Below are 144,179 nucleotides of genomic sequence, written 5' to 3'. Positions count from 1 at the left end.
CAAGGGGATGTTACAGCTGGAGTGGAGGATGGAAGGCTACTAAAGCTAAAAATGACATTTTGCATGCACATAAATCTGCATAAGTTTGTCATCACGATGAAGGTTAATTGCCATCTAGTCTTCAATGGCATGCTAGATTTGGACATAACCTTTGTTTACTAAAAAACAATGTTGTTCCTAGTTTTCATATTATTCCTAGGAAACTGAAGCAATGTGATGCTTGTATCATTAAAAAGCATATCAAATAACCTTTACATGACTCCACATCCAAAGAATGTAGAAAACTTGGATTGATACATTCTAATTTGAGTGACCTTACACGTGTTTTTAAACAACTTTCTTCAGATGTCTCACCTTATGTGTTTTCCATGGGCTATAACGAATAATTTTACCATGCTTTCTTGTTTTTGTTGCTATAAGTCATATTACTATATGTTGTCATAAACATGCAATTAGGTATATGTTTTAAACTACTTTTATTAGATCATACTTTGATGTAATCAATTTCCATATTTTGGAAATCTTTCTATGAATATTAACAATGCAAAACATTTTATCAATATAAACATATTTTTTTTAAACCAGAATGACTAATATATTTATATATCAATCGTGCTCGTTCACATTCAAAATTGGGATTTTACATCAAAATTTCGAGCCTACTAAGGGCTTCTGAAACTTCATTTTTTCCCCATCCCTTCCCTGGGAATTTTCCCCATACTTCTTACAAAAATATCCCATTACTGGTAGCCTGTGGCTATACATCCTACAATACTAATATAGTAAATTTTTACATGTATAGTTTGTCATAATAAAAACATTTTTAAACTGAGAGAGAAAATAGATTACTCCTCCATCGACGCTGGACTGTTAAGATCAAGTCCAATGAATTATTCTTTAGTACTTATGTTGTTCTCTTCCATTTTTAGCTTTAGATGCTCAATTTGTTGTCTCAACGCGTCCACCTCGTCCTCCAGTTGTCAAATGCGCTCCTCCTTTTTGAGTTGTTGCTCCTGCATAGCCAGTGCCTCCTTTTGTTGTTGGTGGATACACCTCTGCAGAATAGCAAGACCTTCCCTGAATTCCAAATACTCTTGCGCGCAGTCCTTATAGGTGTGCATGTTGCTACCATCTTCCCAAGCTCTGCCCTCCCTTGACCCCCTCGTCCTAGGCCGACAACGGCCCCAGGAACCAGACATAGAACTATCCTCCACTGAGTTACTTTGCACGCTCATTTTCTCCACTGAGGAATAACCAAAATACCTAATCTCCAAGATATCGCAGACCCCCAACTTAGGAATGTTCCAGACAATCAACCCAGAGCCTGTGTTTTGCTTCTCAAACCCCCCCTGCCTAACTCATCTTACCAGCACAAATCTTTACAAAACTCAGCGTACCAACACTCAACATATCAGCGCCCAACTTCCCCTCCTAACTGCATACACCATCAGAGACCACCCTAATGGCCAACACTTTGACCCGAAACTCGCAACAGTTACTCTGTGACCCCAGCGTCAGCCGTTGGGCCTTCACAGAGACCACCTTCACAAAAATTAACCAGAAACCATGACAACAAATCAAATTGTTACCCCATTTATAGAAGGCGCAAGTCTGGATTTTAATGTGAAACTGGAGATTAATACTCATGAAGCTGAGATCCTAATGCTCCACCACAATTTCCCATCTATTCTCATCACCCTTCATCCTAACCCACGCCTTCCTCCCACGCACAGTCTGAGCAATTCAGAGCAAAGGGATTAAATGTTTCTCACAGTCTCCCATTATCTTACCTTCTCCTAGGTTGGATCACCGACCATTGCGACAATTTCTATGCAGTGGGAGCTGGGTTCTCACATTGTGAGATCTCCTAGAACCAAGTGTAGTACCTTCGTGGTGGGAGCAACCACATTGATGCAACGAGGTGAGCCTTTCAATACCACGAGGCGCGAGGATGGACCAGGCCGAGTAAAGGCTAGTGAGACAGGGACCGGGGAGCAGGAGATGGAATGGAGTGGAGAAGGGGGCCATAACTGAATGGAGTGGAGGAGGAACATAATGGAATGTAGGCTTTTGAGAATGGGAAGGGGAAGGGTGACGAGGGCTAGGGAGGAGAAGTGAAATGGGAGATGAGGGGAGGGGGAGGAAGGGTTGGGGGGGGATTATAAAGAGAATGAATGGAGAGAGGGGGAGGGTTATAAAGAGAATGAATGGAGAGGGGGGGGGTCAATGAAAATGATTAACATACCCTAAGATTTCGATATTGCTTTGAATTCCTAAACTCTTGGCCGAGCCAATAATGCCAATCTCAATCCAATGTTTGGAACCCATGACTATGATTAGGGAATGCATAATGTTTCCTCTATCTCATTCATTGTACTTCTTTTTGCATTGAACTGACAAGCCAAGTTTGCTTGCTTATCTTCTTCCTGGTTATTCCTTCTTAGGATGTGAAAGAACGACACCAAATCAAAGAGGGGAACCATACATTGGGATCTCCAAATGATTTGATTTAGATTCAGGTTTTTTGCTAATGAATTTTATTTCATATGTTTTATAATCAACATTGAGTCTCTTAAGACTTGGATTTTCTGATGCTTTTTTTTTAGCCAAGGAAAGTCCTAGAAACATGCCATAAACCTCAACTTGATTGTTTGTCTTCTTACTCAGGCCCCAAACATTTTTGTCTTCGATGCTTCCTTCGGAATTAATGAGAATCCCTCCCATCACGCCACCCCACCATATAAACATATTTTATCAATATAAAATCCATTATTTTTCTTTCTCTAGAAAAATAAATTATATAATTTTTTAAAATAAAATTTAAAAATAATAAAAAAAATATAATAATGTACATCCTCTTTAAAATTAGTGAATAACACTATTTAACAATTATAATTCAAAGTAATGCCAACGAAGCATGTCGATGAGGTAATGACTTTGTCAACATTATTCCAGGAGTATCGCCCTTTCGCATTTTCAACTTTTAATTAATGATATTTATCTTTTATAATAGAATTTATAAAATATATGACTAAGCATTTTGCTTTTAATTAATGATATTTATATTACGTAATATAATTTTATAAAACATATAATTAATTGTCAGCAATATTCCGTTAGTATCGTTCTTTTGAATTTGCAACTTTTAATTAATTTAAATATACAAGCTCAACAATATTATTTCCCAACCTTTAAAATTGAAATTGAATTCTATATTTAATTTATAGAATTCAAAAAAATAAGAGTAATTCGCCAATATGCGAACTTTCAGCGGAAGAGGGTAGGTTGACTTTTGTTCTGTATTGATAATCGACAATCGGATTTGATAAAGAGCAAATATTCCCAACATATTCTTTGTCTGAGTGTTTAATCCACGATTGCGAAAATGGAAAAGCAAACGTCCAAGCGCGTGGCAAAACGTCCAAATGCGTGGCAAGATTTAGTGTGGAAGTGTTGGCGAAACGTCCAAATGCGTGGCAAGATTTAGTGTGGAAGTGTTGACGGTTGCATTAACATGTTCTGAAAGTTAGTTCATTAATATAGGAAAACAATAATATTAATATAATTGTTGTTAAAAGAACACGAACACGTTAAAGTTAAAGTTATAACTATTGTTAAAAGAACACGTTAAAGTTAAAAATCAAATCTTAGCGTGTTACTATATTGGCCTTCCATGAAGTGGATGATGAAGGTCGAATAAACAAACTTAGTTCATGAATACACGAAAACTGCCATGTATGTTGTTATGTTGTTAATGTATGTTTTTTTTTTTTTTTATAACAAGGTCGGATGCTATGTATTGATTGAAAAAAGAGATAAGGCATAAAGCCGTACATAGGATGCTTCAAGAGCGTTACAATTCCAAAGACACTGCTTGGGTTCCCTATCCTGAAATTGATTTCTGAAAATTCTGACTACTAAAGAACTAATACTACTATAAATCCGGACAAATTGGTGACACAAAAATTTGCATTTGTAATACATAATCAGTCAATGGAGATATGGCTGATATTTCTCGCTGTGGAGTCCTCGGGGTGCTGATCTGCTTCCATCGGCTTTGCACTTGAAGATGTTGATTTTTCTTTCTGTTTTGCTTCCAAAATTTCCCTTAGGATTGCCAGCGATTCCTCAGCATGGATACATCTGTTGCTGAGCCCATTAAACTGTTCCTGAAGAGAGTAAACCTTGTGGAGAAACAAATTCATTTCTGTACGGTATTTGGTATGGAGATTTCTGAACTGCTCCTCGAATTTTGCTTCCAGACTTCGAATCTGCTCAACATGCCTACCTTCCATATTGCGCACTTGATCTTCTAGAATTCGTTGCTGGGCTCTGACCTCATCAAATTCCGCCTGAAGGTCGCGGCAATGAAAGCATTGCTCAGATCGAGCCATATTAAAAATGGGGTGGTTTCTTAGAAGGACGGGTTCACAGAGATGTTCAATAGACTCCTTTTGTCTGCAGGATAAGAAGGGGAGGGGCCGTAAAGGGAGGCGCGGGAGGATGACAGAATTGAAAGGGGCAGGTTTAAAGCAGGTCAAACCCACCGAACGCTCTTGCAAGAGGGAGGAACGATAAGAGGGAAGGGTCTGAAAATGATCGATCCGAAGAAGAAGATAAGGAAGAAGGGGGGGTGAGCCAGATAGATGCAAACTGGAAGGGCAAGATGGGAGGCAGGGTAACAGCCAGCAAGGGCACTTAGCGAGAAGCAGAAGTTGGAGAAGGAGGGGCTCCAAGGCTCTTGGCTTCCCTGCGTATCTGATCCTGAAAAAAACCGCAAGCTTGGTTAAAGTAAGAGTATACAGAGAGAAAAGAACCGATACCAGAGCAAGGAATCTCCTTGTTGACTGATCCAAAGCGCCTTCTTCGCTTCCACGGGGCTGTTCTTGATCGAAGCACTGAATGTCATTAGGATGCCTTCCTGGATTCAAATTTATAGATCGTAGCCATCTACAGCGCCCTGGTTTCTTATCATAGATCGGATTCTCTGTGATTATTAGATTTTTTTTTATTTCTCCAGAACGATTCACTGTGACAGCAGGATCCGTCCTCCATCTCTCGCTGTGGTTAAGATTTTTGCTTAGGATATCTACTGTCTTGAAGATCGCATCCTGAGCGTGACGGCTTGAGCACTTCATGTGGCTGTGATTATGAGTTTTACTTGGGATTTCAGCTGATCTGAAAGGCGGATCCTGGGTGTGACTGTATACGCATTTCAAGCTGTACCCTGGAGCAGAATTTACCATACCCCTCACGCGCTTACTGTATTTGCGCGCTTGAGGATTGTCAGTATTGACTTGATTCATGGCAGAGGTTGGAAGAAGGCTCGTTGACTGTGCCTCAATGCCCCTTCCTGGCGCCCGACTGCATTATTAGCATGATTATCCGCTTCCCCATTGTGAGTGCGGAGGATATGGCAGAATCGAATTTTTTCAAAGTTTTCAATGAGAAGTTTGATGCGTTGTAGGTGCTGCTGAAGACTACTGTTTGCAGAGGTCCTGTAATGATTCATATGGCCAATGATGACTGAGGAATCTCCTAGGATAAGAGCGTTTTTAATTCCCTTATTTTTTAATTGCAGTAATCCTTGATACAGAGCAAGGGCCTCAGCATTATTATTTGTGTTTTCCCCTAAACTCCATTCATAGCTGCATATTTCCTCTCCTGATTCATCTAGAATGATACCTCCTGCGCCTGTTGGTCCTGGATTGGACTTGGAGGCTCCGTCAAAAAATAGGATTGGACAATTATTGCTCCTTAGCCATCTTTTGAGTTCCTGAGAAGTAAGCCTTATTTCCCAATCTTTGATCTTATGCTGAGGTTTAATGGCTTTCCTATGAATGCCATTGTGTTGACCTGGACTGCCTAGAATATACCTGATCATGAGCCTCTCTTCAATTGTGTAATCTGTTGCTTTAATTGTCCCCAAAATTTTGACAGCCATCGTCTCCTGAGCCAGTAGATGGGCACTGCTACTTGTTTTCCAGACATTGCCTTCTTTATTTTGGAATATTTTCTTGTTTCTAGTTAGCCAGATTTTCCAAAGGAGGTTGTGGGGGATGATGTCCCAGGTTCTTTTAACAATCTTGCTCCGCTTGTCTTTCCAGGGGCAGTTCCTCCTCCAATCCTGGATTGTCTCAGCAATGTTTTGTTGGGGCTGCCAAGTTATGTTGCCCAGGTTGGCCATGATAGTCCAGCATTTCTTCGCAAAGGCGCAATCAAGGAATAGATGGTGGATGGTTTCCTCCTCAGAGCAGCAGTTAGGGCAAATTGAAGGACCATGTATCCCTCTCTTTCTCAGATTTTCCAAAGTGAGAATTCTGCCCTTAAGCAGCAGCCAGATGAAGAATTTGACCTTTGGGATGGCCTCAGACTTCCAAATTATTCTCCATTGATTCCAGACCGGGGCCTGATATGTATTGTTGCAGATGAATTGGTAGCCCGATTTAATGGTGTAACCTGAGCCCGTGGGATCCCATCTAAGCCCATCTAAAGCTCCTTTTTTGATAGGGGCTCTGTTTTGAAGATTTTTGAGAAGGGCTTGATAACTAGATTCCAGATTTGGGGGAATAGCTGGGAATTCCCATCTAAGCCAAGCACCGCATTCATCGTCCCATTTTGAGAGTTGATCCAGCCTTTTGATGCCTTTGCTGTGAAGGTAATGTATGATGGGAATGGCTTCATCGACAGTGTTTAAGGGTTGGAGGCCCATGATTTTGTCAGTGGCATAATTGATACTGCTTCCATCTCCCGGAATCTTTGAGGTGTTTTGAATAAGATTGGGAATTGCTTTCTTGCATAGTTGCCAGATTTTGGTGGAGTTTCTTAAAGGGATATCAGATTCAAGGAGTCTTTGTCTATGATCCGAGAGATATTTGCATTCCATGACCTGTTTCCACCAGGCTTTTGGTTCACTAATGAGTCTCCAAGCCATTTTGATCCCAAAGGCTAGGTTTAGAATTTTGGGCATTCTGATTCCTAATCCACCTCTGTCTGGAGATTGAATTACACTTTTCCAGTTGACCAAATTATATCTATTTTTTTCTTTTTTTCCTCCTTGCCATAAAAAATTCCGGAGGATAATTTCTAGCTTGTTGTGGAACGAAGCAGGAGCTTGGTAAAGAGTGAAGCGATATAAAGGTAAGGAGGAAATACCTGATTTAAGAAGGATTAGTCTGCCCGCTGGGTTAAGCCATTGAGTCCCCCATTGCTGAACCTTTCTTTTGACTTTGTCGATTATTTCATTCCAGGTAGCCGCTTTTAGAGCACCCAAGGTGACCGGCATCCCAAGATAGGAGAAGTGATCCCAAGTTTCTTTGTATGCTACTCCAAAGATATTAGCAATATTATGAGCTGTTTGTTTGGAGATATTCCAGCCATATATGCAGCTTTTCTGAATGTTAACTTCTCCTCCAGAACACTCCATAAATTGATCAAGAAGAGTTTTGAAACGCTTTGCAATTGTGGTGGAAGCCCCACCAATAAGCAGGGTATCATCAGCAAATTGCGAATGATTAATGTTTTTAACTCCATTCCCGAACTTGATACCAGAGATGAGGCCGACTCTTCGACAGTGGTCGAGGTTGCTGCTGAAGGATTCTGCCATCAATATGAAAAGATAGGGAGAGAGAGGACATCCTTGCCTTAGTCCTCTTGAAGATTGAAAAGCTTCACAGGGGCGGCCATTAATGAGAGGCGAGATCCAGGGCCCAGAGATGCATGCAGCAATGGTGCTTATGAATTCAGGGTTAAAGCCCATTTTTCCCATAACAGCATACAAGAAAGAGTGTCTTACTCGATCGAAAGCGTTGGCTAAGTCAAGCTTGAGGACGAAACCTTTCTCTTGTCTAGAGGTGCTAGAGTGGATAGCTTCTTGGACCAAGGAGATGGAATCATGTATTTGCCTGTTAGCCATGAAGCCCCCCTGATTTTCAGATATGATGGAAGGGAGCAAGGGCTGAAGTCTAGCTGCTATGATTTTTGCAAAAATCTTATAAGAAGTGTTGCACAGAGAGATAGGCCTGAATCTGGAAAAGGAAGTGGGCCTGGTTTCCTTAGGAATGAGAGCAAGAAAGGTTGAATTTGTGAAACCTCCCATTTTCTTTTTTCTTTGGATTCCTTTCATCATTTTTACGAAATCTTTTTTTATCAAGTGCCAATGGTCCCTGTAAAAATTAATAGAGAAACCGTCTGGGCCTGGAGATTTATCTGGTTGAAGAGTCCAGATAGCTTTTCTTATCTCTTCCTCTGTTATTTCACTATTCAGCTTCTCATTCTCCTCAGCTGAGATTTTTCCTGGAAGGTGTCGAAGAAAAGCCGTATAGTCCATGGCGCCTTGAGTTTCAGTGAGAAGGCACTTGTAATGGTGGAAGGCTGCTCTTTTAATAGAATCCTGGTCATCATGCTGGCTACCTTGACTGTCTGTGATAGTAGTAACAATGTTCCTTGATTTTTTTACTGTGGCCTGCTTATGGAAATATGCCGTATTTTTATCACCTTCCTTTAGCCATATCTCTCGTGATTTGAGCCTCCATTTGATTTCTTCCGCCCTCTTAATTTGTGTTAGCTGTCCCTGCACTTCCCACTCCTTACTTTTTAGCTGATTAGTGAATCCATGTTCTTCTATTTGTTTATGTATCTCTTCCAGTTTCTGCTGCACTTTTCCTTTTATTTTTTCTGGTTCTTGGTAGCTGAGTTTTGCCCAATCCTTGAGTGCTTTCCTTGTGTTTCGTAGTTTGGTTTCCCAAATGTGGTTTGGGGAGCCTTCCACGTGATTCTTCCATGTATTTTCTATAATTGATTCGGCCTCAAGGCTGTCTCTCCACAATGGATTGTATCTGAATGGAATGGGTCCCAAATTAGCGTGGGTGTCCAGCTCTAATAAGATGGGGAAATGATCTGAGGCTGTGGCACTAAGGATTTTGGTGTGGCCTGCTGCAAAGGAGGAAAGCAGGGAAACATTAACCATAATTCTGTCCAACCTTTCCATAATGTTACCTGGACCCAGGCGTCTATTGTTCCAAGTGTATTTTCTATTTTTTGGAATGATGTCCATCAATTCGTGTTCAGCCATGATAATTTCCAGCTGCCTTCTAAAGGGGTCAGGTGTGAAGGTACCCCCCCTTTTCTCATTTGCGTGGAGAATTAGATTGAGATCTCCAGCAAGAATAATATTTGAATTCTGCTCCTTATCAATTTCTTCCTTTAATTCTTTCCAACATTGTTCCTTTTCCCGGAAATGGTTGGGGATATAAACATTGTAAATAATTAAGTCACAGCTTTCTTCCTTGTTGACGAGATTGGTCCTGATCCAGTTTGGATTGAGGACAGAGAATTTGGAGTTCCACTTCTGCTTATTCCACATAGTTGTGATTCCTCCAGAGGCTCCTCTGGAATTGCTACTGGTCCCTGTGAAGGATTTTTGCGCTTCTATAATTAACTGCATATCATTCTGATTTTGCTTGGTCTCCTGAATAAGAACAATTTCAGGCCTTTCTGAAAGGAGGAGGTCTTTTAGGGCAGCTGATTTAGAGGGGTGCCCCATACCCCTGCTGTTCCAAGATAAAAGCTTCATCATAAGACTTTCGAACGGAGAGGTGCTCGCCTCTCAAGTTCCTTAGCTACTGTGTCATTCTCTTGAGAACCTGTGATGAAGGAGTCCATAGGAGTTTGTATCCCTAGTGCTATGTCCTTTTGCGAACTTTCTTCCCGATGCTGCTTGGCTGATTTTCTACCTGGTCCAGGTTTCTTGTGGATTTCGCCAGATGCACCAAGGTCCTTGGAGGAACTTCTGGTAGCCCTGATGGGCTGTGATCCGAGGACTGGCTGAGATGGAGTCGAAGAGATCAAAGGAGGATCAGTGCGGATTAGAACTGGTTGATCAGGATGTGGGCCATCATCAGACACTTTCGATTTGTCTTTGGATAAGTTCCTTTCCACTGAGTGAGGAGGGGATGCTTGGAGGGGGGAAGAGGAGGGGATTCTGGGGCCTTTGGGGGAGGGAGGGGGAGATGGGAGGTCCTCTGAAGCAAGGGATCCAAAGGGGTTGGAGGACGAGGGAATGACAGGGGGTGAGGGAGGAGTTCCGGAGTGAGGTACCTCAGGCTCAGGAGGAGGGTTTGATTTCTTCTTTTTCCTTACTATTTCCCATGCTTCCTCATGAGATTCAGAATTATTATTGGCGACTTCTGAATTAGATTTAGGACACCTATTGGCAAAATGACCGTACTCATGACATACCTTACACTTGAAGGGAAGTTGTTCATAGTCCACCTGTTGAATATGCGTCCACTGGTCCACTCTGAGTTTGACTGCCTCTGGAAGGCCTTTGCCCAAGTCTACCTCCACACAGATCCTCGCGCATGCATACATATTTTCCTTTGGTTCAGATCTGTCCACGTATTTGCCTATCGCATTCCCAATCGCTCGAACAGTTTCATCAGCCCAGCAATGGAGCGGCAGATGCGGAAGACGAACCCAGACAGGGACTGCATTGGGTACATCCATTTCTGGATCGAAATCCGGAGTCCAGCGGTTGAGGTAAAGGCCTCTTGTGTCCATGAAGTATGGGCCATTCCTAAAAATTAGATTGCGATCCTCCACTGACTCGAAAAGGAAGGTGAAGAAGCCTCTTCCACAGAACCTTATGGCAATTTTTCCTTGGACCATGGCGTTCCAATTTCGTTCTACCCAACGTTGAACAGTTCGAGGGGAGGGCCATAGCCCCGTGAACTGGCCAACCAATCCACGTTCAGCTAAGGCTACAGCCGATCTCCTTGGAAGAGATAGAGGAAGAGGGATTTCCGGGATTTCATCAAGTTTTTTAATAAATTTGGAGGCAGCAGGACGGATCTTTTCAGAGTTATTCTCAGGAACGAGAGATGCAAAGGCTTTCTCAAAATCGGTCTGTTGAGAAGAATGAGAATCCATCGGGCTGGGACGAACCGCGAAGGGCAAGGGGGAGGGTGGGGTGTGCTTCCTAACCTTGGAATTAGAGACGAATACTGCATTTGCAAAGGAATAGTACAGTGGTTGTCTGTCCTCTACCTTCAAACGATTAAGAAGACTGAACGACATTTTCTATTCAAAGTATGAATTGACATGTTAATATAGTTGTTTAGCGCAGGAGTTGTTAATCCGAAAACAACTAGTGTGCCTATTTAGTGTGCCTATTGTGCATGTTAATAGGAAAAGATGATAGGTTTGTACCTTAGAAAACATGTTATCAAGGAAGCTACCTGAGTTGGATAACTCTTAAACTAGTTGGAGCCAGTGGAGTTACTCCATTGACAAACAAGGTCTAGGTATTTAGATTGGACCTGGGTGGTTTTAATATCTGAATACTTGACTCAGAAAGACTAGAAATAATTGTGGAAGTCTGAGGGCTTAGGGGAGAGTTAGACATTAATTGTGGAAGTCTGAGGGCTTAGGGGAGAGTTAGATGTAATTGTCGGTCTTGTAGGTTGGGAGGAGAGCATGCCCAGATAGAGCAGTCCTAACTATTAAAATATTAGAAACATATACGTAACTAATAATGCCATTGTCTTTCTTAAAATAATTGTGATTTATACAAATTTTGTTTAATATACTCTTGCATAAAAAGTTATGGTTCTCTGTATAACTTCTTTCACTGTTAGTTAAGATAAAGTAGGATTACTGCTGGAAAATTAAGTTTTTGATTGGAAGACATTAATTAGTTAACAGGGGTCAAGGTTAGTCCTTTCCAGGTAAGAACCCAAAATTGGACAGTCTAGTACCCACTATGTGGATATTCCTCGTGGGTTAAGAAGAAGTTCCTGAGGGGAACCCGACCTTCAACTTGAGGAGAAAATGTTTAAACTAAATTGGTAGAGGAAGGGAGAAGTAAAACTAAGAAAGTTCAAGGTTTTATTGCTCAGAATTAAATTAATTGTAAAAATTGTAAACTTGAAGGATTCATTATACATCGTTAATTAAGGTATAGTCCTTCCATTGATATTAACGTAAAACAAAGACAGAAATCCATTAAATTATAAATAAATTTGTAATATTTCAGAGAATAAACAAATTGTGTAGAGCAGGCAATAAATTGAAAAAATGTCATGACTATCATATCTCGCATTACCGAAAGAGTAAAGCTCATGTTTCAAATTCATTAAATCCCATTAAAAACATAAATAAATTGAAAACAGAAATAAATTTATAGACTATCTGGTAATCAACTTGAGAAGTAATATCTTCTCTAATTGAACAGTGAACGAAAAAATTGAATGCAAATATAAATTAGAACTGCAGAGTTATTAAACCAAGTATGTAAAATTGTCCAGAGGCCTTCTCAGTATGCAAGGATCCTTAAAACAATGGAGGATATGCAAAATACATCGGGAAATCCCCTCAATCGACGATTCCGAATTAGGATTAAAATATAGGTCATGGTTTAAATTATCTACTTCCTATAGATATGCTTTGTAGGTGTAAATCTTTATATGTCCAGACAAATCGATAGCTCTCAGCTGTTCCTTAACTATCTACAAAAACTCTGAGGGCAAATAAGTAGAACCCAAAAACACAGCTAATAGGAGAAACCTGGAAGCAAAGAGGAGCTTGGGGTCAATCATTTAGCTTTATTAACCCTTAACATTAGCCACCACTGCAACCAAAATAGAATGACGAGGAAGCTGGGTAACTTAACCTGCACCAGAAACTAAGCAGGATTAGACTGAGGACAATTAGTTTCAAATAAGTATCGAAATTAGAGAAATATAGAGACTCGAGGTTACCTATTCATGTTGAAGGTTTCAATTAGAGATATTCCAACAAAACCGAGAAAGGCTCAGAACAATTGACCCAGAACCCATGAAATCGACAGTAGCAAAGCAACCTGGAAATGGGTTAACCTGTTCTAGGCGTTGTGTTGGTGCAGAACTGAATTCTAGAATGGGATTCTCCATGAACGCTTCCAGATTTAAATTACTTGCGAAGAAGCCGAGAGGTTAGCCTCAACCATCTTCGAAAAATGCCTTAAGCACTTTTAACCCTCTTATAGTAGAGAGCAGTAATAGGATTAAAATACAGGTCATGGTTCAGATTGTCTAATTCCTACTGACAGGCCTTGTATGCGTAAATCTATATATGACTAGATAAATCTACAACTCTCAATTGTTCCTTGACTATCTACAAAAACTTTGAGGACGAATAAGTAAAACCCAGAAACGCAACGAATAGGAGAAATTTGGAAGCAAAGAGGAGCTTGGGGTCATCCATTTAGTTCTGTTAACCCTCCATATTAGCCACGAATGCAACCAAAATAGAATGATGAGGTCGTTAGGTAACTTAACCTACACTAGAAGCCAAGCAGGATTAGATCGAGGAAAATCAGTTTCCAATAAGTATCGAAATTAGAGAAATATAAAGACCGGGGGTTACCTGTTCATGCTGAAGGTTGAAATTGGAGACCTGCCAATAAAACCGAGAAAGGCTTAGAACAGTTGACCCGAAACCCATGAAATCGACGACAACAAAGCAACCTGGAAGTGGGTTAACCTGTTCCAAGCGTTGTGTCGGTGTAGAATTGAATTCTAGAACGAGGTTCTCCATGAAAGCTTCCAGATTTAGATTACTTGCGAAGAAGCTGGGTTAACCTGTTCCAGGCATTGTGTCAGTGCATAACTGAATTCTAGAACTAGATTCTCCAAGAACGCTTCCAGATTTAGATTACCTGCGAAGCCGAGAGGTTAGCCTCAACCATCTTCGAAAAATACTTTAAGCACTTCGAACCCTTTTACAACAGAGAGCAGTAACACTACCAGTGAAAAATCAAGAGTTACTTGGTATGCCTGGTCGAAAGACGTCGTGGGTTGCAGAGTCATCTCACCGGCGGGGAGGAGCGCAAATGACGGATTTTCCGGGCAAACTGGTGGGTGGTTACCTAAATCGTTTGAGACGAGCAAAGACCGTCGAATCCAACCCTAAATTAAATCAACAATGGAGATGTTTACAAGTGTCCTGGCTTGGGATCTGAGACAAATCCGCTTGGGCTAGCTAGCTTGGGACCCACTCCAACCCTGCCTCGAAATGCGATAACAATTAATTAACATTTAAAATAGTACTTGTATATGTGTTGGCAATGTCCTTGGGACACATCCAATGTTATACAAAATTATTATAATATAAAGTTATAGTATATGTTAAAAATATGTATGGATAAATATACCTGACAATGAATAAAAATTTCTCGAATAATATGTGACATAGTTAATGTGTCCCACTGGTGATAAAAAAAAAGTAAGAAAAAAAGCACAAACCATATTTCATGAATGTTTAAATCCTCTAATTCTTTTTATAACGTAAATATATTTAGGTCGATAGGCCTTTCCTATGCATCAACTTTTCGTCAACACTTTTACTTTGATCCGTTAGATCAGATGAAACACTTTCAACCGTTGATCTGAACCAGAAAACAAAACAATGGAAAATCAAGAAAGCACGGAAAGTCAAGAAAGCACAAAAGCTCAAAAAAGATTCTATGCAAAAAAAATCAAGAAAGCACGAAAAAGATCATAAAAATCAAAGATCGAAAGAAAAAAGCTCAGAAAAGCAAAGATTTTTGAGGATTTTTAATTTTTAAATGCAATGTATTATTAATTTATTTTTATAATTTAATTGAAATATAAATTTTAAATTTTAAATTTAAAAATTAGTTTAGATTTATTTTTAGTTGTAAGTTTATTATGTGTTAAGAGGGATTTTTTTTAACACTTTGATTTTTTAAGAGTGAAAAGAGATTTGATTTTTTGGGCATTTGGTAGATGTAGAGTTAAAATGAATTTAGATTAGTTTAAATATTAACCTTTAAATAACTCACATTAGAGAAAAATACCATGGGAAAAAACCATAGATTAAAAATATGATAAGGAAAAACCATGGGTTGGAAAATTTTATATTTTATATTTTAATTTTAATTTGACTAAGTCAAAATGTTAAACATTGTAACATCTCTCTAAAATAATTAAATTCAATTTAATTCCATGCTAGCTCCCATCATTTTCCTGCTCAAAAGATAGGCGTTCTCAACACCTTAGCTACTTCGGCGGGCGTTGCAAGTTTATGACGAAAATCACCTTGAAGATGAGAAAACTTACCTCCTGGAAGTTTTTAATAAGAATGGTTATAGTAGGTCTCAAGGTCTTAAGGCTTTTCAAAATGCTGAAAAGGGTCCTAAGAGTAAGATTGACCCCAAGGATTGGTCTTCCGGTGTTCATCTTCCCTTTATTCAAGGGACCACGGATACAATTGCTAGGATCTTGAGGAAGCATGAGATTCATTCTTCTTTTAGACCTCTTAACACTATATGAAGTTCTCTTCATTTTGTTAAGGACCCAATTAACCCCAAGGATTAGAAGGGTGTTTATATCATTCCCTGTTCTTGTCGAGCTCCTTATATTGGTGAGACCGGTCAATCCATTAACTAAAGGATTTGTGAACATGCTGCCGACATCAGGCATGGAAGGTCTCGCTCCTCCGCTTTGGTAGAGCATGCAGAAAAAACCAATCATCACATCTCCATTGAAGAGGCTAAAGTCATTGCGAGGATTGACCATTTTCATTATCGTAAATTTAGAGAGGCCTTAGAAATTGAAAAAAAAAGACTTGTTAATTTAAATAGAGATGATGGCTGGAGTATCAACAGATGCTAGATTCCTGCGCTTTCTTCCTAAAAAATTATTTTTATTTATTTATAGATTAATAAATTAATTTTTTTTGTTAATCCCCATATTGCTTAGTTTATGACTCTCTTAAATTATTTTTGGTAATATGAATAGGATTAAACCTTAATATTAATATAATATTATATATAATAATATTCATCAATAAGATTATATAGGGTTATGAATCCTTTCTCACTTGAGGGGGGATGTGAAAAAGAGAGCGATGAGGGCTCTGTCGGCAGGAGGACTCGAACCAGGGCAGCCTAGGCCATCGGCCTAGGGTGCTGCAGACTAGACCTCATTTTGGATGACGAAGACTAGGAGGTACGGGGTGGGTCAACAGGTTTTCTGTGGAGATGGTCCATACAATGGCCATGTAGGCTGTGGGTTGGATCCAGGGTGCTCAATCTGCAAGGATCCCAAGGAATATGTTTACTGGGACAAATTTCATCCAACTGAGAGGGTACAGTGGATGATTGCAGAGGAGGTTTTGGGCGGGGATTCTTCCTTCGTTTCTCCCATGAATCTCAAAGGCTTGATCCAGTACACAAACCCCACCCCTTCCCCCTTTGATCCTTTGTTTACGTAATAGATTATACCCTAAATTATTCATTAATCGAGCATGTCCAAAGGTATGAATAAACAATCCAACTGTATATATTTGTGATGCTCACTCGTGCAAATTTTAATTTTTTCACAAATGCGTAATAGCGAATAGATTTACCTTAAATTATTCAACGTCCAAAGATATCAATCAACAATCTAGCTGTATAGGTATATGTGTGACGTTTACTGGTGCAAATTTTAATTTTTCACAAAAGCAGAATCGTTGTCAGGGTTTACCGGGAAGAGTTGTGGCAGTGTAGGAAACCAGGCTGATTGAACCAATATCTCTTCTAAAAAATTTCAACAATTCCGATTTAATAATCCTATCGGCCTCTATTTGTACCTTTTGGGACAATTGCTAGTTATAATCTTTATTTATTTACATTTCACAACTAATTTTTTTAAATGAAGATTTAAAAATATATGATTTGATGAAGATAATACCACATATGATTTGATGAAGATAATATGTTGAATTTAATAATTTTTTTTATTTTTTATTTAAATAAAAGTAAAATAAAATAGTGTACAATTGAAAATAAAATAGTAAAATATATATTTTTTTAGTTGAAGATGAATATATTATTATTATTATTATCTATTTTTAAGGTCACGGCCAAGCCACGCATCAAATTGGTGTATGGGATCCCTTTGTTTATAAGACAAGGGACCCACCTCCACGTAGCGATTTCACTGCTAAGTGTATGAAGGCATACATACTCTACCCTCTTCTAGTTTTGAACCTATGACCTTTTAGGAGGAAACACATGCTCTTAACTATTGGACAATTTCAAATATACTTAATATTGTTGGTGAACACTTCAAACATCTTAGAGATAAAAAGCTCAAATTATGATATGAAGAGTGTCAAATAATATTTATCAATAATTAAAAGAATTAGAAGAATTACAAAATAATTGGAAGAAGCTTCGACATGATGTCAAATTATTGTGTGAAGTGAATTGGAAAGATGAAAGTTGATGTTGCAAGGTGACAAGGACACTAACTTGTCATATGATAAGTTTAAAATAGGTCAAGTTATTAGTTCATTTTTTCAAAAGAAATTTGAATAATTTTATTATTGATCTTTTAAATTATACTTTTAGATCACAATTAGCCCTTAAAAATAAAATTTAAAATATTATAAACAATGATTAATCCATGATTAAAATAATAGTAGTAATAAAAATAGTAGTAGGTAAATCAATTTTATGTAATAATTTAAGAAAAAACTAGATGCAAATGCAATGTCAAGTGTTTTTACTTTTAATTTATAGTTATTTTTAGAAATAAATTAATTTAGTTGTATATTTAATTTAGACATTTTGTTTTGTTTTGTTTTATTTTATTTTATGTTCAATTTGTTTAAAATATATATATATATATATAATTTATTATTTATATCTTTTTAATATAATAATATAAATAAATATGCAATAAAATTATTTCTCTTATAAATGTTCTACTTGGAAGCATAGAGAAATGTGTAGGGGTGTACTAAATCTGAGACATTTTGAAATGTGTACTCAATATGTTGAATTCTTTTAATTTTTTCAAACATTTTAAACCAAAATAATCATTGACCATACTTTTTGTATTATTAGATTATTAATAAGTACTTATCATTTAAAAAATAGGCCAGCTTAAAAGGTATAGTGTGGAGCTTATTATAACTTCAATATAGTTACAAAGTTTTTATGTTTGTGTGAAACTTATGATAAGTTGATAAATTGCAAACTTAGGCTTTCTCAAATATGAATTTATCGTTAATGTCTGTTTTAATATTCTATTGAAAAGGTTTTGCATTATGTGCTCATCTAAATCATTTTTTGACTATGGAGGATTTGTCCTTTTTAATATTGAAATATTGAACTTTTGTATATTTTTATTTTTAATTTTAATTGAATTAACAATGAGGATAATTATCATATATTTAACTTGCCCATTTTTAAGAAAAATGTTTCAAAAAAACGTTCTTGCGTAGTGGTTATAAAGTTCAATAAATTTGGATTTTTAAGTTGCATTATTTTATATAGTCTAATATTCAAGTATATAGAAAGCAAGTAAAGATGAAAATGGATTGTTTTCCTAATCCATTTTCAGATTAAAATAATCAATGAATGTTGTTCCTATTGTCATTTAATGTTTTTCTTCTTTTCTTTGCAGTACAAAAGACAACTTTCCTTTGTTGCCAGCAAAGGTTGTTGCTTTTGGTATGGATACTGCTATTTGGAAATTTCTCCCCTTTGACATTATTGATCTTCTCTTTCATTGGCTTCCTTTGTTGGTATTGATGAAATTTAAGTTGGTTTGTAGACAACGGTGTCTTGTTTTGGAAAACTCGTTTTTTCTTGCAGCTTGTGATCAATGTCACGAGAAAGAGTTAGGATTTATTTCTTTATCCATTCGTTTTTGTAATGATTGCTTCCTAGCATCATATCTTAACAACAATGGTCGGTTGTCGACTATGGCATTTCTTTTTCTTCATTTTGCATACAGAATTGAATGTGCAGTGGGATCAATGATTCTCTTTAGTATGCATGCATGTTATTTGCGTACAAAAAACTATTTCATTGTCAACCCTTTTATGAAGATGTTTAGAAATGTTGGAGTTCTTAGTTTTGGGGAGCGAGGATTCTTCTCTTTATTTCAAAAATGCAATCCAGGAAATTATGAATGGGTGTTTTTGAAACATGTTTTTGAATACATGGACTCACATTTTCTCATTTGCAGTAGTGTTGACAATGTTTGGAAGAGGAGGAAGCTTTCATATGGTGGTGTAACTCCACCAAAGGAGGCTATCTTCTTTAAAGAAAAGTTTTAGTGGGTATATCTAGACAAAGATTATGAAGATTACCTTACTTATGGTTACACTATCTACGGGTTGGAATTGAACATAAGTAAGTAGGGTTATTCTTTTGTTCATATTGTTGACATACAATGTTTGTCATTAGGATTATATAAGAATCAACTTGTTTGTGTTGTTAATAATGGTGGCACATCTGTTTGGTCACTTGAAAAGGTAGAGAATTTTGAATTTGGTCGACTATCGAAAGAGCAAAGTTTGGAATATTTTGAAGATGATTGGGGACACAGATGGTCGTTGCTTCAATCTGTCTCTTTAGATATAAATACTAAATGTGCAGGTTATGTACCTTTGCGCATAGTTGGAGAAAAAGTCCTTATGCTTGGTTGGTTTGGAGTGCAGTTAAAGTTGTATGATTTACTGAGTGGAATATGCAAGACAACAATTCTTGATGGATTGTCCATGCTGGAAGCATCATGCTTCTATCTAGAAATAGTTGAATAATTTGATGATGTCATTGAAAATGGAAATAATTTTTCATTGATTCCTAATGCAGATTCTATTGTTGACATACCTCCACTACTTGTGGATGTATTCAATTAGCGTTTGAGGTATGAATATGTTCTTTTTTTGTGTATTACTGAACACCATATCTATGTTTAATGTTTTTAAATATCTTTTTGAACATCATTGTAATTCACATTTTGAAGTTATATTAAGGAGATAGCATCATGGTTTCATCTACAAATGGTAGATGGTTTTGATGATGTCATTGAAAATGGAAATGTATTTTCGGTTATTCATAATGGAGATTGTATTCTTGACATATGTGCAGTATGTGTGGATGTATTGATTTAGTGTTTAAGGCTTCAACATGTTTGTTTTTTAATAATGCAGGAGACCTTTTGCATGTTTTGATTTTTTTTTAAGTCATTGTATTTCAGATTTTAAAGTTATATTGACAACATATGTATGGAAAATTTTGAATGCGGTTCGTATTTTTGTTTTTTATTTCTTCAACTTGTCGTTCTATTGATTATGTGTAAGGGGAACATTTTTGTATGTGTTCCAAGTTTGTCGTGGGAAACATTATTTCTCAAATATTTATTCTCTGCACTTTTCTTAGTGTTTAGTTATTTCAAGATTGCAGAGTACATATTAGTGTGAAACGGAAATGTGAAACGACTTATCAACTGACTTTAACTTTATCATATATATGTTGAGTGAAATAAGAAGCAAGAGTGGTGCGAAAAAGCCTCCCTATGCTGCTACACGACAACGATTAAGTGAATACCAACGACAGTGGTATTAATAGAATAAGAAAGTCATTAAAGTATGGAGAAGAGTTGCGTATGAACGAAAGAAAAGAGCTTTAGTGAACGATGAAGAAGGAGGACCTGTAAATCATAAGTATGAAAAGAGATATGAAAATTTTGTTTTGATTGTCTTTCCATTGCATGTTTATCGTCTGAAAGAACTTATATTTTTTGAAGGTTTACTAACTTTTCTCTCTTTTTTTTGGAATATTGTGTTTCAAAAGAGAGTCTTCATATGAACAACAATAGTATTTCCTATGACAACAGTGAAAGAAATGCAGTTTTTGGAGTTGATGACAACTGTAGGAATCAGGAATTTCCTGAAATGGTTGAAAATTTGGGAGATTGTGTTGGTGAAGAGGGTAAGGCATTTCTTGGTAGCGACTATATTTTTAATATAGCCACCCCTCCTAAATCTATATGTAATGTGTTTGTTGGAACAATGTAGGGAGTTCAATTTTTTTTTTTCTTTTGCATTTTCTTTTCTTTTGGATCTAAACTTTTCACTGTTCTTTTTTGCTCATATTTTTTTCAAAACAATGTCAAAATCATTAGTACCGACAAATAGATTCGAAAGCAATGAAACCTTTATTTCTTCCTGAATGCGAGGGTCGATGACCAACTTGTCAAACTTCAAGAAATGATGAAATGTACAATAATAATAATTGTAAGTTAAGAAACTTTCATCTGTACATAGCAAAACATTTTGTTTGCGTTTTTGTTTGCTATGTTGTTGATTCTCTCGAAATTTTGGTCTTCTTCCATATATCTTCTCAGATGTTCTATGTTTTTGAATATTATGTTTACATAGGAACCCTTCATAGAGATGAGAACCTTGGGGGCTGTGGAAATGGTGCAACATATGTTATAATGGAAGATAAGTAATCTAATTCCAGAGAAGAAGTTGTTGTGTATGATGTTTTTGGTGTTGTCGATGTAGCTCTACAGAGAATATTGTTGAAGCTCAAGAATGTGAGAATAAGTTTCCTCTTCACGGAGCACAGGTGCTTAATGCATATTTATTTTCAAAGGTTTAGTGGTTGTCAATGTTAAATTTATATTTTTTTACGAATGTCTTTGTTCATGTTTTTTCACAGAATTCAGTTCAGTTGAATAGTGGATGACAAAGAAATTTGCAAGCAACACAAGCAATATCAGTTGGACCACTTACACATGGACAATGCAACAATGAAGAAAATGTAATTTTTTGGTTTTTTATATTATTATAAATTTGATTTGTTTTGTAGATATTTCGTTCTTACAAACATTATATTCTTTGTTCGAACTAGAATTTGGTCAGTTGCAATGAATATAGAAGAATGATTTCCCATTCTGTTTTAAAAAGAAATGATATAACTTATACTCCAATTCCACGAGTTGTTTCGCATGATCGCCGAAGAATGATTTCTCATTTTGTTATAGAAAGAAATGATATAACCAATAACCAATGCTCCAGTTCCACGAGTTGTTTCACATGATCGCCAAGCTAGGATGGTGTTTTGTAGAGAAAATGAAAGTGTTTGGTATCATTTTAGTGAACAAATGGTTGATGTGCATAAAAAAATTCGATCAAGGATTGATAGTTTGGCTTTTGTGCATATGTGCCATGTATGGAATGAATGTTATCATGGTACATAAGTTGTTAGATTGGATGAGGGGCCGATTTGTAAAAGATGTAAGTTTTAGAAAGGTGCTCGTCACTTTTCTCACTTTAACAACATGGATCCACGTGAGAAGCCTAAGGTTCTAACAATTTTGACACAAGTTGAAGAGATGCTAATAGCACGGGTAAATCCAATATTGCAAGTAACGCATGCTCATGGTGGTCAATATAAATATAGCGGCCACACGATATGTTTTCCACAAGATATTTCTTCGATTGCAAAGAAGCTTCCACGACGTGTTGAAGAACTAGATTTTTTTATTGTAAGAAGGTGAGGTGTACAATCTGAATACTATGAATGCTATGTGAAGAGACAATGTGTGATGGATGCATTGCATTATAAAATTGAAATGGACAAGTACTACAGGGATGTCGAAATTGACATGGATTTAGTTGCTTCTCTCCCGGAAAGACCTACTGATGTTTCTAGCAGGTTACAATATGTTGATAGTCATGTTGATGATATACCTAGGATGGATGCAGAGATTGAAACAAATGGGGCTAATTGTTTGTAGTGTCATCTGTCATCCTTTATTTCTTGCTTGCCTAATGAATCTCGAGAAGTTGATCGAATCAATAAATTTATTGAAAATGGGAATAACACATCCGTTGAACCAATAGATTGACCAAATATTGGTACATCTCCCATTAATGAATATAATACTAAAGGACTACTAGATATGGCATTCCCACTTTATTCCCTAAAGGTGATGTTGATTGGTTGCATCCTCAAATTTGCAATGTTGAAATGCATGAATATGGTTTGCATCTATTGAGATTTTATGATCGCAGATTTGGAATCCATCCTCACTTTCAATATTTCTTGTTGAATATGATTATGCAACATCGTAGTTAGGGAACAAATTTTTTTTTTTAAATAAAAATATTCATGAAAATGTCCCTGCAACTGTTCAGGAGTTGCATCAACAACTTTATGATTTGCCAAATAATAAGTTGGCTGAGAAATTATTGCATTTTGGATCTTGTATTATGGGTACAAGAGCTTATTGGACAGAGTGTCATTCTAAATTAACTGATATGATCAACCAGTTAGGTTTCCCTACTTTGTTTTTTACATTGAGTGTCGCTGACACAAAGTGGCTTGATTTGCATAGTGTTATGCTTTCAAGCAAAGATTCTAATCGAAAAAGTGAGCTTGCCATAAAGATTCAAAATGTTATTTGGTACCCAAATATAGTTGCTATGTACATGCACCAAAGGTTCAATATCTTCTGTGACATAGTCTTGCAGAGATATCTTGGTGCTAGAGACTTCTGGTATAGGTTTGTTGTTCTTCATTTCCGAAAATTTTATAATGATTTGAAGGAAAATGTATGTTGCTGCATTTGCTTATTATATTTTAACTGCATGTTTTCAATCCTTTCAGGTACGAGTGGCACCAAAGAGGTTCCGCCCATATCCACGGTTTTTTTGTGGTTGCCTGAAGCATCGGATATGGAAACATTGGATTGGCCCAATGTGACTGTTGTTGGTGTAGCAAAACGATATTTTGACAAATATGTTACAACATGGAACCTGCATGACATACATCATCGAAATGTCATGATCCCTTGAACTTTAAATGATGATCCATGTGTTTTGAACACTAAACACAATTTTTCTTGTAATGCCGAAGAAGATTATGAGCATTTAGTTAATCATTTGCAAAGGCATACAAAATGCAATTGTGATTCTTATTTACGTAAAAAAGGGTTTGTTCTTTCATGTCGCTATCATGCTCCATGGGAGGTTCGTCTGGAGTCAACATTGTCAATAGATGAAAAAGGGAGAAAGAAGTATGAACCAATAGAAAACGATGACCATTTAAATGTTCACAATGTTGATGTTTTAACAATGTGGCAAGCAAATGTTGATTGTTAGCCAGTTCTTTCTCGACATTAGATTTTAAAGGATATTGTAAAAAATGCTTCAAAGGTAGAGAGAAGATATGACAGTCATCACGAAATGTTGACCAGATTTTCTAGTGGGAGTGCGTCTGAGGCTCCTGTATTATCTGCGTATAGAAGGTTCCTTGCTGAGACATTTGTTGAGCATGACGTTGGAGCTCAAGAGACATGCCATTTGTTGCTAAAGCTGCCTCTTGTTGTTTGTAGTCGAAAATTCTTCTCCTTGAATGTTGGGAAGAAAGTGTACCAAAGGGTTTCGTTGCATTCTGATGAAGTTTTGTGCGAGAACAATTTCATTCAAATTTATCAAAGTCGACCTGTTTTTTGGGAATATTTATGCTTGATAGAAACAACAAGATCATGGAGTTTTGAGGAGAAGCGTATGCAGGACAAATGGAGGCCACGTGATAAGAAGGCTATCATTCGTGTTTGGCCACAGTTTTATGTTGTTCCTGATGAGGGGTCAGAAGAGTTTGAAACGTTTTGCTGGAGTGAGTTGCTTTTATACAAGCCATTTCGTGACGTTGGTTCAGATATTGGGTTGTCTACTGAAAGTATTGTTGAGAGTTGGAGAAATTGGAGATATCATGCGTGGCATGTTGATTGAGGCCCTTTGCCAAATGAAGGTGATGAAGAGGATGTGGAGCCACTTATACATGAAGAAAATGTTGATCAAGATTTTGAAGAGTGGCAGGTTTTTTCGCGGTTAGTTCCTCCAAGTTGTGTAAACATTTCAGACCTTGATAATCTTGGTAGAAGGGACTTTGATGTTGATTATAATTGGCAGGAAATGATGGTGTCAAATGATTTCTTAGAAGAAGGGGTCAATTTTTTAAAACATGCGCAGTCTGTAGGTGTTTTGAATTATGGGTTTGTTATAGACACATATTTGTCACCTTTGTCTCTATCAGAAAAATAACTAGCTGCTTTTGAAATTATTTTTCGACACTTTACTAATGGTGAAAATGATGGTGCTTTGAAAATGATTATTCCAGGTACTGCTGGAACAAGGAAGTCTTCTCTCATTGGGTGTATTTCTCATGCTCTTTCTAGTGCAACAACGAATGGAAAAAGTCCATTATTATTGCTTGCTCCAACTGGTATTGCTGCTTTTAACATACGTGGGAAAACAATACATTATGCTTTAAAAAATCCTATAAAAGATATGAAGCCACTGTGTGGGCAGGGTTTGGTAGTTTTCCAAGAGGAAATGAGATGTGTTCGATATATATTGATTGATGAGATGAGAATTATAGGTCCAAGGCTATCTATACAAATAGATTCTCGTTTGTGAGAAGCCTTTATTGAAAATAAGGATTGTCCTTTTGGTGGTAGGTCCATCATTCTTGTGGGTGACCTTCCTCAACTTCCTCCTATTAAGGATAAACCATTGTATGTAGGTAGAACAATTGGAAAGTTTTGTGGGAAATTTTCAACATTGTAGTCACTCTTGACAAAATTTATAGGCAGTAAGGAGATGATCCCAGACAAGCATCTTTTCACAATCTTTTAACCAATATTAGAAATGCAGAGTCTTCTCCTCAATGAATAGAAGAAAGGATTTTGTCTGCATATCTGCATAACTTTCCCTATTGTCTTTCCTAGCTAGAAAGGATTTTGTTTGATTCTTCTATTCACTTATTTGTGGCGAATAATCTTGTCAATTTGCACAATCGAAAAATGCTTAAAGGTTTAAATTATCCTATTGCGAGATGTGTTGCAGAAAGTAGTAGAAGAACATAAATAAGTGATAATGATGATGATATATTGGAGCATGAAGCACTGTTATGTCATGGACAACGCGTGATGTTAACGTGTAATTTGTGGGTTGAAGCTGGTCTCGTTAATGGTGCACTTGGATATATTGAAAATATTTTCTTTGCGCATGGTTCAAAGCCGCCGCAACTTCCACAATTTGTTACAGTTATGTTTGAAAAGTATTGTGGTGTTCCATTTGATAAGGATTTTCCAATTCTTGTACCTATTTCGCCTGTTCTTAGGGGGAATATGAGGTAAATTCCTTTGAAAATGGCATGGGCATTGAAAATACACAAATTGCAAGGGATGAATTTGTAACGAGCCACTGTAGATATTAGAGACAGAGAAAGGCAAGGTATTTTACAGCTATATCGAGAGTGAAATCAATAGATGGTTTGCGGATTTCACCACCTTTTTCTTTTCAACGTTATGCAAAAATGAAATATAGTGCATATGTTACACTTAGAAAGAAAGAGGAGGAGCAATTAAAGTCAATATCATTTTTGGGGTATTTATCTTCAATACAATTTAGAGATTATGAATTATTTTTTAAGTAAATAGACTATTTTAGAGAAATTGTTGTTTGATTTCTTGAATTCTAGTTGTTTGCGTTTTTTCTGTCCTTCTTTTGAATCCTTTTATATTTACGTTTCAATATGAAACAAGCAAAATCCTAAATGTATAGTTTTGTTTCTGTTAATTTGTTTTCTTCGAATGTACTTATTTTAATTGTATGTTTTTGTCAATGATTCATAGATATGGAGAACATTGATGGTAATTATTACATCAAAGCGATTAATTCAATTACAAAAACGATTAGTTTTGTTACTTTTATTCGTGCAAGGTTTGATAGAAGACATGACTTCCATCTTAATTTTGTCAATGAGCATATCCGTGTTTTGAGTGGAATGAAATCAGAGGTTCAAACTTTATATCATTTGCACCAAAGAGAATCAGGGAAGAAGACGAGAAGAGACTGGCTTGAAAGCGTGAAGTATCGTGATCATTATCATGTTCATTTGAATTGGTGTTGTTTTTGCCACCGCACTGGGTTTGTTTTGGAAGAGGTTGCTAGGAAATAATTGTGTTGTGGTCGAGTGTTGAGAGTTCAATTTTGTTGTCGAATGTGGAGTTATTGATATTATTATTTCTTTCAATATTACTAAACTTTGGATTGTTGTCATTAGTCCTATAATGTTTAAAATCTCTTCTAATTTCTTTGTTGCATTGTGAGCAACATTGTCATAATCGTCCTTTCTTAACTATCGTGAATGCTTGTTAGGGATTGACAACAATTGTTGTTGATGTTGAAATTTATGTTCTCTTCAATGTATTTAGTTTTTCCTATGCTTATACTTAATTAGTAACATTATTTTATATTTTTAATTACCAAAATTGTTTTATTATTTTTTATTAATATGTTTTATTTCTTTTTTTCACATGGAAAAAAGTCGTAATTTATATTCATATTGAAATAAATTACATTTTGTAGATGCTTAGAGCATATGTAGATGGCCGTCCATGAATAGGACAAGTATATTCGAAAAAAGAATAATAAAAAATTTACAATTACATCAAAGCCTATACTTTTCTGCCCTTCTTCTTCTCCACCCTACGCCAACCCTGTGAGTCAGAAGGGGGAACAATGATGGCCTGTGAGTATTCCTGCGTGTTCGCTGGTGGTTCTTTGTCGGATTCTGATCCTTCTGATCCATGGGTTCTTTTGTTGCCACTAGCTTCCGGCCGTGGCGTTTCCTGCTGCCGAACATGGTCCTCCATTTGCGGGTCTGGTGCTTTTTCTTCATGTGTACCATTCTGTTCCATATTTATATCCGGTTCCTCTTGATTTACTTTCTGCTCTGGCTGATTGTCCTCTTCTTCCAGCGGTTCTGTATTCTGCCACCCATTTGGCTTTCTTGGCTGTTTTTTGTTTCCTTTTGTATTCTTTCTGGCCAGTGGGCAGGAATTTTGAAGGTGTCCTGTTTGCCGGCAGCTGCGGCATCTGAATGCTGTGTTTTCATAGTCAAGGGGCTGTATCCTCTCGGTGTTATTATAGATTAATGATATTTTATCAGGCAGCCCCTAACTCAAGTCCACTTCGACGCAAATTCTGGCAAATGTGTATATCCCTCTGCTATTCCTGTCTTCATCAACTTTTAGGAGTTTCCCCAAGGAATTCCCAATGGCATATAATACTATGGGGTGCCAGAGATGTAATGGGAGGTTGTGAAGCCTCACCCAAACAGGTGTTGTTGTGATTTTCATAGTATTTGGATCGAAATCAGCAAACCATGGGGTAACAAAGAGACTTGCACTACCCCAAAACCAAGGCCCCTCATTGATGATGCTGTCCCTTTCATCCTCTGTGTGGAATTGAACAATGAAAAAACCTTTTGAACATAGGTATATATTACATTCAGTTGTCCAGCGGGAATGTATCCATTGATGTAAAGCATCTGATTTTGGCCAGAAACCATTGAATCTACATATTACAGCATGTTTTGAGAAGTCAGAGTGAATTTCAGTTACCTCTGGTATAGAAACTTGGAGCATTGCATGTTCCAGTTTTTGTTCTACTATATGTGGTCCAGGTTGTTCTGGTGGTAACATTGGTTTGTCCTGCATCTTTCCCTTCCCCTTTACTGCATCTCGAAAGGATCCTGAGGTCTTTGAGCCAGATCCATTGCAGCCTCCACGCAGTCTTAGATTAAGGTATATGGTTGTATCCTGACAGATCCCATATTCCTGTAGAGTAAGCTGGTCCTGTAAGCTACGCCCTGCACATATCAGGTTCTGGTGTCTTATGGGGATTCCAAGTTGGATTTGTATTTTGTTTTTTAGCTCTTGTATGTTTGAATTCTTACTGAGTTGCATGCAGCAGTGGCTGCCCCCTGTTTGTTTGATGAAGATCTGGATCCAATCTTTGCCCTGGTAATCCCCTGTTTTTTTAATTTTTTCCATCCCATGGGGTTTCCAGATCTGCCTGTCCCTTGGTAATGGCTCCCAGGCAGAGCCCCATGATATGTAGGTGCCCTGATCTACATCATATCTTAATAGAACAACATTCTGATATTCTATAAAATGGGTTTTTCCTTCATACCTGAGATATAAGCTGCGTTTTTCCATCCTGAGAGCTCCATTTTTACTGAAGAACGCTCCCTCGCTCAAGAAGCTTGTGCCGTTCCTAGGGTAATTGTGTTCCTTCTTTTCCTTCGCAGCCGCGTAACACAAGAAACTCGAAGCACTGCCCATGCCCCAACCTTGTATACCGGTCTTTCCTTTGAAAAATAGCCGGGGAGAAACAGATCGATTTCCCCTTCCCAATACAAATCTTGAAACAGCTTCTAGATAAGCAAAAATCCCACGAATATGCTGCAGAAGGAGAAAAAATTCGTATTTTCCAACAGCGCCTTCATCGTTCGTCGCCCCCAGTAGCGGATGAAAAACGCCTTTCTCAACTGTGGGCTCGTATCTTTGTGCAACAGCAAGAAAGCCCTTCACGGTTTTTTGACTGGCCACGATGCTGTGTTCGTCCATACACTCCCCTCCTTCATGAGGAAAACTCGAAGCCGTATGCCATATATCAATAAATCGCACCGTCAGGAAGCTCGTTCTGAGGCCTCTTCCGCAGATGATCTTATTTGAGATTTCGAAGCACAGGAAACCCCAGCCGCCATAGGCCGCAACGGAGGATGGATCCCAGGCGGAGGGGCCGATCAGCCGGGAGAAGGTGCACGGAACCCTAGCTGGTGCGAGCGCCATTTCGATCCTCCTCAAAAATTCCCAAAAAAATCCTTTCCAAACTCATATATCATCAACTCACTACTCAGTTGAGGAAACAATCATTTTTTCAATATGTTTTATTTCATTTCATCCTTTGTTTTATTAAATTGTGTTCAATTATTTTTTATAATATTTGCTTATATGTGCTATTATTAATTTCTAAAGTTATTTGAACTTTTTTATTATTATTAATATAATATTAATATTATTAATAATGTTAATATTAATAGTAATATAAATTATTATATTACATGTCTATAGGTGTTTATCAACCCCATTTATATTAATATAAATGTGGTTGTGCTATATTATTTTTAAAGTGAATAAATTTATTTTTATAGGTTTTTGTTTATTCTATTTTTATTAAATTAATGAATATATGTTATTATGGTTAAATTAGTTTTTATATTTTCAAATTTTAACATATTTCAAGAAGAATGAACTATTTAAATATTAATAAAAAATTATCTAATATTGATGATGATGATGGTGGTTAATGTTCGCTGAGACCAAACTTTGGTCTATCGGACCTAAAGAAACGAATTATTTAGTTTGATTTAAGATTTTATTCCTATGCTCAAAAAGCTTGGAGAGAAGCCTCCCGAGCTCACTGTATTGTTGACAACGTAAAAGGCTAAGAAGGTTAGTATTGCAACAAAGATTTTGAAACTGAGATCTAATATGGTTGTACGCGGGGCACTCTAAGAGGAAGTGATTTTCATCCTCGATGTTCGTATTCTCACAGAGATGGCGAAACCTTTCCATCCATGGTGTTTTAGGAATTGCCCAATGACCCATTTCACTATGGAACTCATGAGAGTTCATTCAATATTGGCTATATTAATTTTCTTCTTTGAGCTAGTTAAAACAGAGAGATACTTTTGATCTTCTAGGGTGGGGTTGATGACCTCCTTATAATATCTTAATTTTCTTTTAGCTGCTAAATCTTTCTCACACCACATTTTTCTTTGAACTTAGAAGTAACAATATTTTTAATGTTATTAATGTTTTGCAATGCAACATTCTCGTCGATCTCCCAATGGTTTAACCAGGCCCTGGTGTCTTTATACCAACCTCGTTTGAGCCTTAGGTGGTTTTGGTTGGAATTTAAAGCTAGCTTAGGAAGTCTATGGTCTCCTACGTTATTGAGTTTGTGCTTGTACAACAGAAGCCTAGTCATAGCTAGGCTCTCGATAGGGGAAAGACCCACTTCTATAAGGAGAATAGGATAGGGTGTGTTGCTTTTAATTTTGAGGTTATACGTTATAAAATGCTTTTGGATTTGCTCAATCTTTCTCCAGGATTCTCTGGAGATGCTACAACCCCAAACCTCACATCCATATAAGATAACCGGAGTGACTAAAGTTTCAAAGAGGAACTTCTTTCTATCCCACATTACGAGGTTTGCATTTTACAATTATTTTCAAGACCAAAATAAGCTTTCCATCTCCCATTAATCCTTTTCTCAATGCTATAGTTCTAGTTGAGCTTGTGATGAATATCAATTCCTAGGTACTTGTAAGCAGACATTTCCTCCAAGTTATTATTGTCATATATAAAATTCGTGTAAGTGTCCTTCTTGGATTTGATAATCATAACTTTTGTCTTGTCAGTGTTAACAATCATACCCATGGTAGAGCAGAAATCCTTAAGAAGTATAAGCTGCTTATCAAGACCAGATGGGCACCTTGCGAGAAGAACAATATCGTCAGCGTAGAGAAGAAGGATGATGACTATCCCAGCTAAGATCGTGCCAACACATCCTGCTTCCTCTAAACAACCTTCTAGCTTATCGATGTAAATGCCAAATGGGATAGGGGAGAGGGGGCAACTTTGTTTAACTTCGATATTACACTTAATATCTTTCGACCACCTCATTGCTCTTTAACTTGGCAATTACATTCTCGTATAACCTTATAGCGGCAGCTCTCAACTCAAAAGGAACTTTTAGCTCTTCTAATCTGTTCCAAAGGTTGTTTCTAGGAACTGTATCGAAAGCTTTTCTAAAGTCCACAAAGCAACAAAAGAGATTGGATTTATAAATAAGAGAATAAATGCAATTATTATTATTTTAAAATTATAATAAAATATTTTATTTTTTTGTTATATATTTTGATAGTAATGTTTAATATATATATATATATTTTGTATTTTTGATTAAATTTGCTTAAAATTTAATAAAAATCCGTTGAATTGTATGTTTGAGTTGAATGAAATGTTTAAATATTAATAAAAAACAAGAGAATAAATGTAAAATAATAATAATTATCATTATTATTATTTTAAAATTATAATAAAATATTTTATTTTTTTGTTATATACAGATATATTTTTTGTTAAGTTTGGTCGATCCTTCTTTTTCATTAATATAAAGTAAATTAACACCACATAGAGTTGGCTATGTGGCCTCAACTTGCCCAGTGGGAAACTAAGTCTGTTGGCCACCTATCTGCATTATATGCCATCAAGTAGCAAAAAATATTAAGTCTCTCTATCCAAGCAATATAAGTATCAGTTTTGTGTTCACTTCCATACTTTGGAGTTCTACATACATATGTAAATGCATAAACAAATTTAAAAGCTAGCCACATATATAAACAAAATTATCAGTAAGTAGGCATGCTAATCATGCTGTTCAACTGACGCTGATTCAACCGGTGTTGGATCTTTGGCATTCGATCCGGGCAGCTCTGTCTGAACCAGAATGCATGGCAGGTGCTGCTCAATTCGACCAAGGCATATGTCCTGTTTGTGTAGTTGGAATTGCACCTTCTAAAATTCCTGCTTGTAGTTTGGCATTTCGTGGACCGTGACTGCCATGCCTATCGAGATCTGCTCCATCGCCTTTCCCAACAGACTTTTCATTAACCAGTATAAGTAGAGGGTCTGTTTGAACTGGGTGATTCTCCCTCTTGTGTTCCCAGGATCCGAGACGAGGACTCTCCAGTCCTCCAGCTCCGTATCCATCTCATTCTCTTGCTTCACTTCCGCCTCCCATTCTTCTAACAATTTTCTAATTTCCTCATTGGTTCCCTCTCGGTAGGCGGTTGTCTCCTCATTGATTAAACGCTCAACAGACTTTCGACTGTGTCTGCCACCCTAGGAGCTAGGTTCTGTGTTGTGCTTGGCCTCCCGCGGCCTCTTACGTCGGCCTCAGGTCTTTGTTGGTCAAGCCATGATCTCATGGACCCAACCCTTTGTAATGCGAGGTGAATAATCCGGTTTACAAACTGTAACTTGGTCAGTCGTGGAATTTCCTTGTGCCAGGGTGGGTTTGCCACGCGGCGAACCTAGTTTCCTTCGCTTGCAGACGGTGGGTTCTTTGCTGTTCATGGAGCCACTACACCAGCCCACCGCTCCAGTCTCCTTGCACTTAGTAGTTCTGGTGCTCACTACACTTTTCGCTAGGGTAATTACAGACTAAACTCTTCCCCTCCTCTCGTTGCCACATTTCCTTAATACTATGTCCATCATCATGCGAAGGGCCACCGCACCCATCGCCTCGAGCGTGTGGGGGGGCAGTGGTTCTGTACCTCACAGTACCTTCCATTAATATTGCCTTAATGAGGTGATCCGCCGAATCGCACCCCAATCAAGGGTTTATTTTTTTGTTATATATTTTGATAGTAATGTTTAATTATTTTAATTTTTAATTTTTGTTTTTTTTGTATTTTTGATTAAATTTGCTTAAAATTTAGTAAAAATTTGTTGAATTGTATGTTTGAGTTGTGTAGTTTATACAATTTTAATGTTTTATAGTTTTTTTAGGTTGCTAGACTTATTTATAAATTTAAATAACCAGAAATTATAATTTTATGAAAATAAATTTTAGTGAAAAACCATAAAATAAAACAATTAAACTAAATATATATATATAATTATTTTTCTTAAAATTTAATTCAAAAATTAAAATAATTATTAAGAATTATAAATATTAATTAAAATTATAAATATCAATTATTGAAATTGTTTTTGGGATAATAGATGGAGTAACTATTAGAAACATTGGATAGATTAAATCATTACATAATTGTCTTCCGAAAACCTCCAACGATACTAAATCATTACATAATTGTCTTCCAAAAACTTCCAACAATATAAATAACTATAAAAACCTAAGTGATTGAAATTGTTTTAAGTCATTGATAAAATTTCATATAGAAAAAAGAAAGAAAGAAATAAATTATTTTAACGTCCACGAGGCTAGATATAGCTTATGGGACAGATTGCTTTTTCATCTACTTGATGTATTCGACCCTTTTTCTGTGAAGCTTTACAATAAATGCTCCCAACTTCTCAACAAACCCCTTGCTAAATAGATTATCTTAAGAGCTAGCCGCCAACATATCTGCATAACTTTCCCTATTGTCTTTGAAGGCCTCACATTCTAAAATGAAATGCTTTTCTGTTTCCACTTTTCCGGAAGAACAAAAAATGCATACTTTTTCCTCCCACACTTCTTTTGGCCTTTTCCAGCGCCCTTTTTCACAACAGAGTTGATGAGAATTAATTTTTAATTGAGCAATAAGAATTTTGGCTCTCCAAGAGATATTGGCCTCTATGTATGCTTTTGGTTGATAACTATAAGTGGGATTAAACACTTCAATATAGTATGTTTTCTTTCTTCCTAGCTCCTTATCCCAAGTACGCTTGTGGAACTTATCCATAACAAAAACTTTTATCACTTTGTTGTTTATGGGACACATGTTCAAACAAATACCCCATTTATTAAACCATTTGTTATTTTGGTGCATCCAAGTTTTTATTTATTTGTTTGTTTTTTGTTTGCACAATTTGTCATTAAAGACAACCTTAGGCGATCTACCCTCTTCCATTTGTTCAATTTTTTTTTAAATACCTTATGACTCACACCATAGCAATTGCTTCAATAGGAGCAACCCCTATTTCACTTAACAAGATAGCATAACGAACTGCACTTTTAATCTTGAATTTGTTTATAATCAAACGCTTCTGAATTTTCTTAATTTGTCTACACTGCATGTCGGTTGTACTGCTGGCCCATAGTTCACAACCATAGAGAATCACTGGAATCACTAGAGGCCCAAAAAGAGTTTGAGTGGTTTTCCAGTCCCATAACTTTGCCTCTCTACACCTATTTTGAAAAGCATAAAATGCTTTCCAACCCCTCAAATTTCTTTTCTTTCTACAACCATCCCAACTTAGATTTTTGTTGAAGTCAATTCCGAGGTATTTGTAATCTGCAACTTCTTCCAGAATGTTTCCTTCAAAGAAGAACTTATGCTAGTTATGTTTTCATTTTTTAGAGAAAACCACTACTTTCATTTTGCTAATATTGACATGTATCCCCACACTTCTAAAAAAATGCTCAAGGGATAGTAAGTACTCTTGCAAACCAAGAGTCAATTTAGCAATCCGAATAAGGTCATCCGCATACAAAATAAGCCTTATAACAAATTTGCCCAAATAGATATCATCACCCCCTTCTGAATTTAACCACTCTTCAAACTTGTTGATATATAAACCAAAAAGGGTAGGAGACGGTGGACAACCTTGCTTGACCCCAATATCGCTTCTAAAACTTTTAGAAATGCTCGCTGAAGTTCTAATTTTGACTTTCACTTTTTCATATAGTCTATGCACAACTGCTCTCAAATGTTTAGGAACCACAAGTTCCTTCGTTATGTGCCAAAGCTTATCCCTAAGAACCATGTCAAACGCTTTTATGAAATCAACAAAGCAACAAAATACTTTTTCCTTTTTATGCCAAACTTTTTCAATGATGTGCCTTAAAGTTATACTATGATCCACTGTGGAATGTTTAGGTCTAAAATCTGCTTGCTCTTTAACACGCTTATCCTTTTCTTCTGCCCACTTGCTAATTTTATTTTCTAGCATGCTTCCAAATAACTTTGCAATCAAAGGGTTTATCATGATGGTTCTATAATTAGAGGGATTATTGACGTCACCGCTTTTGAAAAAAGGTATTACCAAACTAATTGTCCAATCTGTGGGTAATGTTGTTGATTTTTTTGTAATGTGAGATGCAAAAATCTTTGAGCCCCACTTTAAACATTCTGCTTAGAGTTCAGCCAAAACTTTTACATGCATAACTAAACATTACAATTTTATTAACCATTACATAACCAAATAAAACATACCAGATTTAAACTTAGCTATATTTCTTCTGCAAAAAAACTAATCTAATTTTTGTTTTCAACATTTTTGCCTAACATTCACTGATTTTTTGTGTTTCTGTCATTTTTGCGAAATATTGACTGTAGCACCCGACGAAAGTGACAACCCGTGACAGGGATACATAACGAGCCGTGGTAAACCGATGGCACCTTCGCCCTTGCGAAGTTGCGATCAGTAATCTCTAACTCGGAGGGAAGGAACTAAGTGCATCCATATCCATTAGAATTTAATAACACCACCAGGTACTAAAGGTTCGCAAAACCAACCATGAATGCTATTATCGGGGTTTAAAAGGCTTATTCTGGACAGTAAACGAGGCCAATCATGAATCATGGAATCTGCTACAAAGGAATCTAAGCTACAAAGGAATCTGCTGCTTTGGACCATCTAAACAGACTGAACTGTGGATTGAAAAATCAATTGGGTTTATCGCCAATCGGGTTATGGATTCAGATAAGTTCAGCTCTCTGGACGAAACAACCCTTGTGGACTATATTAAGAGCGTTCCAGCTCTGGCAGAGAAGGTGGGAAATTATACAGCAGAAGATATCACTGTGAGGGAAGTTGGAGATGGCAACCTCAACTTCGTTTACATTGTAACTTGGCCTCAAGGATCCTTCGTTATCAAGCGGGTATGCATAGTCTCCATCTTTTTCTGCCGTGAGTGATTTTAATTTAGGATTAATCACAAAGAAAGTATTTATGTTCTGCTTTGTCTGAATCCATTTCAAATACGTTTTCAGTAAATTAGTCAGACTAAAGTAGTTTAGTTTTTATGATATCTACACGTGTATGTGTATAGTTCTTATGATATATATGTATAGTTGGATAATGATTATGATTTCAATGAAGGAGGAGCGGGAGCGGAGCCATCGCCTGCGACGTGTCGAACCAACTGAACATACAGCTTCCAGGCGCCCCACAGCCACCCAATACCGGTCTACGAAGTGATATCTTGACTATGCGCCAACTTCCGGCTGTCTATGCGAGGGCCAGACACGTCTTTCGGACATGCAGTAAGTGGGAGGTGGGCATCATCTACAGGGTCTAGTTAAAACTTCCGCTCTTCGTCATATGCTCTTTTACTGCGTTGGATTTGCTTTTCTGTTGTTTTTCCTGCTTCATGCCAGCTCCGCCACCTTATCTTGGCTTTGAGCTCTGTCAGCTCGAGCTCTTTTCTCTAATTTGAACCCAGTTTCCGCCACCTTCTTCGTCCCAGATGCTATTTAATCTTCTGTAATCTCCCTAATGGAGCTCTGCCCCAGCTCTGTTTCTCTATCCTGTTCAGAAAGCTTTTCTTTTACCTCTTTTGTGCTGGATAAATGGCGGTTGTATGGTTCATGTGGTGCGTACGCTTCGGGTGTTTTGGCTCTGGCTCCAGGTAAGTGAAAGCTTTTTCCTTGGCATAGCTGTGTGTTTTTATAATCTTATTCTTATACATTTCTGCTTGCCATGGTTTTAGAATTCAAGGATGCATGCCTCTCTAATCTAGCTTTAAGTAGTTCTTCTGTTGTTAAAGCTTTGGATTTTGGCTTGAATGTCAATGGCACAGTTTTAGTGGTTTCAGCTCATATGTCCAAAACGTAGTAAGTTCAGGATGATTAAATCATTTTTTCACAGACTCAGGAATATAATTGTCATATACAAACCTTGCAATGATGTAAGGTTTAAGATTGGCTATTGGTGGTGTATTGTTAAAGTCTATTGTTGCTGTCTGCTCTGTGATGAGCCTTCTGCATAGCTCCTAGGGTCTTCCTCAGAGGTCCTGGTATCGATTTCTGGCATCTCTGGGTTTTCCTTGTCCAATAGCTGGTCAGAGTTACGTCATTTCCCGATTGTTCAAATTGGTCCAGGCATTATGGTGAAAGTAAAGTCAGCTTAAATTCCCGGTACGTATCCTTACACCTAAATCCGGGAATATATCCGTTTCGGGATTTCGGGTGGTATGGACGTTGCCTTCTGAGCTCAGAAGCAGAAGTTTCTGTCACGAATTGTACTTGTTCTCTCTCTTCCTGTGTCCTTTATCCTCTCCCTATCTGCTTTGGTCATTTATTTCCCATTGGGTGAGTCAGAAAGGGTGGTAGGTTCCAACTGATATTCGGTCCTCTTCTGAAAATTGGATCTTTCTGGATCGTCCTCATTTTTCGAGGACTCCTTTTTTGGCGGTGAATGGAGGGGGTCTATGACTCCATCGCATCGGAAGACCTTGTCAATGCTGCCGTGGACGCTGAACATGCCTGGTCTGCTGCCACTCTGGCAACTTTGGATGATTTGGTGATCAAACCATCCACGTCAAGGGACGGCACCAGCAAAAAGGGTATGGACCGCAATTATAACAAGCAGCACAAACCTGCCAAAACCTCCCCTCCACCTCAGTCGATAAGAATCGAGATTGCTCAGCTTGATGAAAGAATAGACAGCCTTCAGCACAAGGCACTTATTGGGAAATGGCATTTCCCAGAAATGTCTGACATCGACATGAGGAAATGGTTGGCTAACTTTTGGAAACCAATTATTGGCTATATTCCGATAATCTCAAGCCTTATGAGAGAGTGGTATTGTTTCCATTTCTTAAATGCTGCAGACGTTGAAGCCATCCAGAGCCGGCCATGGGTATTCAAGAGGAGTTTTCTTGCTCTGTATAGATGGTACATTGGCTTTAATCCTTTGAAAAACACTCTAGTCAATAATCTGATTTGGGTAAAATGCCCGAATCTTCCCCTGGAACTCTGGTCTAATGAAACTCTGGAGATGATTGGTAATGCTATTGGTCGTTTTGTCTACGTCGATCACTGGTGCTTGGGTGAAAGGGACAAACGAATAGCATGGATTCTTATTCAAAGGCCGTTTAGGGGCGGCTATCCTGACCATATTCAGGTTAGCTGGAAGAATCAGATCATTAATCAAAGGCTGGATTTTTGGGGTATACCTTTTAGGTGTGCTGCCTGCAGGAGAACGGGTCATTTAGTTAAAAACTGTCCCAGTGCTAAATTATATGCATATAGACGGTTCAGCAAAAAGTCATTTCTCAATGGTAGTCAATCCTCTCCCAACTCTCCGTCTTTTCCGCGCCACAGTCCAAGAAGTCCAGTGCGTCATCGTGATCATCGTGATCTTTCGGCTGACCCTTCTGTGCGCCCGCAATACGTCCCTGGTCGTCCGTCATCCGCTAATAGCCCTATCACCTGTATCAAAACAGGGCTCCATAGTTCCCCTTTTGCAGAGCCTAGTGAGGATTGCCCTGTTCCATCTCCGTCTCCCATGCATCAGAAGGATTTCATCTCTGACTCTCATCCTGGGCCTTCGAAAGGGGTAGACTTCTCTGTGGGTTCTATTCCCATCTCCATTTCATCCTCGTCTCCGCATCCGGAACGTGCTGATCCGCACGTCAACAAAGGGAAAAATCTATGTGTTGGACCGACTCCTTTAAACTCCCCGACATCATCTCCGGTTAATCTTTTTGATAGTGATTTGGATCATATGCTTAATAGGGAATCTCTTGAACTGGAGCCGCTCACGATTCATAAGCCTGGTCCAAGTGTCATGCCTGTTATAAGCCCGGATTCGGCTAGAAACATCACGGTCCGGAAGAAATGTAGAGGTGGGAGCAGACATTTTAGAGGGAGAACTATAGTAACAAATGAAGGTATTAGAAATTTGTCTCTGATTGAGGTGCCTATCCTTGATGTCTCTGAATCACAGCCCCTTAGAGCGAGTATGGCTGCTGAATCACCTAAATGATCCCCATTATATCCTTCAATATTCGGGGTCTTGGCGTTGATCCTAAATACATAACGCTAAAAAATTTCTTTTTCCATTCCAGGGCTGCAATTATCCTTATTCAGGAAACAATGCACAAGAAGGAGGATACTTTTACTTATTTCAGGAAAATGCTTCCCACTTGGTTCATGGTTGCTACAGAGGCAAACGACTTATCTGGCGGTATGGCTACTCTATGGGATCCTACTCGGGTTAAAGCAAAGGCGTATAAATGCTGTGCTGGGATTATAATCACGGCTTCAATCAGAGGATGTGCCTTTCCCATTAATATTCTCAATCTTTATGCGCCATATAAATCCCGCATTTCTTTTTGGAATAGGTTCTTTGCTTCAGATCTGCTTAATATTAACAATCTCCTTATAGCTGGCGATATGAATGCGGTTTTGAAATCGAATGAGGTATGGGGACAGGGGAAGATAAATAACGCCCTGGCGGATCTTATTAATTCTGAGATGCTCAATAGGAATATGGTTGATATTAATCCCGCTGTGATGAAACCGACCTGGTCAAATGGCAGAGTGGGTAGGGCTTATATAGCAAAAAGACTTGATCGGGTTCTTGTTCATTTTAGCCTCATTGATAAAATGGGGATGCCAAGGCTATCTGTGGAAAATGTTATGATTTCGGATCACAGTCCTATCCTTCTAACCTGGCCTGCAAATCTTTTCAAAAGAGGATACTCTTTTAAGTTTGACAGAGGTCTCCTTCAAGATTCTGCGTTCAATGAATACATTCAAAATGCATGGAAATTGATAAAGGACAGGGATAAACAATTTATCTTCTCTACCTTCAGGGAAAAATTGGCTGAGTTAAGGGGTTTGGTGAAAAAATGGCAATTTCAAAAACATCAGAAGGATAAAAAGGACCTTCAGAGGATTCAACAAGAATTGGATTCGGTGTTGGCCTCAACAGACTACTCCACATGCTCTTTTGAGATGAAGTGTCGTATTAGGAATCTGGAGAAGGAGAAACACAGTTTGCTGAAACAGGAGGAAGCTAAATGGAGGCTCAAAAGCAGAGCTTTATGGATGCAGGAAGGAGATAAAAACACGAAGTTTTTCCATAAATATGCTAATGCAAGGAGAGCAAGGAATTTCATATGGAAAATAAAGGACGATAAGGGTGGTTATGCTGTCTCCCAGGAGGATATTACAAAGCAGGCCATTGGTTTCTTCTCGAAACAATATTGCAGGAGTAATGATATTGCTTTCAACGACATCAGATGGAGCATTGACTTGGTGCCAGAAATGTTTGATCAAGAAAAGAATGAAGCTCTGTTTAGTCCAGTTTCTGAAAATGAACTTCTTGATGTTATGAAATCATTTAAGAAGGATAAATCCCCTGGTCCTGACGGATGGACAATAGATTTCCTGATCCATTTCTTCGACCTCTTCAAAATGGATCTGCTCAGCATGGTGGAAGCATCCAGACTATCGGGCAACATTCACAACCATACCACGTCCACTCTCATTGCTCTTATTCCTAAGAAGGGAGAGCCTGAATCTTTTTTGGACTTCAGGCCCATCTCCCTATGCAACATAACTTTCAAGATTATTACAAAGATTATAGCAGAAAGAATTAAAGGGACTCTGGCATCCTGTCTCTCTCCTAATCAACATGCTTTTTTAAAGGGCCGTAATATTCTTGATGCCGTCGCCAGTACACAAGAATGCTTACATTCTATGTCTGTGCATAAAACTAATGCAGCTATTATGAAAATTGACCTTCAGAAAGCATATGATGTTTTGGACTGGGGATATATGCAATGTCTTCTCGCAAAAATCGGTCTGAATCGGGCCCTATACGATGGATTATGGCTTGTATCGAAAATGTTAACTATGCTGTTCTGGTTAATGGCCTTCCTTCTCCTTTCTTTCGGGCGGAAAGGGGCCTTCGACAGGGCTGTCCACTGTCGCCTCTCCTATTCATATTGGCCATAAATGCTTTGAGTTTGCACATCAACCGCGCAGTGGAGGAAAAAGCTTATGTTCCGGTCAAGATCTGTAAGCAAATACATATCTCTCATAATCTGTTTGTAGACGACGTATTGTTATTTGCTATGCTATCTAAAGCATCCTGGATGTGCATTAAGTCTATTCTTGACCGCTTTCAAAGGGCCTCTGGGCTTGCCATCAATAAGGCCAAATCGGTCCTGTATCATAATGAAACAGATGAGATCACGACATCTTGGATCTCCCAGCTCTTTGGAATCGACTCTAGACCATTGTCTGAAGGTATCAAGTACCTGGGGTTTCGCCTTAAAGCTAAGGCTTATTTAAAGGATGACTGGAGATGGCTTGTTGAAAGATTTTATAGTAAGATCGCGCTATGGGAATACAGATCATTATCCTTGGGTGGCAGAGTCGTCCTCGCCCAATCAGTCTTGATGCAGATGTCGGTCTACTGGGCTCACCTTTATTTGCTCCCGGCTAGTATTATCCAGGCCATGAACAGGATCTCTGCCAATTTTATTTGGGGGGCGAAAGCTGAAAGAGGTAAAATCCATCTTTCAAAATTGAATCACTTAACTTTGCCAAAAAAATTTGGTGGATGGGGTCTGATGGATTTAAGGATATTTGGAAAAGCTCTTGTTTGCAAATCTTTATGGAGAGGCATCTTTGACTCAAATCCCTGGAGTGCAATTATCCACCAAAAGTATCAAAAAGGAAGAAGCTTGGAGTTCTGGTTCAGGTTTGGCTCCATTGGAATAAAACAGGGGTCTGCTATTTGGCTTAGCTTCAGGAGAATTGAGAAATACTTTCTTAACAATCTAAAATGGAGGATATTCTCTGGAAGGAAAATCTTCATCGGCTTCGACTCTTTTGCTGGTTTCAGGGGTAATCTACAGGTTCCAGATCCTCTTCTTTTTTACCTTCACAGATCTGGTATTTTTACTTGGAACAGGGTTATCAAGGAGTGGAGGGGGCTCTCTCCTTCGCTCAAGAATGCAGCTGAGCTTGGTATCCCACAGGCCTTGTCTCTTCTTTGGGATAACATCAAGAACACACTTGATCAAGGTGGCTTGAATCGGGCTGGGACTGATGACCATGTGGTGTGGTCTTTATCTCTCTCTCATTCTCGAGCTACTGTAAAGGACATATACTCTGATCTCATCTCCAAAAAAATTATTCCTGCTAGACAGATTTTTCCAGTGTTTTGGTGGAAACTCGGCTGCCCCCTCAGAGTGATCATCTTCTCTTGGCTAGTCTTTTACAACAAGAATTTAACTTGGGAAAACTTGAGGAAGCGTTCTTGGCACGGTCCCAGCAGATGCGTGTTATGCAAAATGGAGGAGGAAACAAACTATCATATGTTCTTCAATTGCATGGCCTCCCAACAAATCTGGTATGATTTAGCTTCGTATTTTTCTTTTCCGCACCTCAATTTCATTTCTGTTGATGCAGCTTTTGCCTGGTGGGGAAGTCAAGAAGCTGTCAAGCGCCCAATCCTTCCCATCACAATATGGTGCCTTTGGAAGTGGAGGAATTTAAAAATCTTTGAAGACTCAAATATTTCCTTCAAATATGTTCTGTTTTCTGTCTCAGCACTCTATCCTTCTATCCGATGATAGGTCGATGGGTGCAGTATGTCTGGTGCTTAAATCTCGGTTTTGTGCCCTCGAATGACTGCCTGTTTCTGGGGGCTTTCATCTGGATGCTGTGGGCTTCTTTTTGTCTTGTGCCTATACCTGTAGTGCATTGTGACAATGTTGGCGATATAGAGTCTCTGATGCGGTCTTCTTTCATGAAATCCATCAGAATATGATGTATATATTGCCTCAATATAATATATTTTGCTTTTCTTTCTGAAAAAAAAAATGTCTGTGTCACTTGAAAGTCGAAATTAGTTGGGTATATTGAAATCCAATAGAATGTAAAAAAACAACAGGCATTTTATGTTTTAGGGTTGAGGTCTGAAGAGGTTTGGAGACCATGCCATGGAAACCCTGTTCGGTTATTATGTTTGATGCCCATGGCCCAGCACTTTATTCCCCTCTAGCTAAGCTCAATCATGTCAGGTTATCACAACCATGCATTGGAAGGGCTATCCAGAAACTGTATGTAGAAGTGCAGACGGCATATAAATATTAGGGTCTAGCGTTCAGTGATCAGGTGTCAAAGAGTTATAGATGTCAGGAGTACGCTGGGTTGTTGTGCAATTTGATTGTAAGCCAATAGAGCTTGTAGTTTCGATCTTGATTGATTCCTTATCAGCCAAATAACATTTTTTTTGAAAATTGAATCAATTATTGGGAATAACTCAGCAACCAGGAATGAAACCCATGCCTTAACCATTACCACGGTGCTGTTTTACCACTGAACTACATTCAATTTCATAATGGGCACCCTCAGCAGTTCGAGATAGAAACGTGAATTGCCATCTCTAACATCCCCCACCCCCGCTCAAGCCACACTTTGGCTAAGGCGTCCTACCCAATCTTTGGCTATTTGAAAGGGTGTCAGGCTAACAATAAAATCCAGTACCTTCCTCCGGTTGACGGGCTGTTCTATCATTGCTCGACACACCATGATGGGCACCCTAAAGGGTTCAACCTTGAAATTCCGCTGCTCTTTCCAAGATTTCGTATGCATACGCGGTTTTATAAATTGATGGATTGTTTATACTCTAATTTAACGACAATTATGAACCTGCATTTGAATGTGGTGGCTGCAATGGTTGAGAACACCTGCAACTTGATTGCGATATAGGTTTTTACAACTGATAAACCAAAAGTGGAGTGAAGCTGCAAGCTGCTGGTCTATCTTGGACGGTAGTTGCCAGTTTTGAGGACCTAAACGAAGTATCCACATATTTTAGCTGACAAATTTTGAGTCCAATGTAACCGAAAGGGTGGCTTAGTTGCAAAGATTTTGATCTGTATTTCGAGAGGGAGTTCCATCTTCATGCAGTCTTTTTTAATTGAATCATGTATCTGAGATGATCATGTTTTGATATTCGGACCCTAAATTTCGGAAACAATAATATTTCCTCCTTTGCTCAATGCTGTTGACGAAAAACATATTAGTAAAATTTGAATTGTACCCACGATGCAGTCACTCTGACTGTTCACTACAGAAATCTGGAATTGACTTCATAAGGGTGCTAATCCTCTGGCTGCTACAGGCACAGATCTGCACATATCCGAGATCTAATTCTTCAAACACGTGTATGAAATAAAAAAAGACGTTGGTTCCACACCTTACAATCCTGCAAACAAAACTCTTCCAATAAATTACAGCTGGGAAACGGATATAGGGTACCCTGTTCATGAGTTAGTCATCTCTAAGAATCAGAGAAATTATCATTAACGACAGCCTCTCAAAGAATGCTTTTTTTCTCTTTTTAACTCTTATAAAAACACTAATAAATAGAAGTCTCTCCCAGTGCTCTCTCTCACTAATCTAAATTGGCACACAGGCCCAGATCCATGGCTTCCAGACAATGATTAATGCCCACAGGCATGTCTCTCTCCTCTGGGCACACCCTCTTTCTCTCCCTGTTGCATAGAGACACTCTAGCCCTGAGAGATTGTGTTCAGTTAAATTCCAAATATCTTAACTGAAATGTATCTAAAGACCAAAATCTACTGCTAGTTGGAGTGACAATGCTAACACCCAATCTGCTACACTTTGGATATTTACGACCCACTACACAGCATTTTGGATTCCTGCTTCATGGTTTTGTTGTCATTTCTCTTCATGCTACTTGGCATCAAAGTTCTCCCCTTGTTCCTTACTATGAATAGACCCAACGATCCCTAAATCTCTCAATAGATGTGGATGGGTGTCATGCTCTACAGCCCCTGCATCACACTCCCCTTGAAAAAATTTCTGAACCTCCAGGTTCAGAGTCATTAGGCATATCACTTGCTTCTTCATTTGTCAAACCATTTCTCAACAATAGTCCACTTCACTCCGAACATCTCGCTATGAAATGTAATCAAAGCCATTCTTGACATTGTTTCAATCTTCTCCTTATCTGCCAATGCTTCATTTTGGTTACCAGCTTTGTCATCTTCTCTGTTTTCACCTGCATTATTATTTGCTTCTTCAAAGTTCAAACATCTTCCCAATTTCTATACGGTCCTTTTCTTCTCTTATCATCTCTACTTCTTGACACTGACACAGCTCCATAACCTGAATGGTAGGGTAACACCCATTCTGCACTGTCCAATGCTTCTGCATCTTCATTACCTTCACTGATATGATTTTCTACTTCTTGGTGAAGTTGCTGCATATGATGTGGAGTCTTTTCAAGAGTACATTCCTTAACCTTATCTTTCTCAATTCCCATATTTCTGCCTTGCTCAATGTGCTCCCCCACCTGCCTATGATTTTGTGGCACTGGCCCTTGCAAAAAACTGAATCTCACTACTATTCATTTTCTTTCTGACTACAATTCTTTTCTATACAACATGAGCTCCAACAACATTTTTTTTAGTTTTAATTGCATATACATTGTTTGCCTCTTTGGAAACAACAGTTAATTCCTCTTTTTAAGGTTTTAAAAGATTTTACTTCCCACCTTGCTGTATTTCATAGGTGTTCTCTTGACCATGATGAATCACTTTCTGGTCATATCACCAGGGCTTTCCTAACAGCAAATGACATGCATCGATTGTAATGACGTTACATAACACGTTGTCTTCATAAGGAATAATTTTAAAAGCAAACAAACATGATTGATTGACTAGCATGGCACGATCCTTTGTCAACCAGGAAATTTTATAGGCATTTGATTTTGGCATGCAAGCAAGCCATAATTTTTGAACCTTTTCTGTACTTACCAGATTGTTGTTAGATCCTCCAGCAACAATCACCTTGCATACTTTTTCTTTGCACTTGCATCTCGTTCAGAAGACACTCCTTTTCTTCCAGTCAGTTTCTGGGCTTGCTTTGTTTCTCGATATTAGGCTCCTTTGCAGTAGCAAATTATCTCCAGTCTTTGTTTCACCTTCTCGTGTCACAGGCTCCTCTTGAGCTACCAATGTCCTTTTTGGATTTTGGGGACAGTCTTGGGCTTTATGGGCTTCAACCCATGAAGCATTTCAATGGCTTTCAGTAACCCTCATCACCGGGTCCCTTAAAATATCTGCTCCCCAATTTCTTCCCTCTGAAAAGGCCCACCTGTTCAAAGCTTTCATATCTAATGGCTATACCTTTTCTCAGATTAATAAGCTTTTAAGTCCGTTTCTAATCCCATTTCTTGTCTCCCTGTCTCCTCTCCTCCTCAAGGCCAAGTCTCTCTCCCTTACATAAAAGGGATCACCAACCTCATCACTAAAATTTTATTAAAAAAGAACATTAAGACCATTTTTAAACTCCATAAAACTTTGAAACAGATGTTCAGATCAGCCAAAGATAAGTCTGACCCCATGCTAAGAGCTTAAGTTCAGGTGTTTACCAGATTCCTTGTTTGTGTGGAAAGTCATACATTGACCAAACTGGTCGTCCTTTCACAGCTCGCCTTAAAGAGCATATTGCTGATACCAATCATCTCCACCTCTCGAAGTTTGCCATTGTTGAGCACTCTTTTAATTCTAAACATTTGATCTGCTTTAATCAATTCGGAATTCTTGCCTCTGTCCCATTTTACAACTCCAAAATCATTAGAGAAGCTCTCGAAATAGAAAAACACTCCAACAACTTTAACAAAGAAGATGATTTTAAAATAAGTCATTCTTGGAAAGCCTTTATCCACCACCTCACTTAGTAGTCTGCCCCTTCCCCCCGTTCTCTCCTTTTCCTCTTTCCTGGTCCCCCTTCCCTTTTTTTCCTATGCTCCTTGCTTATGCTCTATCTCCCTTTCCGATTACCCTTCCTTTTTCTACCCTTAAATTCTTTAATTCTTAAATTAAATTAATAATATTTAAATTAAATTTATTTGTATTCTTTACTCCATTCTTTGTATAAAAATTCCTATGCCTATTTTCTCTCTCCTTCTTCTCGAAATATATTCTTATTCTTATTTATTTTCTCATTCATATATCCTAATATATATTAATTAATTAAAGTCTAACTCCCTTACTCCCTTTAATTTTCATCTTTTTCCCCTAATTCTCTTCTCGTTATATATTTTACTTTTAATATTTTTATGTTTAATTAATTTAATTCAATTTTAATGTTTAATTCATTCAATTCCTTTTTTGTTCTCTTTTCTTTTATTATTTAATCACTTTTATTAATTCCTTTCCTTTGACCATATTCTCTAAACGGCAATGTTACTTAATCACTTTGACTAATTCCTTTCCTTTGACCATATTCTCTTAATGGCTATGTTATTAATTTAATATTATTTCTTTAATGGCTAATTGGTAATCTTCCCTCTATTTAAGGCATCAAAGTGCTCGTTTGTAATTATTCAATTCTCTTGTCCTTAATGATGGGTGGAGTGTCCACCCGAAACCTTGGATAGGATCTAAAATCCGACACACAGTGCTATCCGGAAACTTATCTCAATATGAACAACTGTGGAAATCTACACTCTTTTGACCAAATGTTTGTTCTGTTCCTCTATAAATTCCTCAAGAACTTGTAGATTCAGGTTCCAGTGAAACTAACGTCAAGAATATATACAAATAGCAGTTTATTCCCTTTAAATTTCTTGTCTTTTTTGAGTTTTGATGATTTGAAAGATGAGAGCCATAATTTTCTTTAGTATCTAAATATGTCCATGTTATTTCAGGAGTAGGGAAATCTAATAAATGGAAAAGAAACCTGATTCATGGAATGTGTAAAGTTATTCAAGGAAAAAATTCTTAGAAATTTGCTCTTTAATTGTTTTGCTTGCGAGATAGTTGCTGCAATATCAAAGTTGACTTGTGCTCTCGTCTGATTCCATAAAAGATACAAACCTATATCCAAAGCAATAACATTCTCAAGGTTCCGGATTCTGTATAAATATTCTTTTTCACATATTCCTATACGTAGTAATGACTATCCGCAATTTCTAGTGAATGGACAAAACTCAGTGTCCACAGTAAGTGCATATCTAAATTACTGTCTCACTCAAGTAATTTCAATAAAACATATCCTAGAATCTAAGACTAATGATAGATCAATTTCGCAAATTCGAGAGAGTAAGATGTGAGTCATTGTCTATGCAGTACCCACAGAGACTGCACCCCACTACTTCACAAGGCAAAATGAACAGCTGCATAATGTATAAGAGTATAGCATAAACGTTTTGGAGATGAATGCTTCAAAAATAAAGGGATGGATCTTGATGTGAGGCGCTGTTACAGATAGTATTTTCAAGCGTTCATATCTTTCAGTAAATTTAAATGTCTTTTAGGATTCCACCTGCTGAAGACTGATGGCTTATTAAGCTTTTTAGTGTAATCATGAATCACATGGAGAGAATGCATGCCACAAGTCACATTTGAACCTGGGTGGTGAGGATAACAAGTTCTCCTCTTAACTACCCAAGCTAGATCCAATTGACATATGAAATTGGTCATTTCACTTTGCCAAGGTTATGTTTTTGTTCAGGAAATTAGGGCCTATAATCTATTCAACAGTCTGTCTCAGAAATGAACAAAATAAAACAACATGAATTTTGTCAAGAAAAGACAGGATGTCCAAAAGTTGAAATTTGAGTAATAAAAATGCACATAAAAAGAAAGAATGCTTTAATATTGTTGAAGCACATCTGTATATTTCAGTCCCATTGGTCATTTTAAGCAATTTCACTTGTTATTTATCACTCATATTTGACAGGAGAATGTTCTGGACATTTTTGTTCTTTTGTATATAAGGGAAGACTAATTGCAGGAGGCTATTGGTATACTGGTCACGCTTCATCTTTGAGAACTCATCGCAATCTGATGCAAATTTATTATAGTTACTGAATTTTATTCTGTATTTATTGTTTTTGGCTCTAGTAGCTTTTTTTGTTGATTTATACTGCTCAGGATGCAGATGTAATATATAGCAGTAATTTTATCATAACAGTAAACAGGCCCGCTGTCAGTATCAATTCCCTGATGTATTTTGCCACTTGGTAATAGCTTCAAAAAATGTATGTCTACAAGTATATGAAGAGTGAATATATGATTTATGAGTTGCTTTTCTTTATTGGGTGTGAAGGCTGTCCCATATATTCGCTATATAGGGGAGTCATGGTCGATGACAAAGGAACGTGCATATTTTGAGGTTACAGCTTTGAAAGAGCATGGCAAATTTTGCCCAGAACATGTTCCAGAAGTTTATTACTTTGATCGTGCCATGACTTTATTTGCTATGCGTTACTTGGAACCCCCACACATCATTCTGCGCAAAGGTCTAATAGCTGGTGTTGAGTACCCACTTTTGGCAGAGCATATTTCAGATTATATGGCCAAAACACTTTTCCACACATCCCTTTTATATCTTTCTACAACAGAGCACAAGGCTGAAAGTATGCTATATTCCCCCTTTCAAATGTTGTGATTAAATATTTCACTTTTACATCATAGAAAGCAAAGCTACATCTTCTAAATAAGTAATGGAATGGATTATTCAGAAACTATGTTGGTGTTGGAATGGACATTCACAAGTTTCAGTGGCTAATGTGTAAATAACAGCTTATATATTGCCTTTTGTTTTCAGTTGCTCAATTCTGTAGCAATGTGGAGATGTGTAGGCTCACTGAACAGGTCATATTTTCAGACCCATATATGTTAGCACCAAACAACCAGTGGACTTCTCCTTATCTTGATGAAGATGCTAAGGTTGTACGGGAGGATAATCAGTTGAAGATGGAAGTTGCTGAATTGAAATCGAAGTAATGTTTGCTATTTTAGTCTGAACTCAAATATGAATTTGCCTGTGAGTTTATGCCTTTGAAAAGCCAACTTCTCTGTCTAGAATGCTTTAAATTTACTTGGGAGATTTCGAAACTTTAGATGCATCATTAAGAGTTTCATTCACTTTTTGCCCATAGGTTTTGTGAGAAGACACAAGCACTTATTCATGGAGACTTACATACTGGATCAGTTATGGTAACAAGCAGTTCAACTCAAGTTATAGATCCAGAATTTGCCTTTTATGGCCCAATGGGTTTTGATATAGGCGCTTTTATTGGCAATTTAATTCTTGCGTTCTTCTCACAAGATGGCCATGGAAACTATGAGAACCAACGCCAGGCAAGTGCAGGGCATTATCGTCTTAATATATATTTGCATTAGCTTGTTTGTTGTGAGCATTTTCATCTGTGCGTCTCTTAATGAAATCAATAAAGCTTTTATTTTGTTTTCTAATCAAATAATTAACAGTTGAAGAGAGGGGAGAGACAGGGAACTCACTATACTATTCTAAATGCCATTAGTTGCAAACGTGAGTTGGTTGAAACTGTCAAGTAATTCGTTGATCTAATTTTTTTATCTTTCTAATTAATCACAGTTTTATGCTTAACATAGCTCAGATCCTACTTCATATTCATCTAACAGTAAATAACTAAGTGCTACTAATACTCTGAACACAAGAGGTTGATAGTAACATGCTCTCACACTAGGTTTGCAGTATCTTGCAAAATATATTTAGATGAATCATTTCAGTAATCAGAGATAGAATAAAGAGGAAACAGAACGCCAAGGAAACCTTTCTTGATTTGGTAACCAAAGAGATAATAAAGAGAAAACATAACTCCATAGCAGATATACAACTGGGTTCTTTTAAGGAATGACTCATATCACGTTGATAGCATACAGATGAGTGTAAAGATAATTCAATCCATTAGGTTGAAAATGCTATGGTAGTACTAAACTTGAGTGATTTTGTTTGATGAAAGCACTAAACTTGAGTGATTTTGTTTGATGAAAGCATTTGCTTACATTAAGCAACCCGTGTCTGACTACCCAAATGGAAATGCCATTAGACGCAATCAACAACTTAGAGCCATTTCTTTTTCTTTCTTCCTTGCTTTCTTGAGGAGCTTTATCTTATTGTTGCTCTCCTTTTGTGAGTATTAAGATCTTTTGATTTTGAAAGTCACTTGAAGCATAATAACTGATAGCTAAGGGTGGAACTCAGAAGTACTACAACTAAGGTTAGTTTTGTGTGGTTCTGAATAAGAAGGTTCAACCATCTTAACTTATGAAGTTTTTCAGTAGATTTGGGAGCAAGCACTGGGATGCTTTTAGACTAGTCATAGTTTGAGAGTTTTTGATATTTCAGAGTTCTTAGATGACCATTTATTTTTGGCAAAAGGTTTATGTCTGTGTTGATTTCATCTCATAGGAAAGCTCTATGGTTTTCACATGTGGTTGCAAGAACATTTTTTTCTAGTACAACTCATCCCGACCCTAAGGATATGCTTATATGGCTCATTAAATATTTTCCTGTTGAAATTTTTCTAATATTTTCTTTTTTCCAGTTCAACTCATCCCCACCCTAAGGATATGCTCACATGGCTCATTAAATATTTTCATGTTGATTTTTTTTTCTTCTAATTTTGGTTTGATTGGTTGTTGATCATGTTACTAGAAGTGAGAAGTGGGAAACGGCAACTAAACGAGAATCAGGGGCCAGAGGGCCAGAAGGTTTCATGATATAAGGAATGGTCTCTCCCTGGAGTATGCATGCTTTGCTTTAAAAAATGATTTAAAATTTAGTGAATTTTAGACACACATGGAGAAGACAGATGATATGAAGGATAAAACATTGAATACATTATATTCTTCACATGATATACATTTATAATACATTGGAGTGACTCTTGGACTTCCTTTGATTGTTCAATTTCCACACCATAACCCTTAGCGGATTAGGTGTCCAACATTCCCCCCTTAATCCGAAGGGGTATGTGTGAGTCCAAGAAGAGAGATGTAATACAAAAATGAGTAAAAATGCATGGCAGCACTGCGCTGAATGTGCTCTCTGAAATGTTGGTATAAGGGGGTGGTTTAAGGATGACCACCAACAACACTGGAATGCTTAGTCCCGAAACTCTTCCAAATCTGGCAAGAAGCTGAAATCTTCTGCTAGAGGAAGTGTCCCTAATGCTTTGGAGAGGGAGACCTTCAACCTGGAAAAGGGAGGTCTACAACCTGCAATGGTTTAAGGATGACCACCAACTCTGGAATGCTTAATGCAATTCCTGGAACTCTTCCAGAACTGGCAAGAAGCTGAAGTCTTCTGCTAGAGGAAGTGTCCCCAATTCTTTGAAGAGGGAGAAGCTCAACCTGAAAAGGGAGGTCTCAACCCCACATAGATGGTTTAAGGTTGACCACCAACCAAAGGCATGCTCAAGGGCATCTCTGTCTCTGGCTACAACTTTGAATCTGGTATGGCAGGTTGTGGCTCAGGCTCGCTTGATGTGGCTTTGAAGCTTGTAGATGACCATCACTTCCCCCCTTGTCAGAGACAAGGTGAGATGATGGAGAAAACTCAACTACAAGACTTTTCAATACTTTGGAAGAAATTCTGACATATGATTGAAATATCTTCTTGGATGTTGAAACCCATTGCCAAGAAGCGATCCATCCAAGGTGAATCTTTGTTCTTGCAGGAGGCTTGTTTTTGAAGCATCTGTTTGAAGAATGAGTGGTTTTATGACAGTGCTCACATGGATGAAGATCAAAACAATGATCTTTCATATGGCCAACTCTGTCACAATGTTGGCATTTAACAATCTGTTGTGGTTGCTGTGGAAGAGGAGCAGAATCTGGAACAACTGAAGGTGAACTGTCATGAAGAAACCCAACACTATGGAACTGGATGGGCTTTGAGTAATCTGGAATATGAAAGGACACATCCTTGTCATATCCAAGACCAGTTCTGTTTTGGTTGCTAACAAGCTCTTCCCAAGGTCTGATGATGGGCTTGGGAAGTGAAACCATAATTCCTGCATCTTTATACAAAACTTCTCCTGAAATGGGTACTGCATCTACAATTTCTTGTTGCTGATGGGAGTCTATCTCAACCTGAAATAAAGGATTGTTATGAACAAAAACAAGTTCAGAATGATGCTTATGTAATTTTTGCTATCCCATTGATAGTGGACTGTATCAAGGTATTTAATAAATCTAATACATCACAAATTAGAGCCATTTTCTCAAGTTCAAATAAAATCATCAAAACTACTCTTGCGCCCAAAAATGAAGAAATCTTCTCAACTGTGAATCAATGCCTTCATCCTAATTAGATAACTGAGGACTTGTATCCTTGCAGTGAACACAAGAGAAGTTTAAGAAATCTGCTTCTCTCTGCCCCTCTTTGTTGATTGTAGCTTGAGTATAATGAAGCAATGGTTAATGCTCTCAGAACCAATCTGCAACAGGTTGCTGCCTAGAGTAGCAAATCTTGAAACAACTTCCCAACTGTTACATCAACTAACACTGTCGTTGTCGGTAACTTATAATAGGCAGAGACCAAAGAGCAGACCAAAGTAAAAGATAAACATGAATTTGGGTTGACAATAGGCCAACAATGAAATACGACTGCCACATATTATCAAAAAATAATTAAACAATTTGAATCCATGAAACGACCACATTTCTATTCAAAAGAAATCATGCAGGGTGGAGAAAGGCCACTAGGCCAAAAGGTGGTTTCCTTTTTGAACTTGGGATGGTAGAGATCATTGTTGTCATGCAAACACATATCCAATGTGTAATGTTACATGGGAGGACGAGCCAGGGGCTTTTCAACTTCAATTCTCATGGATGGATTGTGTATGAGGATTTGTCTCGCGCGAACTCGGGCTTGTAGCTTGACGAGAGTCTACATGCATTGTAACAATATCCTTGCTCGATGCCTTACGCAGTAGCCACAAACCACTGCTTGCAACTTCACTACACCTTTCAGAGCACATAATTCTTTCCTTGCCAAGTGGCTTCTAGAAGCTGCTTGAATCTTGATAGCTACATGCTCCTCCCTGCTCAATTCAATTTCTGTCAACTTGTCTAAATACAAGAGGGCTTCCTGCAACTGGTCGACCTTGCAGAAACTCTCCTTTGCTAACCAACACTACTCGTAAACTATAGAGTCAAAATTTACTAGTGCCATTGCAATTTGTGATGTTGATAAGGGAAATCTCAATATGGTAAAACATGAATGAGAACAATCTCTCTCGGGCTTGTGACTCGTGGGCAAAGCGAATGGTGGAGTCAAGCATTCAAATTCACGACTCCTAGCCAAAATACACATAAACCGTTGAATGTAAAGCACCACGAACCTACAATTCGACAACACGTGAACAGCCAGAATTTGGGTCAACTTCGGTTCATAGCAGTTTGACGAGGCAGTCAACTTCCCTTTCTCTAGTCAGATCCAACTGGTCCATAACGATGAGGAGGTGAACTTTCTGCATGCCATTAATATGAAGAAAGAAGAAAATGGTTTTTACAGACGAAGTTGTGTATTCAAATTCTTAAAAAACTACAAAGCAACTTCTCTTTCGTTATATCAACATCGATGTCCTTTGCTTTAAGAGATTTGACGATGATAACAAAGCCCAAAGAATATGCTGTTACGCAGACTGTAACCAAACCACTGGATGAGGCAACGCAGGGGCGACATGTCAGGCATAGACATCAGGGAGAGCATTACATATTTGAAATCGATTGGGCTTTGTAGCAAGCGGTAGACTTAACGCGATAAAGGAGCTACAGGGCAGAGAAATGCCCCAAAATCTCACATACCAAACCAACACGACGTTCAATGTGTAATAATGCCTCCAATTTTAATCAATGTTGTGTTGTGGGTTTCATAGGAATTTAGGTAAAACTTTGACTTTGGCTGAGCAATCAACAAGTGCGCAATTGCAACAGAGAGTTCTGGTGATGCAACTCAAAATCTTAGAAATAACTGTCGCTTTGCTCACTAACAGGTTATAATGAGGTGTAGAGAAGGGTGACAGATCCGAATATGAAGGAGAATGCCCATTTTTTTTGTTATTTAGGGAGAATGGGTAGAGCTGCAGGCCTGACATGCACAAAAAGACCACAAAAACCAATGGCTCAAATTTGGGCAGGGCAAGAGTACCCCTGCTCTGATACCATGTTAGACACACATGGAGAAGACAGAAGATATGAAGGATAAAACATTGAATACATTATATTATTAACATGATATACATTTATAATACATTGGAGTGACTCTTGGATTCATCTTCCGAGGTCTCTTGGACTTCCTTTGATTGTTCAGCTTCCACACCATAACTCTTAGCGGATTAGGTGTCCAACAGTGAATTTATTCAAGGCCCAAAAGTAATCCATCATATGCAACTTATCAATATTATAAATAAAATTATAATACGACCCTAATGTTTGGGGTGTACTTTTGCTTTTTTGTTTTAAAAATATTTATGGGTGTTTTTTTTTTCAAAATGCTGCCATATGTATGGAAACACCCAAGGATTGGCATTTCCATCAGGTTTCCCTTTCTTTATTGTTTATTGTAGAATTTTACTTGCTGTACCTTTTCTCATAATTTAAGTTGTTATGTCACACTATATCTCACACTCCATTGACAAGGTAATCAAATCAGGATTTGGTAATCAAACCTTGTTCATGATTAGGGTGTAGTTTCTTTCTTGTTAAAGCTGGCTCACAAAAGGTTTCTTGACACAAATTCTGAACGTCATGGAGTATCTGAAAAATATGGGTGTTTCTGCAAGTGAAACATAGGAGAAAGTTAAAGCCAAAGAGACTTATTAGTAATAACCAGAAAGTGAAAGCTAAAAGGTATAAGAAATATCAACTATATGATGCACAAATGATAAACGATCAAGAATGAATGAGAGGAACTTTAAGAAGGTATTCCACATTCAATATACAATAGAACATGTCCCTTTTATGGAGATTGCAAATGGTTATAAGATAAAACTAATCAGAATGAGAATATATATATATATATATATATATATATATATATATATCAGAACGAGAATTTATGTAGAATCAATAACTTTGAAAGACTGATTACCACTATTACACTAGATACAACTATTTCATAAATGCTACAAACTATCAGTTTTTGGTACCTCGAAGGTACTTCTGCATTGGTGGTGCCTACCATGTAGAAGCATAGTTTTTAAAACCGGAACCGGTGATTGGACCGGTCCACCTAATGAACCGGTTACCAACCGGAACTAGTCTAACGGGGACTGGTTTGGTCTAAACGAACCGGTTTTAGAAAAATACATTAAATAATTATTTTTTAATGAAATAAAACTATTTTTAAGATTTAAAACCATGATTCCAAGCCAATAGAGACAAAATATGCAAAGTTTGCTCATTTATATACCATGTGAAGGTGAATATATCAAAATGACATCGAGTGCAATACATATCATCGACAAAATAACAAAATACATAAGCAATGAGGCTCTAAATGGCCTATAAAGTCCAAAAACAATGCTGCAAGCTATGAGGCCATTGGCCTACTACAAGTCTACAGTGTACACATGATCAATCATCAAGTTCATCACCACTACAAGCCACAAGATCATCATCAGGAGCTACATAGACATCATTTGGTTCAGAGTCTGAGGATGCCTCAGCTTGATCTGCAAACTCAGTACCAATGTCACCAATAACAATAGAAGTGGACCTAATGGAAGCACGAGTTTGTCGACCTGCATGACTAGTGCCTTCCATTGGTTCTTTGCCTTTCCTTGATGCCGCTACTGATCTTGGTTTTGATGCCACCACATAATCTGCTTCATCCCCCGCTAAAGCCAAGTCAATATCAAAATCAACCTCAAACACAGGTTCTTCAGTCTCCTCCACCCATTCTGATGTTGGATCAATATCGTCCAACACAATGGGATCTAGATCAGGAGTTTTGCTCATCATTTGGACCTCCGATTGCTTTTATTGTTTACCCCCAAACCATGAAATCCTGAAAACCATTAAGTTTGTTGAATTTTGAGTGAAATCTAAAATTCTAGTTTCTCCATATGAAATCGAATGAGGTCAAAACCAGTCTCAAACAACCTGAGTCATTTCATGGTAATGTTAAAAATTTAAGTAAAAGGATGAAAATGAAAATTAAAGGAAATGTCACTTTTACTTTAAGAATTTAACATTACCATTAATTGCCAACATTGTTAGGGTTGAAATGTGTCAGGAAAATGAGAGGGTAGGCATGTTTTTCTTGGAGGAACTATTTTTGGAGGAAAACAACCCCAAATTTCCCTCAAAATAGCTTCAAAACTCACAAAAATGCATTTTGTGGGGGTTATACTTGCCTTGGCAATAAACCGGCTGGTTTAGTCCTAAACCAGCCGGTTAGGACCGGTTAGCTCCAATTTTTGGCCAAACAGGGTGTCTGACTAGGTTTTTTGACCGGTTTCAACCAATGGGCCTGCTAACCGGTCGGTTAGACCGATAACCGGTTAGCTGGGCCGGTTTTGAATACTATTTGAAGTGACTGTGCACATTTCACTCCCTAGACACTTTATAAAGTTGAGAAGTGTATCATTTTGATTAGTGACTAAAAAGTGACTTTTTATAAAGTGAGTGTGACTTTATAAAGTTGGGTTACTTAAGTGATTTAAGTGGGTCCAATGTGACATTAAGTCATGACCAGTGTTGCAAACATCGCAATTTTATCACCTAATCGCAATTTTTTCAGGAGGACGATTTCATTGACCGATAAAATCGACAATTTTTTTCAAATGAGTTTCTAGAGAATCAGTAACTTCAATTACCACTATTACACTAGATACAACTATGTCATAAATGCTGCAAACTGTCAGTTTTTGGTAGCTCGAAGGTACTTTTGCATTGGTGGTGCCTAGCATGTAGAAGTGACCGTGCACATTTCACTTGAGAAGTGTATCATTTTAATTAATGACTGAAAAGTGACTTTTTATAAAGTGAGTGTGACTTTATAATTTTTGGTCACTTAAGTGATTTAAGTGGGCCCAATGTGAGATTAAATCATGACCAATGTTGTAAACATTGCGATTTTATCACCTAATTGCGATTTTTTTGGGAGCACAATTTATCGACCAATAAAATCGACGATTTTTTTCAAATGAAAAAATCGTGGCAAAATCGTAAAATTCACCGAAAATCGTAAAAATTGCCAAAAAAACCATGAAAGAATCGCAATAATAAACTATTTTTTTGAATTCATTAAATAATAAAAATTATATATATATATATTTTTATTTTTGTAATTATTAATTTATAATTTATGACCCTCATACAAGTTGGAGTCCTAGCACCTCAATGACATGGTCTACGTCTACTACAATCTCCAATTGTAGATGAGGCAACTTTAGAAGACACCTGACGTGGAGGCCATCTCATTGGATGGGATTGACACCACTGCTGCATGAAGGGTTGAGGCCGAGAGGCCTGTCATGGAATCAACCCCTGATTGGTTAGAGGAGGTAGCAGTTGCAGAGGAGAGAGTGGAGGAGGAGCAATAGGAGAAGGAGGTAATACTTCTTACCATGGTGGTCTACATCCTCTAGCTCCTAGTTCTTCTAGAGGGCTTCAGAGTCTAATGCCAACCCCAGGGCCTTCTTCATCTGTAGGGAAAGCTATTACATTTTCTCGCAAAAGGGATAGAGGAAATCATTAGTTACTTAGTGGTTCATTTCACTCTATAGGACTCATGATATGAGATACACTATTATATCTTTTGTTGATATTTTGAGGCCGAGTCAAGACTCAAGATTCATGGCATGATTTATTGTTATGTGCGATGTAGCACTAGACATATTACACATCTTATAAAATAGTTTTCTTTTCATATTTATGTGTCAATGCATTTATTTTATGTTGTGCATGCTTAGATACTAAAAAAATGGAAAAAATGAATATTTTTGTATTTTTAATTTTGCCAATTTTTACCGATTTTTTTCCCAATTTTTACGATTTTTTCTTTTTATGGACCCTTCTCGATTTTATCCTGATTGCGATGTTCGCAATGTTGGTCATGACCATTGATCTTGAGATGGTTAGATTAAATCTCAACCATTGAGATCTAGGTTTAGGGGTTTTAGTCATTGATGAGAAATGAAAGGAGAGAGGGAGAGCAAAGAGGCACACCATTGTCATTCATGAGTTTTGGATGAGGAGAAGAGGGCAACAAGGACAGAATTTGTACAACAGAGAGGAGCATGATTTTCAAAGCAAAGGAGTGCTCGAAAATCAAGGAGTTTCCAGCACCCAAGTGTAGCGTACAATACCAAGAAGACAGTACAATTTTTGAGGCAGGGTTAAACACAAAAATCAAGTAGTTTCTCTAGTAGTATGAGCACTATCCATCATGAATTTTGAGGTAGAGATTGGCTTGAAATTTGAGGAGGTTGCATGATATTCAAGGGGTTTCCTGAGAAATTCGTATAGCATAGATTTCAAGGAGGTACAGTAGCATGAAAATCAAGGCATTCGTACAACAGTTTGGTACGATTTTTTGAGTTGAGTTTGGTACAAATTTTGAGATTTCAAGCAGAGGACAACACAAATCTGAAGGGGCATTTTGGCATGAATTCCAAGGAGTTTTTGGGCACTATCTTCAAGAGATAAGTCTCTGTGTTTGCTGGAAATTTATTGTTGTAAACATTATTATCTGAAGAAATAAAATTCCTCGTCTCATTGGTTTTCCCTTCAGGGTTTTTCCTAGGGCCCAAAATCCCTTCTGTCAAATGTGTGTTGTCTATAGTTCATTTTTAGCTATGAAAAGTCAGATTTGGTCATGTGTATTTCAACTCATAAAAATAAGATTGGATGTGTTTAAGTTTAATGCATTAATTGTGAAGCCTTATTGGAGACTGAAATGAGAATTTGACCAAGTGTTTGACGAAAATCCTACAAGAGAAAACTAACTTCTAGGTGAAATTTCAACATGGTATCAGAGCTGGGACTTTGAGGTTTAGTGGGCAAATTTTGACATAGTGGTATTGCAGGGATTGCAAGAGGCTTGTGTAAGGAAAAAGAGAAGGGGAAGTTACTGTTGGTCAGTTGAGTAGGTCAAATGGCAACAGGTTTGAGGGTTGAGGACAAGTTGAATGGGGCTGATAATTTTAGTCCATGGAAGGAGAGGATGGTCTTGATGCTTGAAGAATTTGAATTGTGGGACATTGTTGAGAAGGCATTGACACCATCCACTCCTCAAGATCAGTTGGTTGAGTTCAACAAGAAGAATGTGAAGGCAAAGAGAGTTCTCCTAGATGCCATCGGAGATCACCTCATTCTCCATGTTTCAAGGAAGAAGTATGCTTATGAAATGTGGGAGTCCTTAACAAAGCTTTACCAAAGTACCAATGAGAACTTGAAAATGGTATTGTGGGAGAAAAAAAGTACCAAGATGACCAAGATTGACACAATTTCATCATATCTCACTAAAATCACTCAAGTGAGAGATGAGTTGGCAGCAATGGGAGAGGTCATTTTGGACGAGTAGTTGGTTAGGACAGCCTTGAGTGGCTTTCCGAAGCAGTGGGATGCCTTTATTAATGAGATTGTAGCCCGTGAAAATCTTCCAGTCTGGAGGAGATTATGGGACAATTTTAATTAGGTGGAGATAAAATGAAATGCCAAGAGTGGAGGCTAGCATGGTGGGGATGATGAAGAGAATGTTGCTCTTGCGACAAAGTGCAAAGGTAAGGTAAAGGGAAGAGGGAGATTTTCTTTTGTGAAGGACATGAGCAAGGTGAAATGCTTTGCATGTCACAAGATTGGTCACTATGCGAGCCAATGTCTATAAAGGAAGAAGAAGAAGAAAGAGGAACAATTAGCAGCAACAACTTCATCCGAGACTAATGACTGTTGAGAAATTTGAGAAAAGGTTTTTTGTTATCACTTGTATTTCAGAGAATAGTACTGTTTTGTATGAGGACAATGGGTTATGGCTAGTGGACAGTAGAGCATCTAGTCACATGACGAGGATGAGGTCAGTGTTCTGCAATATTTTAGAGACGGGCTTAGACCGCCATGTGAGTTGTGGAGCTAGCACCACACATGCAGTGAAGGGGTTGGATGTGTTAGATTCCAGCTAGTCAGGAGAGTCTTTGGAGGTGGTAGGGATGTTATTTGTTCCTAGGCTGATGGTACACTTGCTCTCAGTATCAACCTTAGAGGATGATGGATATAGAGTTTTGTTCCAGGATGGACAGGTGCTTCTATGTTTAGTGGGAGCAACCTTGGATGCAACAATAGTGCTTGACATTAAACAGGGGCAATCATATAGGTTGCTTGGACAACTTATGGATGGATTCGAGGGGATCTTGGGTTCAGAATCAATGTTAGTGACAAAGAGGGGATAGGTGGCTAGGAAGAGGGATTCTTTTGGTACTGTCAGGAGACTCAGTTTATATGACATGGCATTGATAGATGGTGAGGAGTGTGATGGAACTCCATGGAGCATGGTTAGGTCTGGCAGGCTCTCAGCTTAGGTTTTAGAATAGGTTTCAGGTTCAGAGGGAGTAGCGACATATGATGAGATGAGCTTGGAGACAAATTTAGGTGGTGGAGGTGCTAGAAGCACCTCCCTCGCTAAGAGGTAGTGTTAGTTTTTGGTAGCTAGCAAGTACTTCTGCATTGGCGGTGACTAGCATGTAGCAGTGACCGAGCACATTTCACTCCCAAAACGCTTTATAAAGTGATTTTATAAAGTTGAGAAGTGTACCTTTTTAATTAATGACTAAAAAGTGACTTTGTATAAAGTGAGCGTGACTTTATAAAGTCTGATCACTTATGTAGAAGTTTGATAGAAATTGTAATTGCTCAAGAATTCAAATTGAAAACAAGAGACACAATTTCTACTCTACTAATCTGTGGAATGGAAATCACAATTTAAAACAACATGCATAGACATGCAACAAGCAAAACCACAAGTACGCAATGATTTCTAGGGGAACCAAACTGGGAAAAACCCCTCAAACCTCTTTGCATTAATCAGTTGAACAGAGAAACTATCACAATTGCTTACTCCAGCTCTGAGCACAATCTGCAAAAACAAAAATGTTCTCTCTGTTGAATGAGAACCTCTGGCCAACACTTAGCCAATTTTTGCCTCCTCCAACCTCCTATTTCCTTGCACAAATCTGAGCTAATTCAAGCTCCTAAACAATAGGGAAGTCCCTATTTCCTTGCGCAATTCCCAAAGAATTTATCTCCTGACTTCATGCAACAACTGTACACTCAACTAGTATACAAATCATGTTACGCTAGCCATTGTCTCCTCCACTCTAGCTGATCAATTTGAATTCCATGCATGCATGAACTATTTTGGGCTGATTGATCCGTTAACTGATAGATCTTTGAGTTAGACTGTTGTTCCACTGCACAACTGACCTTCAATTGACTCTATTAATTGTTAGAGGTCAGTTTAATGAGTACATTTGAAAATAACTGAACTAGATTGCTAAAATTTAGCAATCAACACATGCATGACTGAACTCCAAGCCCACTAACTCGAATTTGCTAATCTAACCGAGTGATAAGAGACATGTCACACTAGTTAACTGCCTCCAAGTTGTCCTATTGATGTGGAAATTTGATTTACTCAATTTGACTAAGGCTAAAGTCAATTTGAGCCTTTCTTGCTACATTTTCTAACACTCCCTCTTAGTAAGAAAGGGATTTTTCACCACCCCTATCCTAAACTTGTTGAATTCGAATTTACCTCTTGACAATGCCTTTGTCAAGATGTCAACATCTTGCTCCTTAGTTGGAATGTACTGTAGCAACATAATTCTCCTTTGCAAACAGTCCCACAAATGATGATAGCATAATTATCCTCTGCACACTGTCTCACAAATGATGATACCAGATATCAATGTGCTTGGACCTGTCATGAAAGATTCTCAAAGAGCTTAATGCAACTCTGATTATCACAATATACCACTGTTGGATCCATCTCTAGGCTGAAAAAACCCACAAGTATTTTCCTCATCCATATGGCCTCACATGCTACTTGACTTGCAACCATGTATTCAGCCTCTTCTGAGCTGAGTGCCACAAAGCTCTACTTCTCGCTGTACTAGGAAATAGCTGTAGACCCAACACTGAAGATAACACCCGAAGTACTTTTCTTATCTGATGGACTCCCTGCCCAATTTGCATCAATGAAGCCTTGAAGCTTCACTCCCTCTATCCTCCTGTACCATAATCCATACTCAGTAGTGTCTCTGAGGTACCGTAACACATGCTTTGCTGCCGTAAAATACAACTTGGTAGGCCTCACCATAGCTTGACTAAGTTGGTTTACTGCATAACACATGTTGGGCCTTGTGTTCTTAAGATACATCAAAGACCCCACAAGCTGCCTGTAAATGGTAGCATCAACCTCTTCACTTGAAGTGGCATTCTCCTTCCTCCAGTTTGTAGCTAGAGGTGTGTCCATAGGCTTACAATTCTCCATGTGAAATCTCTGAAGTATTTCAGAGGCATACTTCCCCTGAGACACAAACAATTCACCATCACCTTGCCATACTTCCAGCCTAAGGAAGTAATGCATTAATCCCATGTCTTTCATCTCAAATTCCCTTGCAAGATCCTCTTTGCAAGAGCGGATCAACTACTCATCACCTGTCAATATTAAATCATTAACATACAAAACAAGAATAAGCAACTTACCATCTACCACAATGTGATAGAGGTTCACATCTGCTTCACTTTTGGTGAAGCCCAATCCACTGAGATAACTGTCGATCCGAGTGTACCATGCTTAGGGCGCCTGTTTGAGACCATACAATGCTCTCCTGAGTCTGCACACATGTGACTCTCGATCATATGTCTCAAATCCTTATGGATGCTCTATGTAAATTTCCTCCTCAAACACACCATTGAGAAAAGCAATCTTCACATCCATCTGGTGGATCTTCCACCCCATCTGCACAACCAATGCAATAATTGATCTGATGGAGGATTACTTGCCAAAGGGGAAAATGTTTCCTAATAGTCAACTCCTTCTACCTGAGAAAATCCTTTGGCCACAAATTTGGCCTTGTATTTCTTGATGCTCCCATCAGCGGCATGCTTCACTTTGTAGATCCATCTGGAACCAACCACTAATTTCCTTTCTGGTCTTGACACCACTTCCCATACACTATTCTTCATGATGGATTCATATTCTTCCACCATGGCATAAACCCAAACAAGTTGAGAAACTACGTCCTCAAATGAAGAAGGCTCTGACTCAATGAGCTCTGTCATGAGAGCCATGTAACCAGTGTACCTCTTAGGTGACTTCCTCTGCTTGCGTACTAATGTAGGCGCTCCCACATTCTCTCTAGCATCCTCCAACAATCTATCAGCTTCTCTGGTTCTCTTTCTCCCTTCTCTGCATGTTTCTAGTTGAGTGGGTGTCTCCACTCAACCTCCTCTCTACTCCTCCATTTGTGGTTGCTCCACAACTTTCTGAAGCTCATCCTGAGGCCTCTCCTTTGGAGATAGAAGCTCCTGCTTTGGTGGGATACTCAACTCTCGTTCCAGAGAGCACCTTATAGCTTTCTCCTCATCAAACTTGACATCTCTCCTCACAACTGTCATCCTTAGTGAAGGTAAATATACCTGGTAATTGTGTGGAGTTTCGGTATATCCTACAAAAACTCCCAACTCTGCACTAGGCTCAAGTTTCTTCCTCAAATCCTTGGAGACATGACAATAAACTGAAGCTCCAAAAATTCTGAAATGAGACACATCAGGCTTTCTCCCTATGAAAGCTTCCTCCTGTGTGATCATACCAAGTATTCTATGAGGACTCTGGTTCTACAAGTAAACTACTGTGTTACATGCTTCTGCCCATAGATGCAAGGGAAATCCCTGATTATGTATCGTAGCTCTTGCAGCTCCAACTATGCTCCTATTCTTCCTCTCAACTACCCCATTCTGCTGTGGGTTATGGGGTGCTATTAGTTGTCTTCGAATACCTTCTTTGGCACATAAATCCTTGAAGACATTCAAAACAAATTCACTTCCATTATCGCTCATGAGAGCATTCACCTCCATTATCGGTCCTGAGGGCCTTCACTTTCTTCCCAGTCTCCTTCTCAACTAATGCCTTAAATTCTAGAAATTTGGAAAACACTTCATCCTTTTTCCTCATGAAGAAAATCCAACATTTTCCAGAGAAATCATCAATAAAAATTACATAGTACTTATGTTTTGCTGTGGAGGCCGTAGAAAAAGGGTCCACAAACATCAAAGTGGACTCGCGCCAAGATTGCATTTGCTCTGCTATCTCAGCGATGGAAGGTAGATTTAACAAATTTCCCCAATGTGCAACCCTTATAGATATCCTGCTGGTCAAGGGAGCCTTTAGGGAGACCTGTGGTAATTTGCTGCATGATTTTTAAGGCACCATGGTGTAGATGACCCAATCTTCTGTTCCAGAGTTCTCCAACATCTCGACTCTGCACTTTTTCAGCCTTGCTGCTCAATGTAGCGCAATCTCCCACCTCAAGTTTGTATAGGTTCTTCACTCGAACTCCAATCTGCTTCACTTGCCTGGTAGCTATGTGTCTCAGAAAGGCTTTCCCTTTACTGAAAATAACATCATAACCTTTATCCTCCAATACTGCTACAAAGATCAAGTTCTTATTCAACCTAGGTACAAACATAACATCTTTGAGGCGAAGAGGGGAGGCTTTCTCCATCTCAAAGGTGACAATACCAACTCCTGTAGCACTGTACCTCCCGTCATTTCCCAATTCAATATGCTTCTGGAGATCATTCTCCTCCAGGATACTGAAAAAATCCTTGCACCCTGTCATATGGAATGAGGCACTGAATTCAAGGTACCACACAGTCCCCATAATAGTGTTGGCCATGCATGCGATTAGGGTGAAGTCTAATTCGAATTGTGAAGCCAGTGCTTCACCTCCCGCTCCCCCTGAAGGCTTCTTGTTAGACTTCTTGTGCAGACATTTTGTTTAATAGTGCCCGTATTCGTGGCAGTGGAAACATTTTATCTTGCTCAAGTCTTTCTTCTTGCTATTATTTTGGCTGGATTTAGGTTTGCCTTGGGTCTTCTTTCCTTTGCCCTTCTTCCCCTTCCCAACCAAATTCTCTTCATACTCTGCTCTGGATGATACCCATCTCTGGTATTTCTCTTTAACTCTTCTTGAACCAAATCAGACCATAACCTTTCCCAATTTGGTAATTTTTCCTTTCCATTCACAGAGTCTTGGTAACTATGCCAAGGTTTTGGAAGGCCTAGAAGAGCTAGGCTCCCCAGATCATCTTCTGCAACATACACCCCAACCCCTCTAAGCTCATCTCGAACTTGAGTGAATTTGGAGAGATATTGTGGAATGGTATCTTTTTTCTACATCCTAGTGTTTCGAAGTTTGTCTTTTAGGGCCAATTTTCTATGGTCATTGCTATTTTCGAATAGCTTTGTTAATGTCTTCCACATAGCAAATGGTGTTTCTTTGCCATGGAGATTTGAGACCACATGGTCTCTCACACCTTCTAGAAGAATTCTCCTGGCCTTTGCAACATCCTTCCTCCATTGGGCTAATTATTGTGCATCAGATTGTTGGGGTTTCACAATGTCAGTGTTAACATATTCTAACACACCATTATCATCAAGCACTGCTTCCATTCGATCCTTCCAGGCTATGAAATTCGAGCTACCCTCTAGGGCATACCTCAATTGCAGTCTGTTGAAAGACATTCTCCCACATCTAAAGAAAAAACTGCTACACTGAAGCTGCAAATTTGAATTTCTTGAAGGACAAATTTTAAATACTGGTCTAATGTGATTTAGGGCTCTGATACCATGTAGAAGTTTGATAGAAATTGCAACTGCTCAAGATTTCAAACTGAAAACAAGAGACACAAATTGTACTCTACTAATTTGCAGAATGAAAATCACAATTTAGAACAACATGCATAGACATGCAACAAGCAAAACCACAAGTACACAGTGATTTCTAGGGGAACCCAACTAGGAAAAACTCCTCAAGCCTCTTTGCGTTAATCAGTTGAATAGAGAAACTAGTACAATTTCTTGGTCCAACTCCGAGCACAACCTGCAAAAGAAAAATTGTTCTGTTTGCTGAATGAGAACCTATGACCGACACTTAGCAATTTTTGCCTCCTCCAGCTTCTTATTTCCTTGCACAAATTTGAGCTAATTCAAGCTACTAAACAATAGGGAAGTCCCTATTTCCTTGCGCAATTCCCAAGGAATTCATCTCCTAACTGCATGCAACAATTGTACACTCAACTAGTATACAACTCATGTTACACTAGCCTTTGTCTCCTCCATTGCAATTGAGCAATTCGAATTCCATGCATGCATGAACTATTTTTTGCTGATTGATCAGTTAATTGACAGATTTTTGAGTTACACTGCTGCCCCACTGCACAACTGACCTTCAACTGACTTTATTAACTGTTAGAGTCAGTTAGCTGAGTACAACTGAAAATAATTGAACTAGATTGCTAAAATTTAGCAATCAACACATGCATCACTGAAATCCAAGCCCACTAACTTGAATTTGTTGATATAACTGAGTGACAAGAGCCATGTCACACTAGTTAACTGCCTCTAAGTTGTTCTGCTGATGTGGAAATTCGATTTACTCAATTTGACCTAGGCGAAAGTTAAATTGAGCCTTTCTTGCTATATTTTCTAACAACTTAAGTGATTTAAGTGGGCCCAATGTGAGATTAAGTCATGACCATTGATCTTGACATGGTTAGATTAAGTCTCAACCATCGAGATCTAGGGTTAGGGGTTTTAGTCATTGATGAGAAATAAAAGGAGAGAGGGAGAGTGAAGAGGCACACCCTTGTCATTCATGAGTTTTGGATGAGGTGAAGAGGGCAACAAGGAGGGAATTTGTAGCAGAGAGGAGCATGATTTTCAAGGCAAAGGATTGCTTGAAAATCAAGGAGTTTTTAGTAGCCAAGTGTAGTGTACAACCGCATGGAGGGCACGAATTTTGAGGCAAGGTACAACAACACAGAAATCAAGGAGTTTCTCTTGTAGTCTAAACACTGTCCAACACGAATTTTGATGTAGAGATTGTCTTGAAATTCAAGGAAGCATGATTTTTGAAGGGTTTTGCTGCTGAGAAATTCGTACAATAGAACAAATTTCAAGGAGGTACAACAACACGAAAATGAAGGCATTCGTACAACAATTTGGCATGATTTTCTGAGTTGAGTTTGGTATAGATTTTGAGGTTTGTACAACACAGATTTCAAGGGGAGGACAATACAAATCTGAAGGGGAATTTTGGCACAAATTTCAAGGAGTTTTTGGGCATGATCTTTTGGTTAGAAGAACGAATTCGATCTTGTAAGTTGGTGTCTTTCCCTTCCTCCAACGTTCTTTTCTATAATGTATGGATCTCTTATTTTCCCACCTCCCGCCCTTATGATCATGCATATAATTCTTCCTATCTTTACTTTTGGATTTATTGCATAAATAATTGTAGAGGTTGGTGTTCTTATACTGATCTACTGATATGTTGGTTGCATTGGCTATATGATTACACTTAGTACTTACATGATGTAATATGCATGTTAGAGTAGGATGCATTGCATATTGACTTCGCATTAGAAATTAACATCATATTATATTTATCATGCTAGATTAGGTGCATTTAGATTATATTTGCATAGATTTTATTTCCTGTTGATTTTACGGACTAACAAAAGCGTGAGCAATCAAAGGACACCATGAAAACATGTTGCCCCATTTGCTTCATCTTTGATGTGCAGGTAACAAGTTTGCAGTCCCAGAGATTGCTAGTGTTCTCATGACCTCCCTGTTTGAGTACGTGGCTCATGCACTCTACTGAGAGCTCATGTCCAAGTTGGAGCCAGATGTTACCCACCACTAGTGGGTGACATCTATAGGAGAAAATTTCTCCTAGATTTGTCTTCAACCGACAGCCAGTAGCCCCTTGCAGCGACCAGATAGCTTGATGTGCCACCATTCTCCACCACCCGAGCCAACGATTGTGTGCCCTCGCCCATCTATTATGATCGTATGTTTGAAGATGGGCCTTCCAACCCCAAAGGTATGACTTTTCATTATGTAATTGTGTGTTTATGCTTGCTTTTCTTGGGCACATTTGGACATGGATTAGTGGGGGGATTTGGCAGAAATAATGGGCCTCGATTGTACTCTTGTTCCCTTGTCCCAACTTGGTGGTTAATCTTGTATCCTAGTGCCATGGGATCTCCTCTATTGGCTACTAGCTTTAGGAGTGGCATTACATGGGAAACCCTAGTTTTGGTTGTGTGGTCCCGTTTTCTGAAACCATATATCTCACTCCCCTTCGTTCATTACAAACTTTTTTCACATTTTCCTCATCTGGGCCCACGTTTGTCCATTGGGTCCACAAAGTGTTAGTCTCCCCCTCCCCTTGTCTACACTTTGGGTCGGGCCTAAAACGATGCCTTGAAGGTTGATGCAGCTAAAAAGAAAGTTAAAAGCATAATTTGGCCACTTACAACAGGAAATGCACCACAAAATGCAAAAGATGGTTGGGACATAAGAATTTAGCGCGTGGGCAAAAACCAAACATGTGCTCTACCCCCTATCATTATGGTCATCACCCTGGTTCCAAGGGCTCCTATGAGTGCCCCCTGCATCATTAAGGAACCCATGATTGTCCCAACCCTTGGTAGGCGATGAACTGCCCAACCTTAGGGGGGTAATCATTGCTTCATCATACACATCATGCTTTCATCCCTTAGAGCCTTGAGCAGTAAAATGAAGAAAAATTAATAAAAGGAAAAAGGCATATGAAGAAGGGTGGAAAAAAAAGGCTGGGTTAACTCATGTGACACGATTGCTCCCTTTTACATTCATATACCCAAGGTGTGGGCTTCCCTCATCATAACTACCCCTGTACCACAGAATGTGGCTTGGAACCTTCCCTATTGCCCCACTCCGTCCCATCATCACTTCACATGACATTTTCCATTTGATGGGTGTACCATCGACCTGTCACTCCCTTAGAGGTTGAAACCACCTAATAGGGTCCTTTGTTAACTTCTCTTGTCGAGCAAGGTAACACTTGTACATTCTGAAGCCCATTTGGAAGGGCATGCCACTATGAAGTGTCCACTTTTTCCCCTTATTAGCAAGCTTATTTACTCAATTGCACTAATGATTGGTTGTACTAGAAGGTGTGGAGACGCATTGGATCTTATATAGGATTGCAGGTGGGTCTTCATCTTGGATGGAGCCTCCCTATATAGATCCAAGCCCTCTAGAGGGTCATAATGGCACTTGTAGGGTGAGCATTGAGAGCCATAGGCCTCCACCACAACAGAGCATTGATTTCCAAATCATGGGCTTCTTTAGAGCCATGCATTCCTTGTTCATATTCCAGCCATATAGAGATGATGATGCACTTCGACCATGTTGCCCAACCGACCACACTTTTGCACCCAACACTTAGCAGCTGATCCAAGGCCCAGATGGGCTTTTGTCTCATCCGAAGAGACTCGAGAGGGCATGTATCATGTTCTAACCCTCACTGATGGAGCATCAACTTGTTATTGAGCCACTGGAGACCCATGAGACCATTGATTGTGCCCCACAAGCACCTGGGACCAAGGGACCACTCCCTTGATCATTATTTTTGAAGCCCTCCTCTTCATCATGGCATTATGAGTACTCATTCATGCCTTCCAACATCCCTCTTGACGATTATTCTATCATTTCGGGTAGCTTTGGATGGATTATTGTTCACTTATTCAACTATTTGGATGCTTGTCACCAAAGGGGTGTTATTTTCATGTTAAAATATTATTAGGGGCTTAATTAGGCTAATTAGGCTAATTTGAACTTCTAAAGGCTCATACAAATAAAGGAGAGTCCATTTGTTTTAGATCATCATCACTTGACTTGGATTAACTCTCTTCAAGAGAATTTTGCACTTTTTCTTGGTTGTCTATTGGAGATCTCTTGATGCGTTGGATATCTTTGGAGTTGAAATTTTCGTTCTCTTGGAGCCATCTTCTTGATCTTGGATTTGGATATATCTCTTGTTGTCTTGTAAGTAATCTTATGAAAGATTTTTGCATGAAAAATGTCTAATGTGTGGAAATTATGTAACTAGCTCTTTCCTTTTGTGCCCTAATTATTGAATATCTTTGTAAAGAATTGTTAGATTGCAAATTTGTGCATGTTACTTATTGATAAAATTGTTGGAAATACTGAGAGGGGGTGAATCAATATTTCTTTTCAATTGTTATTATTACCAGTTTAGATTCTTTACAATTTAATCAAAGAAATGATTTTATTAAATATAGAAAAGGATTGAATATAGTATCTGATAATTTTGCCAAGCACCAACTTGAATTTAGGAGCACCAACTCTAAGGACACCAATCCTTTCAGTTCTTAGGCACCAACCTCAAGGGCTTTGACCCTATAGTTTTACTTTGTCAAGAAATGTTTGATTGTATTACACTGCTCCCAAGGTCTTCTTCACTAAGCCATGTCCTTTGTGGTCTTTGTAACAGGTCGCTGTTTGCACTACAGATTCGTTTCAGGTCCAAGCCTTCCAAGATTAACCCAGTGAAAAGATTTTGTTTTCCCGCTCGGTCTTCGGCTTCCTTCTTCGCTCGACCTTCGTCTTCCGCTGGACCTTTGGCTTCCTTCTTTCTTGCTGGACCTTCAGCTTCTTCTGTTTCTTCAAGTTCGCGAGTTGTGAACTGTCTCACCTTCTCTATGATAGATTCCCGAGATAAGTCCTTGAGGTGAGGCGTTTAGCTTGTATTTATACGGGGTTCATCAATACCCAAAGGACATGTTCATTTGGAAGGAGAAGCTGACTTATTGCATATTACAAAATATATCGTAAACTTGTTTATTTTCGGAAATCATATAGGAGAAGGCCATACCCACATGAGGTCCCACATCCACGTCATCACCTTAATCGCAATCGCAACTTCATGGAAATCAGAGGTTTCACAAGGTGCACATGTTCTGTCTTGCAATATAGCCGATGCCCCTACTACCGATGGAGCGGATGCGATATGATATTAAATCATGTTATAATGGTGCAGTGGGTCCGTAATAATATCGTGATCGTAGGTTTTATCGTGACAACCCTATAAGACTTGTGATATGGCGGATGTGATGTTATATTAGGGCTGTTACTATAAACTGTTCGGGTCCGCATGTATTATCACAATTGTAGTTTTAGTGTGACATTCCTTTAAGATTGGTGATATGACTTCCGACGAGGCAGACACGATATTACATTAGGGCGTGTTCTATTGGAGCAGTTGGGTCTGCAGCTCAAATCACAATCACAGATTTTAATGTGACACATAGTAAAGCCGCCGATATATTAACTCTGATGCGCTGTGGTCTTTTGTTAAAAAGGTTTTATTACATGCGTTTTAAAGGGTTTCCATGGTTTAATACTCAGATGTTCCTTAGCTTCTTTGATATCTTAACTCCTTCGATATGTTGATTGTTCTTCCCTTTTGGCTTTTTCTCTTGGGCATATGCGATAGGTCAATAAAAAAACGAATTGTAACAAAATCTGCAGTGCTCCTCCGCCCCAATGCTCCTTTGCTGTTTTCTTCGACTCTTACTCCTGGCTTGGTTTTCTTGTGGCTTCTCTTGCTCCGATAGCTCTGTTCTTGATTTCCAATGGCTTCCCTGATGGTTTTCCTCCTTGGCTTCTTGCTCTTGTTACTTCACTGTTCTAGTTTGCTTCTCCTTGGCTTCACATCATCATTTAGTAGTCCAGAATATTGCCATATTGACATCACTAACAATCTAGATCAAAAAACAAGTAGATGAATGTTCCTAGTGGAGTAGAACTTGTTTTCTTTCCATGGAAGTCCATAAATTGTGGGTGGTTAAATGGTTAGAGGGTGCTTGCTAGGGCATCATTTTCTAGCCTCCTTGAAGACGATTTTGGCCAGATTTCAAATCACGTAGACTCTATTGCCCAAGGACAAGGCACTGATTCGAGAAGTCTTCGTGATAACCCTCCTTTTCTTTTTCTTTTTCTCCTCTTTTTAAATTTCGGCCCTAACCCTAGACTGCAAGCTAGGGCTTGATGCGAGTTGTTTAGGAAGGGTGACTTTTGGAAACCATTTGAATAGGCTATTGTGTTGTTGTTTCCCCTAGCATTCCTCCAAATTTGAGCTTGTTCCCACAGTCAGATTGGGAGTAAAGTGAAGCCCAAGTCATATCTTTGAAAATCATCTTGAACGTCTTGGTCAGTGGTCTCCTTGAGGGTTTTTGCACATAGTATTTGATGGAATAAATCATTCTAAACCATTTCTCCACCCACCTTGACCTAGTGAGCTCCTTGGCGGGCCTCCTCCCGTGATTATCTATAAACCCTAGGTCTTGTGTGGATCCAACCTAGGTCTCTCAATTTAGGCAACACATTTCCCAAAGCAATTCCTTATTTCAAAGAGATTATTTGGGAGGTACTCTATCATTTGGGAGATCTTGACTCTAGGTATACCTAACCTTACTGTAGCATTATAAATCCCTAGATCTTGTTTCCTAACTTTAGGTCTTTCTTGGAGAGCCATTAAACTTCATTGAAGCAAGAAAGCCTTATATTGAGCCTCTCCTTTGAATGGGCCTTGGAAATCACTGCAAACCTCATCATTGATCCCTCATCCTAGGTGATTTCCTCCATATTGGAACTCCTCTTGTCAGTGAAAATCGGAGAAGTGAAGGGGACATATGTTGTGGTGATAGTGGGCTTTGTCCCATATTGTTGTTGTACCTTCTAGCTTTAGCCTACAAACTAAGCTTGCTAGTTTGTGTAGCAACAACTTCTTCCACAATATGCTTAAGAGTTGGTCAGTTTAGCCGAAAATGTCCCCTCACGCTTGAGAACTAATTTAAAAGATTTCTACAAAACTTCAAGATAAATTGTTAGATCCATAGGTGTTAGATAATATAATGAAGAGGAAGTCCTAGGGATTTAACTGAAAATCCACTAAATACGTTCAAATCTAGAAAGAAAATGGAAATAACAATTACAATTATAACCAGTAGAATATTAAGCATATAATCAAAAAATCACACCATATCCGTGGAAGAACACCACAAAATTAACCCCAAAGACTTTGTTATATTACTAAAAAAATGTGGAGCTTTCAGAGCCAAGAACTCATTTACAGTGATTAGAGATTGACCAAAGATGGTTTACAATGAGGAGCATGGGCTCAATTTATAGAAAAAATGAGAGATCTAGATCCCTCTCCAAGTGAAAACGGCTAGGTCCCATGAGTTGCACAAATTTGACTTGATCCTAGAATAAAACGACTAGTTGAATGCTTGATCCATGTCAAAATAATCTCTTCCATTGATCTGGAAGAAGAAATTTGAATTCCTTGAAGATGGAGCTTGATCCTAGACCAAAAATATTTTTCTTCAAAATTTTCTCCAATTTAACTACCTTTGACCAAAAAATTCGACTTTCCTTTAATAAATTCCCTTTTTCTGGCCCAACAAAATTTCTGGGATTTTTCCTTGCTCAATTTGTGGAGATTCTTTTCTTGGAAAGTGCACATCCCTTTTTTAATATTTTCACTTGGAGAGAAATTTATTTTCTTCTCATTTTATTTTTTTGACCATTTCCTAGCTAATTATTCTGCCATTTTGTTGCTGGAAAATAAAAATAATGACTCTAGACAGTTATACACATATTTTTCCACCCTCAAAGTGTGTCTAGATAGAAAGTTTATGGGTTAAGGTGTAAATTTAAGTACTCATACCCCCTATAACTGTTGAAAAAATGTAACTAGGTTTGGTCTTCATAAAATGTATTTGTCAAAAGAATTGTTAATTATTATTACAATGACTTATTAAGCATGGGTTTCATGCTTGGGTCATCATTTTATTAGTCAAAGTCCCCATTGTGGACTCCTAGGATTAATAGAGAGTCATTAGAGTCGTTGTATATTTTATGAGACCCTTCTTGGGCTTTCAAATGATGTAAAAATAATTATTTTTGAGTCAAAAATGAATTATGTAACCTCCACACCAAGTCGGCCTCAAGGAAGGCAATTCAACCTCATTGGAAGGCTATATATACAAGGCAATTCAACTTCATTTGGAGCATCTCACTCTCTCTCACATAGTTCGATATCCGAAGTTGGACGCTGGGAAAGGTGCGAAGGTGAAGAAGGAGGCTAAAAGGAGTGAGAGTTTGGTCAAGAAGGGAAGTACAAAATCGAAGTTTTGGTATCTCTCTCTCTCTCTCGTGTGGGCTAGTTTAGGAGATTGAAGTCTCCTTGACAAAGTTGAAGCTGCTACTAATGTCGGAAGTTGTCAAGTCGAAGTTGCTGATGATGCCAAAAGTTGCTAAAATCGAAGCTGCTACTGATGTCGGAAGCCGCCAAGTCGAAGTTACTATCGATGCTAGAAGCTGCCAAGTTGACGCTGCTAGGGTCGAAGTGCTGCTGCTACTAAGTCGAAGGTTGGATTGAAGAAGGAGAGGCTGGCTTGGTGTGGAGGGGGTCTTTGTCTAGGTTGAAGAGTCTCAAGGAAAACTATTGAAGGAAGATATTTTGACTGGGTTTTCCCCTAGAGAGGGGTTTTGCCCTGGCAGAGTGCCTACATCTTGTGTCTTGTGTTTTTGTGATCATCATGCACACATAATTTGGCAATTGCTTGATGAAAGATAATATAACAAATAAGTAAAAGAAGCCAACATAATTCACAAGTACTTATCAAGAAAGAGAAATCTAATCCTAATCCTACTAGCATTGATTTCTCAACATGGTATCAGAGCTAAGGTCAAAGAATATTGAAGATCACTTTGTTGGCTTGAAGGAAATAATTACTCCCTCTATGATAAGAATGGGATTCAATACTGCAGGAAGCTGTATCAAAAAAGATCTTCTACTACTTATTCAACAAAGTCAAAAGTCAAGGGTTCTTGGTTGCACTTATAGGTTCACTTAATAATGATAATTCATGGATTATTGACAGTGAAGCATCTAGGCATATGACAAGAAAGAGTAAACAACCTCACACTCTATCAAAGGAATCATCTTCTCATACAGTGGAATTGGGAGATAACAAAAGCTATTAGAGGCCTGGGATCAACATCATTAAAGTTGGAGAATGGAGCTAAGATGAAGGAGGAAAAGGATAGTTTAAGGATCTATTGAAAGTAATCTAAGGAACCTCAAGAAGTTGATTAAAGGATCATATAAGGAGACCTTATAAGGAAAGAAGCTTACTATCTTCAAGGACAATGTCTAACACAATAAAGGAAGAGAACAAATTAGAAGAATCATTCAATTACAATGCTTGGAAGAAGAGGATAGATCTCATCCTCGAAAAGAATAAAGTCTTGGATCTAGTAAAAGGAAAAGTGAAGAAGTCTACAAAGAAATCAAGAAGTCTAAAGGGCCAAGAAAGAAGGGACAGGGATCAAGCAAACTTTGCCAAAGAAGTTTCACCAAAGAAGAACATGATGGAAGGACCCGAAGTCAAAGACCTATTTGCTAGGAACTCTATCCCTTGCATATCCTTCTACTATCCCTCAAGCTTGGAAGGAGCCCTTACCAACTTCCAAAGATAAGTATCTTACTCCTTGTATTGTCTTTTATATTTGGTTTCCCTTATCGAGTTTGTTTATATTAAATACTAATCACATTTCTAGTCATATTTTTGTTTAGAAAAGACTTGCTGAATACTCAAGGAACATGGAAGAAGGCTTCACAAGACAAAGCATTGGAATTACAAGGTTTGTTAAGAAACAAAGGTATGTCTTAAACTATAAGTTTTTGCTCTCTTCATACTTATTCTTGATAAACTATTACTAACATCATTGTGTCTAGCTTTCTTGAATCTTAAAGATTCTTGTTTGGGTGATTCATCATTAGATAAATCTACCCTCCTCATATCTTTGATTACTCTTGTGGAACCCTAGAAAGGTTCTTTGTGAAAAACCCTAACTTAAGGGTATGTTGATGTGTGAAACCCTAAACTACTTAGGGTTATTGTTGAAGTCAAAAGAAAATTGTTTGATGCTTTGATGATGTCATGTTTGGGGTTTTGGTATGGGTATGGAAACCCTAACTTGTTAGGGTTGAATGGTAATGTCTGAAATCCTGAACCTTTGAAGTATTGGTAATTTAGGGTTTGATATGTTTTGTATTAAAACCCTAGATCATTAGGGTTTGGTATGGTGTATAAGAAGGACCCTTATAATGTCCTAGAAATGAAATCCTTGGCATGTGTGTGTTTGTTCGATCAAACCCTAGTATGATCAAATTTGTTATATGTCTAACTTTTATTGATATTTGTGTCTATGGGTTTGACTAACACATGTTATGAGATGCCTGTGCATGATATCCTAGATGTATGAGTTGACCTAATTATTGATGGTCATGAGTCCTAGGGTTTGGAACTAAGTCCTAGTCAAAATTTGATTCTCTAGGATGATAGTATTTGTAAATTCTAGGGTTGTGTAATTAAATCTTAGTAGAAGGCCAAATCTCTGATATATGATGATAATGTGATAATTTGAGATTTGTGTAAGGTTGTTGAAATTTGAGTTTTAATTATGATTAATGTTTGATTGTTTGAGAAAATCTAGGGTTTGCAACAAACCCTAGTGGAAGCTAGTCATGTTGTTGATTGAGCTGTGATTGGTTTTGATTGTTGAATCTCATTTATGAAATCTAGGGTTTGTATGAAATCCTAGTAGGAAGGCTAACATATGAATTCTGAAAGTTGTTAGATACGTTGTAGCATAGTTTTAAAAACCGACCGGCTTGAACCGGAAACTAGTCAAACCAGTCAGTTCATTGGGTGACCGGGTCAAACCGACCAAAAACCCGGTTGAAGGGTCCATTTAGCCCAAATTTCACAAAAACCGGACCTAACCGGCCGGTTTATGATGGAACCCACTGATTTATGGTCAAACTGGCCGGTTCCATCATAAACCGGCTGGTTTATTGCCATGGCAACAATAGATCCCACAAAATGCAGTTTTATGAGTTTTGATGCCGTTTTGAGGGAAATTTGGGGTTGTTTTCCTCCAAAAATAGTCCCTCCAAGAAAAGCATGCCTACTTTCTCATTTGCCTGACACATCTCAACCCTAGCAATGTTGGCAATTAATGGTAATGTTAAATTCTTAAAGTAAAAGTGACATTTCCTTTATTTTTCATTTTCATCCTTTTACTTAAATTTTTAACATTACCATGAAATGACTCAGGATGTTTGAGAGTGGTTTCGACCTCATTGGATTTCATATGGAGAAACTAGAATTTTAGATTTCACTCAAAATTCAGCAGACTTAATGGTTTTCAGGATTCCATGGTGTGGGGGTTTGCAATGTTTCCATTTGATTCTATCACGCGTGAGGGTATGAGATTGGCATTTGATCAAGAGCATGAAGCCCTTTAAGAACCTTGATGTTGGTGGCATTGGTTGTTGAACTTTGTTGATGTTGGTGATATTGATTGTTGAACTCCTCTACCATGGCCTTAACAAGAATGTACCCTTCACTCAAAGGAAAACAACTGGTTAGGCATGTTAATCTTTTTCTACCACATTATAAGGTTGAGGAGATGAACCCTTCACTCAAACCAAAATCATTGGTTAGGCATGTTAAACCTTTTCAATTTTTATCATGTTATAAGGTTGAGCAATCCAAGTCTGAAGACTTTGAGCTAGATGATGTTTATGTATCTCTTGTTGATGATCCCATTTCTAGTAGCGGTGAATCAATAATGAGTTTCATGAGTGACCACGTTGATCAGTGATTTGTAGTTTTGATGTCTATTTTTTTACTACTACTACTACTACTACTACTACTACTACTAAAGTTGTAGAGGAGTTTTAGGAGTCCTCAAACTTTGAGCCATATTATTTATGTAGCTCATGTTGATGATCTCCTGTCTAGTAGTGGTGATGAGTTTCCTGTATTCTATTGCTGGTATGTATTGCACTCGGTGCTAATTTGATGTATTCACCTTTCCCTAGTATATAAATGAGCAAACTTTGTATATCTTATCTCTATTGGTTTGGAATCATGGTTTCAAATCTTAAAAACAATTTTTTTTCCTTAAAAACTAATTATTTCATGTATTTTTTTAAAGACCGGTTCATTGAGATCTGACCAGCCCTGATTTGACCGGTTTCGGTTGAAACCCGGTTTATTAGGTGGACCGGTCCGGTCACCAGTTCTGGTTTTTAAAACTGTGTTGTAGATCTATATTTGCTTGAATTGTTTCTAGGGTTTGCAATATGTTGTAGTAGGGTATGTCATACCTCTGGAAGGAACATTGAAACCCTAGATGTAGTAAAGGTTGTTATGAAATGCTCAAAGTCTTGATGAAGTAGTCTAGGGTTTATGACAAAAATCCTAGCAAGAAGTTGAAGAGTATGTGTCTCTTGTTTGTAATTAAGTTTGGGTATCTGATATATAAAGTTGAATGCTTCCATGATTTTGATATGGTTAACTTCATGCTTCTATAGATTTGGTTGTACTTGCTATCTAAGTTGTGTAGGTACGTAATCTTCAAGATGGTGAAGATGTTCGTTGATATGATAAGTATGATGTGAATGATGATGGTTATGATAACTCTAATAAGAAGGATAGAAGCTATGAAGGATTCTCCAATGTCGTAGAAAAGAAATGGAACTCCCTAAGTTAAGAGGGAGCAGGCATATATTCCTTGTATAGGAATGATTAGATCCTTCCTGATTAAGGAGTGATGGATATGGTTCTCTACTTCATGTGTCATGCACTAGATCAGGACTAACAACCGTAAGTCTTTGTGAAGGCCATGAGTGAGAGAAGAAAAATGGAGAATATATTTTGAGGGGCTGCTGAGCTAAGAAGAGTCAGATCTATTTGTAGAATATGTTGCTGCATGAGAAGTAGGAAAGGACACTGCATCGTTGAGGAATCTTCTGTCAACATTCATTGGGAAAGCTCCAAGTCCTACTATGAAAAGTTGAGAAGCAACATCAAGTTGTCTAGAAGACCCTGAAGGTTTGTATCTATTTATGTACATTTGAAAGTTTGTTGCTGATTGGGGTTGTGTTTGTACATGTAAACCTTTCGAAGGTTTGATAGCATGTTCTACATGCTTAGAGTTGTCGATTAGTTTGATTGGGAGAGAGTTGTTGCTGATCTATTTGATCGGGGAGGATTTGTTACCGATTAGAATAATCGAGAAGTTGAGGCTTTGTGTGTGAGACATTGCCTGGGAGGACATCTGGCTGATACTATGTGGTAATGTCTAGTTCTCGAAGTAGGGAGGGTGGCGTTGGCCATAGAGCTCTGACCTCGAATAAGCACCTAGATCCCTAGGTTGATGGTTAGTAAGTAAGCTTGATGGTACCTAGAGAGGCTGAAAGCTTTAGTCCATCTTAGTGCCACTTGGATAGATTGCCTTGGTTAGGAATCTAATTTGTGGCATTGCGGTGCCTAAATTGTTGAGAGACCTTGGATAGATTGCCTTGGTAAGGAATCTAGTCCATGGCATTCCGGTGCCTAAACTCTTCATAGTTCATATAGTTTGAGATCTTCCGTATGAATACCTCTCTAATTAAGAGGGAGTGTTGAAAAAATGTAACTAGGTTCAGTCTTCATAAAATGTATTTGTCAAAAGAATTTTTATTATTGTTACAATCACTTATTAAAGCATGGGTTTCATGTTTGGGTCATCATTTTAGTAGTTAAAGTCCCCATTGTGGACTACTAGGATTAATAAAGAGTCATTAGAGTCATTTTATTTATTATGAGACCCTTCTTGGGCTTTCGAACAATGTAAAAATAATTATTTTCGAGTAAAAAATGAATTATGTAACCTCCACACTAAGTCGGCCTCAAGGAAGGCAATTCGACCTCATTGGAAGGCTATATATACAAGGCAATTCGAATTCATTTGGAGCATCTCACTCTCTCACATAGTTCGATATCTGAAGTTGGAAGCTTGGAAAAGTGCGAAGGTGAAGAAGGAGGCTAAAAAGAGTGCGAGTTTGGTCAAGAAGGAAGGGAAGGAAAAAATCGAAGTTTTGGTATCTCTCTCTCTCTCTCTTGTGCGGGCTAGTTTAGGAGATCAAAGTCTCCTTGCCAAAGTCGAAGCTGCTACTGATGCCGGAAGCTATCAAGTCGAAGCTACTGCTGATGCTGGAAGTTGCCAAAGTTGAAGCTGCTACCGATGCCAGAAGCTGTTAGGGTCGAAGTGCTGCTGCTACTAAGTCGAAGGTTGGATCGAAGAAGGAGAGGCTGGCTTGGTGTGGAGGAGGTCCTTGTCTAGGTTGAAGAGTCTCAAGGAAAACTATTGAAGGAAGATATTTTCAGTGGGTTTTCCCTTAGATAGGGGTTTTGCCCTGGCATAGTGCCTACATCTTGTGTCTTGTGTTTTTGTGTTCTTCATGCACACATAATTTGGTAATTGCTTGATGAAAGATAATATAACAAATAAGTAAAAGAATCCAACACAATTCACAAGTAATTATCAAGAAAGAAAATCTAACCCTAATCCTACTAGCATTGATTTCTCAACAATAACCTCTATATACATCAGTTTTTACATCTTTACATCAAATATTACATAAAAATCCTATTTAGAAGGGGAATTTTGGCAATTGAAAATTGACCTCCAGACAACCAAATTCTGCAGGACTTTAGACATGATCTAGTATGACATTATACATCGACTCTATATACCAGGAGTTACTTATGACTTCTTCATCAAGCCCTACTCTAGCTTTGGGGTATATTTGGGAGAAAAACATAACCAATTATTTGCAGCTGAAAAACACAATAATTAGCAACGGAAAAAACTCACTAGAGTGAAACTCTCTATGAAAAATCATAAGCTTACCTGTTACATTGCTTTATAAACATACTAGAATCATTTTTACATCATGACCCTGTAGGGCCGCAGAATCTGGATTACATAACTTTGACAACTTGTTGAAAGATGATGATGATTTTCTGGTTTCTTGATTGCTCTGACCATGAAAAAATGTACTATGCTATAGGGTAGTTGACACATGAGTGGTCAACATAAATCATTAGTTGAAAGCTTCAATATCATTAGGGTCCTTACAACTTCCTCTTTCCATCATGCTCATTATTATCAAGGAGTCATCATCAAGCACAAGTCTTGCTTTTTCCATCTTTGTCATCTTGCTTTCAAAATTTTAACAACGTTCATTTTGTCCCTGCAATTTTCACCAGCAAGTACAACCAAGCAAGATATACAAAGACAAGAGCATAATGTTAATTCGGTCAATCTAGGGTTTCCATGATTTCTCAAGAGTGTATTTCTATGGTTTTAGATGTAGGCCCTAGAAACTTCTTGACCTAACCCTTATTAGGGTTTTTACTTTTAATGAAAACACCCATTCCTAGGGTTTTGTCTCCAAGCCCTAGGCTTTATTTGAATCCAACATTTGCTAGGGTTTAATACATACCCTAAAGTCTTTTCTCAAAACTCTTTTATGCTAGGGTTTCGAGATATCAAAGAATACTCAACTGACAAACCCTAGATACCATTTCCCAAAACTAGGGATTCTAAAGAGGGAACAATTAGATAGGGTTTCCTTTACTAGGGTTTTACAATTCAAGTCTCATCTAGGGTCTACAAGCCCTACCGAACGCTATAAAATCTTACAAACCCTAGATTCTTTTTAATCATCAGGGTCTACCATGCAAAACTTCTACAAGTCTGCTACAATACATCAATGCATTTCATTTCTAGGTCTTAAGATTTAATCATCACATTTAACTAAAATACATGGACCATTTTTCATCATACTTGGTCTTCACATCATCATGATGTAGTACCTGCCATGCTTTGCAAACTCGGTCCTTTTTCCTTTCATAGTTAGGGTTTCCATCTATAGGGTTTATTCTTTTATTCCACACATGCTAGGGTTTACAAACCCTAAATGCTAAGACCTGTCACTTACAAATTGTAAAGTTCTACAACCATACAAGAGGGTTAGTTGCAAAAACCCTAAATTTTACGGACTTCAAGATCTTGTTACACAAATTCTATTTAAACCCTAGAAGATTCAAAGTTATCAAGATTTGTCATCCATACATTACTATTATGCTGCAAAACCCTAACAAAATCATTAGATTACAAGGCCTAGCATATGATCAAAATCTTTCATGTCACTTTCTCTAATATTTATGCAGACCCTTTGTTCTTCAAATGACCATTATGAGCTAGAAAATGTGACATGTATTCAACAAACATACCTCAACAACTTTTACCTTATATCTTCTTTGCTAGGGCTAATCGTCCTTCAACAGGTGCCTTAATTCATCGTTCTTCAAGCTGAGATACCATACTGCTTACTGTCCATCGACCATTATTTATAGTAGTCGAGCCACACAATATTGTCATCAAATTCTTACGACACTGTCAATGAATGCGAGCCATGAACGATGCGAAAATTAACTACCAAATCAACACCATCTCTTACGGTCTTTGTCATTAGATCACCGTTTCATAGTTCTTTGCATCACTGTATTTATAATCAAACATCATTGCTATCATATAAGAGCGAGATCACTGTATCATAGATCCCTGTCATCACACATCATTATTGTTGCCATACACACTCGACCATTCTGCTGATGTAACAATATAATTGCCTTCATGTATTATTACCAAAGATCGTTCATTAACCACAAGATTGAGCCAGTGCGTAATATTAAGCGAGCCACTTAAACCAATCCACAAAGTATATGTGAGCTGTTAAGAAAACTATGTGACCCATAGATAATGATATGAGTCACTGAATGATGTGTAAAGCCATTGCATAGATCTGTTGATGCGATGCTATCAATCGAGGCCCCTGTGATGATGCTACGACAAGGGTTGTAGCGATACCATCATAGTAATTTGATGTCACAGAATTCGATGTCTTTTGAAGCCATTTTGTAGCGAGTTGTCTCCATCAACATCGATACAGGAAGCGAGTCACTTGAGAGAATATGCCACAATTGTCACATATTAAATTATGTCTGCGAATAATAAGTGCCACAACATATCAAATCATGTCACAAAAGGAACTAGATAATACGAGCCCAAAATTGCGATCCACAAGATTATGATTGAACCACAATTTTTTAATGCAAATCATGGTTGTAAGGTGCCACATACGATATAGTCAAAGCTTAGAGCATTTGTGATGACACTGTGATGTAGTCAAGCCCACTATAATATGGTCAAGGAGTGAAATGAATTCATTATAGCAAGACCTATCTCAAAGAGTATGCGAGCGTACTACACATGCGAGTCTTCGAAGAATCTGAATCATAGAGATAATCAAGCCCCAATGTCAAATGCGAGCCTTTATTTATTAATTTGAGCTACTGAGCCAATCCAAGCCTCTAAGTTTTATGAAAGTCATGTTGATTTGGGGTAGCATCGGATGTGCTCTAGGCCTCAAATTTTGCAGGGAGGCTTGAGCACATATATTCCAAAGAACCTAGAAAGCGTTTTGGGAAATTCCACCCAGAAACGATTTTATTAAAATAATTAATATTTTTTAATTGGACCCTAAGTCTAAACTTAGGAAATTAAAAATATTAATGGGTATTAATCTAATTGTGAGTGTAACTTTTAGAAGAAGACGAGGATCATGCTGAAATGATCTTAGCTATTGATTAACTTTTAATCTCGGAATATCAGCAAAAAGATTATTTAAGGGAGCTTTGAGGGTCATTTGGAAAACACATCGAGAGATCAAGAGATCGAATTTCTGAAGTGAGAAGTTCTCAGGAGGAAATTCTGATCGAGTAGATTTCTTGCAGTCGAGGGGCAGGGATAGTTGGGTTGGAGTATCTTCTCTGGAGCCCAGGATACACAACATAGAGAGGCAGAGAGACACCAGAGGGGTTGACGCTGAGCCAGAAGGGCCCACGCAGAGCTTGACGTTGAGCCAGAAGGGCTCACGCAGAGGCAGCTTAGTCACTGCTCTAGAAGGCAAGACGTTTCCCAGTTGAGCTGACGTAGAGCCTCAAAGAGCTCCACGCAGGCCAACACAGTTACTGCGCAAGGGCAGCGTAGTTGTAGCTGGGGACAGTTGATTCAGCTGTCAGAACATCCGGGATTTGCCGGGTAGAGTGAGGTAATCTCACTAAGTTTCTCTGCCAATTGTATTTTTCTGTAACTAGATTGCCGGGAGGGCATCTAGAGTTGTATTCAGAAACTGCTACTTAATAATATAAAATCCTTAGAGCTACTGCACCAGTTTTCCCATAGTGGGTTTTTCCGAGGACATTTGTCCAAAAAAATACCGTCACTTGTGTGAATTTTTCTCTTTTGTTCTGTTCTTGCTTTGGGCAAATTAATTAATTAAGTGAAGGTTGCAGTTGTATTAGCTTCGATATTTGCTGCAGGAAGCAGTAGATAATTTGTTTCGGTAATTAACAAATAAGAGAAGTTTAATCAGTTGTTGCAGTAGCAGATTCGGGTGGGATTCTCGAATTTTCACATGGTATTGGAGTTGCAGGTGAAGTAAGAAGAGTAGTGCTAGAGATCACAACGCCGAGTAGAAGAGGGAGATTGAAAAGTTGCAGGAGGTAGCAGCTTGAAGGCCTAGAGGGTTTGCACAGTTCTAGCTGGAAGGTTGAAATATCGAGGCAGTCTCTCTCCGAGTGAGTGGACGGAGAGAAGGGCTTCCAGATTGAATTTTTATCGGGGCAGAGGGAGCAGGGTTGAAGCCTCAGCGTAAGGAGAGCTGGTGGGACGCAGGTTTTTTTGCAGGCAGTTTGCTGGGAAAAAGATCGTCAGAAGAGAGAAGAGAAGCACAATGAGGGAATTTTTCCTCAGTAAGACTTCCTGCTAAGAAGTTTGTTTTCTTATTGGCTGAGAAGCAGCAGTAAGAACCAGAGAGGATATTTTTGACATTTGTGGCAGAAATGGCAACTAGTGGCTTGAGGGATTAGGACAGGTTGGGCGGAGCATCCAACTATGTCATTCCTTCTAGACGAGCATGCCCTCAAGACATATGTCGACAACGTGGTGGCTTTGCCTGCAGATCCAGATCCCTTGAAGAAGTACCAAACATAAATGGCGAAGGCCAAGAGGATGATCTTGGATGGAGTAAAGGATCACGTGGTTTGTCACGTCGCTAGTAAAGGGACTGCCAAGGAGATGTGGGATGCCTTGGCCATGTTATATCATGGATCTTCCGAGCAGTGGAAGATGTACTTGGAGCAGAAGCTGAGATCTGCTCATATGCAGAAGGGAGAGTGTGTGGATCCATTCCTCACGAAGCTGAAGGAAACTCGTGATGAGTTGTTTGCTGCAGGGCATACACCTCAAGATTCAGAGTTGGTTAGACTGTCCCTCAATTTTGTCTCAGATGAGTTGCAAGTCTTTGTCTAGATTATCCTGGGCAGAGCAACATTGCTGAATTGAGATGAGTTGTGGGCAACTCTAAAACAAGAGGAGTTGAGGAGAGACTTAGTCATGGTTAAACTTGATGGAAGCAACAGCAGTAGGTCGAAGCCTAAGGAGGAGGATAATGCAACCCTTGCATCGAAGGGACAACAGGAGCAACAGAGACGTAAGAAGGATGTCTGGAAGATCAAGTGTTCCAGGTGTGGTGAGACAGGTCACTACGCTACATAGTGTCCTCTCAGGTGGAAGGACAAGGATGAGAAACATGATGCAAAGGTTGCGCTCGCAAAGATCAAAGAAGGGGAGTTTGCTATGACAGTCGAGATACCTCCAGGAGGGAGGTGGGCTGATTTGGAGTTGTAGTTCGAAAGAGCTACAGATGGGTAGGATCTTTGAGGAGTCCACCTCTAGGATCATTTCCTTGATACGGGTGCCCAGATTAGAAGTAGCAGGATGGACTAGTGTCGGATGGTGCCGAGGAGTGTCGAAGAGACAGTTGCAGTGGCTAGGAGCGGCAGAGACTGAACAACATAGAGCAGAGTTGGCAGCAGTGCAAATGGCACAGAGCAGAGGTCAACAACAACGCAGTAGATTCAAAGGGTCAGTGCAGAGACTAGCAACAGTTAGGCTCCAACATTCACGTGGTATCATACTGAACACAGTTAGTTCAATAATTTTGGATGTTTTCCCGTTGCTGATAGAGTAGCAGCAACTGTTTGCAATGCAGTAGCAGTTGGCAGTGGCAGTGCTAGCAGCATCACAGATGCAACACTTGAGAGGGAGTTGTAGTATGGATGCGGTGTTGACAATGGTAGTGTCAGCAGCAATATAGTTGCAGCAACAACGTCGTAGTTGGTGGACGGCATGTCAGACATCAGTAGCGCAGAGGATGATGCTTCAGAGTCAGAGCAGTATGTAGCAGCGTATATTGCTAGAGCACATTCCTCTCTAAGAGGGAATGTTGATTTGAGGTATCATCAGATGTTCTCTAGGCCTCAAATTTTGCAAGGAGGCTTGAGCACATGTATTCCAAAGTACCCAGAAAGCATTTTGAAAAATTCCACCCAGAAACGATTTTATTAAAATAATTAATATTTTTTAATGGGACCCTAAGTCTAAACTTAGGAAATTAAAAATATTAATGGGTATTAATCTAATTGTGAGTGTAACTTCTAGAAGAAGACGAGGATCAAGCTAAAATGATCTTAGCCATTGATTAGCTTTTAATCTGGGCCGTTGAATGTCAACGAGAAGATTATTTAAGGGAGCTTGAGGGTCATTTGGAAAACACACCGAGAGATCAAGAGATCGAATTTTTGAAGTGAGAAGTTCTCAGGAGGAAATTCTGATTGAGTAGATTTCTTGCAGTTGAGGGGCATGGATAGTTGGGTTGGAGTATCTTCTCTAGAGCCTAGGATACACAACAGAGAGAGGTAGAGAGACACCAGAGGGGTTGACGCTGAGCCAGAAGGGCCCACGCAGAGCTTTACGCTGAGCCAGAAGGGCTCACGCAGAGGTAGCTCAGTCACCCACGCAGAAGTCCAAGTTTTGCAGAGGAGCTGACATTTTTGAGCCGAGAGGGCTGGAAACTACTCCAGAAGGCAAGACGTTTCCCAGTTGAGCTGACGCAGAGCCTCAAAGAGCTCCATGCAGGCCCACGCAGTTACTGCGCAGGGGTAGCGTAGTTGTAGCCGGGGACAGTTGATTTAGCTGCTGGAACAGCTGGGATTTGCCGGGTAGAGGTAATCTCACTAAGTTTCTCTTCCAGTTGTATTTCTCTGTAACTGGATTGTCGGGAGGGCATCCAAAGTTGTATTCAGAAACTATTGCTTAATAATATAGAACCCTCAGAGCTGTTGCACCGGTTTTCCCACAGTGGGTTTTTTCCGGGGACATTTGTCCAAAAAATACTGTCACTTGTGTGAATTTTTCCCTATTGTTTTGTTCTTGTTTTGGGGCAAATTAATTAATTAAGTGAAGGCTGTAGTTGTATTAACTTCGATATTTGCTGCAGGAAGAAGTAGATAATTTGTTTCAGTTATTAACAAATAGGAGAATTTTAATCAGTTTATCCAGTAGTAGATTCGGGTGGGATTCTTGAATTTTCACAAGTCAAACGAGCTTCAGAGATTGAGACTGAGTTGATTACAGAGATAAGGAGATTATTTACATCCTAGAGTCTTGTTCAATCCACAGCAATTTGTCAATACTAGCTAGGATGCACCAAACTTCGATCCAAAAGCCAACTGAGTGATCTTCATGCCTCCTTTTCCAAACCTTCGCTCTGATTCTATGTTGGAGAAATGGGATCTTTGTAAATTAAATTAAATTTCTCCTTTTCTTGATAATTACTTGTGAATTTGTTGGCATTATCTTATTATGTTTTTCTTCTTTCATCAAACAATTAGCAAATGTAAAAACATGAAGATCATAAAAACACATAGAACACAAGATATAGGCTCCAAGCCAGGGCAAAACCCCTCCAAGGGGAAATCTAAGACCCATGACCATAATAAAACTTCACCCTCTAGATGCCAAGCCAAACCCTCCTTTAGCACAACAAATCCATCATCAAGAGACCAGCAACAAGAAATGTACCAAGCCAGAACTTCCACAAATTATAGCTCAAGAATAACTTCTTTCTATTAGACTTCGGTCCTCCACTTCTTCTGTCTTTTTTTTTCTGCGATATTTCAGACCACAATCATCTGAGTGTATCTGTCCAAATGAGTTCCATTTTCCCTCTATTTATATTGTCCAAAGGGGTGCGAATAGACATGACCTTTGGGGTAGGGCTGACTTGGCATCTAGAGGGGTTTTTGACCCAAAAATACATATTTCAAAATTCTTTTTCTTTTTCTTTTTCTTTTTACAATAGGTCCAAATAGGAATTTGACTCTGACTCAAACACCTAGAAGCATGAAGAACATGCTTATCTACAAGCTAATAATAATAATAATATTTTTTTCTTTTCTTTTGCTTTTTACATAAAATACATAATGGTACAAATTATGAAGACCGAAACTAGTTACATTTCCCAACAAGACCTTGGTACTTGATAGGAGCTCGTCTTGATTATTTAAATGCCTTTTGGTGGAACGGGAAAGAGATGAGAAATTATACAGAAAATTCCTTTCTAGATGGCACCAAATTGCTGTCTGGACAGTGCGCTATGTCCAGTAGAGTCAGATCGCATGTCCTACAGAGAATTTCTACATTCAGGTCGAGAAACCTACACACCAGGCATCCTTTGCATTCATATTGCTGGTGAAGAGGCCATGTATTTTGTCTTTGGCAGCTCAATTCCAACATTGACTGGTGTCTACCTTTCTTTTTGATGCGGGGCTTTCTTTTTTGCTGCAGAACCTTCTATCTTCTGACAAGAGCAAGAGTGGTTCTCTTCTGTTCTACAACAACTGTATGTACTCTTCTCATAGTGCCAGCTCCTCACTGCCTTTCTAACAAATCTCTGTAAAGATCACACAACCTTGCTCTGAGACCATATAAGAAATATCAAATATGACGCGCAAGTGATAATCAATAAAGAATGTGTGAGAGGAACAATGATAAACAATAAAGAAGAGTGAGAGGAACTTGAAGAAGATATTCATTATTAGCTGCAGTTCATCATTACAATAGGATTTCTTTTAATAAAGATTGCAAATAGTTATAAGATCTAACTACTTATTTGAGATGCGGTGGTTGAGTGATTATCGCAACCATCATACAACAATAATTCAATGCCTAAACTTGATATTATTACATATGTAGGCCTTATTATCTAACAAAAGGTAAACTATCAAACAAGCAGTAATGGTAAATCCATAGACTAACACCAACCCTAAAAGAAGGAAATGAGATAAACAAAAGAGCAAAAAGGAGATAATGAGTATGAATTTCACATCAAGAAATGCCTTTTTTTTCTTCTTTTTCCAAAGAAGAAAAGCACGTATTCTATTTATAGCAACAAGAAAATACATTGAGCATAGATGCCGTAGCATTCCACTGGCACAAAGGGCCAACAAATAGATCATAAGAGTCCATTTATCACAACTACATAAGCAGTGTTTGTATAACATCTGCTGACGCTCTATAGGTGTCCTAATATATCTGCATTCTTCTTCAAAAATGTAAGTTCATAATAAAACTTTAAACTATCATGCAATGCCCTGCAAGTATCCTGCTGTCAGAGTATAGCATGTTATCTGACCTCAACTGAAGATAAAACAAGGGGAAGGCTGAAACATGCTGTGTCATGCCTTCCATGAGAAAAAAGAACAAGTTCCTGTGAGCTTCCAAAAAAAGAACTGTTATATGATGTTCAAAAAGAAACTGAGTCTGCTGCCGAGCAAGATACATGTAAACCAGAGTATATATACTTTAGAAAGAAAATCCCGTGAGATTAATCATGCACAGGGGCATAGTGGTGGTGGCTGACAGTGCCTTCATAGCTTTCTTTGATTTGCCACTGTCCTTGATCCAGTGCCAATCCTCCCTTCAAAAGTTGATCAACTTTTCTGTTTTGTTCCCTATAGATATGTGTGAAAGTGATATGAGAGAAGGTTCTTATTCTTTGGATAACATTTTTGATATTATGGAAGGATGTTGGAAACACTGAGAGGAGGGTGAATCAGTGTTTCACTTCAATTAGTTAATTTTTAATCTTCAAAGAATTAAATAACATTAGCATCGGATCAAAACATAAATCAGCAACACCATTCAACAATGCACAACATCAATGATAGTACACGAAACCACTGAACGTTTTAATATAGGTCTTTTAATGATTATATCAACAAGAAGCTCCAACTTCCAGGATTCTCTAGCAACCACTAGAAGGAGGCTCCAACCCCCTGATTTACCAACTCCAACTGAAAGGATGCTTCAACACCCTAGTTTACTAACTCCAACTGGAAGGACGCTTCAGTGCCCTGGATTTATCAACTCCAATTCAAAAGATGCTCCAACACCTTGATTTACCAATTCCAACTAGAAGGACGCTCCAATGCCCTACACATGCTCCAATTTTCCCTAACACCACCCTGCCACCTTGAAGTGTTATGAGTCTCCAACTTGAAGAAGACTCCACTCTTCACCTTGCACCACCTTGCCACCCTGCTCAACAAACCACCACTTGCCCTGAAGGCTCCAACCTTCAATTCACCACAACGGACCACATGTCATATATTTTCAGATTGGATCCACTTGTGATCAATATCAACATAAAAATATCAACCAACTCTCTCTGCTCACCAGAAAGATCAAACCCTAGCCTCAAATCCCACTCTGACCAACAACAAGAAGATCAATCCTGCTCAATAGCTTTCTTTGTTCAGCACACACATTCAACACAATTCTGCGCAAATCCAGTTTCAAACCCTAGGTAGTAACCTTGCTCAACAATATTCTCATTAGCAATGGTCAACACCATATGAATAAAACCCTAGCAACTTCTTGACAACAGTCTGACGAACAATGATACAAAATACTCGGACTGCTCAATACTTTATCAAATCATGACAATGGCATATGATAATGGCAGTAGTAGAATTACACTATATAGCCAACACAATATCTGATCAGTGGCATGTCAAAAGGACAACGTCATTACACTTGTGTTCAATAAATCATCATGTAAATGCAAGACATTTTTATAAGGTAAACTCTCTGGAAAGCTTTAGCAACAAGTGGTCATTAGCTCTGCTATAGAACAATCAAAAACACTTTGGTTCTCTCCCTGCTTATATATACAGTCTGCTCCTTGTATACTTCTCCTAACAAATTCTTGCCTCAACTATTTGAACATTACATGTCTCACACCTCAAGATTCTTGATATGAAGAGTGCCACTGACTGCTAGTGCTAGGTGTTGTGCCTGACGATGCCTTTGAGAGATCTCAAGACGGCCCTTTCCTTTGTCTGAAAAGATCATACCACAGGAAATGAAGAAACTTGACTCTAATTACTTGCCTTAGTCTAGATCTTTAGTCCACTCAAGTCTGCTTCTTTATAGACTTATGTCAGCCCTTTGAATAGACCCTTGATCAGACCTCAGAAAGGTCTAGATAGACTTCAGATTTCCTTCTTCATGGATCTTTTTGTCACTGATTTGGAGATGTCTCTTTTCTGTCCTTTCCTTCTGTCACTGATATATCTTTGATTGCAATCTTTGAGGATGTCACAGATGTCTTCAGTGTTTGTTGTATAGGGCAAGGTTCAGATTGTACTCTCCTTGAGATGATTCAAACAAGCTTCTTAAGTTAACACACTGCTATTCAATGACTGAAGTGGTTCAGCGAAACTCTTTTGAACACTGACTCAAAAATCCTTAGATCAAGCCCTGACCAGGGTGCTTCTTGCCCTTCAACAGACTTTGTCGGATGCCAACAAATTAAGCCCTAGGAAAACAATGAAAATGCCTCAGAGTCCTTGGATTAGGGTTCAAAGATGTAGTAAAAATTTCCTCAGAAAAACTGCTTCAAAACTTCTGACAAACCTGTGAAGAACCCTCCCCAAGATAACGTGAAAATTAACTTCAAGTTCACAGAAGTGTTACCTTGTCCGTGTGGATATTTTTTTGCTCCAGCGGCTGAAATTTGATCTTAGAGCCGCCTCAGGAAGAGTGCCAAACTTACCTCATTAACAGAGAGAAATAGCCTCAGATAAAAGTCTGTTGAGCAGGCCGAATAGATGCTACAGGTAGCCGCAGAGATCCTTGTCAAGGGAGGCCGAAAATAATCACAAAACTGTGCCTCAGATGGTGCACTCAGGCAGGTCGAAATGGGCCTCAGGGAACCAGATCCGAGCCTCAGAAAAGACCAACGAAAAGTGCCTCAGACAAATTGGACATAGCCTCAGAAAAAGCGAAAATTCTGCCTCAGAACGAATCAGAACAAGCCTTCTAAATGCCAACTAATAGTCACAAAAGAAAGATTTCAACACAGACCTAAAAGGGGCCGAAGTAAGCCTCTTCTGCCACAGAAAAGGGGGCCCGAAATACTTTAGAGCACTGCCAAAAAAGTCCAACGAACTACCACAGATAAGCCTCAGGGATAGACTGAAATCAGGCCTCAGGAAAATTTACTGCCCAATGAAACCTTCAGATTTGGTCACGAATAACCACCACAAAATATCAAAGCAATAAACCCAATAGAACCTCAGACTTTGGCCGCCTTCTGATCTCACGTTTTTCCCAGGTCTCTGCAATTTCAAAGTGAATAAACACAGGAAGATAAGCTTGTATTATTGTCTTTATGAAAGGAGTTGAGCCTCATATTTATAGAAGATGAAGGGGCTCAATAGGGGGGCTGACATGCCCATAAAGACGAAGAGCCGACCATACAATATTTGAACTTTAAATATTCAAGTTTGAAATATTTTGGAGCCAATTTTAACACCCTTGAACGCCAACTTAACCTCCTTTGCAAGCCGAATTAACCTACAAAAAAATTAATTTATTTCTTCAATAATAAACCTTCTTAACCAGCTGATTAATTCTTAATTTAAGAGTTGATAGGACCTTCATTATTTAATCAATATATATATATATATATATATATATATATATATATTTTAATATTTAGCCAACCATTTAGCTGCCTTCATCATCTTATTGTGGGAACCTTGACCATGCTTTCGGGGCACAAACTTTGATCAAACATATCTTCTCAACCGTGAGGAGTTATGTGGCGTGCCTCCTACTGTTGGAATCAGTACGATGAGAATCAAATGAAGATGGTCTTGAACCCAAAAACACTGATCCCTACATCTAAATTCCTCATAAAACACAGGGTATCATGATCACATTGCAGGGGCTTACTTTCTTCTCTTCCTTCTAGGGTTTCGTGATCGTTGGAGCTTCCAATCAATGCAATTTATATACGAATATTAAGAGCGTTCAAAGACCGATGTTGACATCAATGACAACACCATTCAACAAAGGAGACTATAGTTTCTCAGTGTAGTTATTCCCTGCATCCATTTCATAACAACCAAGGAATCTCCAAAGATATTGCGATCTGAGATATGAAGAAAATCAACCAATTGTAATAGTAATTTTAGTGCAAATAATTCAGCATAATTGTTTGAAGCCTTCCCAATGTTGCAAAAGAAAGAGAAAAAATGAGTATTTGTTAGATAGATAATGCCTCCTAAGCTACCCAAAGAATAATTTTGTTGTGTTGCTTCGTCAAAGAAGGCCCATGGTTTTTCTTTTGCAATTTCAACTTCAACACAGTTCCGGATTCTCATAGCGGGTTGATGTATTGGAAGAAAAGTCTGAAGGGCTAGACTGTTTATTGCAACTGTGATGTAAAATTGTCCTTGATTTGCAAAGATTGTGCTATTTCTCGCTAGCCAGATGCCCCAACAAACAATCATAGGGAGAGCTTTTATATTGTGAGAGGGCTTCTTGTCCAGCCAAGTTCTAACGCAAAGCTTCCTCTAAAGCTTCCACAAAGCTTCCTTGCCAAGTGTAGTTTGCTCCAATGGATGTATGAATCTCTCTCCAAACGCTTACTGTGAAGGGACATTATATGAAGAGATGGGGGATGTTTTCTGCATCCTCTAAACAGAGTGAGCATCTACTAAGCCCACAAAAGGATCTTTTCTGAAGTATATCCTAGGTGGGGATCTTATTTTTAAGCGTCAACCACATTAAGAGTTTTGTTTTTGGTGGGCAGATTTGTTTCCATAGCTTTTTGACCAACCAGAGAGGTGGGTGAGCATTTCGCTATTGTGTAATGGGGAGTTACCCATATTTTGGACTGTAGAAGCCTAAGGGTGCATATGACCAACCAGAGAGGTGGGTGAGCATTTCGCAGTTGTCTAATGGGGAGTTACCCATATTTTGGAATGTAGAAGCCTAAGGGTGCATATGACCAAACTATAATGTATTTAAAAAGCAAGAGAGAGATGAGATTGTGATGGAGAGAATCGGTATACTGATTCTATTCAAGAGCCAGGTCCCCATCAATACGTAAATCCTCAGCCCTCTACCAAGACTGATGGGCCTCCCAAATAGGTACAATTCAAGGCCCATCCGACCATCCTTTAACACATTTTGACCTCTATTTTTGCATTTGATAACATATTTTTGATCTATAATGTGTTAACTATGAAGGTTAAGGAGTATTTGTTATATCCTGTAGGCTTGTAGCCCACCAAAAGTGGGTTACCCCTTTGGAGAGCTTTTTTCCGATCTTCTTTAAGAGGTCAGCAACAACCCTTTGACAACCACTTGATAGCTTTGATGTGCTATTTTGTCTCTGCACCCTGAGCCAACCATTGTGTACCCTCGCTCATTTGTCATGATCGTATGTTTGATGGTGGGCCATCCAATCCTGAAGGTATGATTTTTCATTATTTAATTGGGTGTTTATGCTCTGTTTTTTGGGCACACTTGGGTATGTATTATTGGGTGACTTGGAAGGAGGAAGGGTTTTGACTGTGCTTTTGTTCCCTTACCTTAACTGGGTCGTTAATCCTGAATCCTAGACCCGTGGGATCCCCTCTATTGGCTATTAGCTTTAGGAACGACACTACATGGGAAACCTTGATCTTCGTTGTGTGGTCCCGCCTCCTGATACCATATATCTCACTCCCCTTCGCTCATTACAAGCCCTTCTTCACATTTTCCGATTTGGGTCCACATTTATCCATTAGGTCCACAAGGTGTTAGCATCCCCTTCCCCTTTGTCCACACCTTGGGTTGGACCTGGAACAATGCCCCAAAGGTTGATGTAGCTAAAAAAAAGGTAAAAGCATAAATATGGCCACATACAAAAGGAAATAATACCACAAAATGCAAAAGATGCCCGAGACAATAACGTTTAGCGTGTGGGCAAAAGCCAAGCATGAGCTCTACCCCTTATCATTATGGCCGTCACCCTGGTTCCTAAGGCCCCTATGAGTGCCCCTTGCATCGCTAAGGAACTCATGCATGTCCCAACCCCTGGTGGGCGATGAACTGCCCCACCTTAAGAGGGTAATCATTGTTGTATCATACTTTCATTCCTTGGAGCCTCGAGTAGTAAAATAAAAGAAAATCAATAGAAGGAAAAAGGCAAATGAAGGGTGGAAAAACAAAGGCCGAGGTAACTCATGCATCCACGTATGCTCCTTCATTACATTCATATACCCAAGGTGTGGGCTCTTCTTATCATAGCTATCCTTTACCATGGCATGTGGTTTGGAGCCTTCCCTTTGCCCCCACTTTGTTCCATCATTATTTCACATGACACCTGCCATTTGAAGGATGCACCTTGGACATGTCATTCTCTTAGAGGTCCAAACCACCTAATAGGGTTCTTAGAGGTGACACTATGACATGTTCAAAGCCCCAAATTTGGAAGGGAAGCCCACTATGAAGCCTCACTTCTGCCCTTGATTAACAAGCTTATTCACTCCATTGTACTAATGAATTATTGTATTTGAAGGTGAAGAGATGCATTGGATCTTATGTAGGATTGCAAGTGGGTTTTCATCTTGGACTTGGCCTCCCTATACGGGATCCAAGCGCTCCAAAGGATCATGATAACATTTGTAGGGTGAACATTGAGAGCCATGGGCCTCCATTTATGCAGAGCATTAATTGCCACACCATGGGCTTCTTCAACACCATTATTTGCTTGTTCGTTGCCCTAGTTATTCAAGATGATGATGCACTTGGACTAGGATGCCCCAGCTGACTTCACGTTGCACTCGACACTTGGCATTTGATCCAAGGCCCAAAGGAGGTTGTGTCTTTCCTAGGGAGACATGGGAGGGCATGTGTCATCCATTGAGCCCTCATTGATGGAGCATCGACTTGATTTTGAGCCACTTGGAGACCCATGAGACCCATTTGGGAACCTCAAACCCAAAAAAAGGGTCCCAAAGATGTTTTGTAGCATAATGAGGGTGTCACCCTCTTCATCATGATTTTTGAGGCCCTCTACCACATTTCTAACACAAGAGGCCTCAACGTTGCCTCTCTAGGCATCCACGCATGCATGACATCAACCTTGTGTGGGCTTAGGAGAGAGATAAATTAGAGGGGTTTTTTCACTTCTTATTCGAATTTCGAACTACTTAGTCATTTATATATTTGTGAGATCTCACCATCACTTTAGATTTTCGACCTCATTGGCAAATTCAGACTTGCAATTGTGGAGGATTTTTGGTGATTATGGATGACTTTTGATGTGTGGATAATTTTCTCTCATTTTTGGAGCTTCTAATTGGCATTGTTGTGGATGGATATACTCTTTGCTATCTTGTAAGTGCTCTTTCATGATGAATTTATGGATTTCACTAATGTCTAATGCATGGAATAATGTCTCATGGTTATTAATGTGCCCTAATTGTTGAATATTGTTTACTAATTGTAACTATTGGGAATTTTGCATGTTTTACTCATTTTGATAGTGAATGAATGAATGTTCCTAGGGGTTTATTGCATTTTATCCTTGAAACTCCATTAACAAGTGTCTTGGAAGTATAAATATCCAGAGGGGGGAGCGAAAGCCTTTCCTGAAGGTCTCCTTGAAGAGCGAGTTACCCATATCAAGATCATTCATGACTCCAAACCTCCCAAGGGTCTAGGCATTGGTCAAATTTCCTTGGTGGTCACTAAAACCTCAAAATTATCTCTCTTTTAACCTTTATTTTTTGCCCCCTTAAGGATAAGGAGGCTCATCTAAGGCTTGGTGTGAAATCTATTGTAGGAATTTTTGAATTTCATATGGATAGAAATCTTCCTTTGTGTTTCCTATAGAGGACCTCAAGTTTTGGTGGAAATCCCATGGTGGATTCTCCATAAATTTTGATGTTGTAGTTGTCACATCAAGAGGGAACCCTAGAAGTTAATCCTTCAACTTGGGGATTCTTTGAAGGCAAAATTCTTTAGTGCTTGGTGAAGTAAATCATACGTTGCCTTTTCTCTCACTTACCTTGACCTTGGATGCATGTATATCTTGTGTTAAGACTTAACCCTAGGTTTTGTGTAGTCTATCTTCAAAGGGGTTTTTTGTGGAAAGTCTTACTAGTTTCTCCTAAAGCTTGCACCTTTGTTGAATCTTTTCATTGAATGAGCTGCGTTGCCTCACTTTAGACCTATCATAGGAACATCTATCACAAGTGAGTAATACTTGGACTCTTTTCGATAGTGAAAATCCGAGAAGAGTAGGGGACTTAGGCTGTGGTGACAGTGGGCTTCTGTCCCAGGTGCTGTTGTGCCCTCTAACTTTTGCCTCTTTACAAGGCCTGCCAATCTGTGCAACAACAAGCCTAATGCATTGAATGTGTGGACAAAGAGCATTTGTTGTGGAGAACGCATTGGAGACCAACAGGGGAAGATTTAAGAGGCTTGTTCCTTGCATCATCCCATCAGCAACTCGGTTGGCTTATGGGTAGTTACTACCCCTCAGTGACTGCGAGAACCCTAGGAGACTAGATCTACTTTTGTAGGAATTTTGGAGGGAAGTAGCCCTCCCTTCAAGGAGGCTACCCCTTGCTCATTTTTGTATAAATAAAGGAGCTTAGTAGCTTAGTGAAGCGAACAAAGTTCCTTCTAAAAATTAATTACTCCAGAAAACATGGAATATATAGATATCCATTGAGGATATAAATATTATATTAAAATGAATAAGAATATAATGAATGATGATTTACAATGAGAATGAGAGGCTTGCTTATATATCAAGCGTCTCTTCATGAAGAGTCATGTCTCAACTAGACATGCCTCTTCAACCTAATTACTACTTAACTAATAATTAATTATGATTATTATCATTTACATTATATTTATATTATTTATATATTTTATTCGTTACATTGCCTCCTTCCTCAAAGAGCTTTGTCCTCAAAGCTTGTCGATGAAAAAAGGCTTGATCTCTTTTCCGGCTTCGAAAGTCTTTTTGTCTCGGAATAGTCATCCTCGTCGATACAAGCTGATATGATCTTCTTAGTGACAAACAAAATTGTCGCACTGAGAAGGGATCAGACCATCCAAGATTAATCTTTTGTATAGCATTCTAATCACTGGAATTTTGTAACGACTTGTCCTCGTAGCACTGGGTTGAGGTTACATTACTCTTTTCTGGAACATTAGTTTGTTGTTTCGGTTCTGACTGGTTCAAATATGTAGCATGGTTGATTCGTCTGTTCTCATGATTCAGATGCCGATATGGAACTTTTTTTGTTTGATTTTTCCTTACTGGGCATGTGCCAATTTTTATATTTTCTTCTAGCGAAGATGTTGTTGAGTTGGTTATGAAACATTCACTGGGGATGTTCATTGTTTGAACTGCAACATCCAAGCACGTGTTTTCTTCAACTTGCTTGTCTTCTTCCTGAGTTGTGACATTCACTGAATCGATATTTGTTGTTTTGTCATCAACTTGAATTCCTACATTTGATGCTTCCTTCTTGATAAGTTGTTGTACCTGGCTTTCTAATGACTTCTTATCCTTCTTAAGTTTCTTAATTTGCGTCAGCAATTTTTCACTATGGTTTTTAAGTCGAGAAACTTCTTCATTTTTGTCAACAGTGATTTTATTAATTTCGTTTTGCATATTTTGTAATACTTTTTTACCTTCTTGAGACATTACTTTTGAAATATCTGAGATATCTTCTGGTGTTACTGAATTTGGTTTTAGTGTAAAATCTTGGAGCGTTATTTTCTTCTTCTTGTAAGAAAATGTTAAAAACTTCTTCTTTGTATTTAGAATAAAGGAACCTAGAGTTTCCATCCAAGGTAACCCCAAAACAATGTCACTATCATAAAAACGTAAGGTTTTCACGGTGAATTTTGAGGTAAAAGTATAATCTCCAATATTTAGGTGTAAATTGCTTATGTCATATTGTTTGTCATATTCGCCAAGAGTATTCTTTTCAACTATATTTGATTCAGGAATTACCAATTGGTTAGCACATTTAGGACTAACATAATTACTTTTTTCAGCAGGACTGATAGTGATTATGATATCTCTTCTTGCGAGCGACCTTTGGTTTTAAATAATGTATCAACACTTTTACTAAAGGTTTTAGGAAACCTTTCATTACTAGTCTCCGTTTTACTCTTTAAATATTAAATACCTTTTTAAATCACTCTTTTTTTTATAATAATTTTTATTTATTTTTTATATATAAAACCCTTTTTTTCTTTTCGTCTCTCTTATAAAAATCTAATATATATATATATATATATATATATATATATATGTATATATATATATATATATATATATATGTATATATATATATATATATTTCAAATATTCTCTTCTTCTTCTTCTTTTTTCACTCTTTTAATAATTTTTTTTATATAATAATACTTTTTTTTATATATAATTATAAATTATATATATTATATAATTTTAATTTATATATATTATAAAATTATAATTATATAAAATTTATATATACTTTTTTGAGACCCACTTTTCCTTTTATATGTAACTATATAAGGCTTATATAGTATCCTTTTTTATAATTATAATAATATTTTTTTCTCAGAAAATTTGGATGAGATGTGACTCTTGGTACGGTCACAATCTTTAGATTTGAACGATTAAAATTATTTAGATCACACCTTTTTTCTCCAATGCTATCAAAATATCTTTTATTTTTAAAATACCTTGGGCTATTACCATGGGTTGTCTTTGGTAGTTGAATGATCATTTTGTGTGCAGGTGAGATCTATCGATCCATAGGGCAGAGTAGCTTCACTTTCCATGCATAAACAACATCTACTTCAACACTCTTCCTCCTGTTTTCATTTGTTTCTCCAAACTGTCTGCGCATAGAAAATTACATTATAGAGTTACAGGAGACTGTTAGTTTGCTTTTCCCCTTGAGCAAGATTGGCTATCGAGTAGATCTAAGCTTGGCAAGTTTCCTTATGCTCTTCCGCAACTTCCTACCACCTTTTTCCTCCTTCAGAGCACTTCTAGAGCCCTTAGATCGATCTCAGATGCAATTCTATAGTAATATAGGGCATCTGTAGCAATCCCATAACACTTAACAAAATTCATCAGAACACGGCCATAATTGCTTCTTAAGCTTATTTTTTTCTTCTCATCACTCCATAATATCCCCTAAGCCTTGGAATCAAGCTTGAGAAGACCAAAGACCCTTTGTATATCTTCCTTTCATCACTGTAGCTTTAATTCTACAATTAGGGTTTACTGTTTTGGTTATGAGTTAGGTAGCATAAAAATAGTTTACATGGATTACTATTGAGCATTTGATGTTTTCTGCAAATAGAGTAGAGTTTACCTTGATTGCAATAGTATAGATTTGACTTCTTGCAAGATAGATTAGAGTCATTGCTTTCATGCTTTTAGCTAGGGTTTACTTTCCTGTTATTTATCTTCTGCAAAACAGATCACGATTTCTTTTCCAGTCTTTTTTTCCATGCAAATAGATTAGTGTTTCCTTGATGCAGTAGGATAAGTAATGCTTCAATTGTCTCTTTTTTTTGCAAAGTTAAGTTCAGTAGTTTGTCTTCTTTAGAATTTTGCAAAATGGTCTCTGCACATTTCAGTTCAATCCATTGCTTCAGAGCAACTTAGGTAGAATCTTGCTTACTGTGCATATAACACTGTCACCTCTTAAGTTTGTACGGACTCTAGATTGATAAATTAAAGTTGGTAGCCCTGGGAGTCGCAACATCCTTGTTGTAATACTAGGACTCATCAAAGATTATTGACCCAAGAAACCCATCCTAGCGGAGGCCTGATTCAAGTAGAAGATGCCTTGAATATGTAGAACATATATAAGTTGTTCCGAGAAGATATGTGATTCCCTGATTCCGATCCAAGGAGCTTTCCCAACACAAAGTTTTGAGCCGTCACCAACTTTCCATCTGAGGCCTTGAGTGATGATATTAACAGAGTTTAATATGGCTTTCTAGACTAGGGGGCCCTTTTGCGATGGTCTTCTAGGGGCTTTGAGCCATTTCAGAGTAGTAGTTGGGAGAATGTATTTTTTTACCATAGTCTAAGCCTAGAGCCCAGTGCGTTGAATTGGCCTCCATACACCTTTTGCAGCTAATGCTTTTGAGAACCAGATGAGGTTTTTTAATCCCCATCCTCCTAAAGGCTTGGGAAGGGCTATGTAGGACCAAACTATGAGATTAAAGGGTCTACGATTGTGTTTCCCAACCCAAAGGTATCATAAGGAGATCTGCTTTATTTTATTTAGGATTTCTAGGGGAACCCATGCTAAAGAAGCCCCGTATACAGGAATAACTTCAATCACTGTGTTGCAAAGTATTAGCCCGTTTGCATTAGAAAGGCATCAGTTGCACCAGTTTTGAATTTTGAGCTCAATTTTGGCGATGAGCCAAGCCCAATCCTCCTTTTTATAGTTGTTTGGCTTTAAGCAAAATCCCAAATATTTTAGGGTGTCTCCAAGAGGTGAAGGGATAGATGTAGGGATTTTGGAAACAAGGATAGATTCATCCCGATGAAGTGCATTTCCAATTAGAGTAGACTTCGCATGATTTATCGACATACCCATTGCCATAGAGAATAATTCCAAGCTGCAATTAATGGTTTGCAATATGCCACCATCCATTGCAATAAACTAGAGTTTAATCTTCTATCTACTGCAGATTATTTGTGTTTTGAATTATTATTTGACAAATAACGATTAAATCGCTATTGCATTCTTCACAATTAAAAACGTTGTGGAATATAAAATTGGAACTGAGAAAATATGCACACACACATAAAAATTTTACATGGTTATTTTTGGACAAATGTCCCTGGAAAAACCCCAAAGGGAAAACCAATGTAGCAGATGAGGGTTTTATTATTATCTTCAACAATTTAGGAAATTAAGACTAGATGCCTTTCACTAGCAATCCTCCAAAAAATACTAACCTCAATTGGAAAAATAATCTCGAGATTAATTATCTCCCTCTACAACTGGATCTGCCTCTTGCCTAACAACTCGCACTTCCTGGCTATTCACACTGCTTGGCTAGAAATGCGCACTGCTGCTTTCTGGAGATTCGTACAACCTTGGCATCATCTTCTTGCAAGTTGTCCTGCCTCCCTCTACCTCTGAAACCCACTTGCTCTGCCTCCAGACAATAGATCCAAGCTCTAGAAACTGAAATGTGGTCTCCTACAACAACTAACACTAGGAATTTTGGCTACTCGCACTAGTTGTAGCGACCTCCTCTGTAGATGAATTCAACCTCCTCTTCATGCCTCCCGGACATTGGAAAACACTGAGGAAAATTCCTCCAGACACCTTCTCCCAAATCTTTGTTGATCCCTCTATCTCCGATGCTTCCTTAACTTCAACTGTGCCCTTCTTGAATACCTGCAACTGGGTAGTCGAACTACTCACAAAATGCTTGATGCCTTCTCCAATCCCTTTGACTTGCTCTTATATCTCTCGTTAGAGTCTCAATGACCACCATCACATCTCAACCAATGGCTAAGATCATCTTGACTCCGTCAATTAGCTTTTCCAGAATTCTCTAGAGCAAAATTGAACTCCCTCAATTAATTCACTTTAATTAACCAATTTTCCTAAGTTAGACTTGGGAACTTTTTAATTATTGGCTAATTAATTTAATTAAGGCGTCTCCAAGTCTTTTCTCGCAAAAACTTTTCTGGGTTTTGGAGATCTTGTGTTACTTAGCCTCTTAGACATCATAGAGACTAGAATACCTGTCTGCTGCTACCCCAAATAAAAACTAACAATAAATTCGAAACAAGTCTGATAGAATTCTAAGGAAAGGCCATCTGGACCGAGGCTTTTATCCTTTTGGAAGCTATGCAATACAGCTTCCAGCTCTGGTTTGGTGATTTCTTTCATAAGCTCTTTATTATCATGCTCATTAATAAAGTGGGGGAAAAACCGCCAATTGGAGGATCTTGTTATGTTTGCTCTTCTAGGCTTTTTTGAAAATGTCCTTGAAATATGATATCCCTTTCTCTGCAATAGGCTTTTGATCCATTGGCCTTATTGATTCCCCATATAGTATTTATGGCTTTTCGATGGTTTGCTATTTGGTGGAAATATTTTGTATTCTCATCCCTTGCCTGAAGCTAAATAGCTCTGCTCTTTAAATGCCATTCTTTCTCCTTTTCCAAAAGAAGGACCCTTTTTTTTCCCTTCTAGGCCTTTTTGAGCAGCTAATTTCTCATCCGAGGGAGAGGAATGGTCACCATTTTCCAGGAGATCCCGTACATCAAGAAATACCTATATGCTATATTTCTAATTTTAGGTTTTCATTAAGTTTTTATGTATCCCCCAAATTTTTTATCTGCTGGTTACTCTTTTAATTTTTTTCTTTCTATCATGTGTGATATTGTAGTTTATTTGATATATTTTCTTTTCATTGTCACTTGTACACTGAAATTTAACTGCATTTTCTGACACTCCCCTCACCAGTGATTTGAAGATGCTGAGCCAGATGTGCACCCTAACATGACACTGCACCTGTATCCATAACCTTGCATTAATGCCACTTGTTTGATAGTTCTTTCTCGTGTTTCATGGTTTAGTCATTTCTTATGTTGTAGTGTTTGGTAGTATTTTATTTACGGATAAAGGTTGTGCTTTTAAATGGTAAAAAGTTAGATAATGTTCATTAATTGTTTAAGCAAATGTTAAAATATGCATTTTGATTTAGTCTAAGAATTGCTATTTATCTTCTGATGTTATTCTGTATATCTGGAAATTGCATGTTTTTTTGTTTTGTTTTGTTTTTGTTTTTGTTTTTTCTTTATTGTTTTCTTAATGTGATTTTCTTTATTTATAATTTTGCAGGACTATAAGCAATGGATTGTTAAACTCATAGAAGAAACATGGAACCTTTTTGAAGCAAAGTTTATTTCTTTATGGAATGCGAACACAGAACACTGTGGAGATGCTTATCTAGAAGCTATATATAATAATCCCGAGGTTAGATTGCTTGTTCAGCAAAAGTATATAAAAGATCTATTTCATGACAGCCTTGGATTTGGTGCTGCAAAAATGATCAGGTAATGATTTCAACTATGTATAGTTCTCTGTGGCAATTTTTTTACTTTTGATTGGAATTATGGTTTTACTTCTTCAGTTTGTAGGTCCCACAGATTTCTCCTTTTTCTGAGAATAGGTAAAAGTTAAAGCAAATGGAAAATCTTACCTATTTTAGGAAGAAATCTGAAGGTTAAACTTTTTCCTCCTCTTAAATTTAATTAAATATACAATAATGTAAAGAGCATATTGCAAAAAGGACTGAAGATAGGCTGCCACCATAAAGCAAGATATGGGAAGAATCTAAAATTCCCCAAGTGAAGATCCTCACTAATTATTAAATAATCAATCACAGATGCCATGGGCCTCTAAATCGATACATTACATAAATATTAAAAAACCTAAAGTTAACAGCCCCAAATGGTGAAGCATCATGCAACCCATCATCATTAGATAAAAGGCCAGCGTGGACTTGCCTGCTTCTCCGGTGAGTCATGATAACTCATTCCTGGTTGATCCTGCCAGTGGTCATATGCTTGTCTCAAAGATTAAGCCATGCATGTCTAAGTATGAACTAATTGAGATTCTGAAACTGCGGATGGCTCATTAAATCAGTTATAGTTATAAATATTTAATCATCAAAGAAATAAATCCCCACCAACTTACATGTACAGAGCCATCCGATAGGCTGCCACTATAATGCAAGATATGTGGAGATTCTAAAATTCCATAAGTGAAGATCCTCGCTAACTATCAAACAATCCATCACAATTAGCTGTGGGCCTCTAAACCGATACATTACATAAATAGCACAAAGCCTAAAGTTAACAGCCCCAAATGGTGAAACATCATGTAATCCGTCATCATAAATCATATAATCATCAAACAATAAATCCCTGCCAACTTACTGGTATAGAGGCATCATTACTGTAGGAGGGGCCTCGATTTTTTCCCATTTATTTTGTGTTATGCCTGAACTTATTTTCATCTCTCCATTGATATCCGCAGTCTTGTGCCTGTGCACAATTTACTTACCAACACCTTTATCTCTTACCCTCCACTAAATGTCATAGTTGCTGTGCATTATCTTTTTCCTTACTCTCCTGTTATTTAGGTTATTTTTAAGCTTTTTATGCATTGCATGCTTGATTTAATTGGCAGAGATTGCAAAACTGGAAAAAGAATTGCCAATTTTAATTTGGTTCACTAATTTTCTTTTGTTGTTTGATCCCCTATTTATGTTACTACTGTTAATGAATTCAAACATTCATATTCATGGGAGCCTATGAATTTCATAAGTCTGTATTTTCGAAATGCAGGAGAATTGTTGGGGTAGCTCATGTAGAAGATTTTGAATCAATAAAAGATGCAAGCAAGCGATCAGAGTGTGAGCGCCGAGCTCTTAATTTTGCAAAGATGCTTATGAAGGAGAGGCGCAACTTCCATACAATTAGTCAAGTTGTACAAGCTGTTCAGGGAAAATCTTAAAGACTTGCTTTCGGCATTCTTCACTGTTTGGAGAGACTTGTTTGGTGGAAAAAGTTATTGCTGTGTATTCTTAAAATACATAGAGTGACTTGAGATGCTTGAACCAGTAGCAAGTTTGTTTCTGTTAATTTTTATCCTTCAGTGAGGTGAAGTGTACTTGAAGGTACTTGGTGAATCTAGGGTACACTTACCTGGAAATATGAAGAAAGATAGTCTAGAATATTCCCTTTAGAACATGGGTTCATTTAATTAATGGGTTGTAAAAGCTATATGTCAGATAATTTTCATCCAAGTTAATGCCTAAGTTCAAAGAGTCTTCAGTCTTCAGCCATTGGAATCTAAGAATTATGATAGTTCCTCAAATAGGCATGGTGCAAAAAGGAGATGCAATTTCAAAATTAACCATTGTTAGCACCACTTAAACTTCTTAGAGCATGATCTCTGTTGAATTTTTTACAAGGTACACAATAGAAAACAATTTTCTGCTCTGATAATAACTAACTAATGATCTTCAGTCAATTTATCTCATGCCACTGATATCATTGAGCAATTATGCACAGAAAATATCAACAGTGAATGCAACAAAAACAATAAATATCATTAAAAAACAACCATGCACAATAGAGGCATAATTTTTACCCTAGGAAACCCTACATTGGGAGAAAACCCAACAATTTTTCTTTAGGAGAAACTATTCTTTAGCCAGGTTTACAAATCCAATTTGTCTAGAAATCTGTGCCAAAATCCAAGTCAAAAATACCAGGTCAAACTTGGTCAAACTCCAACAAATCAATGCTGGTCAAACAGTTAATTTTTCAGCCCTGCGGCCCTCGTCCTACGTCTGCCTAATACCTTTGGTCAGCCCTCCAAACAGCTGCCTCGATCCTCCTTTCAACCTCAGAAACTTGGCCTTTGCTTGTTGGCTGCGGCTCCTTGTTGCTTTTCCTTGGCTGTCAACAGACTTTACCCTTTGTTGCGGCTTCTTGCTTGCCAACTCTCCACACAAGAATAGTTCTTAGTGCTCGTCATTGGTGAAGAAAATGAAATGTCACATCATCTATATATATTAGTCGAATGGTGGTAAAATTACCCAAGGGACACACCCTTCCATGTGCTGGGCTGACTTGTCTACCTAAGCTGACTTGGTGCCTCAAAAATTAACATTTTATATTAATTTTCTTAGGCGAACTTGGAGACCTCTTTGGCATGCTAGAATACTCCCCCCCTGATGCTCCACAAACATCTACATTCTCTCGTAGCGAGCGAGATATTCTCCTGAGCTGCAACATATTTCCCCTCAGCTGAAATTTCTCTTCCATAAGAAAAATTCTTGAGCTTGTTATGTTGATGTAGGTCAGGGCTATAGATCACTCAATGTGTTGCAAAATGTAACTAGTTTTCGTCTTCATAATTGTCATTTGGCTCATGTCATGATGCAATTCTTATGTATCTATCAAAAGAAGAAAGAAAATGATGTAAAGAACAAAAGAAAATCATTTTTGTAAAGCGTGGGTTTCATGCTTAAGTTATTTTTCACTAGGTCAAGCATTGATTTAATGCTCTTAGGGTTTACATGAGTTAGAGAGTCATTGTCACATTGTAATAGACCCTTTCGGGCACTTGTATCAAGAAAAGAAAAATTATTTTGAATTTAGAAGTGTCTAGAAGGATCCCAAGACCAAGTTGGCCAGCCAAGGAGAAGTCGACCTAGAGAAGGCTAATGGATCCTCTTGGAAGGATATAAAAATGAGTAACTTCAACCTATTTGAGACACATCAAGCATACATCTCTTGGATTCGATCTGTGGCTAGAAGGAATGCAAAGCTCTCAAGAGGCTAGAAGAGCCTAGAGAAGAAGGAGAAATATCCTTAGATAACTTAGAGTTTTGAAATTCTGCCTGGATAGCTCACACATGTGAGGGTTTCCTGGGCATGGAATAGGTCTGAAACTGCAAGAAAGTGTTGCGAACTTGATCTGTGAGATATGAAGACTAGAAGAGTCTTATTGTGAAGAGATTTTGTTTTGTTGCCCTTGGAGATTTTGTCTTCCATTGAAGAAGCAAGATTGGTTGGTTGGCTTGCTTCTTGGTGGTAGGCATGGTCTAGGTTTTGGTCTTGGAAGTCTCATTTGAATTGATTCTATAAGAAGATAAGTTCTTTTTGGGTTTTCCCCTTGGAGGTGTTTTGCTCTGGCTTGGAGTCTATATCTTGTGTTCATCTTTGCATCATTGTGACCTTCATTGTTTTGACATTTATTAGATGATGAAAGCATAAACATAATCAAGAAAGAAGAACATGTTAGAAATTCAGAAAGGCAGAAAGATTTTCTTATTCTTGATAATTACTTGTGATGTTTCTTACTATTAAGATTCTTCACTTGTGATGTTCATCAAGCAATTACGAAAGCAACAACACATAAAACAATAGACACCAGATGTAGGCATTATGCCTAGGTAAAACCCCCTTCGAGGGGAAAACCCAGTCAAGAAATTCTTCCTTTTAATAATATTCTTTGAGACTCTTCACCCTAGACCAAGACAAGACCTTCCCTCGACACCAAGTCAACCTTCCAAAATTTCGACCCCTTTCCAACAACTTTGACTAGGTAGCAACTTCTGACAACTGGTAGCTTCGGACAACAAAGAAACTTGGAAGACTTCGATCTCCCAATCTAGGACATGAAACGGAGAGAGGGAGGCACCAAAATTTCAATTTTTCCTTTCTCCTTAGACTTCCCCAAACTCACATTCACTTCGACTTCCCGACAACAAACTTCACATTTTTCCCAGCTACAAGAGATATCGAACTTCTTGTGAGTGAGTGGTGCTCCAAATGAATTCGATGTGCTTGTATTTATAGGCTCCATGTGAGGTCGAATAGGATCCTTAAAGCCAACTTGATCTTCTTCTACGCCGACATGGTGTGGAGGATACATAAATCATATTTGACTCAATACTTAACCTTTTTACATGATCCAAAATCCCAAGAAGGGTCTCTTTAAAAGTACAATATTCTATTAACTCATACTAAATCCTAGAAGTCCTTAATGGGGACTTTGACCTAAAACATGGTGACCCAAACATGAAACCCATGTTTTAATAAGTCACAATAATAATAATAATAAATCTTTTCTTTATTTTTTTGACAAGTACATTACATGATGACTCAAATACATTAAATGAAGACCGAACCTAGTTACATTTTTCAATAGAACATAATGTCACAAATAATTGTCAAGGAAAAGTCAAATTAAAAATGTTGCTCTAATCAATTTTCCAACATGGTATCAGAGCTAAGGTCAAGAGTCTAGGCAGCTAGAAGATCCGTAGAAGGGTTCTGCATTTCTTCGAAAAGTCGAAAAGGATGGACAATTTGCATAATCTTAAAAGGCCGAATTGACTAGAAGTGAAGCCAATCTTAGGGAGGCCATTTTATGAGCATTTTCTGAGCATACTTGTATTAGAACAAACCTCTGAAATCCGATCGAAGTTCTATGCATAAGACTGAAAGTGTTGAAAGAAGTAGGGACTATTTGTAATCTCCTTAAGGGCCAAAGAAAGGCCGAGTTGGAAAATAAATTTTATGGGCTACTTCTGTGCAAACTACAATAAGATCAAAGCCACAATCATAGGATTAGGGTCCGAAGTTTTTGAGGTGTCTAGAAGGGATGAATAAGCACACTTCAAGAAAACACATCATCTTCAAAAAGTCTGAAGTGCACATAAAGATATCAATTGTAGACCGAGGTTCATGTGCATATGTACAAGGAAGAATGAATCCTGTAAGCATGAGTTTTGTGGATTGGTAGCAACCATTCTAGCCAATAAAGGAAATCAACTTGTAGAGGGATCTAGACTACAATCATTAGAGGCACTTTAGGCCTGTTATAAAATCATTTTAGTGACTGCTAAGACTCCTAAATAAGAAAGCCTAAAGTGTTGTACAAACGTTAGAAGTTCTAAAGAATTGATAGAAGTACCAAACCTCTTAAAAGATAACAAAGTAAGAACTGTCTACGTTCATTTGAAGCTAGCTATAATAAAAGTCTAGTTTGAAGATCTCTAGTAGCATCTACAACATACCCTAACCAAAATTCAAGAGGAGCAACATAGCATCTTGTCTTGATATCCTTTGAAGGCAATTATGAAGTACAACTTCAACTATGAGATCAAGACTTTATCCTTGGGAATCAATCTCTTTCAAATGACGTCCTTTGTAAGAAAGGATAAGGTAAGGTTGCAGGAAGATATGGATGATCTATAGGTATTATATGTTCATTTGCAAGGTTTTACTAAAGGGTCTACATGGAATGATTTAGGGTTTTGTTGCATGTTTTGAATTTAGGGTTTGTAGACTTCTCATCGTTCTTGGTATCTAAGGATTGTAAACCTTGTTACCGCTCAATCTAGTAGGGGTCCTAGGAAGGGTTCCAAAGGAGCAACTACTAGACCAAGTGGCAACAATGGGACAAAGACCCATTGTCACCTCAGTCAATGTCCCCTGTTATTTACGGACTTTCACCGATGGGAGGAGTCTTGGTACAAGGGAAAACACTATGAATGGTATGTCAATGATGGAAAGATAGAGATTTCAAGAGCCCATTCACAAGAGAGACTCAAATGATAGAGCTTACTTGCTTAAGAAGCAAGGTGCAGGGCTCTCCAAGAAAGGCTTAGAAGGAAACCTAGACCTAGGGATTGGGGATATTACTTGATAAGGAGTGCCCTAGACCTAAGATTCATAGGAGAAGAGGGTTTTAAGGTAGTCTTTGTGAAATAAAGAGTGAAAAGGTGTGGGACCACAAAGAAGCCCTAAGAGGACCCAAATAAGGCTTAGGGTTTTGGGTGGAACTTCAGACAAAAGATCTAGACCAAGCAAGGGTGGAGAAGAGAGTCAAAAAAATTGAATTGTACTTGAGTTTTAAATGCAACGACCCTTGATGAAGCCACTAACCAAGGAAATCTAGGGTCAAGAATGAAGTTGGAGCTAGGGCTTAAGATTTTTCCAAATCTGGTTGTGGAAAATTCTTCAAAATTTCTGATGGCCTAGGGAACACTCCAACACAATTGTGGCCCAACTCGCTCTCAAAATGGATGGCTCAATTGGATTTCACTTGATGCCCTAGGAGACCTCTAGGGATAGGGCTTAGATAAAATTAGAAGAGGTGAGAAAATATTTTCTTTAAGGTGATCACAAAGGATAAGATCAATCCATAGCATATTGGGAGAATGGAGTTGATGTGCTTTCAAATTTTGGAGTTCTTTTACCCAACGAAGGAGTCCTATGGTAACTTCACATATCCTTAAGAGGTAACAACTAGGTATCACCAAGGAATTTATACTTCTTATTGCAACAATTTGACGACTTATCAAGGCAATTATGAAGATAATCTATGCCTAGGAACATTCATTCACCATATCCAAACATGTAACATATGCAATACCTCACAAAATCAAAATTTCCACAATTTCACATTCAATTAGGGAAAAATCTTAGATTTCATGAGCGAAAATTCCATACATCAATCATGTATACAAAAGAGAGAAATAAACCATGAAAGAGCACTTACAAGTATAGCGAATATATCCAATCATCAAAGAGTGACACAAATCAGAGCTCCAAGACTAAGAAAAGATATCCAAATATCAAAATGCATCAATATTTCTTCAATTTGTCCATTAATAGCTATAGCGAAATTCTCAAGAAAAGAGAGATACAAATCCAAGTGATGATGAGGAATAAAGTGATCCTTTCATCAATACATATGATCCTTAAGGGTTCAATTCCTAATGATGCCCTTACTAATAAAATAATGTGCAAAATAACATTCCTTGGTGACAAACCCACCTAGATAGCTCCATAACATGAAAAATAAGCCTCCCAAGAGGGCCAAAGTGATAAATGAGTAGCTAGGAGGACTATGGAAAGGCCTAATGGATTCCAATATGTGCCCAAATGAGAAGAAGGGCTCTAAATATAGTGATAAATGAGATAACCCCTTTATCTCCTAGCAAATGACTCGTGGTGCTCCCAAGTGGTCGTGGGGGCACAAAAACATCCTCATGGGTCTCCAAGTGAATCAAACAAGCTTGTATCCCACCTGTAAGGGTTGGAACAATGATGCAAGCCCTCCCTTTGTCTCCCATGGCGAGACACAACCCCATATGGGCCCTGGATCAATTGCCCAGTGTGTGGTGCAAGAGTGTAGCCCACTGGGCAAAGTGGTCCAAGTGCATCGTCATCATCAAATAGGTGGAACACGAGCGAGCAATGGATGGTATTGAAGGATCCCAAGGCATGGATATTTGCTCTCTACTATAGTGGAGGCCCATGGCTCTTAACGCACACCCTACAAATGCCAATATGACCCTCTGGAGGGCTTGGACCCCGTATAAGGAGACCAAACCGCAAGGTGAAGACCCACTTGCAATCCTATATAAGATATAATGTGTCTAGTATAACAAATCATTAGTGTAATTGAGAAAATGAGCTTACAAATCATGGAACCAAGTGGACATTTCATAGTGGCATGCCCTTCCATAATGGGCTTTAGAGTGTATAGGTGTCTCCAAGTTCAAGAGGGAGGTTAATCAATGACCCTATTAGGTGGTTTCAACCTCTAAGGGAGTGACAAGTCCATGGTACATCGGTCCTAAGGTTGGTGGCATGTGATATAATGATAGAATTGAGTGGGGCATCAGGGGAAGGCTCCAAGTCATATGCAATGGTGCAAGGGTAGCTACGATGAGGAAAGCCCTCGCTTGGGTGTATAGATGTAGGAGGGAGCAATCATGGCACTTTATTTTCTTTTTAGCTACATCAACCTCTAGGGCATTGTTCCAAGCCCAAAGAAAAGTGTGGACAAGGGGAGGGGGAGGCTAACTCCTTGTGGACCCAATGGGCAAATGTGGACCGGGATGGGTGTTGAAAAATGTAACTAGTGTTGGTCTTCATAATTGTACTTGAGTCATGATATAATATATTTGTCAAAAGAAAGAAAAATGAAATTTATATGTAAAACAAAAATGATTTATTAGTATGGGTTTCATGCTCTTATTATTTATTTTTAGGTAAAAGGATCCATTGTAGGCTTCTAGGGTTTATGTCTCAAGTCCTAGTCCTTGTCATCATGTAATAGACCCTTCTTAGGCTTTACTTATCAAGAAAGAAAATTATTTTGATATAAAATAGGTTAATTAGGCCTCCTGCACCAATTTGACCTCAAGGAAGACAAGTCAAACTAATTGGGAACCATAAACCACTATATATAGGCAACAAATTGACCTCATTTGGAGCACACACAAGCTAGTTTGATTTGCAACTTAAAGAAGAGAAAAAAGTGTGAAAAAGGGAAAGAGAAGGAGCAGAGAGTGCATCAGCTACGACATTCTCCTTTCCCTTCTTGTGTAATATTTCTAAATCGAAAGTTGACAACTTCTCCATCCACTTCTGTTATTCTGTTGATAATGCCTTTTGTTGAATCCCTTCAGAAAAGATGATGTCCTACAAGATTTTTTAAAGAACAACTCAAGGTATGTCCTAGACTACAAGATTTGTTGCAAGATTTTCTTCATACAAAAATTTATGATCATTCTTCATTTAAAATTGCTTTATATTACTAACTCTCTTATGTCGAGAGTTTTGAATCATAAAAAATCTTGTTAGGGTGATTAATCACTAGAGTGAATATACTCTTATTATACTATCTCTTGTCATTTTTGGTGAAGCCCTAACCTTTAGGGTTCACTATAAACCATAACCTTTCGATGCTTAGGGTATGCTAATGGTAAAACCCTAAGCTTCTTAGGATTTATCGATAAATGTTAGATCTCTTGTCGAAATCCTACTCTCTTCATGTTTAGGGTTTTGGTAATGCTATGGTAAAACCCTAGCCTTTAAAGTTTGTTGTTGATGCTTTTTTAAGGGTGGTTCACAGACACTGATTGGCTGCTACATGCACGACAAAACCCAGGTAGATCAACTTGAAGGGATCTACCCGCCGACCAAACTCGCAAGGCGTAACCCCAAAGGTGTTGAGGAGATTTGACCCAGTGACCTCTTGATAGGTGAGATACTTAGCAACAGGAACTCGACCAACTGAGCTATCCCTTGGGGCAATTTGTTGTTGATGTTGTATGATGAAACCTTAGATTTTTAGGGTTTGCTTAATTAGGGTTTATGGAAAAACCTTTGTAGTAGTTATTATAAGCTTATAGAAATGAAAACTAGGTTCATGTGCTTTCATATGATTGTAATCCAACCTTGGTCAAAATTGTTGAATATCTAACATCAAAGTTTTGTTTGTATCTAAGATTTACAACAAAAACCCTAGTAGAGATTAATATGAGATTCTAGGGCATAATAATGAAAATCCTAGAAGTATAATACTTTCACTATGATTAGAATGCTAACTTGATTATTAATGTCTATAATTTAGTCTTAATGATGAAATCTAAGGTTTGTAATAAAACCCTCGTGGTATTTGTCATGAAATTCTAGTGCATAATGTTAAATTCTATGATTGGATTGTTAACTTGATTTAGTTGTTGATATCCAAGACTTTAAGTCTCGATGATGGAATCTAGGGTGATGTCTAAAGCTTGATTATTTTGATGCTTCCATTATAATGGCATGATTATGATACAATTGACTTCATGCTTTTGTATATTTGTACTTGGTTGTATTTGCTGTTAAAGATTTGCAGGGACATAATCTTCAAGATGTTGTAAATGACTTGATAATAAAGATAAGCATGATGAATAAAGGGAATGATGATGACATAAAAGATGAATAAATGACCTTGTTGCCATGAGAAAGAATGATGTTCTTGAAATAATGAAGTTTCTTTGATGTTATGAAGTTGTTGATCTCCCTAAGTTGAGAGGTAGCTTGGATAAAAGAAAGTGTATATCTCCCTAGTTGAGAGGGAGGGTTTAATGTGACAACTAAGACCTTGAAGAAAGAGTAAAGAATAAAGATCATGATTGAAACATTACAGATATAGATACTCGTGAGTGGCAAAGTTGTGAACAAGACTTGAATGCTGAGGTTGAGTTTGGTGTGGTTGACGAAGTTAAAGAAGAAAGCTTCCGAAGAGATGTGTTTGGATAATATGATGATGATTTAAGCAACATCAGAATGATTGAAGACCCCATAGGTTTGTGATATATATATATATATATATATATATATATATATATATAAAGTTGATTACTAATTGGGGTTGTGATTATGGATTGGGTTATCCCATGAGATCCCATATCCACGCTTGGAATATGGCACATGAGTGATTGGCTAAAAGAAATATTTGGTTCAGCCAATCTATGGTCGAGTGGTACATGGAAGTCTCTGACTTGGTTGGATTTTGCATATGGTTAATAAGAGCTAAGTTCCTCGTCTTTGATGAGTAATTATACTTGTTATTATGTGGCTTTAATGGTTGTTCTATCATTGTTATCTATCTGGTTATATGTTGGTTATAAGCATGGTTATATGACAAATTTAAGTATGGCTCTTATCATATTTTAATTAATGAATGTTTGGTTAATGAATGCATGACCTAATTGGTGTTATGACAACTATTGTGAGAAGGCATTGGTCCTTCTTGCTAAACCTCAGATACGTTTCAGATTCCTATGTTCAGATATGCATTCATGACTTGCAGGTTGCATTTTTACCATGTGTTTGACAAAATGTTTGTCCTAGTTGGGAGGGGTCAGGTCAAGTACTTGTACAAGTTTTTGGTTTAGAAGCGTGTATCTATGTTATTCATCATTTTTAGAATTTTCTTTGAGTTTTGCGTAACGGCCTAAGTCCTAGCCCTTAAAAAGTGGCTCAGAATTCACGGTCGCTGGCACAAAATTGACTGGAAAAGTCCATAGTTGTTGGGAAGCAAGCCTATGGGAGTGACTCGAGGCTTACAGTCACTTGGAGGCCTTGTCAAGGGAGAAATTGAGGCTCTAGGTCAATGAAAAAGAGAGTTAATTCAGGGGTTGGACACCTAGAGGGGTTGGGTAGCTCTTGGAGGTCCTATAACACTTTAGGGATGTCAGTAAGTTCTTAAGTTGTCGACTACATTTCCTTAAGGTCATATAAGAGGCGGTTACAGGGTGGTATTAGAGCGGGTTGCGCTCTATTTGGGTAAAATATAATGTTGTCAAGGTTATGGTTGTCATGCATGGGGTCATGTTATATAGTTGGCATCGTCATACATGATGTTGTTATATTGATATGCTTATGATTATATATGGATCATGCTAATGTGGATTGATTTTACATATGAGATAAACCTCCCTTGAATGTCAATGAGATATGGTTTTCATTTTGGTATCTATTTAGTTTATTTGACATGGCCTACTTGCAGGAGGAAGAGAATCAGAGATGACTAGAGAAATGGTAGACTACAGTTCCCATGACTCTCCCTATAGATCAGTTGGGTAGCAAGGAGATGAGTATGCTCCTGGTTTAACATATACATTGATGAGTTTGAAGGCAGAAATAAAGAGTTACAAAGAAAAGAATGAAAAGTATGTTGAGGCTCAGGAAAGACTTGCAAAGGCTCAAGAAAGGCAGACAAAAGTCAATGTATTGATTCTTCAGAGCTTGTCAGATTTGTTGAGACAGGGACGGTTGAGGATCGGTCAAGAACATGAAGAGAAAACTAATGGAGCCTATGGTAGCAGGTCTCGGTCTGGATAAAGGTTGGATAAAGGGGATACAACCAGAGGTGGAAGATCACTGGATACACCTAACAAGAGGATTGGTATGTATGGGCATCATTCTAGTTCCTCATCTAGGAAACATTATCACCATAATCACCGTCATCATCCTTATAGGAGGAGTGAGTACTTGTTTGAGGAGTTCAATAAAGTCAAGTCTCCTACATTTGATGGAGAGATGAAGAAGTCAGAAGATGTAGAGGCATGGTTGCTTGGGATGAAGAAATTCTTCAGATTGCATAACTACTTAGAGAACATGAAATCGAAAATAGCCACCTTCAATCTCAAAGGGAAATCAGATAGCTGGTGGGAGGATGTGAAGAATGTCAGAAGAATTCGAGAAGAAGAGTTGATTTGGGATGAGTTTGAGAGCCTCTTCAAGAAGAAGTACCTATCAGAGAGGTACTATGGTGATAGAGCTAACGATTTTATGAGCTGCAAATGGGTTCTATGATAGATGATTAATATACTAGCAGGTTCCTGGAGTTGTTGAGGCATGTGCCTTACCTCAAGGATGAGAAGGCTAAGATTCATAAATTCATCAGTGTGTTGCCAACAACATATAAATACCAGTTTGAGTTTGATGAGCCTAGATGATTGGAGAAGGTTGTCCAGAAGTTGAAGCATTGTTATGAGCAGTTAAATCGTAAATTTGAGCTTAAGCATGATTTGAAGGGAAGTGAGAAAGTTAAAGGGAAATGGAAATCGAAGCACAAAAGACCTTAGGATGCATGTGAGAAAGAAAATGTTGCTTCTTACAAGAAGTTTAATGCAGTTGAGAATGAACATGGGTCACATCCTGGAGAGCAACATAATAGAGGTAAGGGTAGGGGACCATTGCAGTGTTGGATTTGTGGCAAATATCATCGCAAGGATTTCTTTGTTGTACCAGGGTGCCAGGCCTTAGATCTATAATGCTTAGGAGGCACATACAGTTGGGGATGTTGGTCATAGCATTCCTCATATTTATGCAGTTGTGGACAACAAACAGGAAGATCACCATGCATCCATTATTGAGATGGAAGGTAAGCTCTGTGGTCGAGTTGTTTCTATTTTTATTGACCCTGGATCTAATTATAGTTATGTTAATCCTAACCTGGTGGATAAGTGTGGCTTGAAAAAATAAGTGCATGCAGAGTTTTGGTTGGTGCAACTAAATATAGGTACTAAGAAGAGAGTTCATCATTGGGTAAGAGTTTGTGCAATTGAGATGAATGGTATGCCTACAATAACACATATGAATGTACTGCCATTGGGATCATATAGTATGCTTTTGGGCATGGGTTGGATGTAACATGACCAAAGTAGATTTTTATGACAAGGTTATTGAGTGCTTGGATGATAATGGGAAAAGAGAATCTTGTAGGGAAAGAAGAAGCCTACATCATTTAGGATGGTCACATCCATGTAGGCTAAGCGTAGTTGCAAGAAAGGGTGTGTAATGTTTGCAATTCATATTTCTAGTAATAACGGTAAGGATGTTGAGGATGCAGAAATCTTCAATAAGTACCCTGTATTACAACAATTTTAGGATGTGTTTCCAAGAAAGATTCCAAAGTTTCCTTCCCACAGGGAAGTGGAATTTTCTATTGAGTTGGTACTAGGAGAAACACTAACATCAAAGGCAATTTACAGGATGAGCACACAAGAGTTAGTAGAGTTGAAATTTGAGTTGAAGGAAATGTTTGATAATGGGTACATCAAGCCAAGTGTATCGCCTTGGTGTGCACTAGTATTATTCTTAAAGGAGAAGGATGGTACTCTCAAGTTGTGCATTGATTTCAGGTAGTTGAACAAGGTGACGATTAAAAACAGGTACCCTTTGCCAAGGATTGATGACTTGTTTGATCAGTTGAACAGACCAACAATTTTCTTGAAGATTTATCTAAGATTAGGATACCATCAGGTATGCATCAAAGAGAGGACATTTATAAGACTGATTTCAGGACTAGGTATGGGCACTATGAGTTTGTTGTGGTTCCTTTTGGTTTGATTAATGCCCCAGCTACTCTTATGTGCTAGATGAATGGTGTATTGTGTCCTTATCTGGACAAGTTTGTGATTGTTCTCATTGATGATATATTGATATATTCTAAGAATGAGGAAGAGCATGTTGAACGCTTAGCAACAATATTGAGATTGCTAAGAGAGCATCACTTGTATGCCAAGATTAGCAAGTGCGGCTTCTTTCAGACAAAGGTACATTACTTGGGACATGTTGTTTCCAAGGAAGGCATAGCAATGGATCCAGAGAAGATAAGGGCTATCATGGAGTGGGCAACTCTTAAGAATGTGGATGTGGTCAGATCATTTATGGGTTTGAATGTTACTATAGGAGGTTCATCAAGAAATTCTCACGCATTGCATATCCTATTACATCATTGCAAAGAAAAGGTAAGAAGTTTGAATGGATAGAGGAATGTGCAGCCAGTTTTGAGCAGTTGAAGAAGTTGTTGACAAATGCTCCAATTCTTAGATTGTAGATCCGGATAAATAGTTCGTGGTGTGTGCAAGTGCCTGCAAGAGAGGACTTGGTGTGGAGTCCTGATGCAGAAGGGACAGGTGGCGTGTTATGAGTCCAGGAAACTGAATGAGCATCAGCAAAACTATGTGACTCACGATCTTGATTTGGAAGTTATTATTCATGCCTTGAATATGTGCAGGCATTATCTTCTTGGAAGGAGGTTTGTATTGATGAGCAATCATAGTGGGTTGAGATATTTGTTTGACCAATTGAATCTGAATGCCAAACAGGCTAGGTGGTTCGCCACAATTAGTGAGTTTCACTTTGAGATCAGATACATTAAGGGCAAGGAGAACATGGTTGCAAATGCTCTCAGTAAGAGAGTGCAGATGAACCATGTTGCAATGGTGAGCTTGTATGGGACAGATTTACCGAATCGGATCTTACAAGCAGAACAATAGGATGACTAGTAAAGGAAGCTTAGGCTCAAGTTACAACAGGGTACATGTGATTAGGAGGTGGACTATAATCTCATGACAGAGGGTTGGTGACATGCATAGACAAGATCTATGCGCTAGATGATAGTGGGCTCAAGAAGATTATCTTGAGGGAGTTTCATGTCAAGCCATATTCTGGTCACCCAGGATATGAGAAGATGTTGACAACAATGAAAAAGTTTTATTACTAGCCAAATCTAAAAAAGGAAGTGGCAAAGTTTGTGGCTAGATGTTTGGATTGTCAATAGGTGAAATCGGAGTGTAAGCATCCAGGTGGGTTGCTTCATCCTATTCCGATTCCATAATAGAAATGGGAGGTCATTTCCATGGATTTCATTACAGGTCTTACGAGGATATCGAGGCATCATGATTTTATCATGGTTGTGGTCGATAGGTTGAGCAAGGTAGCGCACTTCATTCCCGTGAAGACTACTTATTCAACTAGTGAGGTGGCATAAATCCTCATTAGGGAGATAGTGAGGCTGCAAGGTGTTCCAAAGAAGATTGTGTCAGATAGGGATGTTAAGTTCACTTCTAAGTTTTGGAAGGAGTCGTTTGCAGGTTTGGGGACAAAGTTGGCCTTTAGTACAGCTTATCATCCACAAACGGATGGACAAACAGAGAGGGTCAATAAGATTATGGAGGATATGCTGAGGATGTATGTCATGCACCAACAGAGGAGATAGTAGGAGTACCTTCCATTGGTCGAGTTTGCTTACAACAATGGTTATCAAGAGTCACTGAGGATGAGTCTGTTTGAAGCATTGTATGGGAGAAGTTGTGATACTTCCATCAACTAGAATGATTGAGTGAACATGGTACTTATTGGACCAGATATGTTGGTGGAAATGGAACAAGAAATGTAGGTTATAAAGAACAATCTAAAGGCAGCATGGGACTGACAGAAAAGTAATGTAGAGTAGCACAGGGCATTTAATGAGTTTCAAGTTGGGAAGCGCATACAGCCCAAAAAGATCTCCTTGAGGACTGGATCATGTGCCAAGTTGGCACCATGGTATTGCGGGCCTTTCGAGATCCTTGAGAGGATTGGAATAGTGGCCTAAAGACTTGCACTGCCTCTGACAGTGAAAGTCCATGATGTTTTCCTTGTTTCATTGCTTAAAAGATATGTAAAGGATGTTGATCATGTTATTGATTGGTTTGTATTGCATGTTGAACCAGAGGGAGAATTTCAGCCGGAACCTCAGTGCATATTGCAGCAGAAACAACTCATGCTCAGGAACAGAGCAATTGAGAAAATTAAAGCGCAGTGGAAGTACTTTGGGCCCGATGAAGCTACAAGTGAGATGATTGATCAAATGCAGGCTATGTATCCTTCATTATTTGCTAGTGGAGGTAAATGAGTTTTTAGTATTTGTATATATTTATGTATGGTTTCTATTATAAATACCGCAATGAGTTGTGTTATAAATCACCAATAAGTGGTATGGTTATCAAGTTATCATGTTTGTCATGATGGTTTTGCTTTTGAGAAGGTTGTTCATTGTAAATATTATAATGAGTTGGGTTATAAAGCTCCATGGGCAATATGTTTTAGTTTTCAGTGGTTTTACTGGTTGTAGGTGTCATAGAACACCGAGGACGGTGTTCCCCTAAGGTAGAGGGGTCTGTAACAACCCCGAGGATGATGTTCCCCTAAGGCGGACCCCAAGTTAAAAGTTCATGTAGTAAAGTTAATATGGGAAAAATAAGACCAAGGTCAAGGGACACTTATTCCAAGCTGAATGTTGGGGAAAAATTCCTAGTGGGAATCACTTTTTGTGTGTTATGGCTAAGGGGAAATTGGCAAAGGCAATGTAAAAGGCTTTGAAAAGGAAAAAATGTATTATTGGCATTTTATTTATGAAAATAAAAGAAAATAGGAGAAAAGGGAGGTGAAAGGTCACAAGTTGCATGTGATCCGGATTTAATCAGGAATGCAACAAATTATAGATATAACTATAAATATAAAGATAGAGTAGAAATAACACTTCATTTCATTAATAGAAAAATATTGAAGTATGTTTACAAATAGAATGGAAATAAGACTAGCTCAGGCGACGATAGCTTATCTCTGAGAAGAGAAGTGGCAGATACATGCCTCTGAACTCAGTTACAATGAGGCTCAAGGGCCTTTTTATTATTGAACAATAAGAGAAAAACCCTAAACAACCAAAATCCTAACCAGAGGAGATGTAACACCAAGAGTTTATGTGTCTCATTGGGGTTAGTTGGGCAACGAACTTCCCAGGGTTGTAACTTGGTCATATTATCTCCATTTGACGCGTATGAACGTTGTTGGAAAGATCTCTCCGAGGACTACAAACTTCGTTTAGGGTCTCAAAACGGATCCAGAAGTTAGGACTCAAAAAACTGCGAAAATAGTAAATTGTGCTACAAATAAGGATACTGAAAAACTGAAAGAGACAATGGTGGGGGTCCAAGTGAGATAGGCAGTTGGCCACCAATATCCACTTGGATAAGCATGTGAGGACGAAATTGAAGGAAAATTAAGGAAAATGAAGAAATTAGAGCCATTTATAATTAAAAGACATCAGAGCATAGGTTTGGGGCCTTTTTTTAGTTTAGTTTTGGAATTAATCTCAGAGGGGAGAAAAGAACGAAGAGGAGAAGGAAATCAAGGAAAACAAAGGAAGGACAAGGAAAGCAAGGATCAAGAAAGGAAAGGTTGGAACAAGCAATTTCAATAGGAATGCTTACAGGTAACATGTTGCATGTATGATTTCCTAGCTAGTTTTTCCATGCATGTTATATCCATGTGTGTATTCAATTTTTTTTTTGTCATTGACATGGGTTTTGCGAAGCTTCAATACTGGTTTTAGCCTTGCCTTGCCATTTCCGAATAACAATGGTGTGATGGGATTCTTTCTTGGTTGAGATTTGGATTGCCATAAGGTTTTGGATCCGAGTGAGGTGGTCTCAGGAAAATTGCAAGCGTTGGGGGTGGAGATGGTTTTCTCTAGGAAGCCCTCAATAGGTGGGTGGAGACAGGAAAATCCCTCAAGGGATGGTGAAGGAATTCTGAGGCAACCAAGCTCAGTTTGGTTTGTTGATTATCGGTATTGGTTTAGGTGAGATGACAGTATGGTGAGGGTGGAACTAGTTTAACCTCTGGATTCCCTTGGTTGTTTATGGATTGGTTTATCCCATGAGATCCGACATTCATGCTTGGAATATGGCACAGGGGTGATTGGTTGAAAGAAAGATTTGGTTTAGCCAATTCATGGTCGAGTGGTACGTGGAAGTCCCTGACTTGGTTGGATTTTGCATATGGCTAATAAGAGCTAAGTTCCTCTTGTCTTTGATGAATAATTATACTTGTTACTATGTGGCTTTAATGGTTGTTCTATCATTATTATTTATCTCATTATATGTTATTTATAAGCATGGTTATATCGCATATTTAATTATGGCTCTTATCATATTTTAATTAATGAATGTTTAGTTAATGAATGCATGACCTAATTGGTGTTATGACGACTATTATGAGAAGGCATTGATCCTTTTTTCTAAACCTAAAATAAGTTTCAGATATCTATGTTCATATATGCATTCATGACATGTAGGTTACATTCATGACCTGTAGGTTTTTGGTTTAGAATCTTTGTTTCTATGTTATTCATCATTTCTGGAAGTTTTACTGGAAAAGTCCACAATCGTTGGGAATCAGGCCTATGGGAGCAACTGGAGGCTTATAGTCACTTGGATGCCTTGTCAAGGGAGCGATTGAGGCTTTAGGTTAGTGAAAAAGACAGTTAACTCAGGGGTTGGACACCTGGAGGGGTTGGGTAGCTCCTGGAGGTCTTGTAACACCTAACGGAAGTCAGTAAGGTCTTAAGTTATTGACTCCATTTCCTTAAGGTCATATAGGAGGTTGAGTCTTATCATAGTGACCCTCAACTCATGTTTACCCCGGGAAAATCGATGAAAGTGGGTAAATGTGAGAGGAGGCGGTTACAAAATCCATGCTTTGTAGTATCTTCTTTGAGCCATATATAACCTAAATATGTATATTGGAACGTTGCAAAGCTGCTATTGGGATACAATGACACTCAAACACATTTACACATACTTAAGAATATATGGATTCATTGATGCTAAGAATGTTGTTGACTAGAAGAACACATTTGGATGTTACGTTAGGTCTGCCATGGTTTCCTGGATGATTTTCTAGTGTAAAAAATTGTTACTTTGAGAGATTTTGTGCGTTGGCTGCAAGATAGTATGGCTGAGAAAGCTCCTTGGAGAACTTTTTGAACATATGTTGGGCACGATTATGATATACTTTGACATATTTTGGGACCCGACTTGTAGAGAATATCTTGTGTTCCATAACGGTTTCAAGCACCTTGAGATCAAAAATCACTATATTTCGGATATGGTGTAGAAAGGAGCAATGAAGATCCATCACATTTTGATTGATGAGCAGACAGACATTTGGATCCTTGTGTTGCAACATGTGAACTTGTGGTTGACCCTATATTCTCTATGTGCCATGCATTATGGCCAGGAATAACAGTCATAAACCTAGTGAAGGCACTAATGAGATGAAGGGGTCTCGACTGATCAAGGACACTAAGCTATGATATTTTCCCTTATTTGAGCTCACAGGGAAACGAATTGAGCTAGAAATCTCATGGGGTTGAGGGAACTCTAGACAATAAGATGACATGTTACCCTTACCTTCCATGGTAAGTAGTATCCTACCTATTGTCTGAAAATAGGGTATAATGTGATACTTGCCTTCTATGGTAAGTAGTATCGTGCCTATTGTCACCTTTTGATGTGGTAGATTACACCCCCATATGCTTCCTACCCGTTATCACTCCATAAGTTTCTATCTTTCTAAATTTTTCAAAATTTTGGTTCCTATAAAAATTCCAAGTCAATAGTTGAAGGCCACCTCATCAAATTTGACTTGGGGGTCATATATTATCTCCTCCTTGATTTATTTATTTTATTTAGTAAGCTATAGATAGATGAAAAGGTTTGAGATCCATTATTTTTGGATCTTGAATAATTTGTAAGTACTCTATAAAGACTATCATTTATGTAATATGTAGGGTTGGATTCTGAGCAAAAGAAGTTTATTGTTTATGTGTTTGTCTAAATTATATGACTTTCACAGTGCCAAGACAAGAAGTTTGTGATTATTGATACAAAGATTTTTGTGATCGTTTTCCTAGTTTGTGTTACTTTAAGTTACAATTTTCCTTCTATGTGATGCCCATTAAACATTTATCTTCTAATGTTTTGAATAAAGGCAATGTGACAAAATTCATTGATTTAATGCTTTGTTTCATCTATTTTAAGCATCTGCACTTTTTCTTCAAAAGCTACTAGGATTCATGTTCCATGCCCTGTTGTAGTGGATTGTTATTTCTATATTCTACTGCCATCTCAAATGATATTTTGATAAGTCTAAGGTCGATCATCTACCCTGCCTCTGCCCATCTTGATCATGCATCCAATGTCTTGGTAATTGCATCTAAAACCTAGTTTGTTGACTCCATTTCCCAATGTATTGATTGTCTCATACCTAAACAAACCATACTATGATTCCACTTAACTGAAGATCTAGCCATTGTTTTGAAGACACAACTTGTTGATAAGTATTTAATGATTAAGCTGTCAGAGAGCCTCCGATCTACAAGCTTGGTTTGAAAATTTTACCTTGGGAGTTTTTCTTTCATAACCAAGAGAAACTTTTGAGTGGTAACATCTAGGTGACTATATTGGGGATACAAAGTACATCTTCCCCAAAACTGTTTTTACTGATGAGATCTAATTTATGAGGGCAAACAAAAAGTTAGATGGCAAGATTCACTGTTCAATTTTCCCTGGCGACTCCATTATCAAACAATCCAGAATTCTTAACATCCATGGTGACTCCGCTATCCAAAGAATTCAGAGTTTAAAGTACAGATCCATTTGCCTCATTAATCAAGATGGAAGGGTATGTGGCAAATCTTGTTTATATTGAAGGTTTTAAGGAATATTGAGACAATTTTGATGATGATCAATTAATGAAGCTTTTTATCTATTTATTGAAATTCATGCAAATGTTTTTCCATAGATAAAAACTCATTTTCTTGGAAAATTTGCTATAAAACTTGAGAAATAAGAAGAACTTAGAGATTCAAATGTAGTCCCAAGATTCCTAGTATCAGAATCAGTCTTTTGAAAACCTTTTCTAGGCAAGACAGGAGGAGGTAGTCTTGCCCTCGATGTTCAAGATTAAAGAGTGTTTTATTGTTTGGAATGATTTTTACAATTCAAAGTTGAAGTCACGGTTTAACATAGAGAATACATTTGAAAAATTCAACCTTGATGATCCAATGATTGAATACCTTGAGGATCATCGAATAGATCATGTCTTTTATGATGTTGTAGCTGACTATATGGAAGGTTTTTTCAGCTTATGTTTTTTACCATGTTTGCATTTGGTGCAAGCACAATCAGGCTATGCATTTATTTTAGAAGCTACTTGATTAGTTGCATTGCCATTTTTGTATCATTTAATTGAGCAATTATTTCATCAAGTTAGAGTACGGTAGAGTGTGCAATAAGCTTGTTTGCCAAGTATTTATTTTCAGCCTACAGTTTCATTTTTAGTTCTCAGTCAGCTTGCATCAATGTACAGTTACATTTTCAATTTGATTTTGGTTTTATTCGCAGAGTTGGTTGGAAGTTGAGTTACAGGATAGAGGTTGGGAGCAGCCTAATGGATTAGGCACTTGGTCTACGGGTTTTTTGTTTCCTTGCAGGGAGGAAAACTAATCTAGGTGGCTCCAGAAACACTCAATGATCAAAGAGGGCTTAGGAAAGGCTCAAAAAAAGGTTCTTGTATTGCAATGAAACCAGGGTTATATCGAAGATCTCGTCACCATATCCAACGACGCAAATGACACGTCAATCCAACATCATATGTGAAAGTTATGTCCAGTCAAAGTATTGGTCAACTAGGCCCCTTGGCTAAAGTTTGTAGAGTGCCAACTAAATTTGGAAGCTCGGCTAAATCTGATGGAGCCACTAAATTTGGTGGAAATTAACAAGGCAACAATTTGACACTTTGCGGGGATGGTTTCCAACGGCTGGAACTGGCAAAATGGTTGCTTAATTAATTTTTTTGGTGACCCCGAAATTTCAGCGAACAAATTTAAAAAAAAAAAATGGCCAACGGCTTAACAAATTAACACTGTGAACCATTTTGCCAGGAAGGCAGACTTAAAAATTAACACCAAGTTTTTATTATTATTTAAACTCATATTTGTCATTCAACCACAAGGGAATAGAAGCACGAAACCCAACACAAAGGTGGAACCCTAAGCGGGAACTAAAACCAAGGAGCGGAACCTTGACTCAAGGGAATATACAAGGAATCTAAAAGATTCCCTTGGAGCCAATTTTTCACAGTTTGAGAATTATGTCGAGTTTATACTAATTTTACTCATAATTTCGCGAGGAGTATGATGGTGTTGTCAGTTTTATGATCTGAGCATCGTATTTTCCAGAGACAGATTGATGAAGGCAGAACCATGACGCAAGAATCTGCATGGAATCTAAAAGATTCCCTAGAGGCCAATTTTTGAAGGTGACAAAACTAGGCTGAATTTATACTCATTTTTCTTAGCTTTTCGCAAGGAGTCTGATGGTGTAATCATTTTCCTCATCTGAGTAGCATAATTTCAGGCAACCTGCAGAACATAATCTTTATGGAATCTTAAAGAATCTTCGAGATTCCCTAAAGCCCTGAAAATGACAATTCCAAAAATAGGTCGTCTTTATACTCATTCTTCTCGATTTTTTGCAAGGAACACGATGGTGTGGTCAGATTCTTCATATGTGCAGCCGAATTATATCCAACCCATGAAAAGGAATCTTAGGGGAATCTTTGAAATTCTCGGGGGTCTAGATTTTGATCGAAGGATAAAGGGGTTGAGTTTACAGTCATTTTTCATGATTTTTTTCCAGGAATTCAACGGTGCAGTCTATTTCTTCAGCAAAGGTGTGCATTTTCAGGCCATCCCCAGAAGTGGAGGTATAAGGTGTCCTTTGTACATGCATGTAATTTGATTTTGTTGAAGATTAATGAAAGAGGCCTCCCCACTCTAAGCAGAGCCCATAAACGTAGTCCACACTGGGTGAAATCCATTACCAACTTGTTGTGTCTTTGCTTCTCATTGTCATCATTTATTTTCGCTTCTTTTATGTGTATGCTTCTTATGGTTACATGTTCTTTTAAATAAAATTATGTATGCATATTTGAAGTGAAAATATATGGATCAAGTTTGGTATCACAGCGGGTCCTCTGTTGATGTGAATTGCAAGTGTATGATAACCAGGGAAAAGCTCCAAAGAGGTGAAGGGAAACTTAAATCCTTTGATCCAGAAGCGGGGCGTGCAACATGAAGAGGGAAAATGGCAGATGAAGATGCTCGGTTGGAGGAAGAGCGAAACTATCGCAAGGCTTTCTATGCCATGGCAAAAAAGTGGACGAATTGTTTGCAGAATATGAGAAGACAATGACGAAACCAGAGAAAAATGAAAGACTAGATGATCATGCCTCGGTGAATCATGAAGGAGGAGGAGAACAACCTCCTGAACCTCCCTCTCCATCTTCCAGTGAAAGTTCTTCTTCTTTCTCTTCTTGTCATTCTAGAAGTAGAAAAACTCATAAAAAGCCCCTTTTCAAGCTAGATGTCAAGTTTGATATGCCTGTGTTTAGTGGAGAATCTAATGCAGAAAATCTAGATAATTGGATCAAACATGTAGAAGTATATTTCTGCATCCAAGGAATCAAAGAGGATGAATCCAAGATCCATCTAGCATCCCTTCGATTGAGTGGTACTGCTCTCGTCTAGTGGGAAGGCAAGTTGTAGAGGGGTGCTAAGAGCAGTTGTAAACTTCATTCATCTTGGTCTAAGTTTGTTTCTGCTTTAAGAGGACAGTTTTACCCATTGGGTTACAAATAGAAGGCCATGATGGAATGGAAACATTTGAAACAAAGTAAAGGTCAAAATGTTCAAACTTTTACGGAGGAGTTTAAGAAACAAGCATCAGCATTGAATGTCCCATTAGACTCTCTTGAAACGTTGATGAAATACATTGGCTCATTGCATGGTTATTTGTGTCATTCATTGTTATTATTTGAACCTATAACTCTTGATGAAGCTAGCATGAAGGTTGTACATATTGAAAGCAGGGGGAAGCATGAGTAAGAAAATTGCCCAAAGAGGACAACAACAACTAAGAGAAAGGAAGCAAAGCCCTCTTACACTCATTGTGAGAAAGAAGAGAATGATGAGGAACATTGTTGGAAATTTCATCCAGAATTGAGGCCAAAGAGGAACGACAGAAAAGAGAAGTAGAAGACAGTTGCAACTGTGCAACAAGACCAAGAATCTGAATCAGAGGATGATGAGAAGATCAAAGTTGTAGGAATTGCAGGTGTTGGACCAATTGAACTAGGATTGGGCTTAGGAGATGAAATGAAGATTTTCGCTCTTGGGATTGAAGAAAATGGACCTATCAACTTGTGTTCTAAATCAGGCGATGAGACAAATATTTCAGTAGATGTTGTACCAAAAAAAAGGAGGACACCAAATAATGCATGGCTTTAAGAACTCAAAGAAATCAACCAAAGCATTCAGGCGGAGAATGTTGAACTAAAAAGACTCCTACAAGAAGTAGAAAAGGAGAAACAAAGGTTGCAACATCAACTACAAGCCAAGGAGGAGGCCTTGGAAAAGTTGCAACATAACAAGCCTGAGGTAAAAAGTGATTCTTCAATTTCATGTTCTTTTTATGATGATGATTTCGCTGCTTTTGAGAAACATACTACAGGAATTGGATCAAAATTGTTGAAGAAAATGGGGTATCAAGGAAAGGGCCTCGACATTAATGGCCAGGGCATTGTGAATCCCATCAAAGTGGAGGAATTTCCTCGTTATGCAGGACTTGGGTATGTTAGAAAAGAGGTTGGAGAATTCTCCAAGACAACTAGTGACCAACCAAAGACGAATGATGGGAACACTTCATCACATTCTAATGATAGTGAAGATTCCACGAGCAATTATCAAAGACGCACTAGGAATAAGCATTCCAAGACGATCCAGAAATTTTGGAGGAGAAAGAATCATTGTAGTCACTGCAACAAGGATGGACATCAGAGAGCCACATGTCAGATACTCCATGCCCAGAAAGCACCTATGAAGAAACCAACTGTGAATATGTTCAACAAGCGAGTCTTGCACATAGAGAAGACCTATTTACTTTGTAGAGTGAGAGATGGTTTTATTATATATAGTAGCTTGTCATTGCTGCATTTTGTAAATCATATGTTGTGGAATGATTGTAAAAGTGATGATGTTGTTTCCTTCACTTGTGAAAACAACATGAAACCAAGGTCAGATCGAAGAGCTTGTCACAAGCTTTCCAACGGCATAAACGACACCTCAATCCGACATTGTATGTGAAAGTTATCGCTAGTCAAAGTTTTGGTCAACTAGGCCCCTTGGCTAAAGTTAGCAAGGTGCCAACTAAATTTGGAAGCTCAGCGAAATCTGGTGGAGCAGCTAAATTTGGTAGAAATTAATGAGGTAACAATTTGGCACTTTGTGGCGATAGTTTTCGGTGGTCAAAACTGGTGAAATTGTCGCCTATTTAATTTTTTTGGTGACACCAAAATTTCAGCCAACGAATTTTTTCTAAAAAATAATAATAATAATAATAACAACAACAACAACAACAACAAAAAAATTGGCCAACGATCCAACAAATTAATATTGCCAACCATTCTGACACGAAGGCATGATTAAAAATTAACGCAAAGTTATTTTTTATTTAAACTCATATTTGTCATTCAAACACAAGGGAACATGGGCACAGAACCCAATGCAGAGATGGAACTCTAAGCGGGCACAAAAACCGAGGGCGAGAACCCTGACACAAGGGAATATGCAAGGAATCTAAAAGATTCTGTCGGGGTCAAATTTTCATAGTTTCATAATTATGCCGAGTTTATACTCATTTTACTCAAAATTTCGCCAAGAGTCTGATAGTGATGTCGATTTTTTGATATGAGCAACGGATTTTCCATAGACAGACTGATGGGCGTGGATCCATGACGCAGGAATCTGCATAGAATCTAAAAGATTCCCTTGAGGCCAATTTTTTGAAGGTAACAGAACTAGGTCAACTTTATACTCCCTCAGTGTTTCACAAGGAGTCTAATGGTGTAATCAATTTCCTCATATGATCAGCAGAATTACATTCAACCTGCAAAATAAAATCTTTATGGAATTTTCGAGATTCCCTAGAGCCCTAAAAATGTCAGTTCTAGAACCAGGCCGACTTTATACTCATTCTTCTTAGTTTTTCGCAAGGAACGTGATGGTGTGATCAAATTCTTCATCCGATCAACTGAATTGTAGCCAACCGGTGAGAAGGAGTCTTGGGGGAATCTTTGAGATTCTCGGGGGTCCAAATTTTGACCGAAGCAGAAAGTGGTAGAGTTTACAGTCATATTTCATGATTTTTCGTCAAGGAATTCAATGATGCAATCTATTTGTCATCAGGGGTGTGAATTTTCAGGCCATCCTCGAAAGTGGAGGCATAAGGTGTCCTTTGGACATGCATGCAATTTTATTTTTCCGAAGATTAATAAAAGAGAACTCCCCGTTTTGAGCAGAGCCCGAAGACGTAGCCCACATTGGGTGAACTCCGTTATCAACATGTTGTGTCTTTGCTTCTGATGGTCATTATTTATTTCCGTTTCTTTTATGTGTATGCATCTTATGGTTACATGTTCTTTTAAATGCAATTTTGTATGCATCTTTGAAGTGAAAAGATACAAATCAACAACATTCCCATTGGAGCCGATGTTATCACCCCATAAATTTCGTTCAAATTCACAAGCACTCTTGATTTTTGTAATTTCGTAGGTCCCCTAGCTGGTGTGATATCGCAACACTCTTGGTCTTGTGATTTCATAGGACTCTTGATCGGGTTATCTGGTAGCACCAATGTGCTCCCATGACAAGAATTTGGCATTTGGGAAAAAATGTACAATGTTTTTTTAAAAGAATTTGATAGAAGCACTAACAAATTAAATGGCAGCGAAGGTATTTCATTTTAGGCATTTTGTGATGCCAAATCAATTGTCAACAAAACCAATCCTCAAGTGACAGATGTCAAGGTTAAGAAGAATGAGAGGGAAAAGATAAATGTATATATTCTATTGGAAGCAAAAAAAACACTTAGTTGAGAGTTTTGAACAATTGCTATCAAATTATTTGTCGGCAAATTTTCCTCTATTTTGTCAATGGGCGTTACCAAAATAATCTTCAACATAACCGAATCAATGATTAGCACATGGTTGTTATCTCAGTTAAAGCTTCAAAGGTAATTGGTTTGGGCCGGATGTTAAATTTTTTCTTATAAACTCAAGCATGCTGACAGTTAATTTGTTAATGTTAGTTTAATGAGGTCAAAGGAAAGCACTAACAAATTAATTGTCAGTGTGACACTCTATTTTTTCTTGTTTTAGCCATTATCTTCAAGCGGATTTTCTGGACAAGTGGAGATGAATTTTCTAAAACCAAAAAGAGGTTTTTGGAGGGAACAAAACAATTAAAAAAAACCTCCCTCAATTTTCTAATAGATATCATGGTTTGAGAGATTCAATTGTATATTTGAGGCCTATTTCTCTAGATTTTTTTAAACCCTTTTTCCTATAAAAATGGCAAGTCAACAGCTGAAGGCCGCCTCATCAAATTCAACTTGGGGATCAGATATTATCTCCTCCTTGATTTTTTTATTTTTTTTATTTAGTAAGCTATAGATATATGAAAAGGTTTGAGATCCATTATTTTTGGATCTTGAAAAGTTTGTAAGTAGTTTATAAAGACTATCATTTATGTAATGTACATGGTTGGATTCTGAGCAATAGAAGTCTATTGTTTGTGTGTTTGTCAATATTATATGGTTTTCATTGTGACAAGACCAGAAGATTGTGATTATTGATAAATAGATTCTTGTGATGGTTTTCCTAGTCTATGTTCCTTTAAGTTACAATTTTCCTTCTATGTGATGCCCATTAAACATTTAGCTTTTGATGTTTTGAATAAGGTAATGTGACATAATTCATCAATTTACACTACAACAAAACCCTGTGATTCGGGTCCCTTTTTTCTTTCTTTTTTGGGTCTAGAGCCTATTTTTTGTGCTATTTGTGTCCATTTATCAAATATGGTGCAAAACTTGATGCAAAGTTTGCACCAAGTTTTGCACCAAGTATTGTAATAGGTTTTGCACCATATTTTACACCAGGTTTTACGCCAAGTTTTGTGCCATCCTTTGCACCATGTTTTGCATCAAGTTTGGCACCTAATTTTGTTTCACAAACTTTTGCATCCTTTATTTCATCCACTTTTTGCGCCTACACTTGCATCATCTCTTGCATCCTCTTATGCATCATTTTTAAAATCATTTTTTGCATCCAATTTGCGCCAAGTTTTGCATCGAGGTTTGTGTCTAGTTTTGTTTTGCATCCACTTTTACATCTTGTTTTGCATCCATATTTACATCCTCTTTTTCATCTGTTATTGTGTCCACTATTGCATCCAATTTTCTTGTGCATAATTTTCACCTATTTTAGCATCTCCCTTTGCACCCATTTTTTCTTCTAAATTTTCATCCACGATTGCATCCTCATATACATCTAGGTTTTCATTGACTTTTACATCTATTTTTGCATCCCTTTTTGTATCCACTTTTGTATCAAGATTTGCATCATGTTTTGTGTCTCATATTGCATCTACTTTTGCATCGAATTTTGTTGCATCAACTTTTGCATCCATTGTTGCACCCACGTTTTATGTCCAATTTTGCATCCCTTTTTGCATCTTCATTTGCTTATTTTTGCATCTATCATTACATTCACTTTTTTTGTGACACAATTTGTGTCATGTTTTGTACGTACTATTGTACCCACGTTTTCTTCCAATTTTGCATCCATTTTCGCATCGTCTTTTGCATCAAATATTGCATCTATTTTTTGATCCACTTTTTTGTTGGGTTTTTTTGCATCTACTTCCATTGCATCCATATTTTGCATCCAATTTCGTTTCTCTTGTTGCACCCATGTTTGCAACCACTTTTACATCCCTTATTGCATCTTGTCTTGCATCTAAGTTTGCATTTTTTTTATGTTTGTTATTACATCCACTTTCTCAACCACTTTTGTTGTGCCACAATTGTGCCATATCTTGTGCTTATTGTTGCAACCCACATTTTCTTCCACTTTTGCATCCTCTTTTGTGTCCAAGTTTTCATCAAATATTGCATATGTTTTTTGCATCTCATTTTGCATCTACTTTTACATCTGCTTCTGATGCGTTCAATTTTTCATCTAATTCTGTGTTCACTATTGCACCTTTGTTTGGTCCATGTTTACATACCTTTTTGCATCCAATTTTGTGTTCGTTATTGTATCCACATTTGGTTCACCACAATTCATGCTAAATTTTATGCCTACTATTGCACCCATGTTTTCTTCCACTTTTTCATCCATGTTTGCATCCTATTTTGTGTCCAAGTTTGCATCAACTATTGCATCTACTTTTTCATCCATTTTTGTGTCAATTTTTCTGTCTTTTTTTGCATCTACTTATGTTGTGTCCAATCTTCATCCAATTTTATGTCTATTGTTGCCCCCATTTTTTTTGTTCATTCTTGCATCCCTTTTCCAACACTCATCATATTTTTTGCATTGATGATATTTCTTATGACATTGACAATTATGAACAACTCAAGTCAATGTCAATAATTATGATGTTGATGATAATGAATATGATGATGATGACATGAATTGTGATTATTATGATAATGACAATGATGATAAAGATGATGGGGGTTACAATGACGATGATGATGACGATGTTAATAACCTTGGCCAATCTTCCCAATTTTTAAATGTTGTCATGGTCATAATCATAATCATTATCTTTGGTGTCGTCTTCAAAGTCATCATCATCCTATCATCATTATCATTATTTTCATATTGGTCATCATCAACAACAATAATGGCATAAATTATGATTATGATGTTTATGACGAAGATGACAACAATGATGATAGAAATTATTTTAATTATGATGATGGGGATGATGAAAATTATAATAATGATGATAATGGTAGTGATGATGATGATCATCAATCATCTCTCAAAAATAAAGTTGTTATTTCTCTTGCATATATCATGTGTCCTATCAACCCTTTTCGAGCACTCGTAACAATTTTTTGGGTTGATGATATTTCTTATGACACCTACAATTATGAACAATTGACAATAATGTCCATAATCATGTTGATGATGAAGATGATGATGATGATGATGACATGAATGGTGATTATGACGACAATGCAATGATGACAATAATGATGACAATGATGGTGGTGATGATGACGATATTGAAGATGATGACACTCCCTCTAAACTAGGGAGGTACTCATAATGAGACAAAAAAGTACTCTCAAGTTGAAATATTCATATAAGAAGGGATCTGGATTGATAAGCATCAACGATGATTTACATCATCATAGCCAACATTGTCAAAATAGAAAGGCCTCGACTAACAAGTTCTATCTCTCCATTAAATCAAAGCGCAATGTTGGGAAGCATAAATTTGGACACCACTGCTTCTCTAGGAACTTACCCCACCAGGATGTTTACCAGGTATGTCCTCACATGATCATTTCCTAATCCACTGTCATAATTATTGACACTAGGAAATGTCGATGCTCGTGACTATTCTTATCTTAGATTAATGTACTTCACTTATGGCAGTTAGTCTTAGTCAAAGTAAAGTTTCTCAAATAATATTGGTCCCAGATGTTTATCCAATCCACCATTCTCCCTACTAATGTCTTTACTAGGCTTACGACTATTAGTCCTGGCCATAGTACATGACATATGGATAATATGGTGTCCACCCTCACTCCCTCTCAATCAGGGAGGAGACATGCACAAGCATAAGCTTTTATCAAGAATACGCATCATTTTCATAGAGAATAACATCATTAATTTGTTTTCATTGCATGATGCCTTTATACTTAAGCATTCATAGATTTGTGGCAAAATATTTCCCCTTTTGTCATTTGTGATGAAAGAAAATAAAAAAGTGAAAGCCAAAATCATTCAAGATACACTATAATGATTTATCTAAGTCTAAACTCTAAAGTTGAAGTGAAAAATCATGTAAATGTTATATCTATGAGTTGTGCCAAACTTATGAAAACCTTATTCCATAAGTCCTATATATAAGAAAAAGAAAAAGAAAGAAAAATAAGGCCCAATGAATGGTAACTCATGTATTCACTCCCTCTTTGGAAAACATATGAATATATACACTCCTAGTCACACTTGATCAAATGTTTGTGATGGTTAAATCATGAAGTCCTCTTTTCCCCTTGCATTTTCACTTCATCATTTAAGCACCTAATCGAGGATCTAGGGAATGTTTGTTGCCTAAGGGGTTCATGTCTACTCTTGGTTTACTTATGTCCCACTACGGTCAATTTATGTGACAAAGTGAAATACTTAAGTTTGTGGAGTTCTTAGAACAATGTATTAAGTTAGTCACCACACACACACATGTATTACATCTCATTGATCCATATGTGTGGGTTGGAGACTCATTGCTTGAGAAATTTAATGGAGACTACTTTAGGGATTTGATGGTATAACTTATAAAATCTCTTAGTAAACAATGTGATTCATCCTTTCTTTTCCTCGAGACACTTGATAATATTGAAGTCACTCCCAATAATCCATGAAGATGGGGAGTATAAATTACTTGTGCTGGAAATAGATGTTTTCCATTTGCGATATTGGATTCATAGATATTGGATACATGGTAGTAGCCCTTGATGTCAATTAACTAAAATTGTATTGTCATAATGCCAAAAGACGTAACATATTGGTAACCTTGATGTCCTGATCATTCCAAATAATATTCATTCCACCCAAGTATCTCTAAGCATCAATCACTACTACTTGGCAATTCCTCCCCCATTTGTAATTATATGACATAGAACCTCATTGAATATTTTTGTTTCTTATATCAACATTATTGATGGGTGCTTTGTGTACCATTTTTCTTTTAGGAGTCTTTGTTTTCCTTTACTATTGAGCCCCCTCATGTTCCATGAGATTATTTTCATGGAGAATTTACACAGAAAGAAAGTATAATGTGACTTAAAAAAACATGTTTCAAGATTTAAGTGCTTGGACAATGCAACTTCATGACTCCTATATTTCCTTAACCTGGGACCGAATGGTGAACTTGATGGCCTTAAGGGAAATCGACCAATGAAAATCTCAAAAAGAGGTGACTTTTGACTTTATCACATCAAAGTAAATATACTTAAAAAAATATCTATAACAATTTCATCAATCAATGAATCATTAAAAAGAAATATCCAAAACAATTTGATCAAGCAATGAATCATTACATTATAAAATACAATCTATAAACCTTTTGGGAACTTTTTGCTGAACCATGCTCAAAACCAACATATTTAATATTAATATTTAATAATAATATGGACAATAACACATTTTCATAAATCAAATAACATGTTATCAAGCCTAATAAATGCCACTAATAGAAAACTAAAAAACGTGCAACTAATGGGAGTGACCACTCAAGGTCACCATAAGACAATTAATCTATTAAGACCAAGATTAATGGGGACAATGATCTACAAAGGAAAAAGGCAAACCTATTTTAACTTTGTTGTTTTATTAGATGCAAGTTGAACATCTCAAGATATAATGAAGAACATAATTGATTTTTATTGCATTAAGAAAACTGAAGCACATTCTATAACTTAGCAAGGAAGAGATGTATAATACCCATCTCACCGACGCAACTCATGGCATTAAGTTGCTTTTTTATATATAATTTAAACTTCTATCATAAAATCACAAATTTAGCACGAATGGAATGTTTAAAATCCATTTTTATAAAAACAAAATGTAATTTTTGTTATAAAAAAAAGTTACCAAAAACTAAATATATTTTCTTAGAAAATAAAAAATATTAAAACTAAATATATATTAAAAAGAAACTAAAACATAAGCAAATATTTTTTTTAAATTTAAAATATTTTTTAGATTTGCTTTAAACACTTTTCTCCATTCTAAGAAGCAAAAATAATAATAGAAATAAGGATAGACCAAAAATCTTCCTTTCCCTGGTAAGTGTTTCACACCATTCATTCCACTCACTCGAGTTATTTCATAAAATAGAGATAAGTGTTATTTCACACTTTTTTGGCAAAGCCTATTGAGCTTCGTCTATGATATGTCTATTCCTTGATGGAGTCTTTGATATATTGATCAAGTTTTGATTCCTTGGAGATTAATTAGAGCAAAGAAATCTTGAGTACTCTTTATTCCAAGTTCAATGCCTGTGATGGTGGACACGAGGCAAGGGAGGGGTTGCTATCATGGTCATAACTCCAAGTTCATTGTCTCTGATGGTGGATGAGGCAAGGGAGGGGGTTGCGATCTTGGTCGTGGTCGTGGAGTTATCTGTTTTACATTATATTTAGGGAGTTCAAAGCAATTTGAATGGAATCATTGTTGTCACTAGGTATAATGGATTGAGTGTGATAATGGATAAAATGAAGTAATTATTTGTGAGCATTTGTTCTTGAACGAACATTAGGATCCATTTTATCATAGAAAAAAAGTACATGGAGTAAAAACAACTCAATATTTCATGTGACATTCATATTGTGTGTGACTTATTTTTCATTAAAAACAATTTACTTTTTCATGTGACATTCTTTTTTTGTTAAAATTTCTTCTATTTCTAATCTGAATTACAATTGTAATTTGAAATAAAGTTTCCAATAACTCTTAATTTACCAATCGTGCATGGACATCATAAAAAGCATTCACAATATAATATGAAAAACAAATGGGTACCTACTTCGTATGCATTAAAAAATTCTTCTACTACTTAATGTGAATTACAAATGTAATCTTAGTTGGATCTCCAATATATCTTAAACCATATTTTCATTTTATTTTTTTGTACTATTAAATGTTATGATGTCCTACCTCATTTTATGGTTAGCATTCTAATAAAAATATGCATTGCGCTATAGAATCAGTACTAACATGTAATATTGATTTTTTTTCCAAAATGCTACAAGTAATTACCACGAAGATGATGATACAGACTATGTTTAGATTACATCATATATCAGAGACGATGATGATGAGGATGGCGATGATGTTGGTGATGATTATGTGGATGATATTATCAAGATGGTCAGGATGATGATCATGGAAATGATCATGAGGATGATCTTGACTATGATTTTCGTGGTGCTAGCTAGCCATGCGTTATTTTTTATATTTAGTTGGGATGTCTTAATATGGTAATCATACATTTGAATTTTAGTTGATTCGAAAAATGATGATGAAGCTATCAGTACTATCTCGTTACCTTATGAATATGTTGAAAATTGTTTACATTTTTTTTATGAAGAATTATTGTGTATGATGAGATTCCTATTTTTTTATGGATGTTGTGAATTTACCTTAGAATAATGATATCTATGAAACATTTTTATTTGGTAATCATACATTGACTTTTAGTTGATTTGATTAAATATGATGATGATATTATCATTTTTATCTTGTTATTTTATGTATATATTGAAAATTATCAACATTATTTCGATGGAGAATTATTATGTATGATGATATTACTATCTTTTGATGGATGTTGTGAATTTACCTTGAATAATGGTGTTGAGAAAATATTTTGATCTAATAATCACACATTTGAATCTTAGTTGATTTGATTAAAGATGATGAGGATATTATTAGTATTATCTTGTCACTTTATATATGTGTTGAAAATTATCAATGCTTTTATTATGGAGAATCATTATGTATGATGATATTACTATTTTTGGATGTAATGTTGTGAATTTACCTTGGAATAATGATATATGCGATAAGTGTTACTTTAGTAGTCATATATGTATATTGAAAATTGTCAATGATAGTTATATATGAGGATACTACTATCTTTTTTATGAATGTTGTCAACTACCCTTAAATTTGTTTATAAATATTAAGTTATAAACTTGAATTGTGATATCTTCTTAAATTTGTTATACATGAAAATATCTCCGCATCATCTTGGAGGAGAATACTATGTTGTTGTTTGAAATACCCCTTTCTCCTAGACCATATAAGACTATAATACAAGTTATGTACCATGAGGACCACGTTATCGTAGTCTATAACAAGTTTTCCCCTTCATCTAACTTTTGTTATCAAAATTCTCACTCGAGGAAAAAAGCTCGAGTTAACTAGAATTTGACACTTTTGTTCACTTTCGAAAACTCATATGGTGGAGTGTGATCTCTTTATCCTCATCTTTAGACTTTTCCTAAAAAATAAAAGCATACAAAAGCGAGAAAGAGCCATAAAGCATGGGGAAGCTTTTTCCTAAGCACAAAAGCATCTAAAAAGTGGAAAATACCATTTTTATATGAGGAAACATTATTCAACCAAAAGCTTTTTCCCATATTAAACTAATGAGGAATTTGGGAAATATTCATAGCCTTCACTTTCCTATATATTGGAGGCTTCGTCATTGAAAAAAGGATGGGATTTCTTGTATTGTCACGCTGTTGAGATCTATCTTGAGAGGGAGAGTTTTGGAGCTAGGAGTTAGGGGAGGTGCTACTGCAACTGCATCTGATGGTTGTAACTTTCCTCCAACTCCTTTATTAATATATATCAGTTGTTCTTCCTTCCATATGCTGCTATTTATTCTTTACTTATTCTATTTAACAAAGAATGTATGGGATTTTGGTTTATATTTATTTATTTAGTAATATTCAAATGTTTCTAATAGTTTCGATTATCGAGATATTTTTTTTTTTTACAAAATCGGGTACTGATATATTATAAAAACTTTCAGGGACTGAGTCCTATTACATGGATATGACAAACCAAGGCATTAAGGATCCAAAACGGGTTCGCAGACCCTTGATCCTCATTGCTACATAAACGGTAACTAAAATGAAAAACATAACGGCTATATTGCCGGATAAAAGAGCCTGCCAGCCAACAAAATTTGCAGTTCATAAGTCCTAGGGGTACTTCTGATTAACTGAGTCATCCGAGAGAGATTCCTTCCTTGCGCTGGCTCTGGTTGAAGCTTCCGCTTGCATACTTTGGGTAAGTGTCCTGATATGAGCTATAGCTTCCTTTAGGTGGGTGCATCTGTCCTTCAAGGCCTCGATCTCAGCTTTTTGTTTTTCCAGCTTCTTCCTTTTTGATCTGATGTCCACCTGATAATCATCTTTGAGATCGTTGAAACGCTTGGTGAATCTGGCTATCATGAAGGTGTGCGCTTTGCAGAGAGTGCACTCACTGTTCGTGATGAAATTTTTTAAGGGATTAGTAGCAGGCTCCTGAGCTCCCTGCTGATCCGCCATTTCTCCTAGCTGGAAAAGAAAGCCAAAGTGCTGGTGTTGCAGATAGGGGCGGTTTCTGGGAATGAGGGCGAAATAGGGGAATAAGGCAAACAGAAAGGGGGAGTGCAGAGCTTTGCACAAGGAGGGGACTAGAAGGGAGGGGGAGGAACAGGATGACGGAGGAGCAGAAGAAAGAAAGGGGGAGTGCTGTGACAGCCAAACAAACAACCTGTTAGAAGGAAAAGAAACTCTGTAATTAAAATTGCCTGAGTTTACCACTGTCGAGGGTCGTGATCCAAGCTCCAGATGACTGTGCCCTGCTTCATGAGAGAGTCTGTGTTGGGAGGAGGCGCGTGCCAGGACCTTCGTAGCGGTGGAGGAAGAGATCAAAGAGAGAGCCATGCTGCTATAAATAGAGGGAGAGAGGTAGCTCGAGTGAGTGATCCAGTGCTGATCGGTTCGATTCCTGAGGTGACTGTGAGTCCAGGTGGAGATTTTGCTGCGCGCGATGGAGATTTTGGAATGATGTCCGTCTGAGCAGAACCTGAGAATGACGGCGGAGGTCGAATAAAACACAAGATCGGGGCTGGGAGAGGTGACATATACGATCACAAGGGGGAGGATCTGAGAGAGGAGGGACGGAGTGGCGCAGTCGAGGAGATTTGGCAGAGAGTGAGGAGATTCGGGGATGAGCAAATTTCGAGAAGGATGGAGTCTGAGGTGGCTCAGAATCTGAGAAGAGGGAGTGGGATAAGATTCTTTAAGGGATTGCTTTGTCATAGAAGGAGTCATTTTCTCTGACTTGGCCTGCGGCTCTACTGGCTGCCTTGTTGGCCTGTTCATTAGCCTCTTTGTTGCTGCTCCTTAGCACATGTTTGAGGGTGGCCCCATTTATGTCTCTTATGTTGTCGATGATCCTAGTTTTAATATTGTTCAGGGCAGTTTGCTTGAAATCCCTCCCCGAAACCATAGCAGCTATAATAATAGCTGAATCACCCATTATGAGCGGATTTTGAAGACCAAGTCTCTTCAGAATGGAGGTTCCCAGGAGAAGACTATAGGCCTCGGCCCTATTGTTGGACATTATGCCCAATCCCCACTCGTAAGTCACTATAATTTCACCTTGATGATCTTTGATGACTCCTCCTGCACCTGCCTGGCCCGGATTGTTTTTTGAGGCCCCATCGAACTGAAGGGAGGGCCTCTTTTGGTTTTGAATCCATTCTCTGATTTCCTCATTAGAGCCTCTTAGCTTCCAATCAATCTTTTTCTGACCTGTACTTGCTGCTTTGTGACTCCTTGATTCATGACTGAATTTGCCCATCCATTCAATTTCCCTTGGATTCCCAGATTCTTGATCTGATTGGACTATTCCATTAGCACTGATGGTCTCAGAGATGAGGGCAATTGTTTTTGCAAGGGTACTGGAGATGCTGGGCTTCTTATTGTTAAAAATGCTTTTGTTTCGGGTGTTCCAGATTTGCCAACAAAGGGTTGGAGGGATGCTATTCCACAGTCTTTTGGCAAGGGTTTTGTTTTTCTTGGGGTAGGGATAGCTGTTCCCCCAATTTTTTTGAAGGAGGGTGATCTGATTGGGGAATTCACCTATCCTTAACGGACTGGTAATGAGCTTCTAGCAGTTTCAAGCAAAGGAGCAATCTAGGAAGAGGTGATTGCTGCTTTCTTCCGCTGCTCTACACAGGCAGCATATTGAGGGACCGAGGATGCCTTTCTTCCTTAGATTTTCCGCTGTGAGGATTTTGCT

At 37.9% G+C, this 144,179-nt stretch overlaps 2 protein-coding genes and 1 long non-coding RNA gene across 4 annotated transcripts; 1 reads left to right on the top strand and 2 right to left on the bottom strand.

Annotated features, from left to right (window-relative positions):
* Positions 1-12,169: 12,169 nt before the first annotated feature.
* LOC149197566 (uncharacterized) lies at positions 12,170-13,878 on the bottom strand. Its single transcript, XR_016254218.1, has 4 exons — positions 13,697-13,878; positions 13,522-13,619; positions 12,759-13,434; positions 12,170-12,670 (listed from the first exon to the last, which is right to left on the bottom strand). It is a non-coding gene; the product is annotated as an uncharacterized LOC149197566 (long non-coding RNA).
* Positions 13,879-35,815: 21,937 nt separating this feature from the next.
* Positions 35,816-107,523, top strand: LOC149197565 (methylthioribose kinase-like). Of its 2 annotated transcripts, XM_089405896.1 has the most exons (7): positions 36,206-36,334; positions 36,555-37,083; positions 49,571-49,880; positions 50,072-50,246; positions 50,406-50,607; positions 105,517-105,731; positions 107,028-107,523. In XM_089405896.1, the coding sequence occupies exons 2-7, from the start codon at positions 37,036-37,038 to the stop codon at positions 107,194-107,196; spliced, it is 1,119 nt and encodes a 372-aa protein (XP_089262022.1). In that variant the 5' UTR covers positions 36,206-36,334; positions 36,555-37,035; the 3' UTR covers positions 107,197-107,523. The 2 variants fall into 2 exon arrangements, with proteins under 2 accessions (XP_089262021.1, XP_089262022.1); XM_089405895.1 differs by lacking the exon at positions 36,555-37,083 and having other exon boundaries at positions 35,816-36,334.
* A 35,651-nt stretch (positions 107,524-143,174) lies between these two features.
* On the bottom strand, positions 143,175-143,738 carry LOC149197564 (uncharacterized). The gene has a single exon (XM_089408726.1). It carries the CDS (start codon positions 143,736-143,738, stop codon positions 143,175-143,177), a length of 564 nt encoding a protein of 187 aa, XP_089264852.1.
* Between the last annotated feature and the right edge of the window lie 441 nt (positions 143,739-144,179).

This window comes from Pinus tabuliformis, chromosome 2_2, assembly GCF_031772625.1.
Source record: "Pinus tabuliformis cultivar Carrire ecotype Pingquan chromosome 2_2, CPIR1, whole genome shotgun sequence".
NCBI classification, from domain to species: domain Eukaryota; kingdom Viridiplantae; phylum Streptophyta; class Pinopsida; order Pinales; family Pinaceae; genus Pinus; species Pinus tabuliformis.
Note: the sequence above shows the minus strand (reverse complement) of the source record. Positions and strands in the feature narration are given on the sequence as shown.

Bases quoted from the DNA above. Each gene is read 5' to 3' on its own strand.
- LOC149197565 (XM_089405895.1), top strand. From the start codon at position 36,146: ATGGATTCAGATAAGTTCAGCTCTCTGGACGAAACAACCCTTGTGGAC. The intron at 36,335-49,570 runs GTATGCATAGTC...TTGGGTGTGAAG, and splicing joins GATCCTTCGTTATCAAGCGG to GCTGTCCCATATATTCGCTA. The intron at 50,247-50,405 runs GTAATGTTTGCT...TTTTGCCCATAG, and splicing joins GTTGCTGAATTGAAATCGAA to GTTTTGTGAGAAGACACAAG.
- LOC149197564 (XM_089408726.1), bottom strand. From the start codon at position 143,738: ATGGGCAAATTCAGTCATGAATCAAGGAGTCACAAAGCAGCAAGTACA.